The sequence below is a fragment of the Lygodium microphyllum genome, chromosome 5 (genome assembly GCF_053477565.2).
Source record: "Lygodium microphyllum isolate KBCC chromosome 5, Lygodium_microphyllum_v1.1.10, whole genome shotgun sequence".
Classification (NCBI taxonomy): Eukaryota; Viridiplantae; Streptophyta; class Polypodiopsida; order Schizaeales; family Lygodiaceae; genus Lygodium; species Lygodium microphyllum.
The window spans coordinates 32,572,320-32,716,498 of record NC_141139.1 but is presented as its reverse complement, the minus strand read 5'-3'; positions in this window follow the sequence as shown (position 1 = coordinate 32,716,498).

The window sequence follows — 144,179 nt, the reverse complement described above, 5'->3', positions numbered from 1 at the left end:
GTGCACAAGACTTAGTTTGATTAGTTTGGGAGACAGGTCAAACTCTAAGCAAGCTGAGAGTATTGTCCTGCACTTGAGGACCCAAACTATGTATGTATTTCGGTGTAAATATTTATGTGAGTGCTCGTGCATACTTAGATATTACGTAGTTAGAAGGCCACGGTTTGGTTCCTCGTAACAACGTGTGGATGAAGCAAAGTTGTCCGTGTTGAGGAGAAGTACAAATGAAAAATATGAGACATCCTTTGCGTTGTGACAGCACAATGTAGCATAATCGAACACATTGACATTGAACTTTTGGTAGCTGGTAGCTACTGGTCTTGCTCGACGAGTACGGTGTACTTTTCATGGCCATTCATGCGGTGCTTACCACGATCGATTGCAATGGTACTAAGGCAGAGTGCAAAAAAGAATCGTGCAAATGGGTCAGGGGGTGACAGGTCTAACTATAGGCGAGACAAGCTCCCTAGGTATGTCCTACCCATGATGTGCCCTAAAAAATTGTGGGGGATGTGTAGAGGGCTAGGGGACTAGGGACGGAGCCAGCCAACCAAGGTCATTGGGCGTACCTAATTTGAGGGCCCCTAGGTGTCGTGTTGTGATTGTGAGTGCTTTTTTCTTTTCTTTTCTTTTCTTTTCTTTTCTTTTTTCTATTTTATTTTCTTTTTTTCTTTCCTTTTTTTCCCATGCTCTTTTTTTAAAAGAATAACATAAGTACAACCATTGCAATATGTTGAGGCAACAGCCTTTCCATGGGTTGGAAAATGTTGAGATTCGAAGGCTCTAGAAATGGATATTACAGTGATGATTGTGCCCTAGCCTCGTTGCTAGAGAAACCGTTGTTGAGATGGGGAGATACACTGGAGATTTTATAAAACCTCTTTGTGACGCGCGATGTTGGCACAATTGAGGTAACAATTGCCATGAGTGCCAGGTGTAGAGTTTGACCCAAAAGGCGAGAGTTGCTACTGATCACGCTGTGGGCCACGCGATGTGGATGATTGCAAGGGTGGTGAGGCTTCCATCATGGTTCTTGTGAGGTTGGTGGTCTTGCGGTGACTTGAGCGTTGAACACTTTCATACAAAGACCTGTGTTGTCCTACATCCACTTGACGCTTCATGAGAGTATATGTAAATCACATGCATCAATTATGATGAACAACTACAACACAAAAATATATTACTTCATCTAAATCCTATGGTGTTGATTGCGATGCATCTCATCTGAGCTTGTTAAAGACGTGCCATGCATTAGTAGTAAGAAAGGTTTGTACAGTTGGGGGAGGCTTGCCCCTTTAACCACTTAAAACAAAAAGTTGTGGCAGGATGGTGTTTGGCGAGCAGCTCATACATAGGGCCTACTCGATTTGTATGAGGCGGAGTGAATTTGGATGGTCAGGTGATTGGGGCTATGCCGGTGGTGGGCTCCTGGCAGGCTGGGCAGGGAAGACATCAGTTGGGACCCAAAAAGTATAGTCCTTGGCTGCCTCGATTTCAAGAATGCCTCTAAACAATTCATCAAATTCCTCTTTGAGTCGAGCTTCCTTCTCCTCCTTTGAGCACCTAGTGCCCAAGCTTCTGGGGAGGGCCCACACGACCTAGGTTGCCACTCCCCAGGCATTCCCCTGAGCTTCTATTTTCTTGGCCTGGGAAGTTTTTGGCCTACATTCAGGCATTGTTGCTTGGGGCCTCATTTCCTTGCATACCTTTTAAGGGTAGGCACATAGCCTTCTGGTAGAGGAGCATTCTTAAGGGTAGGCACATAGCATTCTTAAATGCAAGAAAAAATCATAAGGTAAATACCTACACTACTCCATGATGCTTTCCCAAGTCTAAAACAACAAAAGCCTACTTGCTAAGGAGATCGAATACCTCTTCAAACTCCCTCGCTTCCTACCTATCTACCTCAAGCACTGGTTTGGGGAAAACCCTACTTCAATGCTCGATTCAAAGCGCGCAAGCGCTCAAGGCTTGAATCCATTGGTCCTGGTAACAAAACCAAAATGTGGGAGCTTTTGCTCAACCGCCAAGACCCATAGACCGCTTATTTCTTCAAGTGTTCCAAGCTGAGCACTAGTGGCTACCTTTTACATAGCCGACACACCATCCATATCTATGGGTGTAGTGAGCTTACCTCCATGCTGATCGAGTTACCTCCTCTCCCGTGCACTTCGGTAGCTCCACGATCCAAGTGCAAGCTTCAAGAAAGCTCCATGCTCCAAGCTCCATTTTTGCGAGCAAGACAAGAGAAGAGAAGAGAAGAGAAGAAGAGAGGAGAAGATTGAGAGCTTCTCCTCCCCGGTCTCTCACCCTCACACACTCACTCCCTCACACTCTCACACTCCCTCTCTCAAGCACAAGCTCAAGCTAGCAAGAACAAGAAGAAGAAGAAGAAGAAGAAGAGAGCCACTTTTTGCCACACATAAGAAATGAGCTTCCCATTCACTTTTCAACTTTATATACAAAACACTAAATCCCTTTTGGGCGGTCATCCCCTTACCCCTTTTTTTACATGGCTAGGCCCTTTTTCCCATTGTTCTCCTATCTTCCTAGCTTCCTTCCTACCGCCCATCTACCTTTACAAGTTGCACGAGCCCATCACTTTTTAAATTAAATCATGATGCGCTTGCACTCTTTTACAAAAGTGTTGACCTGCACTTTTTCTTGTGTGCCTTTTTCCTTTATTTAGGACTTTTCTGCACTTCTTGTGTTTCCATATTTTTCTTGGTGCCCCTTCGTCTTCCGTTTAATTTTTCCTTGGCCTTTGTCTTCTGCTTTAGATTTTTCAGATTTTCCACCTTGTTCATCTGAGGGTTAACACCCTTCAAACACCAGTGCCACTCATAAGTGAGAATGTTTCTCAACTCCCAATGGTTGTGGCACAAATGTTGAAGCCCATGACATTATGTTAAAAAATTATTGGGGTCATCATGAGGATAGGTTTTGTAAGTTTGGAGTCAGTAGGATGGATTAGGTGGGCAATAGGCTTTTCCTCTCCATCTTAACTTAGTGTCTCATTAGATTTTATGTAATCCTCTTCTTCCATAAGTGACAAGTCAAGCAAGGCTAGGATGTTCATCCAACCTTTCTAGTCATCTCAGCATGGAATGTATTTGTTCATTTACTTTACCACCATGGGAGTGAATTCTACATCTCCTTTATGTATGGTCAATATGACATAGAGATTGTCGGGGTTGGTTTTCAAACTTTACATTTCTATCCTAGGTGCATCGCACTAGTTTCCCAAGAAGATCAATCCATTTCCCTAGTTCTCAATGAGTTGGGTAGTCTACATCCAAGGGCCACCTAGAAGTAGGTTATAGTCAAATCCCTTCATCACTACAAAGTTTATTGTGAAGTTTATACTTGTGATTTTAACTAGCCAATCTTTCATTGTGTTGAGCGGTCTAACCTTGTAACCATCCAACCACATTGTTAGATTGAAATGCATGTTTTGGGTTTTCTCAAACCTTTAGCACTGATTGATTGACTATGATGACTTTTGCACCAGTGTCTATGATCCCTCACCTTGGTAAGTTGCCTACAAGCCCCATGAGAAGAACATCCTAATTCTTAACTCCTTCCCAAAAGGTATTGGCCCCAAGAGCTCATAAAGAAGGTCCAATTGTTTCCACATAGGCATTACTTTCATCTCAATTCCTAGTCTTGGATCAAATTGTGATACAGTGCTTGACAGCCCCATACCACTCATGTCAAAACTAGGTTTTGGTGCTTGCTCAACATATTGAGCTTCTTGTACCCACTTCTTGACCTTGTCAATTATCTCTAAATGACATTCAACATTGGGATATTCCTTAATTTTGAAGGCTTTCACCTCGTCAATGTGAGGAGTAGTGGTTGTGCTCTCAACACTAGACATGAATTTTTTCATCGATTCTATTGTAATCCCTTTGTTTTACAACATGATTTTTTTTACTTCTCTTGTTGGCACTCTTTTTTCAATCACATATTTTTTGGCGATGGATGGGCTTGGGATGCTGATACTAGCATTTTTGTTGTGAGCTCTTGTAATGGAATTAACATGCATGGGGATAGTGTCCTAATCATGACTCATCTCTACCTCAAAAAGCATGAGAGGCACAGATGGGATGGCAACTTTACTCTTCTTAAACTTTCTCCTATGATAGTCAAGGTACATATGGGTTATCCCGCATTATTCGAGGCATCACTAACCTAGTTGACCAACCTTAGAAGATTCTATTTTTTGGGGACATCTCAATAAAACATGTTATGACTGGCCACAATTCTAGCATTCAATGGGATCCTTGTATTGGGTTGATGCTCTACCTCTTCCTTACACTAATATCATGACCAAAATGGGTTAGTAGTCCATGAGGACTATGTTACCATCCTTAACATAAGTCACATAGGGATTTGAATATTCCTCTTTCTCAATCAATGCCTTACTATAGTACGTGGGATTGTTGTTCAAAGGATGAGTAACTACCAAGGCTAGATCGAGATAATTCTAATTGGTTAGTTTCCACTCTTTGACCTACTAGCTTTTGCTCATTGGGGGTTAGCAAGGCTATTTTTTTGGCCTAAGGTAGTATAGTCTCCTATTTTTCTATTGGTATGGGTTGCTACTATACTATTGTGCATAGGATTGGCACCTTGGAGCTTGGTTGTAAGCTATGTCACACCCCACATGGCTATAGTTTATACAAATGCATGGAGGCTTGGAGCATTCAGATGGGAGACGGTCTCCCTTGCAATGCATGCATTGGATGTTTGACCAATAAGGGTTTGGTTGCTTCAAGGCATCTGTCAATCTTACTAGCTCAATTTAATGTTGCTTAAATGGGGTGAGCATTTCCTATGCTACACTCAACTCAACACTATTTTTTAACGATGAAGCATCACTTTGGGCTATATCTTTCCTATATGTATTCTTCTCTCTATGAATATCATCTATATGCATAGCCTCATCTAACATAGTGTTTAGCTTCACCCTATCAAGTGTCAAATTACTGAGCATAGCCTATATGTGTTCCTCATCTCGTATCCCCTTAACAAGGGCTTTGGATATGGCCTTGGTATTTGGCCTCTCAACAAGAGGGATTCACTTGTACAAGCTTTGGACCTTTCATACATATTTGCATATGCTTTCCTCATCTTCTTGCTATAGGTTCATGAGCCATTCAATGAGGTTGTTCTTCTATCTAGCTTTGGTGACCCACATGATGAATAGGTCCTTGAGAGTGGAAAAGTATGCTTTCTTATTCATGTTGAGTCCCATGAACCAAGTCCTATGCTTATTACTCAACACAAGAGGCTGAAGGCCTAGTCCTATGCTTATTACTCAACACAAGAGGCTGAAGGCCTAGGCCTTCTTGTCATGGCTAATAAGGTTGTGTGCCTTGCACACCTGCTCAAATTGCTCTACAAAGATATATGGGTCATCAATTGCTCTATGTTTGTGTATTTTCTTATTGACCAATGGGATTTAAGCTTGGTCTCTAGAACCTAGCACAACTCCTATACCTATCAGTAGAGTGTTGGGTACTTGCAAGTCGACATGGATGACAAACAAATTGTCTATTGACCTCTGTTGTTTTAGGTTAGTCATCATTGAGTTAGAGTGGGACCCAGGGACATTCACATTGATCAATAGTCTCCTTTTGTTAATATCTCTCTCTCTCCATGTCTTCCTTTTCTCATTGCATAGCTAGGGTTAGGTCCAAGGTATTATTGAGTGTATCCTTTCTTTTTCTTTGTCTACGTTAGGGTGCTATAATGATCCTCTAGCCTAGTTAAACAACACCTCGCTTACATCATTATTGGCCATAGTCCTAAATTTTGCAAGTGCCTCTTTCAAATCTTTGGGTGTATGTCTCAAGAAAGCTTCCATCATGCTAGTCTCTAGTTATGCATTTTAAAGTCTTAATCACATCACTTTTGGAATTGGTATGTTTATTATTACTTGATTTTTCTTGTTTTGTGCTTTCCCTTGTGGTATTGTAAGATTCCACATGTGATGGGTCTCAAGAGTTCCTTTTGCTCAATAAATCCCAATCATGATGTTCTATCACAAAGTTTATGTTTGTTGGCAATGTCATGTTGATGGGTTTCCTCCCGTGCATTTGGAAAGTTTCTATGAAGAATTTGTTTGACATTGATAAGTTTCAAACTATTGACAAGTTTCAAAAATTTTGTTTAGTTGATGACTTTCTATCAATTGAGAGGTTTCTAAAATTGACAACTTTTCCTCAAGTAGGCGCAATGACAACTTACAGTGTTGAAATTTTTTGCTAACAAGTTTTGTCCCATCAATAACTTTTGCACCATTGATGAGTTTTTGACCATTGAGGAATTTTGAACATTGATAAGTTTGTATCTTTTGACAAGTTTGTCATTATCAACAAATTTGATGTTGAAAAGTTTTAGTTTGATGTTGAGAGGTTTTGGGTGACAAGTTTGGAGTTGACATGTTGATGTTGATATTGATATGTTCTTATTTGACAACTTTTACAACCTTTCACATTGGCGAGTCTCTTTCTATTCGCAAGATAGGTGTTGACAAGTTTTCCCTTTGTTGATAAGTTTGATGTTGGTAAGTTCAAGGTTAATAAGTATTGTGTCAATTGATTTTGGCCAGTTAATTTTTATGTCGATGGGTTTGATGTTGATGAGTCTGTGTCATGAAGGAAAATACAACATTAATATTTGGACCTTGGATTAATTCCAGCCTTTGTAAATTTAGCCCTAGCCTATGTGTACATGTGTGAACAGCCCTTAAGTTTGGAAGAGGGTTAGAATAAAAGGGACTAGAGGCCAAAGGCAAGACATCTTTTGATCATTCAATAATCTTGGCTTTACCATTTTCTTGGAGTTAGCTTCTTCTTAGCCTATGAAGCACTCAGCCATGGCCGTCATGTATTCTTGAATCCCCAACCATTAATACATGATGAGGATGTCTTGGTGCAATAGATTTGTTAATTCTTTGTTGTAGCTTAGTTAATTTTCAATTTCAGTTAGATTTCATTCCATGGTTGATTGCTTTCATTACATTGGTATCAGAGCTGTAGCTTAGATCCTTGCAGAAGTCATTTTCAAGTACTAGATTCAGTTTCCTAGGCTAGAGAGAGCAAACCATAGTTAGAAATTTGAGTGACAGGACTTGACAGGACATGAAGGCTTCAAACCGGAGTTACATGTGAAAATCTGCTACAAACAGGGATGAAGATGGTGATTCTTGGCATTAATAATGGAAGAAATGGAGGCCTCTAGCCAAAATAGCAGGAGTGATCAAGATTTGAGCCAAAAATTGGGGTAAGTGGACAAACTAATGGTTACAGGACACTTTAACTGTGGTTACTTTTGAGAAGGAAGGGTTTCTTCTTCTCTTTCCTCATTCCTTCAAGCTTCCATACAATCTGCCATGGACATTTCTTCTCAGATCTTCTTCCCATGACCTCTAGTGCTCAAATGGCTTATGTAAGAATGTTGTATGGGTCTTAAGCTACCCATTGAATACCTATGTGCTTCGTAGCCACCACGTTTTCATCACGTGCTGTAAGAAGACGTCCTGCAGTAGTTTGCATTGTTTTTACAGCTCCCCCCCTTGATCAGCAAAACGTGAGGCAATCAGAGGTTATACTCTTCATGGGATGATTAAATGGAGTGCAACTATGGAGTATACATCATATTCTACTTGATCTTTCACTCTTTTGGAAGATGGGAGCTTTCTCAAACCCTAGGTATGGAGTTTCATGACAGTTTTGGACAGCACTAAAATTTCTCAAATTTCTTCATCAAGATCAAAGGGCTTTTGCTCTATTATACTCCCTGAGGCTTCTACATACATCCTAGTACCAACATTGATTGATCTTGAAGCTTGAAGCTTTGATGGAGCATGGATATGGAGATTGCAAACTCTATGTATAACAGTTTGGGACAGCATTAAAGATTCCTGAAATTTTTAAAGCAAATCATGGGGCTTTTGTGGGCAAAGCATCTCTGAAGCTTCCTCAACCATTTCCCCTCAAAAATCCATCAACATTGGACCAACATTGAAGGAGATTGAAGCCAATGGAGGTCTAGGTGTTCAATGGACAGCATGAAGCTTTCATGCCATTAAATTTTGGCATTCCCTCTTAAATTTCGGGATCTCTTGGACACATTGAAGCCCTCTCTATTACCTATTGCAACCTACTTCAAGTAGAGAAGGTAATCGGTCTTCATCAACCCTCATTTGGAGCATTCATGGAGTCATGGAGCTTTCATGGGATTAATGATGCTAAAGCTTATCAAGGAAGGGATTAGTCTTGAAGATTGAAGATCTCTTGGGCTGATTTTAGAAGGATTATCAAGCTCAACTCATCTATGTCAAGCATTATGGATTGAAGGTCATTCCATCAACAATACTCTTCTCCAATCAATCAAATGAGGAAATTCAGGACAGAAATCAACCCATGGCTAGGAATAAGAAGAGAGACCCTGTTTTGGATACTATCAATGAAGAATTGAAGGAATATCAATAGGAAAGGGATGAACATCAACAGGAAAGGGGTGAACATGACACTTCTCAAGATGCCATTTACCGAATGCATTATGAGAACGATGAGGTCGATGCAAGTTCCACCCACTCCCCTACCAATCAACCCATAGAGACGTCTCATATCTCAATGAATTCAAACAGTTTTCAACAATTGTCAAATGACATAAAGGATATGAAATCAGATTTCGAGGGTATGAGGTTGGGTATTGACAAGCTTGTAGCACTTCTTGGTGAGAAAATGTTGCCTACAGCTGGTCTTAATATCCCACATCCTCATAGGGCTGAAGAACCACCTAAACCACCTACTCCTAAGGTGGTAGGTCAATTTGAAGTTGGAGAGTCATCTAAAGCTAAGGATTTTGTTCATCCCACTTCACTTCAGCCACAATTCCATCAACAAAAGGGTCACTTTCAGCCACATGGGCAGGATCTTCAAGAAAGAGTGCAAACAAACTCAAAGCATGATGAAGACATCCATGGGTGCAACTCTTTCTACAAGCAATTTTACCCTCAAGCAAATGTTGGTGGCTATGAGCAAGGGCATGTTAATTCAGCCCCAAACTCTTATGGGCAGCCACATGGACATGTGAATTCAGCCCCAAATGCTTTTGGACAGCCACAACATAATTTCTCTACTCAAGTGCAGCCCAATAGGCCAAGTCCCATGTTAAATCATGGTTGGAATCAGCAAAATAATGGGCAGCAACCACCTTTCAACTCACTGATGCATGGACAACCTCCCAATGTGAGCAACACATACTTTCAGCCTCAAGGACATTGTTTCCAGCCACAAAGTCATGGTATGCATTATGGACTGCAAACTCCTTATGCACAAGTGCATGGAAATAATGAATATCCTAGGCAAGGAACTTTTGGCAATTCTTTTGGGCCACAACACCATAGTGGGCAGCAAAACCCTAATGGACAACCTCCTCAATACGAGAGAGAGTACAAGGAGAAAATAATTATCTCAAACTTCAAGGGAGAGAACCCTTCACCCACGGAGTTGGAGGAGTGGTTTGACAAGTTAGAGATGTATTTTTCCCTTTACCCAAGGCCCGAGAATGCCAAAGTAAAATTTGCAGCCCTTCATCTAGAAGGCTATGCTCACACTTGGTGGAGATATATGGCGAGGATGGGACATGACTTCTTGTCTTGGGATGCATTGAAAAATGCTATGATTTAAGTCTTTGTTTCCCCTATTGAAAAAGAGCGGTTAGAGAAAAAGTGGTATGCACTTGAGCAACGTGGTCTCTCGGTTAGCCATGATGAGTTCTATGATCCGATGGATGGGTTTCCTTTCGACCCGGGTGGTCATTATTTGGATGATTCATGGATTGATTTACATCCATCGCTATGTGCCATATCAAGTGATGCATGGAGTGGTTCAAGAGGGGATAATACCCTACGCCTTAAAGGTCAATCAAGGGAAGGACCGCTCATATACTCATAGATATGGGAAGTACACATAGTTTCATTAATGCTAAGTCACTCAATGGGCTGAAATTGAATACGCATGAAATGCCTACATCACTCAAAATCCAAGTGGCAAATGGAAATTTTGAGAGGAGCAATCAATGCTGTCCAAATGTACCTATCACCCTTTCCCCATTGTGCACTACATCAGTGAGCCTAATTGCATTAGAAATGGGTCCCATTGATATAATACTTGGCTGCAACTGGCTAAAATCTTTGGGCAGATTTACCATGGATCTCAACAACATGGAAATGGAGTTTAAATGGTGTGGACAACAAGTAACACTACATGGAGCTGAAAAGAAAAGAATGGAGATGATCAGCCCCAAGAAGGTTAAGAAAGAGATAAATGCAAAGGCATGTATGTTCACCATTCTTCTTTCCAAGATTGAAGAGGATCAGCCCTCTTCTCCTACCAACAATATGGACCCATGTCTTTGTAAATTGCTGAAAGAATATGATGATATTTTTCAGCCACCTACCTCTCTTCCTCCCAAAAGAGAAGTGGATCATCCCATTGACTTGTTGCCCAATACAAAGCCCATCAACAAACCACCATATCGCCTCTCCAAAGTGGAAAGAGAAGAGGTAGAACACCAAGTCAAAGAGATTTTGGAAATGGGTCTCATTAAGGCAAGCCAATCACCTTTTGCTTCTCCAGTCCTTCTTGTGAAGAAGAAAGATGGCTCCTTTCGAATGTGCATTGATTACCGCGATCTCAACAAGGTCACTATTAAGAATAGGTATCCAATACCTAGAATAGATGATCTCTTAGATGAATTGAAGGATGCCAAGGTGTTCTCCAAAATTGACTTGAGATCGGGATATCATCAAATATGCATGAAGGAAGGGGATGAATTCAAAACAGCCTTTAGGACGGAGAGGGGTCTTTATCAGTTTATGGTTATGCCTTTTGGGTTATCAAATGCTCCAGCCACATTCCAGTCTCTCATGAATAAAATACTTCAGCCATTGCTCTTTAAAACAGTTTTGGTATTCTTTGATGACATTTTGATCTATAGCAAGAATAAAGAAGACCATTCGCAGCATGTAAAAGAGGTCTTTGACATATTGAGGATACACAAACTGTTTGCCAAGGCCACTAAATGCTCTTTTATGACAAAGGAAGTTGAGTACTTGGGTCATATAGTGGGAGAAGCTGGAATCAAAGTGGATCCTAAGAAGGTTCAGTGCGTCAAAGAATGGCCTACACCAACCAATGCCACTTCATTAAGAGGTTTCCTTGGTTTGTCATCCTTTTACCGACGGTTTATGAAGAACTATGCTCATGTTGCAGCTCCTCTTACCGATCGGCTGAAAAAGGAGGCCTTCTTTTGGGATGAGATTGCTGACAAGAGCTTTAATGAGCTGAAGCAATTGCTTGTTTCAGCACCCATACTAGTTTGCCCTGACTTCTCCAAGACTTTTACCATTTATGTAGATGCCAGTGGTAGAGGTTTGGGAGCAGTTTTGGTACAGGAGCATGGTGTCATTGCATTTGAGAGCAGAAAATTTGATGACAAAGAGAGAGAGATGCATGTTTATGAGCAGGAGATGCTTGCTATTTTACATGCAATCAAGAAATGGCACCACTACCTCTATGGGACACTTCAAAGTCAAAAGCGATCACAGGGTCTTGAGATATTTTCTCTCGCAGCCCAATCTTTCTCCCAAGCAAAAGAGATGGTTGGCCACTTTGCAATCATATGATTTTGAAATATCATACATGGCTGGCAAGGATAATGTGGTGGCTGATGCGTTATCAAGAATGTGGGCATGCAGTCTATCTACTGTGTCTACCATCTATAAGGATTGGATTGAAGACATTCAAGAGGAATATGTGCTTGATGAGCATACTACCCATATTTTACAGAAATTACAGCAAGGGTGTGATGCTGAATTTCCTAATTTTAAAGTGCATAATGGCCTCTTATGGTTTAAGGGTAAAGTGTACTTGATTCCCAGCAGTAAATTCAAGCTGAAGGTGCTTCAAGAGATGCATTCATCGCCAATGGCTGGTCACTTGGGCCTTTTCAAGACGTTTGATAGACTTCATCAAAGCTTTTATTGGAAAGGTCTATGGAAAGATGTTAAAGAGTATGTATCTCGGTGCTTGGAGTGTCAGCAAAATAAGGATTCCACTCTATTACCAGCCGGCTTACTTCAGCCTTTACCCATACCTACGGGCAAATGGACAGATATTTCCATGGATTTCATAACGGGATTGCCTACTACCAGTCATGGATGGAACAGTATCTATGTGGTAGTTGATAGATTGACCAAATCAGCCCACTTTATCCCAACTAAAGTCCAACAGCAAGGCAAGTCGCCGAGCAATTTATGGAAGGTGTGTTCAAACTACATGGTATGCCTATGAGAATAGTATCAGACCGTGATTCGAAGTTTATGGGCAACTTCTGGAAAAGTCTATTCTCCTCTATGGGTACTTTCCTCACTCCTAGCACGGCCTATCACCCTCAGACTGATGGGCAAACGGAGAGAGTCAATCATTGGGTGGAAGTGTACCTTAGGCATTATTGTCATGACACACAAGCTTCATGGGATCGTTGGATCCACCTTGCTGAATTTTGCTATAATAACACGCATCACATGAGCATTGGGATGTCTCCGTTTGAAGCTCTTTATGGGTATAAAGTCCAACTTCCATCAGTTTTATTCCATGAAGACATCAACCCACAAGCAAAGGAAGAGTTGGAAAGAATGGAGTTGCTCATGAGACAATGCAAGGACAGCATAAGGAAAGCACAAGACGTAATGAAGGTATATGCTGATGAGAAAAGAAGACATTTAGACTTCAAGGTTGGAGATTGGGTATTTCTCAAAGTGCCCAAGACGCATTATGCTTCATTAAAGGGTGGGAATAACAAGCTTGCTCATAGGTTTTATGGGCCACATTTTATTTTGGACAAAATTGGAGAGCTTGCTTATAAACTTCAGCTACCATCTTCCACTAGAATACATGATGTATTCCATATTTCACAGCTGAAGAAGTATGTTGGGCCCGATGTACAAGTATTGGAAGAGTTACCACCATTGGATGAGGCAGGACTGATCATATATGAACCTGAAAGCATTATTGGAAAGAGAGAGAAAGCTCTCAGAAATCGTACTCTCATTGAGTATCTCATTAAGTGGAAGAATTTGCCCATTGAAGAGTCTTCTTGGCAACCATCCACTTATGTCAGTAACTTTCCTTGGTTATTACAGGATGATATATGATGCAGTATGCAATGACTATGCAGAGACAGCTTGCTGTATGAAATTTCTACAGACAATAAAACTGTCCTGACTTCATCAAAATTTGATTCTGATGTTATGGGGTGATGCTTGGGAGTGTATACTTCGTTTCTACACCTCATATGCCTTATTTGGACCAATATATCAAAAGTTATGGCAGTTTTAGTGAATCAGCCCTGTTTGGACAGCAGCCAGTTTTCTCACAGTTTGGCATGCAAAAGGTCTTCTTTTCATGGATAGTGCTTTCTTATCATTTGGAAGATGAATGGGCTAGATTACTATCATCCTTGACTTGGATTTAGGCCATTACTTCTTGGTTTTGAGGACAAAACCATCTTCAGGACGGGATGGTTTGTCATGAAGGAAAATACAACATTAATATTTGCACCTTGGATTAATTCCAGCCTTTGTAAATTTAGCCCTAGCCTATGTGTACATGTGTGAACAGCCCTTAAGTTTGGAAGAGGGTTAGAATAAAAGGGACTAGAGGCCAAAGGCAAGACATCTTTTGATCATTCAATAATCTTGGCTTTACCATTTTCTTGGAGTTAGCTTCTTCTTAGCCTATGAAGCACTCGGCCATGGCCGTCATGTATTCTTGAATCCCCAACCATTAATACATGATGAGGATGTCTTGGTGCAATAGATTTGTTAATTCTTTGTTATAGCTTAGTTAATTTTCAATTTCAGTTAAATTTCATTCCATGGTTGATTGCTTTCATTACAGTCTGGTATTGACATGTTGGTTTGTTTAGCATTGACAACTTGATGTTGACATTTGATGAGTTTCTAGTTTGAACTCCATATTCGGGATTTTGGAAATTTCCCATCAATATGGGAATTCCAAATCAAAATGGATTTCGTGAATTTTGAGAATTTTATTAATTTGGAACTTGGTGCAATGGAACATATTATTACTTATGGTTGTTTCCAAGGGATTGGAAAAAACTCAAAAAGGTGGTGTTAATAAACACCTTAGTTTTAATATCCTTGGAAATCTTGAAGGAAAATCTTCAATTGATGGATTCTTGTAGACTTTATTTGGCCTTCAATACAACCTTTGGGGGAATTTTAAAAATTTTGGGAAATTTTGTACCTTTCTTCATCCAAGAGAAGACGATGCCATCTATTGTTTCCCATCGTTCAAGATCTTTTTTGTTGCACATCCAATATTTATCCCAACAATTAAAATACACCTCTGCATCTGTAGCATTTTGATGACTACAAACTGGTGCCCAATATTGTATACATACATTGTTGAAGTTTTTGGAGTTTCTATTTATATTCACCTCACTTTGTGCAACACCAAGCCATATTAGATATACTGGATCTGAAGGTCTAACAAGCACAAAGTCATCTTTCTTAACATCAAGCATTGGTTCAAATGCATGTTTGGGTCCTTTGCTGAGAGGACCACAATAGTGATCATTCAACTCTTCCAAACCAATAAATTCATTTGCATTATCTACATCTATATTGGTTACATCACTTTGTGTTCTTGGCCAAATTTCTATGAAAAATAAATCTTCTTGGACATTTGGAGTTTGAAGATCGTAGATCATATATTTCAATAATCAACCACTAGTGTTATAAAATTTCTGAACTCTGCTTTAGGTCCTTGTACATTTGACCATCTTTTCCAATACTTCAAATAATCTTTAACTCCACTTACTACTTCTTGATGATCCTTAACGTACTAAACATGGGCAACAACATTGGAACACCCTTTGGAAGAGTAGGCTTTTCTGCAAGGTCTCTCTTCCATAATTCAATGTCACCTTCTCTTGGTAATCAGTCTGGGGACTTTGGATGCATCTTGTATCACATGACATGTGTATCTCCTTGCATATAAAACCGAAATTGAAGAGGTTTTGAGTGACCAACAAGTGTATCTTTGGAATCACACAAGTATCCCTCAATGTATCTATTAAAGTCAGGCACACGTGTTAATAAGAAAGGTGTAGGACTTGTCATCTGGCATGATTCAAAATGTTGCATAAGATGAGGAAAAGTGAAGGTCATTCTTGTCCTTAGCTTCTCTAAAAATTTGCTGAACATTGCATCAATGTCTTCATGTGTATGACCCACCATGAGAAACCCAAGCTGGATCATCTTGAATGTTCCTCGTGCAACAAGCAATGATAGATACGCAAAGAGATAGCGATTTTTATTTTCTAATAAAAAATTATCAAGTTGAAGTAGAAAGTTCTCTGCCAATCGTTTGAAAATGACGATGGCCATCTTGTGGTGTATTATCTTCCATGCATGATTTATTTTGTGCAACACCTTGATGGTGGTCCAGTGCTTTTTTTGAGTTGAGGGCATTTACTTGCACAAAGGTTGATCTCGGCATTCCATCTACTTGTAGATCACCATTTGCATGCCTGTGTAGTCACTCCAAGTTCTTAAATCACAACGAGAATGAGACAATTGTGAAGTTAGGATCGTGAGGCCATAGATCAAGTGAGAAATGTCCAAATCTGCCTTTTACATGTCCATGTGTAATCATGTCTATTAAAGAAATTGGTAGTTGAGTAGATCTTTCAATCTCTTTTGATCGAAGCCTTAACCTAGGGATAGTTGTCTTTTGTTGGTCCATTTTCCCATGTATGATACACAAGTTTTTATCTGGATCTAATGTTGAGGCCAAGTGCCGACTGTAGTATATGTTCCGACAACTTTGTTGTTGTAGCATGTGACATTGACATTTTTTTAGAAGCACATTTCACTCTTGAAGACACTTTGTTGCTAGAAGTTGCTCTTTGATCTCTGAGAAAATACTACATTTGGAGAACTCACTTGTATTTGCTAAGGTTACATGCTTGAACTCTATGTTCCAAATATGGTTGAAGGTGGACAAGGACATTTTCTTACATCCAATACCATTCAATGTTGTATTTACTTCTGCCCATATATCTACCTGCTTGTAAACATTTGGGATGACCAATTGTGTCTCCCTTGATCCATCTTGCATTGTTCTACTCTTGTGTGGAATTTTCTCTGCATTCTTCTTAACAAAGTCTCTAAGGATGGCTCTTCCCATCTATGTGTGATCCCAAGCTGCTCTTATTACCCCCTTGTTTCCATGAATTGCGCTCCTCACGCCATGATCAAATTGTGTTTTGTACCTGTAAAAAGATGTCTTTGGGATTCCATGAATCTCATACCATGCCCTTCCACATACCACTTGTCCATTGAAGATGAAACTGTACTTGTTCCCAAGTAATCGATCCTGCATGATGATTCAAACTTGTCATAAACATAGTTTTTGCGGTCTTCAAATTGCAACCCCCAAAAGTATTTACGTAATTGTTTCATTACTTCTCTATCAGCAAGCTCACAACACTTTCTTGGCAACAATCAATCATGGAAACCTATGAAATGGAGTCCATAGAAGTCCTCAAGTTTGCACCTTTAGGGGCAATAATTCAAGGCTTTCTATTGACCATAGAATATGATCTCTTCAGAACAAAAATTGATTTTTTGCAGAAACAAAATCTTCATTGATATCTTCCATGTTTTTTGCACAAGCATTTGTAGAGATAAATTGCATGTATGATTATTGTTGTAGCAACAGAGTTCCATCATCAAAGGTGACTTGTTTAATAGGCTATCTTTCCAAAGTGACATAGTGGAGGTTGTCATCTATGTATGTTCTTATGGTTTGATCAAGGGCTTTATCTACCACCACACCAACATCCTCTTCTCCTAGCAATTCAAAGTTTATCACATCATATGGAAAAGCCAATAATATAACCCCTATCCCAATACACATTGTGTTGCCTTTTATCCATAGCATCACTATACGATCTCTCCAACTTTCACAAATGCTAAGCATATCAATATCCTTAGAAGGTAGGACATGGTTTGATTCGTAATCATATCCTTCGTCATGAATTGTTATTGAGTTTGAAACAACCACTACATCATTCTTTCCCCATTTTGCAAAACCACCTACAGCTTCATGAACCTTCATTGCGTCAATTGTTGGGAATGGCAAATATGCTGCTACATTTAGACATTTATCAATAGCCATTGAAATATATCCATCTTCAAGTGTTTCTCCATGGCATGTCTCATTTGGATGTATTGCATGCACTCTCCTAAGTGCAATAATCTCATGATCAACTAGCAAATTCACTATTTCTTCAAAATAAAATTCGTTATTCATGATACCTGTACAAGTGAGAAAATGGAGATTTTATCATTTGTATGTTGTCACCTCTCAGAAAGAAGAAAATAGTAATGAAATTGCTAAATATAATGAAGTATCAAATTTCATTGAAACGAAAAAAACACTGAAACATTAGATAGAATGAGTCCAACATCCATAATAGAAAGTATTAATGGAAACATCATACAAAAAGGGGATAGATTTGACCATATGGCCAAAAACAAGCTTTCTCATAAACTATGCCCTAAAGTAAAGAAGAAAAGTCTCTTCTACTATTTTTATTTGCCCTTGATTTTACTTTATCTTATTAGCTACTCTTTTAGTAAGCAAAACCTTCCTTGTGTGTTCTCATTGGGAAAAGATATAGCATATGTTCAAAACTTGTACTATATCTATTCAACACGAGAGAAAGTATTAAAATTCTTTATAATGTGTATAGGAAAAGATTTAGCAACCTGGTCAAAAATCTATTGTATGTATTCCGTACCATAGCAAATATAAAAATTCTTTGTGATCCCCATAGGAGAAAACATAGTCACATGATTGAAACCTTTGTTGTATGTATTTCACATGACAAAAAGGATAAAAGTTCATTGTGGTCTCCATAGAAAAATATTTAGCAAAATGGTCAAAACCTCAAGCAAAATACATACAACAAGTATAAAAGTTCATTGTGATCTTTATGGAAAAAGATTTAGCCAGATGGTCAAAACCTCTATTGCAAGTATTTTATACAAGACTTAGGATTAAAATTCTTTGTGATGTTCACAAGAAAAGATTTAGTCATATGGTCAAAACATGTATTGTATGTAACCTAGATGATAGCAAGGATAATAATTGTTTGTGATGTCCATAGAACAAGATTTAGCCAAATGGTCAAAGCCTTTATTGCATGTCAACAAGGATAAATAATCTCTGTGATCTCCATTAGAAAATATTTGATCAAATGATCAAAACCTTTATTTCATGTATTCCACATGACAACAAGGATAAAGATATTTTATGAGAAACTTTGACCTCGTGCTTAAATGTTGAAACCACAAGGACCTCTAAAGAATAGGAGATTTCATTCCCTATGATACAAAGCTATAAAGATTGAGGGAATTTCAACATCAATTAGAAGTTATTTGAGAAGAAAATGTAATTTTTATCATGGTTAAATATTTATAAATCTTATACTACCTACTTGTTGATAATAGTAAAATGTATCATATTACATATTATTTTTAAGTTATTCTATTTTAGTCTAAATCATGTTATATTAGTATATTGTACTATGTGCAGATTATGGAATATAGTATCAAAATATATTTAAAATATATATTAATTTAATTTATTAATAATTAATAAATATAATTAAAATATATTTAATCATATTTTATAAGATTATGTATATTTAATGTATCTAATATGTAATGTGTAATATCATTGATGATTTTGAAACCACCTCAATGATAGTTCGAGAGTAGAATCTCTAGCAGGGTAAGATAGAGAGTATGTAGGCAAAATCTCTAGCTGTGGAAATAGGGGCAATATCCCAACGATGGGTTCTTAAGGAGGGGCGACGGGGAAGGAGCGGGCCTAGGAGAAATGCCCTTGCTGAGAGTTTGAGGGCAACGTCCTCCTCGGTGGAGGTTTGAGAGCAATGCCCCCAGTCGGGGTTTGGGGATAGCACCCCTTGTAGGGATTTGGGGGCAATGCTCCCAATGGAGGGTTTGAGGGGTAGTGCCCCCTGTGGTGGGGGTCTAGGGGAAACACCCCTAGCCGAGGGTTGGGGGCAGTGCCCTTGATGGGGGTTTGGGGGCAATGCCCCCAACAGGGGTCCACGGGGCAGCATCCTCGGTGGGGGTTTGGGGGCAACGCCCTCAGTGGGGATGCGGGGGTAGCGCCTTCGGTGGGAATTTGGGGGCAATGCCCCTAATGTTAGAATATCAAGCTCATATTATTCTCCTGTTAGTATGTATGAATGATATTAGCCTTGTCCAGCTGTATCAGCAAGTGTGGGACATTAAATAAGTCGGTGGTCTTAGACCCAGTGTGAATGGTCCTACGGACCTTAGTACTATTGTATACACTTATGCTATGTGTGTGGTTATGAGATATTGAATGGAAGAAGAAGAGAGCATGCTTGCTCTTCACTCTGTCTCTGCCTCTCTCAATCTCGACATGGTATCAGAGCTAGCTAGGCGGGCTCTCTAGAGCAAGAGGAAGTCAAGAGGACTTGCAGGAGTTGAAGATCAGGATTTCTCAAAGACCAAACAGGTTGCCATTGTTTCTCCAAGGTATGCATTTGTTCATGTGAGATTCTATGCTTCATGGCAGTGGGGCTGGGACTCTTTGGGAGCATCCTTGAGCACATTTGAGTGCTCATCATCATCATTATCATCAACATTAGCTACTGTTCCAAGATTTAAAAACAGCGTGACTGCGCCTATTTGTGTTGATACCTTCATGGTCTGCAAATCATCATCTCCATCATCCATAGACTGAACACAGCTTGTCTATGCTCTTTGGAAGGTCATTGAAGTTCTGAATATGTCAGTACTTGATCATGGACTCATTAATGAGCTTGAAGGACTGATCACAGATTTGGAATAAATAATGGACCGCTATATACAAGTAACATACAGCAGGTATGCATCTCTAACATGAGACAAGAGCATTCAAACATGCTCAGAAGCATCATTGAAGCACAGGTATATGCCAGGAAGACATATAGACTTGATGTCATGCATTGGAGCTGGAATTATTTGAGATCTGTGAGTTTATGATAGGCTGAAAACTGTCATAAACTGTCATCAATATATACACATTGGCTTTGAAGAAATACATGCCTTCTGTTAGCTTCAGGGAGATGTATGGTATGGGATATGGATGTTGAATGTGTTGAGGATTAAAATAAGCATTGAAGGCCCTTAAAAACTGAAATCTGGACCTGGAAATTACTGCAGTGACACTGTCTTGGCTGGTTGCTAACTGTAAATGTAATCTATGACTTGGATTTGTGAAGACAGGATGTCTATGGTTGCTCTAAATGCTCATGTATTGAACCTAACACCTCAAAGTGAATGTATGACATGATTTGAGGATGTTTTGGAGCTGGATAGACTAGGTTCTACTGAACATTTGCTGACTGCAATCTATGAGCAGGAAGTTTGACACCTATACTTACTGTCTATGCACTGATTTGTGCCCGTATGGTTATGTTTGGACTTCTACATGTACTAACAGCTGTCTATGAAGGTTTGGGATATATATGATATGTATATGACTCAGTTTTGGCTTTGAATAAGCTGTTGGTCAGTTTACAGTTTTCAGATTGCATGTATGAACCCTGGCAGTAAGGCTGCATGTTACAGACTTGAAGCAACTACATAGCATATGTATTGACAAATGTATCTACAGGTGGGACCACATGTTTGTGGATGTTTTTGAGCAGTAAAAGGGCTGAAATACCCTGGTTTTGACAATAAATTTGTTGCATAAAACTGTCAAAAATAGTCAAGAACTGCAGTGAGTCAGGGACACTTGTTGGCTTGCAGGTAGTCAGACAGAGCATACGACATGGCTAATGCAGAGAGGACTGACAACCTAACCCAGATAGTGGGGGAAAAGCTTGACAGTAACAATTATGCCATATGGAAGTTCCGCATGGAGAACTTCTTAATAGGGAAAGGCTATTGAGAGTTGGTGACTGGAGCAGAAGCTGAACCTGAGTTCCCAGATTGACCTATGGCTAATCAGAGATGATTACACCGAGCTTGGATAGAAAAGAGATCGTAGAGTCTTGCACTGGCTCTCTTTATGTATCTCAGATGCCATGGTAATGCAGATAATGAACTGCAGCTCTCCTAAGAATGCATGTGACATTTTGGTCAAGTATTATGGCACAACTACAAGTGCCAGGAAGATACAATTGAAGCAGAAGTTCAACAACATGGAGAGGAAGAGCAGTCTATATAGGATTATGTCACAGAGGTTAAGACCATTGCAGATCAATTGGCATCTGTTGGTTCACAGGTTGAAGATGAAGACATGATTGCTGTGACTTTGAATGGCTTGGGGCCTGAGTATAAGTCTTTTGACACTTCTATGTCTCTGCGGGCTGAAATGCCCGATTTCAATGAGCTAGTTGCATTGCTTATCCATGAAGAGGTTAAGCTTGGCTTGGCTACAGGATCTAGCAGTTCTAAAAACAAGGATGTAGTTTTCTATTCCAATCAACACGGCTGTGGAAACCGTGGTAGAGACTATGGATCTGGCAGAGGATTTTGTTATCCTGCCAAGTGCACACGCCCTATGTTCCTCGAAGTCCACATCAAACCTTATAGCCCTGTTCCTCCCTGTGAACTGACCATTTTTCCTTTTTACCCACCCCTGTTCCGGTGCACAGTTTTCGAGTTATTAATTTTTGAAGCATTTTGCGCACATTAGCCGGTTTTCCATGTGAACGCATTTTTATTGCTTCGGAACCGTGATCTGCCATCATAGCCCTGCCCATCACTTTTCCCCTGACATTTTTTCTTTTTCCTCCATGTCCTTCCGATGCCCGGTTTGTCCAATATTAATTTTTGCGGTTTCTCGAGACTTTTTCGTGCGTCTTTTGACATTTTTCCATGTGAATCTGCCCTGTTTGCATCAGAATTCCAATTTGATTTGACAGCCATGTCCACCGTGCCTTCCCCCACCTTTTTCCTTTTTTCTCCACCCTCTTTCGACTTCTAGATTTTTAATTATTAATTTTTAAATGTATTTTCGGTTGTATTTTTTGTGTTTTTTGCATGTGAACCCCTCCTACTTCCGTCGAAACTACGTTCTAACATGACAACCCTATGCCACCCCTTCCTGCGGACATTTTTCCTTTTTACTGCATGTCATTCCGGCCAGCGGTTCATCCAATATTAATTTTCGATTTCATTTTCGGGTCTGTTTTTTGGGTTTTTTCCATGTGAACGCGTCTTATCTCAGTCTAAACCATGTTTTGACGTTATAGGATTCTCGGGCCCATCTTTCTATGCATTTTTCCTTTTTCCTGCACCTCGTTCTGATGCACGGATCTTCCGATATTAATTTTCATTTGTGTTTTTGGACCCGTTTTTTGCGTTTTTTGCATGTGAATGCCCTTTAACCCCCCGGAACCCCCGTTGCGTTTTTTCCATGTCTTCCCCTTGCTGTCCTGCCCAATTTTTGTTTTTATGACATTTCGTTTCGATGCCCAGATTGGGAGATATTAATTTTTCCTTGTTTATACGTGTTTTCGCGTGACTCGTCCCGCGCGTGAACGCGCTCGTTTTCGATTTTACGCATCTCCACGTGCCCCGATCGCGTCCGTGTACTGTGTACCGACATCCTAGCGCTATTTCGATCCCGCCACGGCAAATTTTTTTACCCCTCCCTTGGCACGCGCACGGGACGGGGGCACGCCTTTCTTTTATGGTGAGTGTTGAAATGACCTATTTTTTTGGCTGATTTTTGTTGTTTTTGAGAGCTGAATGGTTGATTTTATGAGATGATTGATTGGTTTGGAAGTGGTTTGAGAGTGTTTTGGATAGGTTGGAATGGTTTTATTAAGCTCATGATGTTTATTAGTAGAGATGTGAAGTTCTGATGAAGTTCTGATATGATCTGTTTGGTCCTGATAGCTTCTGTTGAGCTTCCATTTTGTTCTGTTTTCTCTCTGTAAGGAGGGATGGAGTATTGACTGATAGAGTTTGAGATTGTTTGAAAGATTATTGAGTGATTTTTTATGGTTTGGAATGGTTTTGGTATGAGTTATGTGGTTCTGATGCTTTCTATTGACCTTCAGTAACTCTCTGATGAGCTTCTGTAGATCTTCTGTATGCTTCTGTATGTGTTCTGTTGGATGAGAGTGTAGCTTGGGAAAATTTTCTAGTCTTGGAAAGAGGTGAATACAAGTTCAAAAGAGCTAAAAGAAGTCAAAGAAGTAGCTGCTAAATACTCAAGTAAAGACTGGAGTGAAGTGACAGTAGTGAGCTATGAAAAGACACTGTAGTGGCTCTGGTGCCTCTTCATATCAGACATACTTCTTGGGAGGTGCATCCACGACCTAAGAAGGATTATTGAGAGTTATTATTGAGTGATTGTAGTGAGGATATGATGTATTATTGATGGAGAGAGAGAGAGAGAGTCAGAGATAGCCAATTCTATCAAAACAGTGTAATTGTATATGAGAGATTGAGAGAGAAGACTATGAAGATATTGAAGATGAATACTATGTGATGTATTTCCATTCAAAGATGGTGTATTCCTTTGCTTTCTTTGTTATATTGATGGATTTTGTGAAGATGTTGAAGAATATGGTTGATTCTATCAAATCCGTGGGAGATCTACATGATGCTGCATGAAGATTTGTTGTGCCTGGTGTTCTTTTCTTCATTGTGATCATATAAAACCTAATAAAAAAGCTTGTTGATGCTACAAGATAGATTTTCTTGCAAGAGAATTCCCTTTTCCTTGGTGTTCCTCTTGGGGCTCAATGTTTTTGGTGCGCAGCCGTGGAAGCCTTGCCATCAACAAGCACCAGAAGAGGCTGAAAATAAAGGAAATGGCATTGCCAAGAAGAGAAGAATTCAATGGATGTTTGTAAAGTTCCTTCTTCCACTGAAGAGTTGGAATTTCTCATAATCAAAGCCACTTTCCACAAGAAGTTCATCCCACAATGGCGGAAACACATCACCATCATGATGAATGCTCTATGTGGTGGATAGTTTCCTCTTCCTGATGAAGCAGCAGAAACTTGCATATTAGTGGCAAACTGTTTGGGAATAAACTGAAGAGCAGAAACAGAGAGAATGACCATCCATGGAAGATTTGGCATTCATTGAGAAGTTTCCAGACATCATCAAAGTGGGAGATTGTGAAGAAGCTTCAGGAGTCTTGGTTTGTAGAGGTTCACGAAGACAAGAAGGAAAAAAGATGGAATTTGTTTGTGGATGCTCAACAAAAAGATACATGGGATGCTTGATGCACTGATAATCTTTTGTTTGTTCAATTAGCAACCCACTGGAAGTTGGTAGACAGAGTGTTCTTTACAACATACACTGTTGAAACCATCAGAAGCTGGCATTACTATGATGATGGCACCACCACAATGCTCAGACGTATGCATTTTGACACCTTCAGAACCAAATACCTTCCTCTGTGCAGCGGCATGAAAGCAGAATTCAGAGACGTTGAAAAGGAAGAAGTAGAAGAGCCAACCCCCTGATGAATGACGCAATAAAGAGGCAAGCGTTAGAACGAGTCCAGAGGTATGTGAGAAGAGAGAAGGCAAGAATCAAAGCTAAGAATGAGCTCGCAGTAGAAGCCACCTTTGACGCCCTTGCGAAACTCTTTACAGAAATCCCAATGGCACATCAAGCCCTTCTCCTGCTGGAGGTCCACTTCCAAGCCAGATTTGTCCTGGAAATATTGATGACAGGCTAGCAAATGTAGTCCCATTGCCAATTTTTAAGGGAGAGTACAATGAAGACCCCGATCTTCATGTAGCAGAGTTTATGGTAGCATGTGTGGCTTACAATGCTAGAATCCCTGAGCATTGGTTAGCAATATTCCCTGCCACTTTCAAGGGCGCGGCGTTTCAGTGGTATGAGAGACAAGCAGCAGGAACTTTTGGCACATGGGATGACCTGAAGCTGGCATTCCTCACTAAATTCAGGCGTGAAGGTTTTGAAGAGCGGATGCAAGAGGAATTTATGAATTTAAGTCAGTCCTCTGGAGAAAGAGTAGAAGCTTATGTCTCACGAATGGAATCCATCCTGAAGAGATGGACTAACCATAATCTAGATGATGGCATTCAGAAGGGAGTGTTTCTCAGAGGATTACAACCAGAAGTCCGTAAGTTTGTGGAGCTGCAAAGACCAGCCACACTGCAAGCTGCAACCGAAGGTGCAAGACTGTACGATGAAGTGGAAGCTAGATTGGCAATGAATCCAGGAAGAGGTTTCCTACCTCCTCTGATGCCAAGAATGATGTACCCACCAAATGCAGTCCCAGGGACTGTCCCTTACCCTTACCAACAGAGGCCCCCAGTATCACAGTATAGTGCACCAAATCCACAGTGGCCACAATCAATGCCTCAAATGATGGTTCAACCACAACAACAATGGTCCCAACCAATTTCCTCAATGCCAAATCAGTAGCAACAGTGGAACCCTACCAACTGGAGCCAACAGCCAACAGTTCAAACATGAGCTCTGAATCAGGATCAAAACAGAGACCCCTCTGCACCAGCCCAACCTGTTTATGCAGTAGATTATAGAGACTCCTCAAAACCCTACTGTCGGTACCTCAGGAGAGGAGAAAGCTTGAAGGATTATTTATCCAACTCAGTTGCAAATATCAAAAATGAGTTGATGGATGTGATTACAGAGCAGCTACAGATGTTGAAAGTGAATACCGCTAGCATATCCAACGTTGTAGGAGTAGGAAGAGATGTGATGCGGTCAAATACTTGGTGTGGTAAGTGTCATCAAGCAGGCCATTTAGCCACTGAATGTACACGAAAACCAACCATTCCTGGAGCCTTCTGTTCCTACTGTTTGCAGAAGAACCATACAGAGGATATTTGCTCTCTGAAGGAGATGCATGATAGGAGAAGGAAGGAAGAAGATGCAAGATTCAACTTGCTGGAATCCAAAATGATAACACAGAATATTGGACCCAAGCCTAGAGAGTTTGGTCCTAATTTCGGTCCAAGGAGGTTTCCCTCCCAAAGTTACAAAGGAAGACAGTCTGGCGGTGGTCAGAGATCAGAAGTGGAGTGTTACAGATGCGGAGAAAAGGGACACATTTCACCGAATTGTCCAAATCCCAGAAGGTCAGTGGATTACAAGCCCTTATGCAGTCGATGCAAAGCAAAAAGACTGTCCAAGCCTAGCCCCAGTGAAAAACAGTGCTACTGATAATCCGGCCAAGGCCCAAGAGCCTACCTCCAATTTAGTGGAATTGGAAGTTGCTGCCATCACACGTGCAAAGAAGAAGGAACCACCTATCCAGAAAGAAAATAATCCTTCTGCCAAAACAGTGAAGTTCAATTTTCCACCAGAAGAACAGAACAGAACAGAGCCTGACAGTGCCGGACAGAGCACTACAGTGCCACAGAGAGTCACAAAGACTGTTTCAGAGACAGGACCAAAGGTCCAGGAGATAGAAGAGGAGGACGTGCCACAAGTGGTAGAAGAAGTCCCCATGATGCCCCTGTTGGAAGAAAGAAGGAAAATGAAAATGGGTGTTGCCCCATTCCCTAACCGGTTAGAGAAGCCAGTGGATCCTATTAAGGAATATGATCTGGTCAGAGATCTAGATACCTTTAAACCAAACCTCACATTTCGACAATTATTGATGTTGTCTCCCAGTTGTGCTGAAAAAGGTTCAAAAGTATACTGACAAGAAGATGTGGATTAAAGATTGCTCCCTCAACAGCAACAAAGTCCAACAAAGCTCTAGAGCCTGTAAAAAAAAGTGGATGTGGCTAACGCCTTCCTAGATCCGGGTACCCTAGAGACTGGTGTGTGGATAGAAGGCTGCTTCATTGCAAATGCACTGATTGATGGTGGTTCATCAGTGAACATTATGACGGATGTGACAATGAAGGATCTAGGCCTACAAGGTGTGCAACCAACCCAATGGCTCATCAGACTGGCGGATCAGAGCAGAATCAAGCCTTTGGGCATTCTCCCATATGTAAAGACAACAGTAGCCAGAAAAGATTATTGGCTAACCTATTTGGTGGTGAATCCAAACTCTTATGGTACATCCTACCCCCTATTACTGGGCAGACCATGGCTTTTTGAAGCCAGAGCAAGGACGGATTGGTTCAAAGGAACCTTGACCTTGGGTAGAGGACCCAATAAAGTGGTGCTGAAGCTATATGGTGCTCAAAAAGGACATGGATCCACCTCCTTGGAATTATCTTCTGACTCCCCTAATGAGGCTACAGATGGAACATCAGCAGATGAAGATGCTATCAAACAGATCCTTCCCAAGAAAACAGTGGATACTGTAAGCCAACTTCCAAAAGATGCAAAGCTATTGTCAATGGGTGAATACTTTCTGCCTGAACCAGAAACGATTTCCGAAATCACTTCTGACAGTGAGATAGAAGCATGGATGTACTGCTCTCCCTGTTACATGGCCATAGCAGAGCCAGAGACAGAGGCAGAAGATGAAACAGAGAACCTGTTCTTCTCTTATAGAGCTCTTACAGAGCCAGAGCCAGAGACAGCGACAGCGACAGTGACAGAGACAGAGACAGAGACAGAAGAGGATGGAGATGATATTGAAGAAGGTTATGAAAGTGAGACGGAAGGGTCTATCCCACCTAAAGAGGTTATATATGAAGAAGAAGTTCTAGAAGCATCAGAAGCAGACGAGCTCATGCTGTGGGACAGAGTGGCGATGGTACCATTTGGTCTGGTAAATGGATCTTCTCATATGCAAAATCTTTATAAGAAATGGGTTAAGAAGAATAAGCCGTCTTTCAGCAATGGCTCTTGCCGTCCGCAACCATCCTTGCCAAAGAAAGATGATGATGATGCACCATGCCAACAAGCACTAGTCTCACAATTCCAACATGCATTAGAGGGTCCCTGTTATGTGACGTTCCTGGACGTGTCATCAGAAGATGAGTCTTCAAGCCAAGAGATAACTAATCTTGAAACCAAACCTAAAACGGCTCTAATTCCATTTCAACATCTCAAGGGGCAACCTAAGTCTCCACCAAAAGAAGAAGTTGGGTCTAGTGGGACATCGGAAGAGAACACCACTCCCTTGAAGGAGTCGGATCTGTATCTAGAAGCAGTTCGCAGGACCTTCATCCGTGAAGTAGAAGGTGAAAGGCAATTAACCTTTGTGGATGCAGATGGCACTGAACACCATTTGAAGGTGGGTGGCAGCCTACCGGAAGAGGAGTTGTTAACCTTGTACAACTTTGTTGAAAGAGAATTTGGACGTGTTTGCGTGGTCCTACAAAGACCTAAAGGGGATTGATCCCACAATATGTCAGCATCATATTGATTTGGAGCCTGATGCCAAGCCAGTACGGCAACGACAGAGACGAATGAATCCAAATTATTCGACCTTGGTGAAAGTAGAGCTACTGAAGCTTCTAGAAGCCAAGTTTATCTATCCAGTGGCAAACAGTGAATGGGTTTCACCCATCGTGGTTGTACCCAAGAAGAATGGTAAGCTTCGTATATGTGTGGATTTCCGCGAGTTGAATTCCAAGATGAAGAAGGATCACTTTCCTATCCCTTTTACAGACCAACTGTTGGACACAGTGGCAGGCCATGAGCTGTATTCCCTCTTGGATGGATTCAGTGGATATAACCAAGTGCAGATAGCAGAAGAAGACCAATCCAAAACAACCTTCACCACAGAGTGGGGGACCTACGCTTACCGAGTGATGCCGTTTGGGCTCTGCAATGCCCTTGCTACTTTCCAGCGAGTCATGATGGCCGCATTCCAAAATCATCTGCACGATTTTATTGAGGTATATTTGGATGATTTCTGTGTCTATAGTTTGATCCGTGAACACTAGGGACATTTGGAACAATGCTTTGACCGATGCTGGGAGTATGGGATCTCCCTCAACCCCGACAAATGCATCTTTGGGGTCTCTTCTGGAGTTCTGTTGGGCCACATTGTCTCTGCAAAAGGGATATCAACAGACCCTGCAAAGATCGAAAAGATTGCAGCTCTGACAGCGCCCACCAACCTCAAACAGTTGAGGGGATTCTTAGGCCATGTGGGTTACTACAGAAGGTTCATAGCCCATTTTGCAACAAAGGAAACCTCCTTGCACAAGCTTTTGAGGAAAGATGCAGAGTTTATTTGGATGTCAGAATGTGACAAAGCCTTCAACACTCTGAAGTAGTGTCTGATTAAGGCACCCATTCTGCAACCTCCTGACTGGATGAAGGAGTTCCATGTACACACTGATGCATCAGTTGAAGGGTTAGGTGCTGTCCTATGCCAAAAGGGCTCCTTGAAGCTGGATCAGCCCATCTATTACACAAGCCAAAAAGTCACTGATAGGGAACAGAACTATACAGTGACAGAGCTGGAGTGCTTGGCAATGGTGTTTGCCCTAGAGAAGTTTCGCCACTACCTCCTATCTACCCACTTTAAATTTTATGTGGATCACGAGGCCCTGTCCTTCTTGATGAACAAAGCGGACGTGAAAGGATGAATGACGAGATGGCTCCTTTTATTCCAGGAGTTTGACTTCGAGGTAATCACTAAACCTGGTCGCTCCCATGTTCTGGCTGATCATCTATCGCGTATCCCACAGATTGCAGACGAAGAGCAAGATGATCCAGACCTCCCTGATGCTTCCCTATTCTTGGTAGAAACTGTAACCCCCTGGTATGCAGACATCGCCAATCTGCTGGCAACCCAACAGTACCCTCCTGGCATTTCTAGTCAGGAAAGGAAGAAGCTTATGTTAGAATCAGCCCCCTACACCCTGTTAGGCGGTGCACTGTACAAGAAAGGCAAAGATGAAGTGCTCAGAAGATGTGTTGTAGGAGATGAGATTGGGATTGTTCTGAAGGCTTGCCATGACGAGCCATGTGGAGGCCACTTTGCAGGAGAAGCTACAGCCAGGAAAGCTATGTTAGCAGGTTACTGGTGGCCGACCCTCCACAAGGATGCTTATGATTACTGTAAGCGATGTGATGCCTGTCAGAGAATGGGGAAACCTACCAAGACAAGTGCCATGCCACTGCAACCTATCCTTCCTTTGAAGCCGTTTGAGAAGTGGGGGATTGACTTCGTAGGCCCAATCGATCCACCCACTAGAAGGAAGCAGAACAGATACATCTTGGTATGTACGGATTATATTACAAAGTGGTGTGAAGCTAAAGCCCTAAAGCGAGACGATGGTAACAGCGTGGCCCTGTTCATGTACGAGAATATCATCACCCGTTTTGGCAGTCCCTTAGAGCTGGCGGTCCGCAGATCGGACGCAGATAGCTCAAGTCGTGAATCTCGGAAGGTCCCCAAGAACAAAGTACTCTACTTTTTAGCACAAAAACCCATGTAAAAGCAAGCACGACATGAGGCAAGAGACAAATTGGGTTCAATCTCCCCCATGCCTTGTGTGAGCGCTTCACAAAGCATGTATTTTATGTATATTTCCAATCTTCATGCTCAATAATAGCCCAATTACAAAAATATGACAAGCTTTTAGCTTTTGAGTTTGCTTTCTACAAAAATAGTAAAATAAAGCTAATGGACGGTGCCCATAGTGTCTGGCACGCCCAATCTCAATGTCCAAATAGAAATAACATATCCAGGCGCATAAGCGCATACAAAATAATAATAAATAATCGATGTCTCAATAGACATAATAAAATATAGGCGTGGCGCCACGCCTATCAAAATCTAGTCCAAAAGTCGAAAACCCGCTAGACTCCAATGCTTTCCTCCGCCACTGCTGCTATCTCTACACATCAACTGAAGCATTCACAATCGTTAGTAAAATAACACAATTAAACCGACAAAAGTGAATACCTAGCAGTCTTCAGCTACATAAATAAATCAACTGGTTAGAAATAAATCCTAACCTTAATTTATTACGAGTGCACACTCTAAACTCATAAACGTTTATTAATTTAATATGCATTTTGCAGAATCACCCGCTATGGAATCACCCATGTACACACTAAATTAATGAAACGCCCGAAAAGGACAGGCGTCCCCATCAACTTCTCGCACAAAGAATCCTCTTTGCGTATGAGCCCCGATCATCTAAGTTTACGGAATCCACCGTAAAACCTCACGGAATCCACCGTGGAATATGCCTCCTGGCATCATACCCCCGGGGTGGGATAGCAATTGACCTCAATTGCTATTAGCTCAATGTGGAGCTAACAGAGTGGGGAAAGCATTTAAGTCTCTAGCGTGCATCCATTGTGCTTCCTCTACAGGATGGTTCTTAAATTTTACTAGATATCTAGAATACCTTCGGCCAGTTCTAGTGGTCATGTAGTCAGTGTCTATAATGGCTTCTGGTTCAAGTATTTCAGTCTCTTCTTCTAATAAAGGTGGGTTTTCATAGACAGGGTGGATAGGTAATTGGCCTCTAAATGGTCTCAATAAACTAATATGAAATGTATTATGAATTTTCCAATGAGATGGCAGTTCTAACTTGAATGCATTGTCATTAATCTTATGAATGATTCTAAATGGTCCATAGAATCTAGGAGCTAATTTGACAACTGGATGTCTATCTACACTTTGCAGTCTACGCTTTTCTATTCTAAGCCAAACATAATCATCAACTTTGAAATTCATGGCTTGTCTTTTCTTGTTGGCTTGTTTGGTATATGATTGTTGGGCTTTAGCAATCATATCCTTTACCTCATCAAAAATAGTGTTATGCATAACAGCAATATCATCAGCACTCTGTATTCTATTAGACAAGGATGCAACAGGTGTAGATAATCTATATCCATAAATAACTTCAAAAGGTGCTTTCTTTGTAGATGTGTGCAGTGTATTGCTATATGCAAACTGTAATAAATGTAAATGAGTATCCCATGTCTGAGGTTTAGAGATAGTGTATGCACGTAAAAGATCTAGAATGGTGCTATTTGTGGCTTCTGTTTGTCCATTCGTTTCTGGATGAAATGCAGATGAGAAATCAATCTTTGTGCCTAGATTTGCAAACAGTGTAATCCAAAAATTATTACAAAATCTAGAATCTCTATCTGAAATAATCACTTTCGGCAATCCATGGTTAGTAAAAACAGTTTTCAAAAATAACTGTGCTGCTTGTGATGCTGTTAAAGTTTTCTTACATGCAATGAAATATGCTTGCTTACTAAATCTATCTACAATTGTCCAAATCATATCATGGTTAGATTTAGTATTTGGTAAACCAGTAATGAAATCCATAGATATATGTTCCCAAGGTTTAGATGGAATAGACAAAGGCATTAATAATCCATACTGTTTACCATGATGTCTTTTTATTCTTTGACAAATCAAACATTCAGAAACAAAATTAGATACATCTGCATCCATATGCGGCCAATAAAAATCTTCAGTTAACATGTGTAATGTAGAAATGATACCTCTATGACCTTGATATGGGGGACAATGAATTTCATTCAAAACAAAAGATCGGAATGGAATAGTAACACACAGTCTCTTTTCAAAGAACATGAATCCATCATTATATGACAATGAATCAATAGGAATGAAATTATTTTGAACTAATTTTTGCCAATCAGAATGAAAAGTAATATCCTGGTGATATGTGTCTTTCATAGCAATCAAAGAATCAAAAGATATGATAGAAATGTTATGAATTGCAGGTCTTCTACTCAATGCATCAGCAACTACATTTTCTTTTCCAGGTTGGTATTGAATGATAGGATGGAAACTTTGAATGAATGAAGCCCATTTGATATGACGGTCAGAAATTTGGGGTTGGCTAAGTAGATGTCTAATGCTTTGCTGGTCGGTCTTTATCATGAATTCTGAACCCATTAAATAATGCTTCCATTGTTTTAATGCTTGGACAACTGCTAAGAGTTCCTTGTCATAAGTGGAATATTTAAGCTCAGAGGGTTTCAGCTTAGAACTAGAATATGCTATTGGATGGTTGTCTTGCATTAGCATGGCTCCTATTCCTGATCCGCTAGCATCGGTCACAACTAAAAAGAATGGTCTGTTAAAGTCAAGCAATTGTAGAACAGGGGCATTGGTTAATGCACGTTTGAGTAAGTCAAAGGATTTCTGCTGGTTTTCAGTCCATTGATAAACAATGCCTTTCTTAAGAAGTTTGGTCAATGGTAAAGCAAGTAATGAAAAATTACGTACAAACTTCCTATAGAAACTAGCAAGACCAAGGAATGAGCGTAATTCATGTACATTTTTAGGAACAGGCCAATGCAATATTGCATCAATTTTCTTAGGATCAACTTTTATTCCTTCTTTTGATACAATATGACCTAGATATTCTATTTCTGTCTTAAAGAATTCACTCTTGTCAGGATTTGCAAACAATTGATTTTCTTTTAGTAATTGAAAAACTAATGATAAATGCTCATAATGCTCTTTTTCACTTTGACTGAACACTAAAATATCATCAAAGAAAACAATCACACAATATTGATATTTTAGAAAAATACGGTTCATCATTCTACTGAAAGTGGCAGGTGCATTAGTTAATCCGAATGGCATGACTAAGAATTCGTAATGGCCAAACTGTGTCCTGAATGCAGTCTTAAATATGTCGGATCTATCTAGCCTCACCTGATGATATCCAGACTTAAGGTCAATTTTACTAAATATAGAAGATCCTTGCAGTTTGTCCATAAGGTCATCAACTCTAGGTATAGGATACCTATTCTTTACAGTGATCTTGTTTAATGCTCGGTAGTCAATACACATCCGATAAGTATTATTCTTTTTCTTGACTAAGAGCACAGGTGCACCGAATGGAGAACTGCTAGGTCAAATTAAGCCTCTATTTAGTAATTCTTCAACTTGATTCTGGATTTCTTTTTGCTCTATTTGATTGTGCCTATATGGGGCTTTGCAAGGTGGTTGTGTGCCAGGTATTAGATCAATCTTATGGTCTTCTGGACGTGATGGAGGTAAACCTGGTGGTAGGTCTTCTGCAAAATAGTCCTTAAAATATGCAAGAAATTCCTTATGCCTAGGGTGCAGATGATTTTCCTTTGCGTGCAATTCATTCACCCAAATGAGATATGATTTAGTATTCTTGCGTAGTGCACGTTTTGCTTGAGTATGTGAAAGCAGTGGAAAATCATGAGATGCATGCATACCAAATAATGTAATAGATTTTCCTTGAAAATTTATGTTCATTGTGTGTGTGGAATAATCTATATTGGGATTATGTTGGTGTCTCCATGGCATTCCTAGAATAATGTCGCTAGACTGTAATGGGACAACTAAGAAATTTCTTCTTTCAATATATGGACCAATTTGAATTTCTAAATCTTGAACTTCTTGTGTGCCATTGTACCTAGTGCCTAAAAATGCAGCTTTTATGCGATAGTGCGTAGGTACAGTATGCAGTTTCAATTCCTTTACCAATTTTGCTGAAATAAAATCATGGGTACTACCGTCATCATGCAATATAGTTTTTTCTTTTCCATGCACCATACATTTCATAGTCAACAATGAATGTGAAGTAGGCATACCTGGTAAAGTGTCGGAAGTAGTAGTAGGATCATCCTCATCTTCAGTGAAATCTGGCATATCCTCATGCTCGTCTTCGTCCATAGCTCCAAGGTAGTTGATATGTGCTGATGGCTTCTTTGAATGACAATTTGCTGCGAGATGCCCTGGCTGGTGACACTTGTAGCATACGATGGGCTTGGCTTTGGTCACATTATTTGCAATGGCTGGGAGTCTGGGTATATTTGGATTTGCTTGTGGAATAGGCTTAGGATTTGGATTGACAGTGGATGGTAATGCAGGTGGTTTAGGCCAATTCTTGCGGAAAGATGGTGATGAAAAACGACCTGGATTAAACCTTCTGAAATTGGAATTGAATTGTTTAGATCCATAATTACCGTTTGCTTGGAATTGCTGTGGTCGTCGATCTCTTCTGCGTAACTTATCTTCAGTGTCGTGAGCTAAGGAGATGGCGTCTTCAAGGGTAGCAGGCTTGAACATGTTCACTTCAGCGTAGTAATGTCCAAGAAGTCCAGACATATACTTCCGCTTATGTGTCGTCTCTGGTACATCTTCAAGCATGCGTAGTTGTAGGAGTGCATTCCAAAAACGCTCTGTATACTGTGGAATAGGCTCACGATCGCGCTGTTGAAGTAAATCCCATTGCTTGATAGCCTTCTCATAAAATTGCGGTGGTAGGAAATTTTGCATGAACTTCTTCTTGAAATCTTCCCATGTAGCAGGACATTCTATGCTCTTGCGGACTACAGTCCACCAAAGTGATGCTCTGTCTATCAGATGATTAGTAACACACTTGATTTTATCTTTCTCGGGATAAGTTTCCTCATGGAAATAGTCATCAAACTGACTAATGAATGATAAAACAGTCTTTCCTTCTCTTATGCCATTGAAAGTGCGAAACTTGAAACTTCGTTTACTTATCTTGGATTCCTTGCGAATGGTTTGTGCTTCAAGAGTGGCGTTGATGGTACGGCGAATCAAATCTTCAGCTTGAGGTTCTTCTTTGTCAGTGGACGCTCCTTGTAGCTTTGTCAATTGCGCTTGCAAGGCTTGCCTAGCTCTTCGCTCTTCTTCCAATTGCAACATGATAAGATCCAGCTTTTGTTCCATGGTAGGCTCGGGTAGATCGTCTTCAGCCATAGGATCATCCATATGTGGGGTAGTCATCCTGTAAAACTCAACAAACCTTTCTCACTCAAAATCAATTAGCGGGATGAGCGTAACTCAAATTTGGGGTTACAAGGCTATGTATTTTTGGGTATTTTCTTCTTCAATTTTCAGAAATTTTGCAATATTTATGTCTCCGTTTGCTGAAAGTACTTCAACGAACTTGTAGATAGGTAGAACAGCTTGCTGCGAACAACTTTCCAGTTCAGAGTTTTTGCATACGAACAAATCTTCTATGAGTTTTAAGCACTAGTCAGTTCTGATTTAGTCTGACTTGCAGAGTTGCAGACTTAACAGACTTGCAGAGTTGTTGACTTGCTGGACTTAGGCCGTCTTGCAGAACTTGCAGAACTTGATTTCTGTCGACTTACGGAACTTGACTTCAGAAGTGCGAGACCCGGAGTTACTGAGCTTGTTTGCCCAGTGTGACTTGCAGAGGATTGTGTGACTTGAAGAAAGCTTAGTGATTTAAGCTTTGACTTAAGGATTAAGAGAGCTTAATGGTGGAGTACAGGCCGCCGTTTTTTTTCGTGGGGGGAGGGGGGCCGTTTTTTGGCCGCGCATGATTTTCGGGGGGTCTTCTGATAGCACGATGATAAATTTTGGAAGCTTAAAAGCTTCTTAAGCTTCTTCTAAGCTTAACTTAAGCTTAACTTATGAGAGATGAAAGATATTAATTTTGTTTTCTCACTGTTTCTTCACGACTTGTATGTGAGGATGTAGGAGTGGTCCTCCGCCTGTAAAGCCTGGTCCTTCGCGATCTGACAGTGGAAACAGGGGTTCTTGATCGCCAGAAGTCTGCCTGTATCGACGGTTCACGACGAGGTTGACTGTAGAGGCCGTTTGTTCCTGGAGCTCCGCCTTCGCCCGAGATTGGTAGCGATTGGAAGCTCTTGATCTCTGCTCCGCTCTAATACCACTGGTGCGCAGATCGGACGCAGATAGCTCACGTGGTGAATCCCGGAAGGTCCCCAAGAACAAAGTACTCTACTTTTTAGCACAAAAACCCATGTAAAAGCAAGCACGACATGAGGCAAGAGACAAATTGGGATCAATCTCCCCCACGCCTTGTATGAGCGCTTCACAAAGCATGTATTTTATGTATATTTCCAATCTTCATACTCAATAATAGCCCAATTACAAAAATATGACAAGCTTTTAGCTTTTGAGTTTGCTTTCTACAAAAATAGTAAAATAAAGCTAATGGACGGTGCCCATAGTGTCTGGCACGCCCAATCTCAATGTCCAAATAGAAATAACATATCCAGGCGCATAAGCGCATACAAAATAATAATAAATAATCGATGTCTCAATAGACATAATAAAATATAGGCGTGGTGCCTATCAAAATCTAGTCCAAAAGTCGAAAACCCGCTAGACTCCAATGCTTTCCTCCGCCACTGCTGCTATCTCTACACATCAACTGAAGCATTCACAATCGTTAGTAAAATAACACAATTAAACCGACAAAAGTGAATACCTAGCAGTCTTCAGCTACATAAATAAATCAACTAGTTAGAAATAAATCCTAACCTTAATTTATTACGAGTGCGCACTCTAAACTCATAAACGTTTATTAATTTAATATACATTTTGCGGAATCACCCGCTATGGAATCACCCATGTACACACTAAATTAATGAAACGCCCGAAAAGGACAGGCGTCCCCATCAACTTCTCGCACAAAGAATCCTCTTTGCGTATGAGCCCCGGTCATCTAAGTTTACGGAATCCACCGTAAAACCTCACGGAATCCACCGTGGAATATGCCTCCTGGCATCAGCTGGTAAGTGACAGAGGCACTCATTTCATTAATAAAGTCATGGAAGAATTAACAGAGCTGTATAAGATCTGCCATCGCAAGTCCACTCCTTATTACCCCAGAGCCAATGGCCAAGTCGAAGTCATGAATCGCATCCTCTACTCGATTCTGACAAGAACAATTGCCGCACATTGTCGTGATTGGGATGATCGACTTACAGAGGCCCTCTAGGCGTACAGAACCTCCCATAAAGTAGCAATAGGACAGACACCCTTCCAGCTGGTGTATGGTACAGAAGCTATTTTCCCTGTTGAACTGGAATTGCCCTCTTTGCGAGTGGCTATCAAAGAGCGTTTGGGGGATGATGATTCATTGCAACACCGTCTCCTGCACCTGGAATGTTTGGACGAAACTCGTAGGATGGCTCTACAGTGCATGGAAGCCACGCAAGCTCGACGTAAGGCTTACCATGACAGCTTCATCAAGCACAAGGAGTTCAAGGAAGGTGATTTGGTCCTAGCCTATGATTCACGATTTGGCAAGTTTCCTGGCAAGCTCCAACAGCGGTGGATGGGCCCATATAAGGTACTTGCTGTCAACCCTAATGGCTCTGTCCAAGTGCAAACCGTTGATACCTCTGATGATCCCTTCCTGATCAATGGATATCGCCTGAAGAAGTACTTTCCTCCTTGGGGATCTTGACAATCACGGTCACCTGATCCTTTCCCTGTTGGCGTGGCACTGTACCTCTTATTATGCTACTTCTGCTAGCCGTTCTTGAGCCACTCCTGATGAGGTGGACGCAACCCTCTGTCCCCTCAGCCCCACCTTCCAGCCCTGATATCTTATCCTCTATTTTTCACCAGTGACAGTGGGGCGAGGTGGGTTCTGACAAATGGTATTTCCACCATTCCCTTGCTTAATTTGAAACAATATATATATATATATATCGGTCATGGGTCGAGAAAAGGTGGAAACACCCTCGGGAGTAGGAGAAAAAGAAAAAGAAAAAAAAAAACAAGAAAAGCAAAAAAAACTGTCATGGGAGAAAAGGAAGAAATTCCCTGTCATAGCAGGCCTCGCTCCAAGCAAAGGTGGCAAACACCCTTGGGTGGGAAGCTAGCTGTGGAAAAGGTGGTAACACCCCGCAGTTCGGATAACTGACTCACCAGTAGAAAATTATCCAGAAGAAATTTGAAGCCACCTCCCTTGGTGCGCTGTCTCTGTAACTTCATCAGTCTGTCTGCCCCCTTTCACAAACGATCTTTTCTACAACCAATTGAAGTACCAAATTTGTTGGTTGCCTCCCTGGGTATGCCTCATCTTCAACACCCTGATGACAACAACTGACACCGATCTTCATCGACAAACATTCCAGTGATGTGAGCTTTCATCCTAACCGGATGGGGAAGTGAGTATGGTTGCCCTCTGTATCTATCAGAGAGTGAGACAGAGGGTGGGGCGAGTGACCAGTCTTTTCCCTTCAAATCAAATGAGAGGTGAGAAGTGTGAATGAAGTGTTGCACGCAAGGGATGGGCTTCTCAATGCACAAAGCACAATTTGTTCTTGTGCACTACACCATAAGGCTCCCTGGCCTTCCTTCTCGCACCGTATGCCAGCATAGGGCGGGATGCACAGTTGCACCATCAAATGCGCACAAGGCATACAACCTCTGCACAAGTGACCATGAGGATAACATCAATGGGTTTCAGGACATGGTTGCCCTCCTGTATCTATCAACAGAGCGTGAGACAGAGGGTGGGCTGAGTGTGACTGGAGTTTCTTCAATCAATTACCGAGAGGTGAGATTGAGGAACATTACAACACTTGGAGTCATGTATGTTCCCGTTTCCCTATGCACCCACGGGATGGGTCTCTACCGTCATCACAGGACACGTCACCCTGTCCTATACACTGCACTGCAAGGCTCCCTTGCCTTCCTCCTTGCACTTATGCCAGACGGGTTGGATGCACTAATGCACCATCAACTGTGCACCCTGGCATACTCCATCTGCATCATTCCTTTGTCGCTTCCTAAACCGGGTGTGCGATATGGGTTTCTATCATTATTTATCGAGTGATATTAGTAATGGGGCGAGTGACTATTCTCTCATCCCATCTGAGTGCTGTAAGCTGAGTGACTCTCCTTCGTCAGCGACATCGACTCGACGCGATTCATCCATCAGCTACCTCCCTGGGTGCTGCCTGGTCCCTGTCACGAAGGACGTGTGCTGTGAAGATGCCTTGGTACCTCCTGCAGCAGCCGACAACGACACAGGATGTGCCATCGACAATCCACCTTGATTCTCGACAACATGGGCCAAGTTTTTCTAACCTTACACCTTCTATTTCTCAGTGACATTCATGTTTTAAGTGTGGAAACGTTAGGGGATGGTCTGTTGTGTGGTTTTAGGTCCCTGTTGCTCGGTTCACCCTATCCGTTGATGTTTTAAGTGTGGGGACGCGTCCCTGCGCGTCTACATTGCATACCCCTTTGCATATGCCTCAACCTGCTTATGCATGTATGCCATGATTTTACCCTAATGAGGTCCCTTCCCACCCATCCGTTCATTTTTCACCCACCCTCGGGGCTGTTCCCTTGCAGTTTTCCTTTATTCCCTGATTTTGTTGTCCTACCAAGTGCACGCACCCTACGTTCCTCGAAGTCCACATCCAATCTTATAGCCATGTTCATCCCTATGAATTGACCATTTTTCCTTTTTACCCACCCTGTTCCGGTGCACGGTTTTCGAGTTATTAATTTTTGAAGCATTTTGCGCACATTAGACGGTTTTCCATGTGAACGTGTTTTTATTGCTTCAGAACCGTGATCTGCCATCATAGCCCTGCCCACCACTTTTCCCCTGACATTTTTACTTTTTCCTCCATGTCCTTCCGATGCCCGGTTTTTCCAATATTAATTTTTGCGGTTTCTCGAGACTTTTTCGTGCGTCTTTTGATATTTTTCCATGTGAACTTGCCCTGTTTGCATCGGAATTATGATTTGATTTGACAGCCGTGTCCACCACGCCTTCCCCCACCTTTTTCCTTTTTCCTCCACCCTCTTTCGACTTTTGGATTTTTAATTATTAATTTTTAAATGTGTTTTCGGGTGTATTTTTGGTGTTTTTCACATGTGAACCCCTCCTACTTCTGTCGGAACTGCATTCTAACATGACAACCCTATGCCACCCCTTCCTGCAGACATTTTTCCTTTTTACTGCATGTCATTCCGGCCAGCGGTTTGTCCAATATTAATTTTCGATTTCATTTTCGAGTTTGTTTTTTGGATTTTTCCCATGTGAACGCGTCTTATCTCAGTCGGAACCATGTTTTGACGTAATAGGATTCTCGGGCCCATCTTTTTGCACATTTTTCCTTTTGCTTGCACCTCGTTCCAATGCATGGATCTTTCGATGTTAATTTTCATTTGTGTTTTTGGACCCGTTTTTTGCATTTTTTGCATGTGAATGCCCTTTACCCCCCTGGAACACCCACTGCGCTTTTTCCCTGTCTTCCCCCTGCCGTCCTACCCAATTTTTGTTTTTATGACATTTCTTTTCGATACCCGGATTGGGAGATATTAATTTTTCCTTGTTTATACGTGTTTTTGCGCGACTCGTCCCGCGCATGAACACGCCCGTTTTCGATTTTACGCGTCTCCATGTGCCCCGGTCGTGTCCGCGTGCCCTGTACCGACATCCTGGCGCTATTTCGATCCCGTCACGGTAAATTTTTTTACCTCGCCCCGCGCACGCGCGCGGGACGAGGGCACGCCTTTCTTTTATGGCGGGTACCCTTCCCCCATGGGCACCCCGCCCATTCCCTCCCATGGGCACCCCATGGTCACCCTACCCCTACCCACCCCCTGGGCACCCTATCCCTACCCTCCCCTATCCCCCCCACCCCCACCTTTCTCTCTCCCCGACCCCTTCCCCCAACCACCTCCATCTCCCTCTCCCCCCTGCGTGCCACCCTCTCCCCCCCCCCCCCACCCCCACCTTTCTCTCTCCCCGCCCCCTCCCTCTTCTCCTTGCATGGCGCCCCTTTGGTGCTGCCGCCCGCCACCTCCTTCGTCCCGCCGATAGCTGTGTTGCCTTTGCCTTGTCCCGCCTCTGGCGCCTGCTGCCTTCGCCCTGTCCGCCGTCCTCGCCCGCCATCCGCCTGCCTTCGGCTCCCTGGCACTCCGTGACGCCGCTGTCCGCCCTGTTTCCCTCCTAGGCCCATCCCACTCCCACCCCTCTCCAAGCCCCCCTTCCCCCCCCGAGGCACAATCCCACTCCCACCCCTCTCCAAGGCCCCCTTCCCCGCCCCCCCCCCCCCCCCCCGCCAAGGCACAATCCACTCCCACCCCTCTCCAAGCCCCCCTTCCCCCCCCCCCACCACCCCCACCCAAGCCCGCTGTCACACCAACTCACCTCCCACCCCCCCATAAGCCCCCGATCCCACCCGCAGAAACCCCCCCATAAGCCCCCAGTCCCACCCGCAGAAACCACCCGACGATACAAGCGGAAACCAATCGAAACCTGCAGCACCACGCAGAACCTGCAGATCCCTTTTTCAGCCCCTAGTCCCCTGACACACGAACGGGTGTGTATGTGCGTGTGGCTGTTCGTGATTGTTCGTGTTCGGGTGCGGGAGTCCGTTAGCGGCTGTTCACGCGCGGGGACGCGCGTTAGCTGGTCCGTGCGGTGGTGTGCACCAGCCGGCTGTTCACACGCAGCTGACACGCAGTCCATTCCTGGGTATATTCCCGGATTTTTAATTCCAAAACCCGAAAACTTTAAAAATACATTGAAACATTAAACAAAAATCATTAAAAATCAATTAAAATTCAAATAAATTACAGATAAATCTTAAAAAATTCCCAATCTTTCTGCAGTAAATTGCAATATTTTTCTAAACTAGAAATTTCAGGAAAAAAAATTTAGAAACATTTTTAAATTAAAAATTCTTTTAAAAATACACACAAAATGAAAAAATTTCATTAAAATTGGTAAAAATTTCAATTTAATTGCAGAAAAATTCCTGAAAATTCAATTAACTTTTTTACTTATTTTTGGAAGATTTTCTAAGCTGAAAATAATGTGCCATTTTATTCCATTATTATTTTATGGTAAAAATACTTCATTAAATGCTAAATTCATGAAAAATCCTCTTTAATTCAAAACAAAACTGAAAATTCTAGAAAAATCCAGATATCTTGGTTCTTTTTGGATTGCTGACCTACATTTTGGGATTGAGAAGTGCGCATTCATTGCATACACATACACCCACTTCAAGGTATTTTTCCTTTTATATTTTTTATTTTTTTCGCTACCCGACAATTCACGTTTAATTTTTAACATGAATCCTAAACACCACCATGGCACGCGCATTCGCGCCAAACACACCTTTTCTAATTAAAATCAACCAGCCGTTCACTTAGCACGCGCTAAGTGCGCTTTTGAGGCACCTTAATATTTTTAATTAAACTAAACCAGCAGTCACAAAAGCACGCACTGGCAAAAAAGCACTCCACATCACCTTAATTTTTAATAAATGAACTTGCATTTAGAGACCCAATCTGGGTATCGAAGTCCGGGTTGCATTAATGCACCGTTTCGACCTAATAATTGGTAATTAAAATTTTAAGAAGGAACCGCCATTTTCTTGTTAAGGTTTATCACTTAATTAAAATTTCACCCATTTCTTAATAATTTATTAAAATGAACCTTTCATTAAATTAATTTTCCCTCACTGCACTTACTTCCCCTTTTTAATGAACTCGTTTCGTGGGATGGGTACGCGAAGTCTTCAGAGTTGTCTCCATGGTCAAACCTGATTATCAAAGTTGTGGTCATGATATGTGTGGGTTGTTGTTATGTTTTGGTTCAGTTTCTTTGTTACAGTTAAGGGTACGATGTGTAGTTTTTTTCTTTATTGCATGATATGGGGATTTGGGTGTTTGCATGTTGCATAGCATGAAGCTTTCGGTCGCATATGTGTAGAGGTCATGTCGAATTTTTTCTAGGCTGTGGTTTGCTTGGGGATAGTTGGTCGAGTCATGTTTTACTACCTTGGTCGATATCTTATCCTTGGTTTTTGTCTGTTGCTTTGCAGGCATTCTCTTGGTTTGTCTGTGTTTGTGGTGTATGTGTGTAACCATCTGAATGGCGCCCTCTCGTACTCCTCCCCCGATTCAATATGTTCCTTTGGCTGTCCATGATTATTCTTTGTTACTGGATTCGGACGTTGTCGCTAAAGCGGGCTTGTCCAAGTTTGTCAGCCTTTCTTTCCCACTGGCTCCAGATGATTCTTCCCTTTGTGACGAGTTTTTAACCTCTTACAGTAAGAGGTCTGGTCCAGTCCGTTGCACTATTGTTCTTCTGACACCGAAGAGTCTAGGCAAGGCTCTTAGTCTGCCATATCGCGGGGAGTTTGTCCCTGCTGCCAGACAGTTTTGTTCACCAATGACGATATTTTGAAGTTGTTGTAGAAGCAGACTCAAGATGTTCTTGATCCGAAGAAGGTCATTACCACGTCAGGAGTGGGTGTCTCCATGATTTCCAATCCCCTATGGAAACAGCTATGTCAATTCCTTCAAGACAGGTTCACGCCTGCAAAATCCCCATCTCATTATCTTTCCAAGGAGTTGTTTACCGCTTCACGAATGATTTTGAAAGGCATAACTATTGATTGGAGTACCTACCTCCTCTCCAAGATGGATTACCACTTTATTCGAGCTACTCGAGAAAATGTGACTAATGTTACATTTGGGTCCTTCCTCTATGTCTTCTTGCTACATGCTGCCCCTGCAAAGGAAGTTCCTTTACCTCCAGTTGATCCTCTAGAAGTTCCTCCTCCACCTCATAATGATAATTAAGGATGATGATTCTCCTCCTCCCCAGGTCATTCAGAGAAAACGCCTCAAGAGGGTGGCTGATTCAGTGCCTATTCCTCCAGTTCCAGTGACAATTCCTACCCAATCTTGCAGCAGCTTGCTTGCATTCCTTCAGATGCCAAATCTTTTCAGAGCCCATAGAGATGGGATGCTAGAACTTACTATTCCTTCTATTCACCGCCTGGTAACAGGAGATGCTATTCCGTTCCTGTGCAAGGATATCCAGAGTTCTATTGAACTTTCGATGACTGCCTGTATCCAGCAATTATATTCTTCATTTTATGATGAATTTCAGCAGTCTAAGGAGGAATTGAATAAGACCAATAATGAGTTAGCCTCTGCTCAAGAGAAATTCTCTGACCTTTGTACGCAAATGGAGCAGCAGACTAAGCTCGTGGATACTCAAAAAGCTGAAATCTCTAAGTTGAAAGCTGAGTTGGCAGAAGCTAGGTCTCAAGTGGTTGCTGTAACAGAAGAGAGGGATAAGTTACAGAAGAAGAGTCAAGAGATGACGGAGGTGATAGCTGCCCAAGCAGAGAAGTTTAAATCCACCATAGCTATCTTAGACCAGAGCAATGCTCAAATCCAGCAACTCAAAGATCAGTTGGCTTAGTCTCGGTCTAATACACAGAGTCCTATGCAACCAATTTCTCTTTTATCCCTTGCACACTTGGCAGCTCTTCAAAGACAGGCTACCTTATGTCCCTTATTTCAGGCCAAGGTGGAAAGATTGCAATCTCGCATGGATTTGTTATGGTCTTCTTTTGAGCAGTATCAAGAATATGTTCCACCCAATCATTCCTTTTTTGTCCATTATCAACAACAGAAGTTGGCCTTCTATATAAAACTTTCCACAATGGATTTACCTATTCCAAAGGATGGATGGAGTGGGGCCTGGTCATCTGATTTGCTGATAGAAGTAGTGAGGATGGTTTTTGAAGACTCTGTCACTCCAGATACGATGCTTCTGTCCTATATGTATTTGAGGGGTGATTTACTGATTCCAGATGATGAAGATCTGGCTTGGTATGTCGGAGATGTGGTATTGCAAGCTTCTTTGTATGTCTGACATTTGGAGTTGAGGATTGATGAGACATTCCAAGGATATTCTTCAAAGGTGGCTGAGTGTCCTGAGTTTTCATGGCACACTATGGTTGATGCTGTCATTTTGAATCACCGTCAGGTCAAAGCTTCAGCTCATGCCCAGAACACTGACCAACTGAGGGTGGATCTTTTAGCCTATCTTTCCAACCAACCACCATTTGATACTTCTTTCTTTGAAGCTTATCATCGTAGATCAGCTTTAGGTCCGTCCTTACCATGTTTAACTCATTATCAACAAATGGCTCATAGGTATGATGCTTATATTTCCCTTTTTCAATCTAACCCAAAAGTCATTTTACCCCTTCTTTTCCAGCCTCAAGGATCTCCTCAAATTCCTATTTTTACCCATTGTTCTTTTATTGAAGATCGAGTTTTTCTACCTCTTGATCCTTGTCCTTCCCCATCCCCTGACATTCTATCAACTTTTCTTGCTTATCTTTTAACGCCTTTGAATCTCCTCAAATTTCAGAAAATCCATCTTTAATCCATTTTTCATTTTATGATTTTGCCTATCCATCACTTCATCCTCTTTCATTAGTCCCTCTTCCGTCTCCTAACACTTCTATTCCTAATCCTCCTCAGTTGGTTAGTGGGTATCTAGGTTTTGATTAGAAGATTCTTCGAAGAAGAGGCTGGAGTTCAAATGATTCCCTTACCGGACCTCAAATCAATTGGCCATTGATCCCAGGAGAATGGATAAGTGCTAGTCAGCCTTATCAGAATTATTTGCATTTTGCTCAGCAGTATTCTCAGTCTGCAGATCCTTCTGTGTGCTTAACTGCTCATTTTACTTGGTACCTGGCATATATGCATAGGCATTCTCATAATGATTCAAAGCCTATTCCAAAGTTGTGCATGAATGTCAATGTGAGCATTGATTCCCAGCAACTGGATGTATTGTACTTTCATGCCCTCTGTTTTCCTAGCAAATACCTTGTCCTATTGGAAAGGATGTGCTGCCTTCAATTTTTTCAGAATCCTCCCAAGACATTTGTAGATGAATCTTTATCCATGGATCGCTTTCGAAATCACCAATCTTTCAAGAGGGATCATCTTCATTGATACCTTTGCCATGTATGGTGTATGATTTTTAATGATAAATCTCTCTTTTTGGAGGAGTCATTCAGATGGTTGTGTTGTGTGAGGTGTTTGTGTTGTGGGTTAATTTATGTAATAAGATCGTGATGGTTGCCTATTCGATTTGCTTTCATGCGAGCTACATTTTTGGAGAATTGTGGTGATGGTGTTGTTGGTTGGATAGCTGAAGTTGCTGATGCAGAAGAAGAAGAAACCTCTTATATCCTTTATAAGTTTGTTGTGATTTCCAATTTGATAAGAAGTGTTAATGTATAAAGGGTTTTCCTTTCGTTGTATCCTTTATATCAGATACAGGTTATAAGTTGGGGTCGTGGTTGGATGGACTGCTTTTGAAGATTTATTGAAGATCAAAGTTGAGCTCTTGAATGAACTTGTATTGCCTTTTTCCTGGGTCGCGAGGACGCTTCCTTATTAAGTGTGGGGATATGTTGAGTATTGAAATGACCTATTTTTTTGGCTGATTTTTGTTGTTTTTGAGAGCTGAATGGTTGATTTTATGAGATGATTGATTGGTTTGGAAGTGGTTTGAGAGTGTTTTGGATAGGTTGGAATGGTTTTATTAAGCTCATGATGTTTATTAGTAGAGATGTGAAGTTCTGATGATGTTTTGATATGATCTGTTTGGTCCTGATAGCTTTTGTTGAGCTTCTGTTTTGTTCTGTTTTCTCTCTATAAGGAGGGATGGAGTATTGATTGATAGGGTTTGAGATTGTTTGAAATATTATTGAGTGATTTTTGATGGTTTGGAATGGTTTTGGTATGAGTTATGTGGTTCTGGTGCTTTCTGTTGACCTTGTGTAACTCTCTGATGAGCTTTTGTAGACCTTCTATATGCTTCTGTATGTGTTCTGTTGGATGAGAGTGTAGCTTGGGAAAGTTTTCTAGTCTTGGAAAGAGATGAATACAAGTTCAAAAGAGCTAAAAGAAGTCAAAGAAGTAGCTGCTAAAGACTCAAGTAAAGACTGGAGTGAAGTGACAGTGGTGAGCTATGAAAAGACACTGTAGTGGCTCTGGTGCCTCTTCATATCAGACATACCTCTTAGGAGGTGCATCCACGACCTAAGAAGGATTATTGAGAGTTATTATTGAGTAATTGTAGTAAGGATATGATGTATTATTGATGGAGAGAGAGAGAGAGAGTCAGAGATAGCCAATTCTATCAAAACAGTGTGATTGTATATGAGAGATTGAGAGAGAAGACTATGAAGATATTGAAGATGAATACTATGTGATGTATTTCCATTCAAAGATGGTGTATTATTTTTCTTTCTTTGTTATATTGATGGATTTTGTGAAGATGTTGAAGAATATGGTTGATTCTATCAAATCCGTGGGAGATCTACATGATGCTGCATGAAGATTTGTTGTGCTTGGTGTTCTTTTCTTCATTGTGATCATATAAAACCTAATAAAAAAGCTTGTTGATGTTACAAGATAGATTTTCTTGCAAAAGAATTCCCTTTTCCTTGGTGTTCCTCTTCACAAAACATGGGATCTTGTGCCACTGCCTGAAGGAAAAAAGACCATTGGCTGCAAATGGGTCTACAAAATCAAATGCAAGTCGGATGGCAGTGTGGAAAGGTACAAAGCTAGGTTGGTTGCCAAGGGGTATGCCCAACAGTATGGACTTGATTATGAGGAAACATTCAGCCATGTTGCCAAGATGGCAACCATATGCACTATGATTGCTTTGGCTGCTGCTAGAGGCTGGAAATTACAGAAAATGGATGTGAAGAAATGCCTTTCTTAATGGTGACTTAGCAAAGGATGTCTATATGGTTCAACCAGAAGGGTATGTTCACCCCGATTTTCAGCATTATGTATGCAAGCTGAAAAAGGCACTATACGGGCTGAAGTAGGCTCCGAGAGCTTGGCATGCTAGGATCAATAACTACTTGCAGAGGTTGGGATTTACTGTTGGTAGGGCTGATCATAGCCTATTTACAAAGAAGACTGACAGTGGCTTGGTAGTGCTGGTCATATATGTTGATGATTTGATAATCACTGGTAATGATGACTTGGGCATACAGCATGTAATGAAGATGCTGAGATCTGAATTTGACATGAAAGATCTAGGTGAATTGAAGTATTTTTTGGGTGTTGAGGTAATTAAGGCTGAAAATGGTTTATGGCTGATGCAGAAACATTATGCCATGGAAATGCTGAAAAAGTATGGCATGGCTAAATGCAAACCACCCCTTGATCAAAATGTCAAGTTGAACATTAGCACTACAGCTGAAATTCAGGATGTGACTATATACAGGTAGATGGTTGGAAGTCTGATCTACTTGACCATCACTAGGCCAGATTTGAGTTATGCAGTTGGGCTCATAAGTCAGTTTATGCAGAAGCCCAGAAAGTCACATTTGGATGCTATTAGGCGGATTATGAGATATGTTGAGTCCATTGTAGATTATGGGATGTTCTATATGAGAGATAAGCCCTTGAAACTAGTTGGATACACAGATGCGGATTGGGCAGGATACTCATATATTCGCAGATCTACAAGTGGTTATGCTTTTGGCTTTGGAAGTGGCATGATCAGATGGAGCAGCAAGAAGCAACCAACGGTTGCATTGTCTAGTACTGAGGCAAAGTACAGGGGTGCTGCATTGGCAGCATGTGAGATTTTATGGTTGCTCAAGCTTATGGCTGATTTGGATATTCAGGTGGATGCTCCAGTGACCTTATTATGTGACAATCTCAGTAGTGTACTCTTGGCAACGAATCCAATATACCATGCCAGGATAAAACACATAGAGGTACACTACCATTTTATCAGAGAGATGGTTCTTGCAGGGAGAGTAGATCTTATGCATGTGAAGACTGATAAACAGGTTGCAGATATCTTTACCAAGTCTTTGGGTAAAGATAAGTTTAGTAGTTTTAGACAGCTACTTGGAGTTCATAAGATGATTTGAGCTTGAAGGGGAGTGTTAGAATATCAAGCTCATATTATTCTCCTGTTAGTATGTATGATCGACATTAGCCTTGTCCAGCTGTATCAGCAAGTGTGGGACATTAAATAAGTCGGTGGTCTTAGACCCAGTGTGAATGGTCCTACGGACCTTAGTACTATTGTATACACTTATGCTATGTGTGTGGTTATGAGATATTGAGTGGAAGAAGAAGAGAGCATGCTTGCTCTTCACTCTGTCTCTACCTCTCTCAATCTCGATACTAATGAGGGGTCCGGGGCCGGTGGGCGTTTGGGGGCAACACCCCTAATGATGGTATAGCCGTGATTTTTGAAAAAATTGTGATTTGAAATCTTTAAAAATTCAAAGTAATTACAAAAATAAGATCTAAATCTACTCATATTCCGTAACAAGTTATGGTAATTTGAATTGCGTGATACATTAATTGATCCCTTTCAGGAGGTCGGTCTTTACAACTAATCATGATGTTTTTCAAAACGCGTTTCTCTTCCTCTCCCTCTCTCTTCCACGCAACTCTCTAACCTGAGTGTTTTCTCTGTTGCATTTTTACAGTCATAGGTTTTGCATCTCTGATCCTCTCCATTTTTATCTGTGCTCTTATCACCCCTCTCTTACTGTAAGTTTTACGGCCCTAATCTTTGGCGGTTCTATCCCCTTTCTCTTCTCTGATTGCTTTCCACTGTTTCACTTTCTCAAACTGAAACAGATTGTGCAGTGCAAATTCAAGTTCGAATCAGGGTATTGTGACCAAAACTACATGTGTCTTCAAATCAGAAATCTTGCTCCAAGGGTTCAACAATTCAACAGGGCAATGAATGATCGCCACTCCACAATGTGTTTGCTTTACTTCAAAGGTGATTTTTATTACGTTGGCACAGATTGCCGACTTCTACTAATTACAATAGGTTTTTAACTCTTTCCTACTTCAATTCTGATTTTGAATTAAACTATATTGATTTTGATCATTTCAATCCATACAATTACTACAAATCACTTTACCACTCTTTTGTATGATTAGTATTGAATAATATTAAGATCAAACACCACAAGTATTTTCTACATAAGAATCATTTATGAAAATTAAATGCAATCTTTATTTCTGTAGCAATGAGATTAGGCACTCACACTTGAAAATTCAATGTCTTTTTCTTCTTCTCGATTGCTTGATTGATCTCTTGGAGTGCATGTTTTTTTTTATGTCCACTACCTTGAAAATGATAGCCTCTTTGCTATGAATATGAAAATAATAATTTCTTGCACTGTTGAAAATACTCTCTTTGCTGTGAATATGAAATATATGATTTGTATAATGTTGAAAAAACTCTCTTGGATGTGAATATGGAATAAATGGTTTGTGCAATGCTTTTATCAATAAGTGCTTTCAAAATACTAACATTTGTTTCTATTGTGTGATACTATATACCTTAAGGTTTCGCCTCAAGGCTAAATCTAGCCGTATATTTCTTGTATCCTTCAGTAATATTAGAGCATTTTATCAAGTTCTTATACATCGTATTATACTTTACTATATAGAGCTTTCTATTATACTATATTTTCATAGTAAAAGCATTTCCATAAGATTTTATGGCTACATTCTTTATAATTTTGCAATAAGCATATGGCTATACAATACTTACCAATAATCAATATGATTTTTCCATAAGATGTAATTTGATCTTCTAATAACACATATCATGATCTTTCATCAATCTATAGATTAGACCATGTGGTCAAAAATTTCCTTACAATATAATAAGTACTTTTTGTTATTTTATTTAATACAATCTAAGATTTGGCCATGAGGTCAAATCTTTTCTTATAATATAAGATGTAATTTCTGTTATTTTTCCCAATATACTGTGAGATTTGGCCATGCGACCAAAACTTCTCCTTAAGCTATCTCTTGGCCAAAATAAGGACTCTTATATTATCATAATATCTTGCAACAAATCAACAACTTTGTTCATTTTACTACAAGAATGAAGTTTCATCATTTGGTCAAATGCTTTCTTATATTATCAACCCTTACTTCCAAAAGGAAAGACTAGTTTCTACTTAGAATTCCTTACTTTCTATAATTTGGCCATGTGATCAAATCTTGTCTTGCAACAAACAAACCACTTTTTTGGGAATTGATCTTGAAAAATTAAGACTAAATCTATGGTGGGTTCGATCACACAAATTTTGGGTATGCTAGATTTGGCTGTATGGCAAAATCTTCTAAGACAAATATCTTTATATTATCTCCAAAAAGGAAGACCATGTTCTACTTGGAACTCCTTGATTACCTACTATATTTATAGGAAGTTTCGCCATGTGGTCAAAACTTGTCGTGCAACAAAAAAACCACTTTGTTTCCATAAACCATTTCTTTCATTTCAATTTTTCATAACTTCCTATCTATATGTTCATATATAAATATCGTATCATTTTACCACAAATTAGCCACTTTGTCCATTCCACTATGAAATAAAAATTGGCCATATGGTCAAATCTTTCATTTTGTTATAGTATCCAAGAATTCCCCATTCTTATTTCATTCCGACCATATGATCAAATCTAATCTCATATATCTTGCAAACCATGAGACCAATTTTTTCATTCCACTATAAAACAATATTTGGCTATATAGTCAAATCCAATTTCACAACATGTTGCAACAAATGAATCACTTTCTTTATATGGTTATGAAACTAGATTTGGCCATATGGTTAAAACCAGTTTATAAAAATATAGATATCTTATAGGTTTCACCATGAGGTCAAATCTCCACCTTTCAAGTGTTTTTCATGTTACCTTATATTGATATCTATGGGAATTGTTACATAGCCATATTTGTTTATATATGAATCTCATATCACAATGAACCACATCCTCTGTTTAATTAGCCTTTAAAAACCATAGGGTAAAAAGCCATGGCAAAGTTTCTAATCTTATAGGTAAGTCTTATGACTAAATAGAATTTGACCACATGGCTAAAACCAATGATAATGTTTCTAAAATATGGCTCCTTTCAAGGGAAACTTACATGTGCACTAATTAAAATGTTAACTTTGCACCAAATGGAATCGTGAGTTTGCTACATAACCACCTTGATATATGGGTGGATCTCATATTAGACTAAGTCTTATTCTTTGATTAAATAGGATTTGACCACATGGCCAAAAATCTTAGCAAAGTTCCTAGGGTATGATTCTTGCATAGGAAACTTACATGGAGAAGAAATCCAGTGTTAACTTAGGGACAAAATTATCCAGGACATTTTCTACATAACCACAATGGTTTTTCATTATATCTCATACCACATTCACACTCAACATTTCATTATCACTTGACCATTTGGTTAAGCCCATGGTCAACAAGTCTCACTATTAATAGAATTTGATCTTCTCACCGAAGTCCATGTCAAAGTTTTTACTATATGATTCTTGCAAGAGAAATATAATTAATGCTTAGGGACATAGTAATCCATGAGATTTGATACATAAGCACAACTATTTATGGTTAGATCTCACACCACACTACTTAATCTCAAGTTTCAGTATTTCGTTTTATGGAAGAGTCCCTTTGGAGTACATTTGTCTTGTATTTAGTAAAATCTTGTGTTGTTGTGTTTTCAATTTTCAACCTATAAATCTTATACATTTATTTTGGTTTTGTGAATTTTGACTATTTTTAAATCCACCTTTGTTTGACAACTTTTTCTCTTTGTCGAACTATTCAATGGCAAAGAAAGATAACACATCCAAAAAGGAGACCCAAACCATTGATGGAGTTAGTGGTGATTTTGTGTATCCATGGTATGTGGATATTTATGATAGTCAAGGAAAAAGGGTTAACAATGATCTCTTATTTACTTTAAAGAGTGATATTGCATTTTTCAACAAGATGGTGTCATAGAGAAGATAACAAATTCATGTGTTGGGAAAGAGGAAATACCATGTAATCTTGTTAAGATCAAGGGGAAAAATGTAGTATACAAACTTGATCCTTTGTCATTTCACTTTGCACATATTAAACAGGACAAAGAATACTCTTTGAAAACAATGGGATGGACCTTATTTGAGGAGGTAAAGGGCACAGAAGACATTATATTAGCATTCCAAGCTGTCCAAAATAGTGAGCTACTTTCCCTATCAAGAAAAGGTGATCGCTCCAACAAAAAATGAAGCTCCAAGATAAGCAAATAGACTTGAGATCTTCACTTGCTCCTCAAGAAGAAAATAATTCACTGAGTCTCACAAGCTCAAAGTGAAAATCACTTCAACAAAGTTCATTGTCACAATCTCTTGTTGTTAGTATGGCTTCTAACACTACTCAGAATGATGCCACTTTACCTTCCATGCTAGAAGTTACACCTACAAAGCCAATAATTTCTCTTGAGGTCAAGGGAGTAGAAAGAACATTTGATTTTCCTACGATAGTTAAGAAGAAGGGAAAGAAGGAAGAATCAAGATTTCACATGTTTGAAAAATTCTTTCCATTTGGTCCAACAACACAATTTCCTATTCTCGTTGATAGGTGCTATGAGGCAGCTCCTTTGTATGATTATAGGTCACTATGTTGGGATTATGTAGAGAATCTAACCACATATTTCATAACGAATCCCATGAATCCAGCAACAATGGCATATCTTATGCCTTTTGTATAAGACAACAATGAGAAGAGACCTATGCATCGTGATGAGGTGGATGCTAATATGTTGGACACTTATAGTTATTGGATTATATCAGGGCTTCACTCAATTCATGCAGCAAAGATATATATTCAGAGTAATATTGCACATTGTCTAGCAACCAAGCATTTATACACCACGAGAAATGCCAGAATATTAGTTTATTGTCGTGTGAAAATGTGCATTGAGCTTTCACGAATGACAAATATGGAATCACATAATGTTATGAAGAATGCCCTTTATATTGAGCAACTTCAACAATTAAGAGATCAGTGGAGCTAGCATTTGGTTCTCCACCAAAAGCCCAACAAGGGCTTTCTAAGACAAGCTCTCAAATAGTACCATGGTAGGTAATCACATATAAGTTTACCTTATCTTTTTGTGAAGATTAGTGTGATGCTGTTTCTTTTGTTCACTGCTCACTATTTTGATCTCTTTTTTTCAAAGATTTGCGGCATACATTGGAGAAAATTGTGCATCTAGAGATTGCCATATGATTATTAGCTCCCAAGAAATATTTGATAGTTGGATCAAAATCATGAAGAGATACTCTAGAGGTGAGCTTATATCCCAAGAGGAGAGTTCGAGAAAAAAGAGAAGGCAACCTTCTTTTGCTGCATTTCATTGCCTTATGAGTCTAAAGGATGGAGACATCCTTACACTACAAGAGGAGATCAATGAAGGTCATATCCTTTTTCTTAGAAACAAATGGGATAAGGAAGATATGATTGACATGGAAACAAGGGCTAATAAAATCAAGCAAGATAGGGTCCTAAATGAGGAATTAGTCACTCTTTTCAATGCCTCAATTCTAGAAAGCAGCGCTGTGTGATGAAGACTTGGGAAGAGCTTGTTGATGACTATGATATCAATGATGAAGTCTACACAAATATTTTATGCATTTGCAATGATTGGGTATCAAAGAAGCTCACACATGGAGTTGATGTAGGGTCCCTATCAAATGGAGCAAAAAATATTGTGAAATTCCTAATTGGAAAAAAGCAAAATTCTTCGTGTGTATATGTTATCAGATGCAATGTAGAAACCTTTTATCTTATGCATAATGTTTACAGAGATCCAACTACCATTGGGGTTGTTGTTCTAGATGCAGCACATGGGGTTGAGGGAATGAAATGGGACTCTATAAAGTTTGGAAAGGTTGTATCCACTCTACTACAAATGACATGTGAACCTAAACAATTCATGTTGTTATCATTTCTTGATGGAAAGCAAATGGCAGCTTTGGAAAATGCTCTTGAAATCATTTCTTGTAAGTATCACATGCTAGTTGGTAGTGTTGACTTCCTAGCAACGGATAGAAACTTTGCTTTTGGATCTATAGATTCTTTTGTGGTTTTGACATTAATGACCATGGAGAAAAGCTTCATCAATTTTAAGTGATATATAAACAATGTTAACAAGCCTTCCATTTTGGACTTTGAAAGCTTGGACAAGGAGTGCAATGATGAAGAACTTGAAGAAGACCAAAGGATTGCAAAGGCCATTTTGAGAAAGAAAATGAAAGTTATAGGAACTACAATCAAAGCATTCAATGATGCTCATGAGGTTGTATTTTGATTTATTTCTTAAGAAGTTACTTCCATTAGCATTTCCAATATTTTCTTTCTTTGGTGATATTACTTAAAGAAACTATGCCTTTAGTTTTTTAATTTTTTATAAAAGGTACCAAGCATGTTTGGTTTAAAAAATCTATTTAAGTAAATCTTTTGCTAAAATAGTAATAAAGAGTTCATTAAAACTTATCATCCTTTGTAAGGATAACTGTTTAATTATAATCTAGTGTATAAGAATACTTATCATAATGAAAAGTTTGAGCTAGCTATGCAAAATTTACTTAAGTCTATTTTAGATCTTATTTCAATTGAACTCTTATATGTGTTGTGTAATGATCTTGTCATGTTAGTTTTGATTAGATTTGTCCACATGGTCAAATTTCTTATCTCTTATAACCTCTTTTGCTACATCACTAGTGTATGTCTATGCATGTACCTTAGGATAAGAGAGCCAACAATATATTGCACAACCCCAAAAAGATTCATTGCACCTCCCAAAGGAGTTTTACCTTAGTAGCAAATATTGCAACAAAGATTTCACCTCCAATGTATCTTTTGAGATGTGTATATGAAATATTAACGTAAAATCCTTGTTACAATTCATGAGTTTAAATATCTATGGTATATAACTAGTTCAAAAATAGAATGGTTAGTCCTTAAGAAGAAACTATGAAAACTTATCCAAATAGAGTATAACTTAACTAAATTAAATTGTCATGTGTCACTTATATGTGACATAGTTTTGGTCACATGGCCAAAAGTATCATATTTAAATTTTCTTTTAATAATTAGGACTAATAAATGCCCTCTTTGCACATGCCATTTTGAAGGCCTTTTTAAAAATTGATTATAATTAATATTAAAATGATAAGATAATTTTTGTAACTAATTACAAGTGTCTATTGTTAATATCCCAAGTATACTTATAATTAGCGATAAAAAGTCGGTATGGAAAAATGACTTTATTAGAATAGATTTTACTTCAAAGAAATCATCATTTATATTTTTTTCACCTCATGATATTACTCTTGGTTAGATTTGTCCACATGGTCAAATGTCTCTTTTCTTAAGACATCATTTATTAAGTAGTACCTATGTATTTGTCAAGGTGAAGTTAAATTACTTTAGTGTTCTATGCCAGTTTATAGCTCAAAAATTAAGTAGAATGATGAGGAAGTAAATGAATCTAATGTGCTTCTTTTTCTTCTTTGTAACTTCAACTAAAACATCTATGGTTGAATATCTAACAGATTCAACAATAGTAGAGCACGGTGATCTGATTGATGTGTCCTTGATAAGAAATGCAACACAATTATGTGTAATACTTGATCTCAATGGTCTTTTTTTACAACGATGCTTTGCTAAGTCTAAAAAGTTTCAAAGCTTTCAAATGGGAAAGCAATGGCTTGTTCTTCGACATGATGTATGGAGTTTCTTGAACCCTTATTTGCAAGAGTTTGGTCAACACCTTTACATAAAAATGTCATGGTAATTATTAAGTTCTTGGAGATCCATGCAAAAATGAAGTATCATTTCTTCATGATTTGGGGCCAAGAACAATGTCATAGACATTAACTCAAAATCATATATAGGCCAGATAAGATGGGAGTAGAAGCAATGTTCAAACCTCTAAAGTATGTATGGGATCAATATGGAGATGTTTGTCAACATACCAAGACTATTCTCATAGATGACAATCCTTACAAAGGATGTTCAAATCCTGTTGAGAATTACATTTATCCAAAAACATTTGATATTGATCATGGAGACTCTATCTTGATCAAATAACTTCTACCATACTCGACTCGCTTAAGCAAATACCATGATGCACGTGAAGTCATCAAGTGTGATCGATATGGACATGCATTCAATATGGACATGAATATTATGCTCAATTTAAGGTTTTCATTGATGAATGGACTAGAGCAGAGAATGATGGTATTTCATCTTCATCATCAACACCGCATGGGACCATGATTGATAAAGATGGTATATATGTTCAACCTTCAATTACTTCTTGCTTCAAGAGATAATCTATTATAAAAGCATCCTCAACAAATGCCTCACATCATTTGTCTCTTATAGTGAACAACTCACAATTATCCATGTTGAAGCAGACTCCTTTAGTCTCTACTTTGAAAGATATGGAAGCAATGCAACTTGCTCATGAGCTAGGATATCACAAACATTTCATATATGGTATATTGCAACTAAACATTTTATACAAAATCTACAAAATTTGTATTTTCCCAATATATATGATGTAACAAGGCAATGACTCTATATGGACTAATTTTGACTTTCATAATAAATATATCCCTTATATTAAGGGCTTTTGCATGGCTATGAAATATATACTTGTTAGAAAGTTTAAAGTATTTTATGTAGTTACCTTGGTGTTTCTAAACACCACCAATATCAATGAGAGAATCTACTTTAAGTTTTTTATTCTTTCAATAACATTAGTTAATTGTGTTGAAATTTCTTATAAAGTGGTTTGAGTCCAGTTTTGTACTTTATGTCTTAGCTAATAACTAAGTCTTAATTAATAATAAAATTTATATCTATTTCTTTTGAAACACAAATCATTGGTCAAAGGTTAAATATTTGGTCTTAGAAAAATCATAAACTTCTAGCTTGGTATATAAATCTTCATTTTATGATATGAAAGTTCATTTAGCTAGTCAAAGTGTTAAGCTAGTTGATTTTGGCCAAAGCCAATATCTATCTTATCCATATATTGTCAATATAGATAGAACTTTTGAATAAGAGACATTTATATATCATGAATATACATACAAAAAATATAAATGGGGTGAGCAATTATTTAACATACTTGTGCATATTGGTTCACACAAAAAAAAAACCATCACATCATATGTTATCCAAACTTATTACTGTATGCTATTAAATCAAGTTATTAAACCACACCTAGTTAGTGGCAACTCTTTTAAGGTCCTAGTTCATGAAACTTATACATGTCAGTTTAAATGATGCTATATCTAAAAGAAAAAACTCATATTATAATATCTTCAAATCCATAACATTGTAAATTTTGGCCATGGTAACATATTTTCATATAATGTTTAAGGATCTTGTATTCTAAATTCTCTCTGCTCTCCTTCAAACCTTTGTATTCTTACATTAAACTTGCAAATTTCCTAGGTATATCCTAGCTAAGCCTCATTGATGTTTCCACCACCATACAACATCACATTTTGTTAGTATGCTAGAAAAGATAGAGGTGAAATCCAAATCTCCTAATAGCCACATAGCTTACGCTTCATCACTTAAGCTCTCAAGATGTGTGATCTCATATTTGTAACATGCAAAGTGCCCTTTAAAGACAAACATAAACATAGTGCTCTCTTTCATTCAAAAAGGTAAGACATTCATTAAAAGTGGGACTTGGGAAATTTCCAAAATCTCTAATATGGTGTTTTTATGAGATTGTGTTGATATGTTCTCCCCTTATTGACATTGATGAGTTTTACTGAGTTTACAACACTATAAAAGAAAAGAAACTCAAATGGTCCTTGTTATGTGACATTTGTGGATGTGTCCTTTGACAATGAATCCTCAAGGTCAAGAAGTGATTCTCCTTTTAAAAATTTCAGAAATAGCACTTATACCATTCCAACACCCAATCATATAAGAGAAGTTACCATTGAAGGAATAGTAATCTAGTCCAACAGAGCATCTAAAGAAGAGGGAACTTCCTTGGAGTTTGATCTATACCAAGAGCCTATCCGCAAGACCTTTATCAGAGAAGTGTAAAGTGAAAAGAAATTTACCTTTATTGATGCAAATAGGGCTAAACATAGTCTCAAAGTGGGTATAATCTTCATGATGAGGAGTTATTGGTCCCCTATGACCTATTGAAATAGAACTTGGATGTGTTTGCCTAGTGCTATAGGGATCTAAAAGGAATTTAATCCATCGTGTGTCATCACCACATTGATTTGGAGCCTAGTGCCAAGCTTGTATGCCAATGTTAGAGGTGCATGAACCCTAACAATTTTTCCTTGGTCAAAATAGAGTTCCCCTATATGGTATTTGCAATCAACCCTAATAGCTATGCCCAAGTACAAGCTATTGATGCTTTGTATCCTCCCTTCCTAATCAATGTTGTCACCTAAAGAAATACTTCTCTCCCTAGGGATCATGAAAATCATAGAGGCCCATCCCTTCCCTCTTCTTAGTGTCACTCACTACTAGTTTTCATGCTATTGATGAGAGGTGTCATTATTATTCTCACAAGGTAGCAGAGTTATTTTGTCCCCTCATCTCTAGCACCCACACCTATTCTATTGCCTTCCCTTTCCATCTAGTAGACATGGTATAGATGGTTCTAATCAATGGTACCCTAGCCATTTGGGAAAAAAAAAGTACAAAAAAATTAATAATATCTAGTTATGGGAGAAATGGACTTTGGTTAATGCCATGCCACCTTGCCCCTAGATAAAAATCTAAAAGAGTCCTACTGTAAGAAAAAAATATAACTAAACTAATCCTAATGAGATATAGAAATACCAATGAATTGCTCAAACATGGCCATACAATAGATCAATCTTCCTTTGACCAATGGCACGAGGTAGCCATTGTAGCACACTAAAGAAAGTGCATAAAGATGTTCTTAGTGTACATCCCAAGGTAGTGTTAGATCAAGATGATCAAATTGAGTAAATGAGCCAAACGATATCAAAATGTTACATGCTCCCCTTTTATACCTATTACTGATGCTAATGACTAAGGCCAATGTCTCCTAAGGTTAAGACTAAATATTTCATGCAAATAACAATGAAGATTTCTATATGATCAAATGCACTAGAACTATGTATTAGATTGTGAAGGCACAAAAGGATGCATGGCAAAACAAAGTTGTCAGAGGGGTAATGTACTTGAAGGCTTTTACTATGGCTAAGTTGAAGGTAGGATTGACATGTATAATCTTCTAGGTCATACATCTCTAGTTATGGTATACTCACACCTTGTAAGAGCAATCTGGTTCCCCATGTAGCCTATCCCTAGATTCCAAAACAAATTTAGGTTTTCTACTAAGATTTATGAAAGCGTATATAATAGCATGCCATATGATGATGATGATGATGACGATGATGATGATGATGATCAAGATGTAGTAATCCTATAATACAAAGTACCAAATAGTGGTAGAAAGTACCAATGGATTTCTATGATGACTTCTTTCAACAAAATGTTTTCCCACCATGTAGTTATTTTGATTAAAGAGGAAATTTTTGGTCGCTCTCTTGAGTTTTTTGTGTCGTGATGGTAGCTTCATAACTTAAGAATACAAAATTTGCAATCTAACACATACCTACTATCTACTTGATTCTATAGAGTAAGTACCAAAGTTTAAATATCTTTGTTATTGGTTATTTATTATATAGTCCAATTTGGTCTATACGATACCAAATGTTTGAATTCTTTTATTGTTGGTACTTTAACATAGTACAAAACTTGGAACTACATAGTGACAAATTCTCAAATTCTATCAATCTTCTATTTTTGTCACTTTATAAGAGTGCCAAGTTTAAGTAGTACAACAATTTGATACTTTGGACCGAGCACCAAGCTTGGTACTATACAGCTAATATCAACACCAAAGCTACCATACTCACCATTGATATGTTTAAAATCCTTAAGATCACCATGTAGTACCACCTACAACATCATAATTAACGAGATCAATAGCAGTTTTTCAAAGTATCAAAGTGAACAAAATATTAAAACATGTCAAAAACTAGATATTAGAAATGGTTGGAAGTACCAAAAAGAATGAAAAAAAGGCTTCGATATTGAGAATTTGATATGGAAAATCAATAGTGTGGTAGGTAGGAGTGACTATAAATAGCAAGGCTATCAAGCAACTTTTAGACTTTGGGGATGAATTACAAAAAGTGTACAAAATGTTACATGCCAACTAGGACAAATCATACATTTGGGGGTTTAGAATGTTATAAGTAGCCTTCCACCTGAATAAAGTAATAAGCTACTAGTGGGGAGAAGTCATATTTAACATAAAAAATTAGGTATCATCTAAAATAGGCCAATAGGAAAGATCTTTGATTCATTGTTGAAGCTAAGGCTTGATGATATCTAGTAGATAGGAGGGACCATCAAGTAGCTCTAGTTCTCTCTCATGGGAAAATATAAGTAGTTTTCATATTTATTCTTCAAAGATTGTAGCATATCACGTTATTAGCTTATGAGGGGGAGTATGGTTACGCCGACTCCTCTACCTGTAGGGCAAAGTCTCACTTCGCCTTACAAGACCATCCTGCCTTATGAGGGGGAGTATGGTTACGTCCACTCCTCCGTCCATAGGGCAAACTTTGACTCCGTTCCCCTAAAACTATGCAGAGTCAAAGTTCTAATTGATTCTATAGGTTAATTTTCTCTACACCATAATGCATCAAAATGTAAGGAAGCTCTTGACTTACTGATCCAAGATACTCAATTTGCCCCTTGAAGAAGGCACATTTCTTATTCTTGGCATAAAGCTTGTGCATCCTCATTTTTTCAAGGACAACTCAAAGTTGTGGCTCATGATCCTCATCCTTCTTTGAGTAGGTTAAGATATCATTAAAGAAGATAAGGACAAATTCATCAAGATAGGGCGGCCGTAAGATGTCTTGCATTAGCTTGTTAAAGATTGTAGGTACATTGGTTAATCCAAAAGACATCACGATGAATTTGTAATGGTTGTATCTTGTATTAAATGTAGTTTTTGGAATGTCTTTGTCTTTGATCCTTCTTTGTTAATGACATGATCTTACATCAATTTTTGAGAAGACCTTTGCACCTTGGAGACGGTCAAGTAGTTTATCTATCCTTGGAATTGGATACTTGTTTTTTATTTTCACATGATTTAGTCCACAGTAGTCAATGCAGACATGGATGGTTTTATCCTTCTTCTTTTGGAACAACATCAGGGCTCCCCATGGCCAATTACTTGGCTTGATGTATCCTTGGTCCAATAGTTGCTTGAGTTGTTCTTTCAACTCAATGCTTTTGGAATATACATATGATAAGGTTGCTTGGTTATTGAAGTAGCTCTTGGTATTAGCTTAATCTCACGATTAACTTCTCTTGGTGGAGGAATTTCTATCAGCTCTTCAGGTAGCACATTTGCATATTCCTTTAGCAAGGATGGTTTTTCTTTAGCTTCCTTTCCTTGCTCAATCTTATTAAGTATAATTAGGTAGATAGACGGTCCTTTTCTTAGCCCCTTCATGATTTGATAAGCTTTTTCTTGTTGGATTATAGGGTTTTTGGCTTCTAACTCTCCTTTTTGACAATCAACATGATTTGGCCCTTCCCACAATGAATATGAGGATAATTAGGGATTAGCCAATCCATCCCTAGTAAATACTCGTAAACTCCTAGATTCAAAACTCTAAACCCCATGTTGGAAAGATTGCCTCATAAGTTAAATTCCACTCTTCTAGTCTGTTGAGCAAAAATTATCTCTTTCCCATTTGCTAATTCTACTAACAACTTAAATGTAGGTATAATGTCTATTCCTAGCCTTTTTGCACACTTTAGTGAGATAAGTGAGTAGTGCTTTCATAGTCAATCAAAATCTTAAAGGCTTTACCTTGATAGGTTGTGGGGGTGTGGATTATGAGAACTATCAATCAGGGCCCTTCGTGTTGAGAGCAACATGTACTGTTGCTCTTTACATGTTTGCCTCTAAAGTGGGATTTTCACCTTCATCTATTCCTTTGTCCTTCCCCTTCTTGTTAAGAGTAGCATGTCCTATTACTCTTTGCTTGTCTGCTTCTAAAGTGGGATCTTCACCATTATCTATTCATTTGTCCTTCCCCTTGAAGGTTATTCTAGCAAATTTTTCTTTTGTTGTTGAGATAGCTTGATTCTGGACACGAAATTTTTCTTGGTGGATTGTTTGGCCTAGCTTTGGAAATTGTCTTTTGAAGTGGCTGGGTTCATTGCAATGGAAACACCTTGGTGCCTCCTTGCTGCTGATCGCATATACAAAGTTTCCAACTACACTTGTCTTGGCCTTCTTCCTTTGACACCAAAATTTTCCACTCTTGGATGTGTGTACCTCCTAGATAATGGGCCTTTCTCAAATTAATGTATCTTGTAAGTCGGGTGGGTGCATTGCTTCAAGACGGGTATCCAATCCAGGGTTTTGTCCATGGCAAAACTTTGACGCCTATGCTGGATGATATCCATGGGTGGGTATATAATAAAAGGGATAAAAATCTAGAATAGTAAGCTTCTAAGATCAATCTAGATTGCTTCAAACTAAAGAACTCATTTATCTTTAAAGTGTGGTGCACTAGTGGAAGGTATCTTTCACGTATAGCTTTCCTTTTCCCAAGTGATGGTTGCTTCCAAAATGCCTTAATCCTTGCACCATTGCTTCCACCAGATCCTGACTTTGCCCACATCAACTTTGTCTTAGCTATCATTGCCCGATTTGGAGGAGCAGTGCCTAAAATAGTGAAGTAAACTTCCATAGGTTCAATCCAAATTTCTACTTCAAACTCAACATTCTTTCCTTTGCCACATCAAACTCAGGCAGTTTGATTTGCTTGAGAAAGAATTTATTCTCTTGTGCTTCACCTACAATAAGCATAGGTATGGAAGGTATAATACCCTCAAATTATCAACATTTGCAAGATTAGATATATTTTTTGTATGCTACAACTTTTGTCTCTCTCTCTAAGGTTTTTAATAATTAAATCCACAATTTTTTAATTTATAGCATAATTCTGGTACAAAAATACACAATCTTGCAAAGAATTCAAGACTCTTTTATTATTCACTGTTGCAATAGTGCTAGTTGGATTTCTTTGTCACATCAAGTAGTGATAATTGAGATCAACCTAGGAAGATTAATTAAATTACAATGGTTCTAATTGTCAAATTCACATACATCCATGATTTTTTAGATTCAAGACACATCAAATATATTTAGGACTTTGTATTTCTAGGGGAGATTTGAAAAATTGTCTTTACAATAATTATTAAAGTATAAGTAGCAAAAAATGGTAATATATTTCGGCTGGGAGAATGCAGAGCACTTGGTCATAAAGATTATAATTTTGATGAATCTAAGGTCTTCTATCCACTTGCTTCTTTTGAGGCTGTTTTGAAGATAGGCAAGTCAATCATCATTGATGAAGTAGTAGACTCCACTTCACATCCACCAATGCTCTTGATATGGTAGTGAAGGATTATGTTGTTGAGTCATGTGGTGAGTGTGGTTGTGGCATTGCCACTGATCCTGAGAAAGTAGTAGTAACTATGGCCATCTAGCTGACTCGGAAGAGTCTTCTTAGTAGTCGACCAAAATTCATATCCATACACATCACTATGTAGTCTTCCCATGGGAAACCTAGGACTTAGTTGCACATGGGAATCTTAGTTCTACTTCACATGGGAAGCATGGACAAGTCACCCCTAATAGCTATCTAATGCCCACCTAAGAAAGACCACTTTGTAATCAATCAAAGGAAGGAGTGAGGTTAATACCATACTTGGTTAAAAGAGAGTGAGTGTAATATCTCTCCCCCCCCTTATGCCTCCCCCATGAGAACCCCCCCTCCTTTTAATTTTTTTAACAAATTTAGTACAATTTTTTTTACTCTCCCTCTCTCTCCCCGTCGACAACATGTCAAGGAGAGAGAGAGAGAGGGAGTAAAGAGAGAGAAGGGGGTCATGCAGCCCCCCAGGTGGAGGGGTGGTGGCCATTAACGGCCATCTCCCCCCCCATATACCACCCCCCAGGTGGAGGGGTTGCGGCCGTTAACGGTCATCTCCCCCCCCCCCCCCCCAATACCACCCCCCCCCCCCCAATACCACCCCCCCTCCCCCATTATAAAGTGGAACCCCCCCTCCCTTGTGGACAGATAACCCCCCCTCGTCGTCTTCAGCAGCCCCCCCCCCCCCTCCCTCGCATGGACAAGTCACCCCTAATAGCTATCTAATGCCCACCTAAGAAAGACCACTTTGTAATCAATCAAAGGAAGGAGTGAGGTTAATACCATACTTGGTTAAAAGAGAGTGAGTGTAATATCTCTCCCCCCCTTATGCCTCCCTCATGAGAACCCCCCCTCCTTTTAATTTTTTTTTTAAATTTAGTACAATTTTTATACTCTCCCTCTCTCCCCCCGTCGACAACATGTCAAGGAGAGAGAGAGAGAGGGAGTAAAGAGAGAGAAGGGGGTCATGCAGCCCCCCAGGTGGAGGGGTGGTGGCCATTAACGGCCATCTCCCCCCCCATATACCACCCCCCAGGTGGAGGGGTCGCGGCCGTTAACGGTCATCTCCCCCCCCCCCCCCCCCCCCCAATACCACCCCCCCTCCCCCATTATAAAGTGGAACCCCCCCTCCCTTGTGGACAGATAACCCCCCCTCGTCGTCTTTAGCAGTCCCCCCCCCCCCCCCCCCCCCCCATCATCATCTTGGTCTTCCTCCCCATCCTCAGCTCGATGCCGTCTAGAATCTTATCCCAGCCAAGTGCCATTTTCGTAAATGATTTGTAAAATTTCCTCCCAGTGCCATAAAAACCACACTCAAGAGTTACATTAGCTTTTGGCTAACATATCTAATCACGCTAGAGTCTGTCTCTAGACGAACACTAAGCACAACACATGGACGTTAGCCTTGAAAGATGGCCTTCGCCAATCCTCGCATTGGCTTCCGGGGTATTGGATGAAATCATGTTTGAGATTGTGATGTGAATTAAAAATATAATCATGTTTGGAAAATCGTTTGCAACTAGTTGTAAAACATGCTACGACATGTTACACTAACTAAAGCATGGGGCCTGTGTATATGTTTTGAACTATGTGGCATCTAATGATGCCATCATTATTAAAATGTACTTCTAAATTGTTCTAATTTCAATTTAGTCGATGTATTGAAGCCTCCTGTGAAAGACTTAGATCGGATGAAGGACACGATTTGTTGTGAAGGAAGTTCCCTTACGGGAGGGAAGGACTACCAGTTGCAGGGAATTTCAACACACCCTCCACCTGCCCTAGCCCCGATTGCAATGGCCCCAAAGCGCCACACAAGAGAAGCACACGTAGGACTAAGAGGAGCACATGTAGGAGTCCCCAACGGGAGCGCGAAAGCCGATGATACCCCTCCTACGGAAGTTCAGGCTCCATCAAATTCACCCTTTTTGTTTCCGCATGATATGGGTGCACTAAGTATCAATTCCCATAGGGTAGTCTTAATCGCATTGAAAATTTACTATAATTGAATGCTTTGTTTTACAAAGATCATAGGAATGTTCGTGAAAGTTTTAGATCGCATAAGAAGGTACTTATATTTCCTGCACCATTATGATGAAAGGTTGTTGCATTCGTGAATATATGGTTCATGTGTTAAAAGATGCACTCATGCAATAATGTCCTAGTTGCATTGCACACATAGGTTAAATATATATTGCGATGCTCACGTGCATTGGAAGGTTTGCATTGGGTAACTTCCGTTGGCAAGAATTGAGTTATGTTGTACACAATGCATTTGTGCAATTTAAAAAAATCCCTATTGACGATCGTAAATAGTTTGATTCGTAGGAGGATGTTTAATTAAAAAATAGGGAGTTGCTATGGAGAGGAATAAAAGGGTTATATTTTCGCATAAGCAACTGCATTCTATTTCGCGAGACTTGCATGGGAAAGGAAAAGGTTATGTTTTTATTTCAATATCATTGTAACTGTACATAGCATAACTTGCATGCGTAAGCAACTTGCATGCATAAGTAAATGTATAAAAAGGATAAGAGTTATATTTCATTTGATGAAAACCATAGAGGATGCAATACGCATGAAGTGATAGTTACAATCAATGAGAAAAGATAGGCACTTGCAGAGTTAATCCAACGATCTCGCACTTAGATCATTCTATGTTGCGAGTAGTGAAAGGGTACCAGGCCTTAGGACACGAATACTATTAACATCAACAAAAGGGATGTAATTCCTCAAGGTAGGTACTACTACCTATCTCGAGAAACTAGTTTGCAAGGTCAGATGCTATTGCAACTAAACCATAAGATGCTACTACTACATCTTAGGCCAAGGGAGGCAAGACCTAATTACAAGCTAGATTCGTTAAGAAGTCGAGTTGTTGCCCTACTACAACTCTCTCTCTTAATTTGTCAAACTTAGAGAAATTGTGACTTGCCAAGAAGTAAGTTGACCAACCGAGGACGACGGAATTTTCCGTGATCTATTTTACAAGGAGACCTAAGGTAAGGACAATTGAGGTCGGTAGGGTACAAACCCTAACCCAAAGAAAAAGGGAAAACAAGCAACCTAGCTTGCCAATCCCTTGGAATCTCACCAAGTCGCGAACGACCCAGGATCGAATGCTGGGAGAATTCGGGAAGAAGGAATCACACCTTAGCAGTTGGTCATACGAATGACCACTGAAATGATCATGATTATACACTTAGGTACATTGCTCGAACTTCTTTTCTCAAGGAACTAATTCAAGGTCAAACACTTAATGCTTCAGGTTAATAGCCTGGAAGGAGAGGCAGGTTCAGTTACCTCCGACTGCCTGCCTGGCCCTATCCAAGGGGGTTATTAGCCACACCAGGTATATGGATCGAACCTGCCGCGAGAGGTCTCTCTGTGGGTGCTGCTTGGAGCAGGAGGACGCTTGGGTGCCAGGGGAGGCTCTGGCTGTAAATTCCTTACCTCCGGATCCTACACAAGAGGCCGACGTGACTTGAGATGGGATCTTGAGGCCTGTGTACTAGTCTACGGGTGAAACTTGGAGTAGCAATCCTATTGATTGCTGGGATAGCCTTCGGGCATGATACTTGATGTATTCCAAGACTATGATAAATAAATATCACATATTTGAAAAAGGAGCTTGCTTGACATTGTTTTTGTGTTAGTGCCTAAGTTACGCGAAGGAACCTGTGTTTAAATTGATTAATTAAGGAAGCTGCTTTTGCATGTCAAACATAATGTGGTAGGTAATTAGATAACTAAGCAAACTGAGGAAAGTGTGGTGGACGTGACTTGGGTCCATCCTACGGAAGGGTGGTCCCGGTTAGCTGGGAACTTTTCTCAAAAGACGTGATAACAAAACTGTGAAGACCTAGCGTCAGTAGGGTTAGAATCCCGATTTATGCTGTTTTAGGGGAGCGAAATGGGACTATGCCTTATGGGCAGAGAGGTTGAGCTTCGCATCCCTCTCGTTTTCCATTCTCCATGAACCAAGTGCAGCATAAATCCGCTTTGACTCTGTTGTTTCTATGCAAAGTGGTTCATCTAGAGCTCGATGCTAGCTACTACCTAGAGACTTGGCTGATAGGAAAGAAACCCTGACTTCAGGTTGGTCCTAAGTGGGAATGGCCGGATGCTTCTGCTCGGGGCAAAATCGGGAAGGCCTAGATTGCAAACCCTATGACATTCCTTGCGAGTGCCAGGTGGTGCTTTCTAGACTCTCTTCCCGATGGGCTGCTAAGACGTGTCCCACAAGTGGACAAGCGGAGACATTACAGTGAGAGATGGGGGAGAGTTCTCGATCCCCCTACCCATCAGGTAAAATCTCAGCTTCACCCCCCTAAAAAAGTGTTAAACCTCGTAACTAATCCTACCAATATTGGGAGGGTCACGATTTAATCAACTCTATCTAGTATTGGAAAATTACCCGACTTATTGGGTCCACCCAGCCATAGGCATTCGATCATCACATGATCGAAGCCTTCCACTTTCCTTGATTGGGTTTGCTTTAGTTTTCTAATTAGCAAAGCATACTATCATGCTATTTGGACATATAAAAAATAGCTTCCTTTTATTACTCAGTTAAACTAGGTTTGTTAAACTCAATCTTTAGCACATAATAAACAATTCAAAAATCAAATACTTTATTTCATAATAAAAAGCAGAGTCGTTACTCTGCAAAGTGGTACAAAACCATCTTTCTGCAAAAAGATATTGTTCAGCCTAGGATAGGACCTTCCAATCCCTTGGGATTGGGCTGCATATGTGATCGCACTTCATCCGCGGTCAACAAGGAATTTATTATCTCCAAGCCTTTCTAAGCTTCCTTGAGCCTCAAGAGCCGTCTTATATAGCAGGGGCACTTATCACTCAGCCCTTTGCCCTCTTAAGTGCTTGAGTGATCAAAAACCAAAAACACCTACCTCCCTTGGGAGCATAGGACTCCCATCCGTAGGTGAGTTTTTCCACACTTCGTAGAGGCGTTAGGGAGCATTGGGTTGGGGACCCCAATGTCTTGAACCACCACAATCCATAACTCATTCGACTATTACAAGCATAGAATCATAAGAGACATAATTCATCATTCATAGATCCAAAAGTAGTCATAACCATAAAACATTTTTAACACACCTGTCAATGTTTCTATGCGATGCATAGAATCTATCCCCCTCTTCAAGTCTCATGTTCTTTCTTAAAAATAAATTGATAATATTAACATGTTTTTTAAGTTTAATTAATTATGCTCTAAACTAATCGTAATCTTTGTAATAGACTTATCATATGGGTTTTTCCAACATTACTAACTTATCCCTCATTTTATCGTAAGTTGCAAAAAAGCAATAACATAAAATAGAAAAATTAGGAAGTTGTAGAGTTAATAGCTTAAAATTAATCATTTTCTTATGTACTAAAACCGATTATCTTTGTTCAGCCATCCATTGTGATTATGGTTTATGACCGCAACCTCAGTTTATTGTGGAATAACGGGTCCTTCGAGTTGAATGGATTTGAGGGTAACTTCCACTTGCACTTCAACTAGTGACTACTTCCTTATATTGGGGAGCTCTTTGAGCATGACCTCACTTAACATCTTGACGTCTCTTGGGAGCCATGGAAGAAGCTTGATGGATTTGAGCAACACTTATGAGTAGGTGTGGAGAGAGAGAGGCTCGACTGATTGGACTAGAGCTTTGTCGCATCAATAGGCAAAGAGACTTTTGTATGGGTTGTTGTTCTGATGTGACGCTCTATCCTTGTTTATATAGTAATCAGGGGAGGGGAGATAAAGAAAGAACGCTTTCTTTTTATTGTTTTTGATAACATCATCAATGATGTTAGAGAGGGGCTCCGTTCTTGAAACATAGCGTGGAGATAAAGATACGGCGAGCATCACGTGTCACATTGTCGGGCAAGTGTTAGTCCAAGGTGGCAACCAAGGCATAGACCTTGGCATGTTGGTCTTGGCATACGTTGGTGCTGTTGGCTATGGCGAGAAGCTCCCACTAGCTTGTAGGAAAAGCTTCGCCAAAGGTCACCCATCCCAGCAGTGTCGTCACCCAAGTACACTTAACTGCGAAGTGGCTATCCACTCAGCTAGTTCTCATTTGTTGTTCTATACTACAAATATAGTTTTAATAAGCTTGTCTTGGGAGGGTTTCCAAAGCCTTCCTTCCATGAACTAGCATATAATACCTCATCAGTTATCTTCATAGTTAGAGCTAGTTTTAAAAATATGCAATCTTTACCATTTTGTTTTCAACATAAATCAATTTTTGGAATGTATACACATATTGTTTATTAAAATAGACTAAGTAATGGGGACATTGTCAAGATTGTGGGAGAGAAGGAAGAAGTCTCACTTGTAGCTTTCTTGCTTGCACAATGGGGGAATACACACAAGGGTGGAGGCTGAAAACAGTTTTCCTCTTCTTAGTTGTGTAAGCCAAAAAGAACTCTAGTACATAGAAATAGAAGAACCCTATATATGGGTCTCAAACCAAACTCAACTAACTAAGGTGGCATACTAACTGAGCCACGAACTAGAGTAGATAAGGATAGCTGTCATCTAGCTATTATTCATGGGCGGTGTACCAACCGCATCTGCAACAACTGACAAGTCGGTGACATAAATGCACAACGGTCACCCTGGCATATCACGAGTGGAGCTCGATATCTCAACACTCCCCCTCGAGCTCAATCCCAATTCCTGCACACCAAGCAGGTCTCTAAACTTGCGCAGCTTCTCTGTGCCCAATGCCTTCGTAAATATGTCAGCTACCTGATCCTCTGTGCTGACATAAACTGGATCAATAAGACCCGGTAAAACCCTCTCCCACACATAGTGATAATGCACCTCAATGTGCTTTGTTCTAGCATGATAGACTGAGTTATTTACCAAGTGTATACTACTCATGTTGTCACAATAAATGACAATTGGCCCATCTATAGATTGATGCATATCATAAAGTACCTTATGCAACCAAGCTACCTCACATGCAGCCATTGCTGCGCCCCTGTACTCAACCTCTGTGCTCGACAAGGCAAATGTAGGCTGTTTCTTGCTGCTCCAAGTGACTGCAGCACTCCCAAAAGAGAACACATATCCACTAGTAGATCGTCTATCAGAAATACTACCAGCCCAATCAGCATCAGTGTATCCATGCAGTTGTATCTGAATCCCAGTCTCATAAAATAGTCCATACTGCAATGTGGACTTCACATACCTGAGTATGCGTCTAGCCGCATCCAAATGTGGTTTCCTTGGAGCCTGCATAAATTGACTTACCAATCCAACAGCATAGCTCAAATCTGGCCTGGTAATAGTCATATAAATCAAACTTCCTACTATGCGTCTGTACATAGTAGGGTCTTCGAGAAGCTCACCTGCATCTGCGCTCAACTTCAAATTCTGCTCCAAAGGAACTGAAATAGGCTTACAGCCTGTCATCCCATATTTTGACAGCATGTCCAATCCATACTGCCTCTGCAAGAGCCATATCCCACTTGGTGATCTAATCACCTCAATGCCCAAGAAATAACGCAGCTCTCCCAAATCCTTCATCTCAAACTTTTGCTTCAATAGCATTTTCACATGAAGGATATCTTCATCACTATCACCTGTGATAATCAAATCATCAACATAAATGACAAGCAGCATAATACCCTTCTCTATTTTTCTCACATAAAGTGAGAAATGTGCCTTGGAAATCTGAAAGCCAATAGTGACAAGATACTGTCCTATCTTGTCAAACCATGCTCTAGGTGCTTACTTCAAACCATACAAGGCTTTCTTCAACCTGCAAATAAACTCAGGATGAACAGCATGCACATAACCTGGTGGTTGCTCCATATAAACCTCTTCTTGCAAATCACCATACAAGAAGGCATTCTTTACATCCATCTGATGTAAAGACCATCCCTTTGATGCAGCCATAGCAATGACTGCTCTTACGGTTGCCATCCTTGCAACCGGACTGAATGTTTCTTCATAGTCAATGCCATATGTTTGTGCATAGCCCTTGACTACTAATCTTGCCTTGTATCTGTTCACAGAACCATCTGCATTGTGCTTCACCTTATAAACCCACTTACAACCAATTGCATTCTTATCTTTAGGCAAAGGTACCAACTCCCATGTAGCATTTGCTTCCAAGGCATCCATTTCTTCATCCATGGCTTTCTCCCATTTTTCTTTTCCCATGGCTTGCTCAAAAGAAGTGGGTTCTGGTTCCTGTATCACTTTGACTATATATGCATAGTAAATGGCTGTAAATCCATCATATTTCAGCCTATCCACAGTATACCTAGCTCTATTAGACCTACGCAAAGTAGGCTCACTTCCAGGTGCTCTCAAAACATCCCTAGTCTTCCTTACTCCAGGTGTAACAATAGAAGGAATACCCAACTCATCATCAATGCTCTGTTCTGAGCCACTGGATTCACCATCCACATAAGAGTGACCTGCATTCACATCAAACATGGGCTGATCTACCTTCTGTTTTCCTTTTCGTGATACCTGCATACCACTATCTGCATTGCTTTGAGAAGATTCTCCTGATCTCAATCTGCCTGTCCATGGCGAAGAATGTGAACCACTGCTAGAGGACACTCCAGGTCCACTAATATCTTGTGACTGCTGCTGTGAATTCTATGCAGCATTACCATTTTGTGCATCTACATTATCAATCACATTTACTAGTTTATACAAGCTACTCATCTCATCAAAAACAACATCTCTGCTCACTGTAAACTTACGAGTAGAAGGGTTATAGCATCTATACCCTTTCTGCTGCAAAGAGTAACCAATAAAGATGCACTTCTCAGCTTTTGGATCCAACTTGGATCTCAACTCATCTGGCACATGAACATAGGCAATGCAACCAAAAATTTTCAAATGAGAAATATCCGATTTCCTACCAGTATACCTCTCCTCTAGAGTCATCCCATGTATTGCTGTAGTGGGAGTCCTGTTCATTATGTAGACTGCTGTAGCAACTGCCTCAGCCCAATAAAAATCTAGCAAGTCTTTTTCATTGAGCATGGCATGAGATACCTCTCCAATATGCCTGTTTTTCCTTTCTGCAATTCCATTTTGTTGTGGGGTATGACTGCATGAATATTGCTGCTTTATGCCATGCTCCTGCAGGAACCTTGCAAACTCATTTGAGAGGTACTCTCCCCCTCCATCTGACCTTAGGCATTTTATTTGCAGGCTTGTTTCTTTTTCAACCATAGCTTTAAGAGCTTTGAAATGCCCAAAAACTTCACTTTTCTTTTTCATAAAATACACCTAAACTTTCCTCCTATAGTCATCAATAAAAGTGACAAAATAATGACAGTCTCCAAGAGATGCAGCTTTAGTAGTCCACACATCAGAATGGATTAATTCCAATGGCTTCTTACTCTCTTGAACATGTCTAGGAAATGGTTTCCTTGCCTATTTTCCAAACTGACAGGCTTCACATACCTTATGTATTTCTGCAACCTTGAATTTAGGCAATCCTGCAACAATATTTTGGGCTTGCATTGATTTGAGTCGTTGTACATTAACATGACCAATGCGTTTATGCCAGATATCAATATCTGCAACTACATCGGTCCCATGTGCAAACATTGCTGCACTCAATTCAGGCATGTCTGCTTCCAACGTAAAAATTCTGCCTTTCTTCTTTCCTTTTGCTATCAAGCGACCTTTATATTTCATATCCTCAACAAAGCATCCATGAGAATTAAATCTGACCTGCAAGCCCTGCTCAACCATTTGACCAATAGAAACCAGGTTCTTGGTGATATTCGGGACATGAAATACATCCGACAGGTATTTCTTTTTCCCATCCTGCGTAGACAAAGAAAATTTTCCAATCTGCACAATAGGATGTGCAGTATCATCATCAGTCTCCACAAATCCTGGTTTTTCCATTTTTCTTGCATCCTGCATCCATTTTGCATGACCTATCATGTGGTTTGATGCACCTGAGTCAACATACCACACTTCGTTGCTTTCTTCTGCACTTGTCATAGAATTGTTCATGTGCTGCACCATAAACAAATGCTCATTTCTGTCATCACCCTGTCTACTAGAAGATGCATAATTTTCTTGTTGCAATTTTCCATTTATGATGTCATTCTGCTTTTTATAGCAGTCTTTAGCCATATGACCCATTTTACCACAGTAGTAGCATTCAACATTGCTGTTTGCATTTTGTCCTCTTTGCCATCCACACCAGGACCTCTTTGGCTCCCCCTGTCTCTAGAGTTACCACGTCCTCCTCCATAGGACTGGTTTTCTTGAGTCTGCTGCATATTCTGATTTCTACCACGGCCTCCAGATCGGCCTCCTCTACCTCTGTCTCTACCTCTTCCAGCATTTGAGTAGAAGACAATTTCTTTTGAAGTTCCTCCTGAAGAAGATGCACCACCATTTCTCTGCTCCTCAGAAATTAGAAGAGCAATCAAATCCTCAAAATCAAGAAATATTTCACGAACTGAAAAGGATGTCCGAAACTGTGCATAATCCTTTCCTAGACCATTCAAGGTCACAAAAACTAAATCATCATCTTCCACTGGTGACCCAATGGAAGCAAGTGTATCTGCAATCTTTTTCACCTTCATGTGGTAATCATTGATGCTCATACTTTCTCTTTGCACATTGTGCAACTCTTGCTTGAGCTGCATTTTCCTGGCTTGCATATTTGTGCTATACATTTTTGACAAAGTATCCCATGCCTCCTTTGGCGTACTTGCTTCCTGAATATGCACAATCATAGAGTCTGAAATACTGATAGACAACCAGTACATAACTTTCCTGGCTCTCTCATGCCATGCTTTAAATGCCTGCATTTGCTGTTGATTGGGAACATCAGGAAGAACTGGTTCTTCTTCATTTCCTGCAACAAATTCCCAATATCCTTTTCCCATAAGGAAATTCGTCATTCTAAACTTTCATACTTGGAAGTTGTTCTTCTCAAGCTTTTCAGTTACAATCTGTGAAAGAGAATCAGACACCATTACAGAACACTGTAAAAAATACTGTCACTGCAAAAAACACAGCTTCACCCTCACAAGGGCAAATCTGCAAAACTGGCGAAAGTGGTATTTGACCACACAGTCACTTCCTAGTGACGATTTTGCATAAACAGGAACCAAGGATGATTCTGTAACTCCCAATGTCTCTGCACACAAGCATACGATGCAATTTTTGTGGTAACTTTTCACCGACCTGTAGAACAGTGGTCGCACAGCATAAAACAGGGCCTTTTCCTGAGTGCGTGCAGAAAACTTCCACCTCCAAAACAGGCCCCGAAATGGCCTCAAAACAAAAAAATAGAGCAACCAGGGGCTAAAGCCTCCCCCGCGGCATATACTACCCTCTTGCTACATCGTGAAGGGCGTCTCAGTCTGAGACAATGCACTCTTGCACTTTGCGGCTGTGCTACCTGCAGAGACTTGCTCCCAAATCAGAAAAATGAAAGCAACACTGGTCCTCTTACCAGAACACCGCAAACTTGGCTTGCTTTCTTGATCTCCTTACCACGAACAAGGCTCTGATACCATGTCAAGATTGTGGGAGAGAAGGAAGGAGTCTCACTTGTAGCTTTCTTGCTTGCACAATGGGGGAATACACACAAGGGTGGAGGCTGAAAATAGTTTTCCTCTTCTTAGTTGTGTTAGCCAAAAAGAACTCTAGTACATAGAAATAGAAGAACCCTATATATGGGTCTCAAACCAAACTCAACTAACTAAGGTGGTATACTAACTGAGCCACAAACTAGAGTAGATAAGGATAGCTGTCATCTAGCTATTATTCATGGGTGGTGTACCAACCGCATCTGCAACTGACAAGTCGGTGACATAAATGCACAATGGTCACCCTGGCATATCACGAGTGGAGCTCGATATCTCAACAGACATTACAATCTTTCCTCCTTAGATTGAAAAGGGATGTATTAAAGTATATAGCTAAGTGCTTAACTTGTCAAAGAGTCAAGGCAGAAAGGATCAAGATGTCTGGAGAGTTGCAACGCTTGGACATTCCACAAATGAAATGGGAGTCAATAAGTATGGACTTTGTTGTGGGATTACCTACTGATGTTGGTGGATATGATTCCATCATGGTAGTGCTTGGATAGATTGACAAAAGTTGCACACTTGATCCCAGTTCAAACAACCTATAAGTCATCTGACATTGCTCGAGTCTTTATCTAAGAAGTATTTAGGCTACATGGATTGCCAAAGAGCATAACTAGTGACTGAGACTCCAGGTTTACCTCTAAGTTTTGGACTTGCCTATTCCAAGCAATTGGAACAATCTATGCTTCAGTATTGCTTATCATCCTCAAACTGATGGCCAAACTGAGAGGGTGAACTAAACCATTGAAGATATTCTAAGGTCTTATTGTGGCAAAGAACCAAGACAATGGATTGAATATCTACATTTGGTGGAGTTTTCTTATAACACTGCCTTTCTACAAACAATCAAGGTGTCGCCATTTCAAAACCTTGTCTGGGCAAGAATGTCGTACACCTATAAACTTCTCAGATCCCACTCTCAAGGTAGAGGATTCTAAGGTTATTCTTGAAGAGATGGACAAATAAATCCAATTGATCTGACATGACATTCAATTTGCTCAAGATTAGAAAAAGTTCTATGCAAATCTTGAAAGATCCATAATAACATTCAAGGAAGGTGACATGGTGTTTCTAAGGGTAAGGCCTGAAAATATCTCATTATCCTTGGGGAAATACAAAAATATTACTCCAAGGTAGTACTGCAGACCATATGAAGTAATCAAAGTAATGGGAAGGTAAGCCTACAAGCTTAAATTGCCACTCCATCTCAAGGTTCACAATGTATTTCATGTAAGCCTACTAAAACCTTATGTACCAAACCTTGATCATGTGCTTAATGATGAACAAATAGTCATGCTTGCCTAAGGAGTTCTGGAAATGCAACTCGAGAAGAGTCTAGATACAAGGGAAAAACCTCTAAGAAGCCGAATCCTAAGAGAAAACCTAGTACAATGGAAGGATTATCCCAAAGAGGATGCCACTTGGATCGATGAGGCAACCCTTATGAAAGAATACCCCTAGTTTCTCTCGAGATGAGGACTTTGATTTCAAAATCAAACTCTTGCAGTATCTCTATCCATCTTCTTTGCCACATGTTTAAGTCAACATGGGTGAAGATCCACTTACGACTTTTATGATCTGAAGTGAATTTTCTTCCCAATAGATAGTGTCTCCATAGTTTCAAGGCATGGATTACGGCAAGTAACTCAAGGTCATGAGAGGCATAGTTGGACTTGTAGGGCTTCAGTTTTCTAGAAGTATAGGCCACTGGTCTTCCTTCTTGTACTAGCACCCCACTAATTGCAAGTCCACTTGCATCAATGATCACCTCAAATTGTTGACTAAAGTTAGGGAGTTTTATGCAGGTGCAGTGGTTACAACTTCTTTAAGCTTATCAAAGCTTTCTTGATGCTCAATGATCCAAATGATTACTGCATTTTTCTTGAAAATATTTGTCAAGGGTGCAACAATGAGGGAATAATCTTTGATGAAGATTCGGTACCATCCTATCAATCCCAAAAATCCTCGGATTTTTTTTACTATCTTAGGTATTGGCCATTCTAGGATATCTTTTACTTTGGTAGGGTCTACTAAGATTCCATTAGCAAAAATAATGTATCCAAGATATTCAATCCTATTAGTGAGAATGTGACATGCTCATATATTGGCTGTCCAAGCATGTTTTGGCAGTCCATCGAGAAACCAATTTAAGTGTCACCGTCCGCACTCCCATGGAATGCAATGGGGTTTGTCGCCTAGGGTTTCCCGAGTCTGCCTCAAAATAGAATGTTCGCGACTGAACCCACTAGGATTGACCTGAAACTTGAGTCCCTGATGGTCAAGGTTTCCTGGTCATTCTACTTTATGCAGAGTTACCCAATCCAAAGTAGATCCATACTGTACTTGGTTCAAGGAGAATGAGAAACGAGAGGGATGCGCCACTCAACCCCTCTACCCATAGGGCATAGTCCCATTCCAGTCCCCTAAAACGGTATGAATTGGGTACTAACCCGTGTTGCCTAAAGGTTGAACGATGGTAAAATCTTGTGAGAAGCCTCCTAGTTCTCTACGAGACCACCCTTCCATAGGACTAATCCGTCGGGGGTTCTGCCCAACCGCTACCCTCAATAGGTGTATTTTAGTTATCTAATTAGCCCTATCACCTTTATGTGCAACATTTACAAGTAGTTGTCTTAATTAAGCCCTTTAGGAAATAGGGGTTGTTCATGCAATCTTATGGCACTGACACGAAAATAATTTCAGATAGGTTCATTGGAAGTAAACTTAATATTTGCATTTTAGCTGAGATACAAGTCTTCTTCAAAAGGAACAATATCCACAATCCGTGAGGATGCACTTTATTTCCTCCAAGATTCCACCTTGCACTAGTAACAAGGGCCCTCGAGAACCAATCTCGAGTCACATTGATCGTTTGAGTAGGAATCAGAGGTAGGGAATTACACCCAGATCCCTCTAGCATCCAAGTATCCTTCTACGTTCAAATCAACCTATGGAGAGACCTCTCCTGGTGGGTTTGGTCCACGTTCCCATCATGGCTATTTAGAACCCCCTTGGCTAGGGTTGGCAGCTAGCCGGGGGTGGTTTGGCACGCCCTCCAAAAGTTCAACTTGATTCATTATTCCCATTTCTTTTATGAGTTTGGGGTTATACAATATTTTACAAGCGGTTTTTCTAAACTTACAAGCACAAACAATGGTGTAGGCGAGTGCTTGGGACATCTACTAAGGTGGGGTCCCTCTCTTGACGCTTAGTGTTTGTCCTTCTTACCTTGGCGGTGATTTCCAACATCCTCCAAGGGTTAGGGAATACCTTGTTTTCAACCCCACTCCTGTGTGATAGGAGCAAGCAATTATGAAATTGGATCTATATTCGATAGTTCTCGGATGGTAGCTGTCCTAGCTTGCTAGCCTTTAGTCTAGGGTTCTGGTCTTGGAAAAACAACACTCGAATTTTCTTGTATTAACATTGAGTTGTGTCATGATTAAGGGTGATATCATCAAGGTTGTTTTGGTTTTATTGGGGCCAGATGTAGCATAGAGACCAATGAGAGTTTTACTCATCTCCAGGTCCTCCTATGAATGTAACAATAGTTTGGCTCATTTACTTTTAAACCTCAAATAAGTGAGGATGATTGAGCTAGCATCAAGAATCGTGGAGCTATCGAGGTGTACGAGAGAGGAGGCTACTCACATCGGCATCAAGGTAAGCTCACTACACTCGTAGGATCAACAGTGCGTCGGCTAGGTGAGAGATAGCCATTAGAGCTCGCTTGAAACGCTTGAAGCAATAAGCGGTCCATGGGTCTTGGCGGTTGAGCGAAAGCTCCCACATTTTGGTTCCATTGCCGGGACCAAGGGATTCAAGCTTGAGCACTTGCGCACCTTATATCGAGCATAGGAGTAGGACCTTTGCCCGAAACGGTGCTTGAGATAGATAGGAGATTTAGGAGGTTTAATCATTGGAACAAGTAAGTATTTTGAGTTTTTTAATGAGTGCTTGAGTAGGTAAATACAACTTATGCTTGGGTTTGTGATTTTTTGTTAGTATTAGGTAGGATAGGATTAAGATTCGAAACTGAAAGGGTAGGGTTGTTGCTGCTGTAAATCTGGTTGCAATAAGAGAAAGAAGGCAAAAATCGTGTTTTTAAGGGGGAAATTGCAATGGGGAAAGGCTCTAAGGTTAGAGAGTGGTTGGGCAATGCTATGTAAGGCTGGGGTAAGGGGAGAAGAGCTCATTTGCATTCTGACTTAGTTGAGAGAGGGAGAGAGAGAGAGAGAGCTTGGGTGACCCATTTCGATCGATTAGTGCGAGGAGTTACATTGCTATCGGCGATCCCCAGGTATATAGATCTCTTCCTTATTACTCCAGCATCATTTCTGTTGAATCTTGTAGCTTGTAACAATCAATACCGTAAGATTTTTGACAATTTCATGCTCGAAAGTGCATTCGGGTTGGTGGAATTGGACACTCGATCCAGTGTTCTCAGAATCGAACGTCCAATTCTGACAATTGGACGCTCGGACAACCGTCCGATCGGACCATCCTGTCCGACCAGACCGCTCGGACCAACCCGTCCGATTTTGGAAATCAGACCATAGGAAATCAAACCACCTGTCCAATCGGATGCCTCGTTCGATCGAGGAAATCAAACCCACCCCTGTCCGATTCGTAGAATCAGACCCACGGATTAGGACACGTCAACAATCAGACCACCCACCTGGTCCATCGGACCAGTTGTCCAATTTTTGAAAATCGGACACTTGACCCCTGTCTGATTTTGAGGATGGGACAACTCACTGGTCCGATTTTGAGAATCGGACCACTGGTAAATCGGACATCCAATTCTGAGAATGGGACACACCCTTAGGCAGAAAAAAGAAAACATCAAAAATTGACCCCCGCGACCGACTGGAAGCGCAACCCGCTCCAGGACAACATAGCGAATGCCTTGTAGGCAGTTCCCGACATAGGAGTCACTACCAAGGGATAGGGGAACAATGCTGGAGCACTCCCCGGTGACCTAACGTGTTGAGAACGAAAATCCAATCGTAGGACCTGTGATCGACTCCCAAGTGAACAGCAAGAAGCAGCGCAAACCCTAGAATCCGCTAGAACGGCCAGGACTTGAGCGACGAAGCTTATCAGGCCCTCTAACTTAGACCCTCGGGCAGTAATGACCCTATGCGAGCATGGAGGCTCCCTTGGTTGCAGAAGAGCAACTAGAAGTCTGCACTCGAATAGGGACAAACAGAGACCCTAGAACCTTAACGGGCCAATCTAGCCATCAAGGGCAAAAAGGCCACACCACGAGAACACAAAGACATTGTGTTCAGACCATGTCTAGTTAGAGCGAAATGCAACATCAGCAAGCTACAAATGCCAAGATGACTAGACATGATACTCTTGACGAGAGATGTACCTTGAGCAACACTGCACAAACACCCCAAGACATTGGTGGAGAATCCACGTCCGGTCATGCAAGTGGGGACTCAAGGGCATCTGTCAAAAGGCTTAAATTTACAAGCCAAGACCCGGAAGATGAAGACATAGTACCACTTGCTTATCTTAGGGTCAAACTCACCACAAAAAGAGAGCATACTATTGATGATCTGATTGATGAAGGAGCAGATTTTAACATCTTGACCTATGAATCATAGACCCTACTAGGCCAACCAGAGCTCACACTGACTAGTGCAACTCTTAGCCCTTATGAGGGACACCCACAAGCACTCATAGGGAAGTGCAAAATCCTTGCGACAATTGAAACGGAAAGCTTGCCTATCCTATTTCATGTTCCTCCAAATAGTGCTAGCTGCGGGAAAGAAACCCTCCTAGGAAGACCCTTCAAAAGGGTGACCAAGTGTGAGGCTGACTATGTAGCATAGAGGATACACCTGACACTACCGGGTGTAAGGATAGTCATGACCTTTAGCGAGGGTGACCTCATCAAACCTCGAGGGAAAGGCAAGCAAGGTGCTGACACAACAGTCAAGCTTGTTGACAAGAGCAAGGACTTGTTGGAAGAGTTAATACAAGCACATGTCGAACAATGAGAACCAGTGAGTGAGGCCATGCCTGAAGCAAGAAGGTCAAGAGACAATGCCAAGGATGGGCATTGGACTTACAAATATCGTAAAAGACCCCAAAAGAAGCCCAAGCCTTATAGACGCAGGCATCAATGGAGGGTCAGCACAAAGTCGTGATGGATATCCAAAGCGTTGCTTCATGCTCAAGGGTATTATGCAGGCAACCAATGGATTTGGGTACCAAAACCCCCTGCTAAACCACCTCTGTCAGAAGCCCCAATTATGTCAAAAGCAGAGCGGCATAGGAGGAAATCTAAACAAAAATCCAAGTCTCGAACCAAAAATATTGGAGTGATTGAGCCCCTCACGATTGAAATCAAGAAACCGAACATGACCTATCAAAAAGTAGATCCTCAGCCTAGCGCACTTAGCAAGCATATATCAGAGGTAACTGTCAAGCGCACACAAGCTCCACTAGTGCCCAAGAAGCCTTCAACTTCCCAAGAGGATAATGAGCACCACAGGCACAACATTGTTCATGATAAGGCCAGGCCTAAAACAAAGCTAATGACAGAACCACCTAACAATCACGAGAAAATTCTCCAATCAGTGCCAAGCCCACGTAGGAGTCCCAAATCTCCTACATCATCTTCACCTAAATGGACGCGGGAAGCACGGCAACAACAGCCTTGTACCGCTGCTCAACTTGCACAAGTGAATGTGCAAAGGGCAACAAAAGACACTATCACTTTTGATCTGCCTAAGGACTTGACACCGCAGTCTACCAATGGTAGCGAGCCCAGTGTACTGGCCACGACTACTTCCAATCAGGGATCACAACAGTCACAGCCTTTGGCCGTGACAACGCCCCTTGCGGAATGTGTCCTTAATAGTTTACCTGTGAAGGAGGTGTCGCGACCTACCTCCTTAACAACTCCAGCACTTCCAAAGCGCCTACAACCTGGGTTGGAGGAGTTAAGCATAGGGGAACGGGCAGAAGAGCTAGACTCTCCCAAAAAGGAGACAGTTGTACCCATGCAACCTAGCAAGGCTACTTTGCAGGCCACGACTAGGTCCCATGAGGACCCACTAGAGAAGGGAAATGCTGAGGCCCGACCAAGCACATCAACGGTCAATATAGCCCAAGATCCTGAGAAGTTAGATGCACCTGAACTGACCAAGAAAAAGAGGAGAAAACAATGAAAACAACAACAGTTGCAGGTGGTTGCGGACCCCAAGGACATTGGGACGAAGAGTGCTGGAGAGCTGATGAATAAAGCATCGAGTCCATCCACCAATGAGCCCACTGATTCCTCTCCTAATAGTGGTGAAACCTCAGACACATCCGTGAGCTCCGACAAATCAAAGCACTCGTTACCATCAATGGCTGCTTGCAACACTCTATCGAGTGACAATAGAACTCGCATTGACAAATCAAGAGTGGATACAACACTGTCACGACGGGGTGATGAGTTCACATCAGTCACACCCAAGGAGAACCATGACGCAATAACGAAGCCTCAAGAGAAACATGGAAACCCCAAGAGCATGAGCAATCCTAGCGTTGACCAATCTTGCTCATATAGGCCTGAACCCCCAGCTATGCTAAAGCCTAGGCAAACTCCTAGAACCTTGCATGAAATAGCAATCGAGCAAGCCCTCGTTGAACATAGAAGTGTCATAGAATGCTTAATTGAGTTGGATGCTAAGCTCAAGGTGTTCGCATAGGTCTACGTCCTTGCGGACATGGGCACAATCCCCACGGAGCAGCTTGGAGATTACTTGCCCTTCCCTTTATCTTGGGAAGAGCAGGAACACCTTGATGAGCACTATAGCAGGCTCCTACACGAACGCTTGCGACTCATCTCGGACGAGGAAGCTGACAAACTGCGCTTAACCGTCACGTTCAATGAAGTGCTCTACCAACCGAATCTCGTAGACATAGAGCAACTAAAGCGACTGTTAGTAGGCCATAGTCAATTTGAGTAGTGTTGGTGCAAAGTCCGCGTTGCAATGGCCGAACTAGGGGCTCAGATCATGACAGTCTCTGAGGAGCGATTGGCCAAATGGCAATCCCAAAGAGACCCAACCTATGTGGCACCAACTTCCCTTCGAGTGCTGACTGCCATTCGGGGCAAGGACTTGGCCGAACCAGGCCAAGAAAACCCTCTATTTGATAAAGTTCTTACTGAGGAGGAGTTACATGTTGCCAGTAGACTCGGACAAGGTTCCATGCTACTCGATGTGGCAAAATATTTATCAGTATTAAGTAAGCTACCACGTGTGCTAGATGCGTGTGCCACGCTTCAATACAATCCCGAGCTCTACCATTGGTTTCTATCCTAGTGAAGCGGCAAGGGCTCAGACAAATGTATGTGCACATATATATTCAATGATTTTCGTATCACCTAGTATAAACATTATCAACACACACAAGCCATAATAAGCCAAGTGCAGCCAGACAGATCGGGGCTGCCAAGCTATGCTAGGCCGGTTCCATGTTCACCAGATCATGCCCGCCTCTGGGCAAAGAGCATGTGCTCCAGCCTATCCTTCCGAGGAGGAGCCTTCCAAATGTAGAACCACCAATCGATCCAACTCAGCGTGAGTCAAGACCTGCTCATAGTCAGCAGCCAAAGGGATACCACTACAAGAGTCCAGCATGTTCCGCACTTCCTCTTCTAATCACATATGTTTGACAACCCACACCAAGTCCCTCCTATGAGAACGCTCTTATCCCGTATCAAAGCCTAACTCTTGGATTGCATTTTGCAGGTTTCCAGAAGAAAAACATGGAGAACCATGGTTAGCTAGCATGCAAGGACGCTCTTCGCACACACCGGGAACATGCAACACGTGCCTCTCCACCTGTGCGCTATGTGCCCACCCTCAAAAGGTATGCAAAGAAGCGAGGCCCTAAGCGACACCGTCCCGATTGAAGGCCAAAGAATCCCCGTGCCATGAAAGTCGAGACTCAAAGAAACGCGCAGCATGTGGCAACACCAGTTGCACAGACCCCCAACGCACGCTCGGGCACCAGGTGCTCACGAAGTGACAAGGCGGCCCGGGATAGGGCAGCATTTAATGAATTGTTTAAAGACATTCTAGACACAGTAGCGGCCGAGACTATACCATTCATGTCCCGGCCGACATGCTCCCTGCCCAGCCTCATGGGAACCCCGCACTAGCACAGCCCCGGTCGCCTAGCCAACCAGACTCACCCCGCCTTGTACCTATCGACTAAACCCCTATGATGTACAAGTAGCTCGACAAGTCAGCATACTATAACTTTTTGTTTTTGACGAGTAAAGGGGCAAGATCCCCACTTGTACACATTTCTATTACCTCTCGTTATTGTATGCGACCTTAACAAGCAATGAAATAGGCATCCCAATAGACATCATAGAATTCTGAAAAATTATGTCTTAACATGATTGCATTTGTTTGATGTACTTAACACAAGTGAGCATATACTCTCACGAAGTGACAAGTGGATGCAGGATGACACAGGTCTTTGTGCAAATGTGTCCAACGGCTAGGCCACTGCAAGACCACCAACCGCACATAAACCGCAACATGCCACGATGCGGAACGCGAAAAATTCCCTTGCGAGTACCCACATCGCATGCACCAAAGCATAGTTTGGGGCAATCAATACAGTGAGCTCATGACGGGTGTCCCTGCAATTGCACCAATATCGCAATAATGGCTCCCCTAACAATGAGGCTCGGGCACAATCATTATTGTCATATCCATTTCCTGAACCTTCCAGGCTTGACATTTTCCAGCCAAAAAGACTCATAACCTTAGCGTATTGAAGTGGTTGTACTATGGCAAAAAAAAAAAAGCACGGAGCAATAAGAAGCACCCACTATCACAGCACCGCACCTAGGGGTCCTTAAGTAAGATGCATCCAGTGCCCTTGGTTGGATGGCCCTGTCCCTAATCCCCTAGCCCTTTGTACATCCCCCACAATTGTTCAGGGCACATCAAGGGCAGGACATACCTCGGGAGCCCGCCTCGACTATGGTTAGATCTGTCACCCTGAACCACTTGCACAATTCTTTTGCACTCCATCTCAATGCCATTACAATCAACAGTGGTTGGTAAGCAAGGCATGAAAGACAATGGAAAAGTACACCATACTTTTCAAGCACTACAAGTAGCCACTAGCTACCAAAAGCTAAGACATCAAGGAGCTCAATTATGCTACATTGCCTTGACACGACCATAATGATGCCTCAAGCAATCTTCAAGTGTACTCCCCGTCTTCATCCACAAAAATTTCAATCAACTTAGCCCCTTGCTTCACTGACCCATTGTTGTACAAGGAACCAGCCCGACATTCTTCTAACTAAGTAATACCTAAATATGCACGTGTCCTCACTTAATATTCACACTATAACCTATACACGGTTTGGGTCCTCAAGTGCAGGACAATACTCCAGGCTTGCTTAGAGTTCGACCTGTCTCCCAAACTAATCAAAATATGTCTTGTGCACGATAAAGAAGACTAGCACTTCCCCTTAGGGAGAGACCACATGAGAGGTTTTTCAATTGCAAGTATTGCAGATCCAACGAAGGTGTCATTCGCTCTTCATCCACACTCAACTGTGAATTCCTATCCTTATCACCCGGTAAGCCTGCCACGAATCATCATGTATAGAATCCTCACCAAACCGCCACTTGTACTCCATTAGTGCAACCCCCCCAAAGAATAGACCTACCACCAACTCCCATTGTCCTACCATCTACCACCACTTAACCCACCAACATGCCCCCAATGACCTTCCTCCCCACCACTACCAACACTCCGCCATGGCAACCACCGACGTCCTTGCCACCCACGTCTTCGGTGCATGCTAACGCCTGCTACCTATGACAATGAGTGCCATGGGACTGGCACTTGTCTAGGAGGGGGATAATGTTAACCCCAACACGAAGAAAGCAAAAGGAAATAAAAAAGACACAGGGCAAAGGCGGAAAAAAAGGTAGCCCGACTGAAGAAAGAAGAGGAGAATAGGTCAAAAGCGCAAGGACAACCTTAAAAAGTCCAAGGCAAATGCAAAAGGGGAAAGGTGCATTTTAAAATACAAAGGCACACCTTGAAATCTTGTAAAAGAGTGCCAGGTGGTGGAAAATCCGGAAAGCTAAAAGAGAAGATAAAGATAAAGATCAAGGCAAAGAGAAACTAAAGACAAAGGCACACAAGGAAAGCGCAAGTCAAAACTATTGTAGTGTGGCAAAAGGAGTCTTCTTCTTCCTCTCTTCTTCTCTCCTTCTTGCTTGTGTGTGCTCTTGAGAGAGGGAGTGTGAGAGTGTGAGGGAGTGAGTGTGTGGGAGTGCCTCGATCAAGAGGGTGAAGCTCTTCACCATCTCCTCTTCTCTTCTTCTCTTCTCTTCTCTTCTCTTTTCTCGCGCACGCGGCTATGGAGGATGAAGCTTGGAGATGGAGGCTTGAGGATGCTTGAGCTAGCATCAAGAATCGTGGAGCTATCGAGGTGTGTGAGGGAGGAGGCTACTCACATTGGCATCAAGGTAAGCTCACTACACTCGTAGGATCGACGGGGTGTCGGCTAGGTGAGAGATAGCCATTAGAGCTCGCTTGAAACGCTTGAAGCAATAAGCGGTCCATGGGTCTTGGCGGTTGAGCGAAAGCTCCCACACTAGTGCATAAATCTAATGCACTATGGGTTCAATCAATAAAGTCCTTGCCATTTAGTGTGCACAAATGTGAAATATTTTGTGCAAGTTGTTCATTCTAAGTCATGATAAAGTACACTACAACACAATTTCCAACATGCTTGATTGGTGCAACCTAATTGGTGGTTAGTTATCATGTATTTTTGCCATAATACTTCTCCCTTCCCAATGAAGTTGAACTACATTTTTAAGAGTTCCCATTGAAGTAGGATTTATGGGGCGCACTTGGTTACCAAGTGACGGGGTTCGTTGACTTGAAGCTCCGTCGGTTGGAGCGGGATTCACGCTCGATTGGACATTACTTTGCTTGGGAGGCATCGTATAATTCAGCTTTTGCTTCATAGCTATGCACCCGAGCTACAAGAGAGTTGACTCCTTGTGGAAGGAATCCACCTATGAGTACCTTCTCAGCGGGGGGAAAAAAGAAGGGCAAACTTGGAAGCCTTCAAAGAGGGAAAATTTCCCTCTCTCTCTGTCTCTGTCTCTCTCTCTCTTTTCTCTTACTCTCTCCCTCACTCTTTCTCTAGTTAGAAAACATGGAGGAATGACGATCTCCAATCCCCCTCCCTATTAATCCTAAGGCCCTTTATATAGTGTATTGAGGGGGGGGGGGGAGTCGGTAAGGTATGGAGCCCCCCCTTATTCCCATCAAGGCGGCCAGGTGGATGGGCATCACCATGGAGAGTATGGGGGAGGGGAAGTGGAGTAATTGTTGCCCCCCTACCCACATCATCATCCACGGTAGTCCCCCCATCTCCCTTTGTTGACACAAGGCAGCCCCCCCCTCGTCGACACAGGACAGGCCCCCCCCTTGGTTTGCCAGTTGGCAGCGTGAGTAAGGGGGGGTTAATTCTTCTTTTCTTAAAAAAAGTTGTTTAATTGGGGGATCATACAAGGGGAGGGAGGGAAATGTTACATTCTTCCCCCCTTAAAGAATCGAGATGTCCTCATCTCGAAAGGAATTGGGAGTATTGTTGGTTGAGAGTACTCTCGTCAATCCATGTGGCATCTTCTTCTGGAAAGTCCTTCCACTGGATGAGGTACTTCTTGAGGGTTCTACTCCTCAATCTCTTTTCTCGAATGTCTAAGATTCTATCCGGCCAGAGCTCAAGGACTCCTTGGCTTGGCATTACAACTTGTTGATCATTGAGTACATGGCTAGGATTGGATACATATTTCTTTAGTAAGCTAATATGAAATACATTGTGAAGCTTTACATTCTCAAAGAGTTGGAGTTTGTAGGCATTGGGCCCTAGACATTTGAGGATCTTGTAGGGTCCAAAATACCTTGGACTTAGTTTTCTCAATTCTTCTAGTGATAGGGAACTCCTTTTGGGCGGTACACGAATAAAAACCATGTCTCCCTCATTGAAGAGTCACTCTTGTCTATTTAGATTTGCATAGGCTTTTTGCCTATCCTTGAAGGATCTAATGTCTTGTCTGATGGCCTTAACTTGCTCATCCATGTCCTTGAGCATTTCCTTAGAAGCTTCTACCCTTAAAGTGGGATCTGAAAATTTCAATGGAGTATGGCAATCATGCCCATACAATGCTTGAAAAGGTGTCATTTGAATGCTTTGCTGGTAGGAAGAATTATAGGTGAACTCTATTAATGGTAGATATTTGATCCATTTCCTAGGTTTGTGACAGCAATAAGCTCTAAGTATATCTTCTATGACTTGGTTGACCCTCTCCGTTTGGCCATCAGTTTGAGGGTGATAGGCTGTACTAAAACAGAGTTGAATCCCAACGGCCCCGAATATCCCTCTGTAGAAGTGAGATGTGAAGAGGGAGTCGCGGTCACTAATGATCCTTCTAGGCAACCCATGGAGTCTACATATCTCCATGATGAATAGTCTAGTCTGGCAATATCTGAAGTCTTGTAGTTTGTCTTGAGACTGGAATGAGTTATGCAACCTTGGTGAGCATATCTACTATATCCATAATTGAGTTGTAGCCCCCTTGCACTAAGGGTAACCCAACAACAAAGTCCATGCTGATAAATTTCCACTTCATTTGGGGGATGTCAAGAGGTTGTAGCTTCCCATGCATCTTCACATGTTCTGCCTTAATGCGCTAGCAAGAAAAACATTCCGTGACATATTTGAGCATGTCTCCCTTAAACCTTCCCCAATGGTAGCTCTTTCTGACCATGTTGAGGGACTTGGCATACCTGGGATGGCCTGAAAAAGGGGAGTCATGTGCTTCCCAAAGTATTCTCTGTTTGAGTTTCTTGCTCAAGGGTATGCATAATCTTGTCCTAAAATAGACAAGTCCCTGTCAAGATTGTGGGAGAGAAGGAAGGAGTCTCACTTGTAGCTTTCTCACTTGCACAATGGGGAAATACACACACAGGTGGAGGCTGAAAACAATTTTCCTCTTCTTAGTTGTGTAAGCCAAAAGAACTCACATACAAAGAAATAGAAGAACCCTATATATGGGTCTCAAACCAAACTCAACTAACTAAGGTGGCATACTAACTGAACCACAAACTAGAGTAGATAAGGATAGCTGTCATGTAGCTATTATTCATGGGCAGTGTACCAACCGCATCTACAACTAACAAGTCGGTGACATAAATGCACAACGGTCACCCTGGCATATCACGAGTGGAGCTCGATATCTCAACACTCCCCCTCGAGCTCAATCCCAATTCCTGCACACCAAGCAGGTCTCTGAACTTGCGCAGTTTCTCTGCACCCAATGCCTTCGTAAATATGTCGGCTACCTGATCCTCTGTGCTGACATAAACTAGATCAATAAGACCTAGTAAAACCCTCTCCCGCACATAGTGATAATGCACCTCAATGTGCTTTGTTCTAGCATGATAGACTGGGTTATTTGCCAAGTGTATACTACTCATGTTGTCACAATAAATGACAACTGGCCCATCTGTAGGCTAATGCATATCATAAAGTAGCTTATGCAACCAAGCTATCTCACATGCAGCCATTGCTGCACCTCTGTACTCAGCCTCTGTGCTCGACAAGGCAACTGTAGGTTGTTTCTTACTGCTCCAAGTGACTGCAACACTCCCAAAAGCGAACACATATCCACTGGTAGATCGTCTATCAGAAATTCTACCAGCCCAATCAGCATCACTGTATCCATGCAACTGTATCTGAACCCCAGTCTCATAAAATAATCCATATTGCAATGTGGACTTCACATACCTGAGTATGTGTCTAGCCGCATCCAAATGTGGTTTCCTTGGAGCCTGCATAAACTAACTTACCAATCCAACAACATAGCTCAAATCTGGCCTGGTAATAGTCATATAAATCAAACTTCCTACTATGCGTCTGTACATAGTAGGGTCTTCGAGAAGCTCACCTGCATCTGCGCTCAACTTCACATTCTGCTCCAAAGGAACTGAAATAGGCTTACAGCCTGTCATCCCATATTTTGACAGCATGTCCAATCCATACTGCCTCTGCAAGAGCCATATCCCACTTGGTGATCTAATCACCTCAATGCCCAAGAAATAACGCAGCTCTCGCAAATCCTTCATCTCAAAATTCTGCTTCAATAGCATTTTCACATGAAAGATATCTTCATCACTATCACTTGTGATAATCAAATCATCAACATAAATGACAAGCAACATAATACCTTTCTCTATTTTTCTCACATAAAGTGAGAAATCTGCCTTGGAAATCTGAAAGCCAATAGTGACAAGATATTGTCCTATCTTGTCAAACCATGCTCTAGGTGCTTGCTTCAAGCCATACAAGGCTTTCTTTAACCTGCAGAAAAACTCAAGATGAACAGCATGCACATAACCTAGTGGCTGCTCCATATATACCTCTTCTTGCAAATCACCATGCAAGAAGGCATTCTTTACATCCATCTGATGTAAAGACCATTCCTTTGATGCAGCCATAGCAATGACTGCTCTTACAGTTGCCATCCTTGCAATCAAATTGAATGTTTCTTCATAATCAATGCCATATGTTTGTACATACCCCTTGACTACTAATATTGCCTTGTATCTGTTCACAAAACCATCTGCATTGTGCTTCACCTTATAAACCCACTTACAACCAATTGCATTCTTATCTTTAGGCAAAGGTACCAATTTCCATGTAGCATTTTCTTCCAAGGCATCCATTTCTTCATCCATGGCTTTCTCCCATTTTTCTTTTCCCATGGCTTGCTCAAAAGAAGTGGGTTCTGGTTCTTGTATCACTTTGACCATATATGCATAGTGAATGGCTGTAAATCCATCATATTTCAGCCTATCCACAGGATACGTAGCTCTGGTAGACCTGCGCAAAGTAGGTTCACTCCCAGGTGCTCTCAAAACATCCCCGGTCTTCCTTACTCCAAGTGTAACAATAGAAGGAATACCCAACTCGTCATCAATGCTCTGTTCTGAGCCACTGGATTCACCATCCACATAAGAGTGACCTGCATTCACATCAAACATGGGCTGATCTACCTTCTATTTTCCTTTTCGTGATACCTGCATACCACTATCTGCATTGCTTTGAGAAGATTCTCCTGATCTCAATCTGCCTGTCCATGGCGAAGAATGTGAACCACTGCTAGAGGACACTCCAGGTCCACTAATATCTTGTGACTGCTGCTGTGAATTCTATGCAGCATTACCATTTTGTGCATCTACATTATCAATCACATTTACTGGTTTATACAAGCTACTCATCTCATCAAAAACAACATCTCTGCTCACTGTAAACTTACGAGTAGAAGGGTTATAGCATCTATACCCTTTCTACTGCAAAGAGTAACCAATAAAGATGCACTTCTCAGCTTTTGGATCCAACTTGGATCTCAACTCATCTGGCACATGAACATAGGCAATGCAACCAAAAATTTTCAAATGAGAAATATCCGATTTCCTACCAGTATACCTCTCCTCTAGAGTCATCCCATGTATTGCTGTAGTGGGAGTCATGTTCATTATGTAGACTGCTGTAGCAACTGCCTCAGCCCAATAAAAATCTAGCAAGTCTTTTTCATTGAGCATGGCATGAGATACCTCTCCAATATGCCTGTTTTTCCTTTCTGCAATTCCATTTTGTTGTGGGGTATGACTGCATGAATATTGCTGCTTTATGCCATGCTCCTGCAGGAACCTTGCAAACTCATTTGAGAGGTACTCTCCCCCTCCATCTGACCTTAGGCATTTTATTTGCAGGCTTGTTTCTTTTTCAACCATAGCTTTAAGAGTTTTGAAATGCCCAAAAACTTCACTTTTCTTTTTCATAAAATACACCCAAACTTTTCTGCTATAGTCATCAATAAAAGTGAAAAAATAATGACAGCCTCCAATAGATGCAGCTTTAGTAGTCCACACATCAGAGTAGATTAATTCCAATGGCTTCTTACTCTCTTGAACATGTTTAGGAAATGGTTTCCTTGCCTGTTTTCCAAATTGACAGGCTTCACATATCTTATGCATTTCTTCAACCTTGAATTTAGGCAATCCTGCAACAATATTTTGGGCTTGCATTGATTTGAGTCGTTGTACATTAACATGACCAATGCGTTTATGCCAGATATCAATATCTGCAACTACATCGGTCCCATGTGCAAACATTGCTGCACTCAATTCAGGCATGTCTGCTTCCAACGTAAAAATTCTGCCTTTCTTCTTTCCTTTTGCTATCAAGCGACCTTTATATTTCATATCCTCAACAAAGCATCCATGAGAATTAAATCTGACCTGCAAGCCCTGCTCAACCATTTGACCAATAGAAACCAGGTTCTTGGTGATATTCGGGACATGAAATACATCCGACAGGTATTTCTTTTTCCCATCCTGCATAGACAAAGGAATTTTTCCAATCTGCACAATAGGATGTGCAATATCATCACCAGTCTCCACAAATCCTGGTTTTTCCATTTTCCTTGTATCTTGCATCCATTCTGCATGACCTGTCATGTGGTTTGATGCACCTGAGTCAACATAGCACACATCGTTGCTTTCTTCTGCACTTGTCACAGAATTGGTCATGTGCTACACCATAAACAAATGCTCATTTATGTTATCACCCTGTCTACTAGAAGATGCATAATTCCCTTGTTGCAATTTTCCATTCATGATGTCATTTTGCTTTTTATAGCAGTCTTTAGCCATATGACCCATTTTACCACAGTAGTAGTATTCAACATTGTTGTTTGTATTTTGGCCTCTTTGCCATCCACCACGACCTCTTTGGCTCCCGCTGCCTCTAGAGTTATCACGTCCTCCTCCATAGGACTGGTTTTCTTGAGTTTGCTGCATATTCTCATTTCTACCACGGCCTCCAGATCGGCCTCCTCTACCTCTGCCTCTACCTCTTCCAGCATTTGAGTAGAAGACAGCTTCTTTTGAAGTTCCTCCTGAAGAAGATGCACCACCATTTCTCTGCTCCTCAGAAATTAGAAGAGCAATCAACTCCTCAAAATCAGAAAATCTTTCACGAATGGAAATCGATGTTCGAAACTGTGCATAATCCTTTCCTAGACCATTCAATCACAGAAACTAAATCATCATCTTTCACTCGTGACCCAATGGAAGCAAGTGCATCTGCAATCTTCTTCATCTTCATGTGGTAGTCATTGATGCTCATACTTTCTCTTTGCACATTGTGCAACTCTTGCTTGAGCTACATTTTCCTGGCTTGCGTATTTGTGCTATACATTTTTGACAAAGTATCCCATTCCTCCTTTGGCGTACTTGCATCCTGAATATGCACAATCATAGAGTCTAAAATGCTGATAGACAGCCAGTACACAGCTTTCCTGGCTCTCTCATGCCATGCTTTAAATGCCTGCATTTGCTGTTGATTGGGAACATCAGGAAGAACTGGTTCTTCTTCATTTCCTGCAACGAATTCCCAATATCCTTTTCCCATAAGGAAATTCTTCATTCTAAACTTCCATGCTTGAAAGTTGTTCTTGTCAAGATTTTCAGTGACAATCTGTGAAAGAGAATCAGACGCCATTACAGAACATTGCAAAAAATTCTGTCACTGTAAAAAACATAGCTTCAGCCTCACAAGGGCAAATCTGCAAAACTGATGAAAGTGGTATTTGACCACACAGTAACTTCATAGTGACGATTTTGCATCAACAGGCAACAAGGATGATTCTGTAACTCCCAATGTCTCTACGCACAGGCATACAATGAAATTTCTACGGTAACTTTTCACCGACCTGTAGAATAGCGGTCGCACAGTATAAAACAGGGCCTTTTCCTGAGTGCGTGCAAAAAACTTCCGCCTCCAAAACAGGCCTCGAAATGGCCTCAAATCAAAAAAACAGAGCAACCAAGGGCTAAAGCCCTTACCCGTAGCATATACTGCCCTCTTGCTACACCACGAAGGGCGTCTCAATCTGAGACAATGCACTCTTGCCCTTTCTGGCTGTGCTACCTACAGAGACTTGCTCCCAAAACAGAAAAATGAAAGCAACACTGGTTCTCTTACCAGAACACCGCGAACTTGGTTTGCTTTCTTGGGCTCCTTACCACGAACAAGACTCTGATACCATGTCAAGATTGTGGGAGAGAAGGAAGGAGTCTCACTTGTAGCTTTCTCACTTGCACAATGGGGGAATACACACACAGGTGGAGGCTGAAAACAGTTTTCCTCTTCTTAGTTGTGTAAGCCAAAAGAAATCACATACAAAGAAATAGAAGAACCCTATATATGGGTCTCAAACCAAACTCAACTAACTAAGGTGGCATACTAATTGAACCATGAACTAGAGTAGATAAGGATAGCTGTCATGTAGCTATTATTCATGGGCGGTGTACCAACCGCATCTGCAACTAACAAGTCGGTGACATAAATGCACAACGGTCACCCTGGCATATCATGAGTGGAGCTCGATATCTCAACAGTCCCTCATTGACGGAGAATTCTTGATATTTGACCTTAAGTCTGGGGTTTTGGTCATTTTTTGAAATTTCCTTTATCATCTCCAAATATTCTAGGTCATGGCTAGCTTCTTCCTTAGCTAGTTGAAGGATAGGGTTGCTAGGTATTGACACCATAGTTGCCAATGATTCGGCTATTGAGGGTTCCTCCATGATAAGAGATTTGAGGAATGCCTTGCGACTTAGGGCATCTGCGACCATATTCTCTTTGCCGGGTCGATACTACCTGATCTCAAAATCATACTCCTGTAGAACTTCTATCCAACAAAGTTGCCTCATGTTGAGGTCGGTTTGGCGGAAGATCCATTTAAGGCTCTTATGGTCCATGACCAAAGAAAACTTGTTACCAAGCAAGTAATGTCGCCAAATTTTGAGGGCATGAATCATTACTAGTAGTTCCAGGTCATGGGTGGCATAATTCCTTTCATGGGTTTTTAACTTCTGCAAGGAATAGACTATAGAATGACCTTCTTTCATCAATACACAGCCCAGTGCAAGTGAGCTAGCATCCGTGACAACTTCAAATTCCTTGCTTAAGTCAGGGAGCTTCAGAATTGGTGCTGCCACCAAGCTATGCTTGAGTTGATCAAAACTTTCTTGTTCAGAGGGCATCCACACTATGGCAACTTGCTTTTTCAGCAAATTTCCGAGGGGTGCTACAATTAAAGCATAGTCCTTAATGAAGATCCTATACCAACCTGTTAATCCAAGAAAGCTATGCACTTCTTTAATAGTAGCCAGTGGAAACCACTCTTGGACATCCTTAACCTTTGTAGGGTCTATAGAGATTCCTTCATTTGATACAATAAATCCAAGATATTCAATCTGCCTTTTGAGGAAGGCACACTTTTTCTTCTTAGCATAGAGCTTATGAATCGTCATGGTCTCAAGGACGATGAGAACTTGGGATTCATGATCTTCTCTTCCTTGGAATAAACCAAGGTGTCATCAAAGAAGATGAGTACGAAATCATCAAGATATGGTCTAAAAATGTCCTGCATTAGCCTGTTAAAGGTGGCAAGGGCATTAGTCAATCCAAAAGACATTACTGTGAATTCAAAATGACCATATTTGGTATTGAATGTCATCTTCAGTATATCCTTATCCTTGACACAGATCTGATAATATCCTGACCTTAAATCGTGGAATGGGATATTTATTTTTTATGGTTACTTGGTTCAAGGCTCTATAATCAATGCAAAGGCAAAGTGTACCGTCCTTCTTCTTTTGGAACAAGACTGGAGCTCCCCAAGGAGAACTGATGGGGCATATGTACCCTTGGTCCATTAGCTATTTGATTTGTTCCTTTAACTCAATGGCTTCAGGAATGAACATCTTGTAGGGCCTTTTTGCAACTCGTGCAGCTCATGGAATTAGCTTAATCTCATGATCCACTTCCCTAGACGGAGGTAGTTCAGTCAATTCTCTAGGAACACATCCACATATTCTTTTACCCATGATGGTTCTTCATTAGTGTCCTCTACCTGATTTGGTTTGTTTAGCTTGATCAAGTAGATAGGTAATCCCTTCCTTATTGCTTGAACTATTTACGTTGCCTTAGCTAGCTGGATCTTTGGTTTACCTGCTTCTCCTTGCATTGTAACTAGCTCACCCTTAGGATTCCAAAAGAAGATTTTACCCTTTCCACAATGAATGTGAGCATCATTGGGGATTATCCAATGATCTCGAGTAGGCATTCATGGACTCCTAGATTCATTACCCTAAACTTAACAGTTGTGGGCTCGTTTCCGAGAGTAGGAATTCAACCTTAGTAGTTTGTCTAGTGCAAGCGATTTCTCGCTCATTTGCTAGTTCGACAAGCAAAGTGGGTGCATCTACATTGGTTATTCCTAACCTTCTTGCACAAGTTGGTGAAATGAAAGAATGAGTATTGCCACAGTCAATCAAGGTTTTGAATTTCTTACCCTGATGGTCCAATGGTATTTGAATCACCGAGAATTGATAGTTTGGGCCTTTTTATGGAGAGTGGCATGAATGGTTGCCCTCTCAATCTCAGCTTCCATGCATGGATCCTCTTCTTCGTCGAATCCTTTAGTGGTAATATTGGAAGTTTTTGTCCTTCCTAATGCTGCACGACCATGGCCACGAGTAGCCCTGGCTTGGCCTCTGAATTTCCCTTGATGGTAGTCTCTGCCAAGTTTGGGACATTCCCTTTTGAACTACCCAGGTTCATCGCAGTGGAAACAACGTAGACTTTGATCACTTCTTTGAGTGGAGAAAAAGTCATTGATTACATTCGCTCTTGGCTTCTTCCGTTGGCCTTGACTCTGTCCTTGCCCCCTTTTAATTTGAGCTTTCGACATCCCTAGAGTTTGGTCTTTGGACTTCTTGGGCAATAGGTATTGCTCTTATCAATGCATCTTGCAAATCCAAAGGATGCATTGATTCAAACTGAGTATTTATTAGTAGATTCAGCCTATCATAAAACTTCGAGACTTGTTGGGGGATACTCATTGTCGGGGCATATTTCAGCAAGGAAATAAATTTCAAGTAGTACGCCTCCAGAGCCAGGCCCAACTGCCTCAACTTAAAGAACTCATTCATCTTCTGAGTTCTATATGCAAGTGGCATATACCTTCCATGCACTGCTTCCTTTAGTTTTTCCCAAGTTATTGTGCTTTCAGTGATTGCTTGGTCTTTACACCATTGCTTCCACCACATCCTAGCTTCGCCGGTGAGCTTGAGCTTGGCAATCATGGCTTGGTTCATAGGTGTTGTTCCGGCTGCACTGAAATAGTCCTCCATGGATTCAATCCATATTTCATCATCAACTTCAACAGTCTTTCCTTTTTCGTCAAATTCTGGTGGTTTAATTTGTTTGAGAATAAAATTCTTCTCTTATGCCTCTATTGGGCTTAGTGCAGAAACAGGATTCTGGATTTGTGCTTGGGATTGTATCCGATTACCAATTTAAACTTTCCGTGTTAGGATTGCATTTACACATCCTTATACAACTTAAATCGTTGCGCACATATTTTCCATTGCTACTATGCAACCATTCGAATGAACATAAAATTCTTATTTAACCATAAAGAAGTGAAAGCCTCAAGTACAATTATTCAGGAATAGATAGGGTTTGGCTGAGATGATTTTCTTTTCAGGAGTTACATTAACGCCAATTTAATAATTCCCTATTGGATTCGGCTACATAGATAGAATAGTAGTATGGATTGGGGAAATGGATTCTTAGGAAGCGATAAGTCATGGGAAGTTCAGGAAATCCCTGTTTTGGATAGCCATGGCGTTCATTTCGCCCCATTACTTTAATTCTATCCGCTAATAAAATTTTAACCACCTCTTTGTAGATGTAGTGGTTTTGATCTACTTGCTGGCATCTGATGTTTAGGTGGAGTTCACACGAGCCTCATGGAAGATGAATAACTTGATCATCTTTAGATCTTAGTAACAAGGACCCTCGAGAATCTATCTCGAGTCACGTTGATCGTTTGAGTAGGACCCAGAGACAGGGAATTTACAGCGAGAGCCTCCCCCGGCATCCAAGCGTCCTCCTATATTCAAATCAACCCGTGGAGAGACCTCTCATGGCAAGTTCGGTCCGCATTCCTATCATGGCTATTTAGAACCCCCTTGGCTAGGGTCGGCGGCCAGCTATAGGGGTGGTTTGGCCCACCCTCCAAAAGTTCAACATGATTTATTATTCCCATTTCTTTTATGAGTTTGGGTTTATACAATCTTTTACAAGCGGTGTTCCTAAACTTACAAGCACAAACAATGGTACATGCGAGTGCTTGGGACATCTACTAAGGTGGGGTCCCTCTCTTAATGCTTAGTGTTTGTCCTTCTTGCCTTGGCGGTGGCAATTTCCAACATCCTCCGAGGGTTAGAAAATACCGTCTTTCTGACCCCGCTCTTGTGTGATAGGAGCGGGAAATTATGCAATTGGATCTATATCCAATAACTCTCATATGGTAGTTGTCCCAGCTTGCTAGCCTTTAGTCCAGGGTTTTGGTCTTGGAAAAACGACACTCAAATTTTCTTGTATTAACATTGAGTTGTGTCATGGTTAAGGGTGATATCATCAAGGTTTTTTTGGCTTTGTTGGGGCTAGATGTAGCATAGAGACCAATGAGAGTTTTACTCGTCTCCAGGTCCTCCTATGAATGTAACAATAGTTTGGCTCATTTACTTTTAATTCTCAAATAAGTCGAGTTAAGCCCTATCCTTGCGTATTTAGGACTCATCCTATTGAATTCCTCTGGGTAAATAAGTTTAGCACTTCATACGCATGTCTAATAACTATCTTTAAGGTGAATCCCTAGCAGTGCAATTGGAACCGTCCATGATACAATGCAATTTAGATGCCATTCCTTCTTAAGTCGATGATGCAATGCGGATTTCTACTCTTTGGGAATTCATTTCAATGCACTTACGTAAATCATAAATAAAGGCTTGGATTTTTCTTTTGTACGAGAAACACAAAGTTATCAAGCCTAAAGCATGTGCGAGCTACATCTCTCTAAAGGTTTATAGGAGCCTAATACTTGGCTTGGACTAGATTCAAGCTTTTACTCCTATCTTTCTAATCTCACAAATTTCGTGATACAAAAAGTACAATTTCCGCTTATTGATGGATATGCTTTATCGTCCCGATTAACCCATTTTTCACTTTCTTTTACTTTTTAATCATGCCAATGCTAGTGCATAAATCTAATGCACTATGGGTTCAATCAATAAAGTCCTTGCCACATTCAGTGTGCAAAAATGTGAAATCTTTTGTGCAAGTTGTTTGTTCTAAGTCATGACAGAGTGCAGTACAACACAATTTCCAAGATGCTTGGTTGATGCAACCTAATTGGTGGTTAGTTATCATACTTTTTTGCCAGAATACTTCTCCCTTTCCAATGAAGTCAAACTACATTTTTAAGAGTTCCCATCAAAGTAGGATTTATGGGGTGTACTTGGTTACCAAGTGATAGGGTTCCTTGACCCGCATCTTTGTCAGTTGAAGCGGGATTCACTTTCTATTGGGCCTTACTTCACTTGGGAGGCATCATATAATTCAGCTTTTGCTTCGTGGCTATGCACCTAGGCTACAAGAGAGTTGAATCCTTGTGGAAGGAATTCGCCCATGAGTACCTTCTCAGCGAGGGGGAAAAAGGAGGGCAAGCTTGGAAGCCTTCAAAGAGGGAAATTTTCCCTCTCTCTCTCTCTCTCTCTCTCTCTCTCTCTCTCTCTCTCTCTCTCTCTCTTTTCTCTTACTCTCTCTTTGCCTCTATCTCTCTCTCTCTTTTCTCTTACTCTCTCACTCACTCTTTCAAGTCAAATACCATGGAGGAATCACAATCCCCAATCCTTGTCCATGTTAATCCCAAGGCCCTTTATATAGTGTATTGGGCAGGGGGAATTGGTACGGTATGGAGCCCCCCCCCCCTTTATTCTCATCAGGGTGGCCATGTGGATGGTTGGCGCCATGCAGAATATGGGGGAGGGAAAGTGGAGTAATCGTTACCCCCTGCCCACGTCATCATCCACGGCAGCCCCCCACCTCCCTCTATTGTGACACACGGCAGCACCCCCCCCCCCCCCCCCCCGGTCCGCCAGTCGGCTTCGTGAGTAAGGGGGGGTTAATTCTTCTTTTCTTTAAAAAAATTTTGTTTAATTAGGGGGGTCATAGGGGGGAGAGAGGGAAATGTGACAGAGAAACATGCATTTACTCATCTTGACATAGAACTCATTTTCATGGAGTGTTATTAGGGTGACCTTCATATTCCTCTATTGATTTGGAGTACACTAGTATATTATTAAAGAATACTAGCACAAAATCATCTAGATATGGTTGAAAGATGTCTTACATTAGACAATTGAATGTGACTGGGGCATTAGTCAATCCGAATGTGTTAAGCCCAACACGAAGAAAGCAAAAGGAAATAAAAAAGACGCAGGGCAAAGGCAAAAAAAAGGTAGCCCGATAGAAGAAAGAAGATGAGAAAAGGCCAAAAGTGCAGGGGCAACCTTAAAAAGCCAAGGCAAATGAAAAAGGGGAAATGTGCATTACAAAGGCGATGAAATCTTGTAAAAGAGTGCTAGGCGGTGGAAAATCTGAAAAGATCAAACAGAAGACAAAGACAAGGCCAAGGCAAAGAGAAACGGAAGACAAAGGTGCACAAGGAAAAGCGCAAGTCAAAACTTTTGTAAAAGAGCTCAAGTGCATCATGGTTTAATTCAAGGAGCGTCGCGCTCTCACCCATGCAATTTGTAAATGTAGACGGGCGGTGGAAAGGAAGCTAGGAAGATAGAGGGACAATGGGAAAAGGGCCTAGGCCATGGTCGGCCATGTAAAAAAGGGGACAAAGGGGATGACTGCCCAAAAAGGGATTTAGGGTTTTGTATATAAAGTTGAAAAGTGAATGAGAAGCTCATTCTTGTGTGTGGCAAAAAGTGGCTCTCCTCCTCCTCTTCTTCTTCTTCTTGTTCTTGCTTGCTTGAGCTTGTGCGTGAGAGAGGGAGTGTGAGAGTGTGAGGGGGTGAGTGTGTGAGGGTGAGGGACCGTGGGGTGGAGAAGCTCTCCATCTCCTCCTCTTTTCTTCTCTTCTCTTCTCTTCTCTTCTCTTGCTCGCGGTGATGGAGCTTGGAGAGTGGAGCTTGAGGATGGAGCTTGCTTGAAGCTTGCACTTGGATCGTGGGGCTACCGAAGTGCGTGGGAGAGGAGGTAATTCGAATGGCATGGAGGTAAGCTCACTACACCCATAGATATGGATAGCACGTCGGCTATGTGAGAGGTAGCCATTAGTGCTCAGCTTGGAACGCTTGAAACAATAAGCGGTCTATAGGTCTTGGCGATTGAGCGAAGGCTCCCACATTTTGGTTCCATTGCCGGGACCAAGGATTCAAGCCTTGAGCGCTTGCACACTTCGAATTGAGCATTGAAGTAGGTTTTTCCCCAAACCAGTGCTTGAGGTAGATAGGTAGGAAGCGAGGGAGTTTGAAGAGGTATTCGATCTCCTTAGCAAGTAGATTTTTGTTGTTTTGGAGTCGGGAAAGCATGATGGAGTAGTGTAGGTATTTTTCTTATAATTTTTTCTGCATTTAGGAAGGATAGGAGCAAAACTTGGGGGAAAATAGTAGGGTTTTTTGTTGCTATATAACAGACTAAAACAGGGAAAAGAAGGGCAAAAAATGAAATTTTGGGTTAAGTGTTAGTAAGGGAGGCAAGGTTGAGGTGAGTGCAAGCCCGGACAGGGTGAAAAGGGGCCAAGAGTGGCAACAAAGGCCACATTGTGCATTGCAGGGTTTTAGGAGAGCAGGAGAGAAGAAGAAAGCTTCTGGAGTGGATCCGCTTCGATCTTGTCATTCGGGAGATATTTACCCAGCCCAGGTAATTCTACACCTTTCCTTACGTGAGTAGATTGGATCTGGAGCTACTTGACTAGGGGGAAGGCCTCCAACACTCGGCATGGCAAATTTCACAAAGTCCGGTGAAAGAACGCACTGCGCTCGATGTGTCCGAGTGACAGTGATTCTGGGCCGAGTCCTAGAATCGGCCCTCGAACCACTCGACTTGGCCCTCGGCCACTTGGTCCTCAGACCATTCGGCCCACTACCACTCAAAAGCCCACCGCTCGGCTCGTTTGAATTGAGCACTCGGAATAACTTTGGAATTCGGCCCACTCAGCCCTCGGACATCCAGACTCGGACTGGCCGAATTTGACAGTCGGACCAATTACGTTCGGCCCCTTTTAATCGGCCCTCGGACGGTCCAAATCGAGCATTCGGCCCCTGTTATTCAGACCTGTCAGGCTGAATTTAGATTTCTTCAAATTTTAACCTGAAGACAGTGAAATTAATCGAGAGACCACATAGAGCCGAAACCCTATCATAGATCGATCACTGGGTTGAATCTTAGAGCAAGTAGTCCAAAATTCGGCTATAAACGGTCTCTCCAATCATGTATAGCATTTACCTTAATGGCCCTGCGGGGCCGGGGGGGGACTGCCCCCCGGACCTCTGCAGAGGGGGCTCTGCCCCCTCCGCACCTCCCCCAAGTAGGTTGGAGAGAAACCACGCGCCGTGACAGGTCCTCCAAATTTGACCCTAGTGTAGTAATGGCTCCACATGAACATGGACTCTCACTGACAAAAGAGCAATCAAAAACCCATACCCGAACTGAGAGAAACAGAGACCCTAGAATCTCAGTGGGCCAACCTAGCCAACGAGGGCAAGAAGGCCACACTGCAAAAACACATACATGTTGCATTCGGACTGCATCTAATCAAAGCGGAAAGCAACAACATCAAGCTGATGCACCTTGAATAGCACCGCACGGACGAGCCAAGACATTAGTGGAGAATCCACATCTGGTCGTGCAGTTGGGGACTCAAGGGCATTTGTCAGAAGGTTTAAATTTAGAAGCCAAGACCTGGAAGATGAAGACATGGTACCACCTGCTTATCTTAGGGTCAAACTCACCGCGAAAAGAGAGCATACTATCAATGCTCTAATTGATGAAGGAGCAGATTTTAATGTCTTGACCTATGAGGCATGGACCCTACTAGGCCAACCAGAGTTGACACCGACTAATGCAACTCTTAGCCCTTATGGGGGACCTCCACAAGCACTCATAGGGAAGTGCAATATCCTTGCAACAATTGAAACTGAAAGCTTGTCCATCTTATTTCATGTTACTCCAAATAGTGCTAAATATGGTAAGGAAATCCTCCTGGGAAGACCCTTCAAAAGGGCGACCAAATGTGAGGCTGACTATGTAGCACAGAGGATACACCTGACACTACCGGATGTGAGGATAGTCACAATCTTTAGCAAGGGTGACCTCATCAAACCTCGAGGGAAGGACAAGGAGCATTAGGACATACCAAGCAAGCCTAGTAATGAGAGCAAGGAGTAGTTGAAAGAGGGTATACAAGCGCAGGTTGAACAGAGAGAACCAGTGAGTGAGGCCATACTTGAAACAAAAAGGTTAGGAGATAAGGCCAAGGATAAGGTTTGGACTTACAAATATCGTAGAAGACCATGAAAGAAGCCCAAGCCTTATAGATGAAGGCATCAATGGAGAGCTAGCACAACACTACGATGGATATCCAAGGCGTTGCTTCATGCTCAAGGGTATTATGCAGGCAACCGATGGATTTGGGTACCAAAACCCCCTACTAAACCACCTCTGCCAGAAGCCCAAATTATGTCAAAAGCAAAGAGGCATAGGAGGAAACCTAAATGAAAATCCAAGTCTCGAACCAAAAATATTGGAGCGATTGAGCCCCTCACAGTTGAAATCAAGAAACCAAACATGACCTATCAAAAATTAGATCTTTAGCCTAGCATGCTTAGCAAGCAGATATCAGAGGTAACTGTCGAGCGTGCATAAGGTCCACTAGTGCACGAGGAGCCTTTGACTTTCCAAGAGCACCACAGGCACAACATCACTCATGATAAGGCTGATTGCTCAACAAAGCTAATGACAGAATCATCTAACAATCACGAGCAAATTCTCCAGTCAATGCCTAGCCCACGTAGGAGTCCCGAATCTCCTATATCCTCTTCACCTAAATGGACATGTGAAGCACGGCAGCAACAGCCTCATGCCGCTGCTCAACCTGCATAAGTAAATGCACAAAGAGTAACAAAAGACACAACCACTTCTGATCTACCTCAAGACCTGACACAGCAATCCACCGAGAGTAGCCAGCCCACTGGACTAGCCGCTACTACTTCCAATCAGGGATCACAGTAGTCACAGCCCTTGGCTGTGACAATGCCCCTTGTGGAACGTGTCCTTAGTAGTTTACCTGTGAAGGAGGTGTCGCGACCAACTTTCTAGACAACTCCAGCACTTCCAAAGTGCCTAAAGCCTAGGCTGGAGGGGTTAAACATGTGGGAGTTGGCTAAAGAGCTAGACTCTTCCAAAAGGGAGACAGTTGTACCCTCACAACCTGGCAAGGCTAATCAGCAGGCCACGGCTATGTCTCATGTGGACACACTAGAGAAAGGAAATGCTAAGGCCCAACCAAGCACAACAACGGTTGACCTAGTCCAGGGTCCTGAGTCGTTGAGAGATGCACCTTCACTGACCAAGAAAAAGAAGAAAAAACAGTGAAAACAACAACAGTTGCAGGTGGTTATGGACCCCAAGAACATTGAGACGAAGAGCGCTGGAGAGCTGATGAATAAAGCATCGAGTCCACCCACCAATGAACTCATTGACACCTCTCCTAATAGCGGTGAAACCTCAAACACATCCGTGTGCTCTAAAAAATCAAAGCAGTCGTTAGTATCAATGGCTGCTTGCAATGCTCAATCCACTGACAATGGAACTTGCATTGACCAATCAAGAGTGGACATAATGCTGTTACAATAGGGTGACAAGCCTATACCAGTCACATCCAAGGAGAACCATGACGCAATAATGAAGCTTTAGGGGACACATGGAGACCCCAAGAGCATAAGAAATCCTAGCATTGGCCAAACTTGCGCATCTAGGCCAGAGCCCCCAGCTACGCTAAAACCTAGGCAAACTCCTAGAACCTTGCATGAGATAGCAACCGAGCAAGCCCTCGTTGAACATAGAAGTGTCACTGAATGCTTAACTGAGTTGGATGCTAAGCTCAAAGTGTTTTATCTTGGGAAGAGCAAGAACATCTTGACGAGCACTATAACAGGCTCCTGTATGAATGCATGTGACTCATCTCTGGCGAGGAAGCCGAAGAACTGCGCTTAACTGTTACATTCAATGACGCGCTCTGCCAACCAAATCTCTTAGAGTTAGAGAAATTAAAGCAACTAATAGAGGGCCGAAGTTAATTTGAACAGCGTTGGTGTGAGAACCGCGTTGCAATGGCCGAACTAGGAGCCCAGATCATGACAAGTCTCAGAGGAGCAATTGGCTGAATGGCGGTCTCAAGGAGACCCAACCTATGTGGCACCAACTTCCCTTCGAGTGCTGACTGCCATTCGGGGTATGGACTTAGCTGAACCTAGCCAAGAGAACTCGTTGTTTGATAAGGTTCTCACTGAGGAGGAGTTACATGTTGCTAGTAGACTCGGACAAGGTTCCATGCTACTCGATGGTGCAAAATATCTATCAGTATTGAGTAAGCCGCCACAAGTACTAGATGCGTGTGCCATGCTCCAGTACAATCTGGAGTTCTATAGCTGATTTTTATCCTCATGAAGTGACATGGATTCATGGATATGTATATAAATAAACAATGACTTTTGTGACCCTGTATAGACACTATCAACACACACAAGCAATAATAGTCAAGCGCAGGCAGAAGAGTTGGGGTCAATAGGCTAGGCTCGTTCGGTCCCCCTCTCACCACATATTTAGAAGTGGCATGACCATTTCCACCTCCGCGTGGAGGGCATGCACCCCTCATTGCCACCATGGGAAGCCCTGGCCAACATCTCTGATGATGTAGACAGGGTGCAGTCCCTTTCTATACACCTTTCCCTTTCCGGTCTATCCTTCCGAGGATGAGCCCTACCCAAATCCATGACCACCAGTCCACATAACTCAGCGTGAGCCAAGATCTGCTAATGGTTGGAGGCTAAATGAACATCATCACGGGGGCCATCCCTCTACAACGAGCACTGCATGTCCCACCCCTCCCCTTCTAGTCATATGCATTTGATAACCCACACTGTGATCCCTCCCATGCAAACGGTCTTATTTCGTATCAAGGCCTAACCCTTGGTTTGCATCTTGCAAGTCCCCCTACGAGAAAAACATGGAGAACCTAGGGCAGCTGGCTTGCAGAGATGCTCTCCGTGGATGACAGAAACATGCAGCATATGCCCCTCTGCCGGTGCACTATGTGCCCACCCTCAAAAGGTATGCAAAGAAACAAGGTCCTAAGCAACACCGCCCCGGATGAAGGCCGAAGAATCCCCGGGCCAGGAAAGTCGAAGCTCAAAGAAGCACACAAGATGTGGCAACACTAGTTGCACAAACCCCCAATGTACACTCGGGCACCAGGTGCTCAAGGGCAGGAAGGGCAGCTCGGGATAGGGAAGAGTTCAATGAATTGTTCAAAGGTATTTTGGAAACGGTGGCGGCCCAAGACTACACCATTCATGTCCAGGCCGACATGTTCCCTGCCCAACCTCATGCAAGCCCCGCACGAGCAAAGCCCCAGTCGCCGACCACCTGGACTCACCCCGCCTTATGCAAATTGACTAAGCCCCTTATGATGTACAAGCAGCTCGACTCATCATCATGCCATAACTTTTTGTCTTTTGATGAGTAAAGGGGCAAGCTCCCCACTTGTACACACTTCCTTTACCTATCGTTAATGTATGCCACGTCTTTAACAAGCAATGGAATAGGCATCGCAATTAACATCATAGCATTTTGAAAATTATGTCTTAACATGATTGCATCTGTTCGGTGTACTTAACGCAAGCAAGTATATACTCTCATGAAGTGACAAGTGGATGCAGGATGACACAGGTCTTCATGCAAACATGTTCAATGTCCAAGTCACTGCAAGACCACCAACCGTACAAAGAACCGCAACAAAGTCACGCTGCTGAACGTGAAAAATCACCCTAGAAAGTGCCCACATCGCACGAACTGAAGCATAGTCATGGGCTACACTCTCTTCTTGGGTCAAGGTCTACAGTGAGCTCACGACGGGTATCACCTCAATCACACCAATATCGCAACAACGGCTCCTCTAACAACAAGGCTAGGGCACAATCATCACTATCATATCCATTTCCTGAGCCTTCGAAGCTTGACATTTCCCAACCCATTGAAAGGCTCATAGCCTCAACATATTGCAATGGTTGTACTTAGGCAAAAAAAAAAAACAAAAAGACAAGAAACACCCACGATCACAGCATCGCACCTAGGGGTCCTCAAATTAGGTGCGTCCAGTGACCTTGGTCAGCTAGCTCCACCCTAGTCCCCTAGCCCCATAGCATTCCCCACAATAATTCAGGGCACATCGAGGGCAGGACAGACCTAAGTGAGCTTGTCTCACCTATAGTTAGACCTATCACCCTGACCCATTCTCACAATTTCCTCTTGCACTCTGCCTTAATACCATTGCAATCAATTGTGGTAAGCACTGCACGAATGGCCATGACCAGTACACTGTCCTCATCGCACAGGCCCAATGCATACCAACTACCGATAGTGCAGTATCTCTGCGTCCTATTTTGTTACATCGTGCAATCACCATGCACAGGATGTCGCATATACCTTCACGTGTACTTCTTCCCATCATGGACAACTTTTCTTCATCCACATGTCGTTATGAGAAACCCGTCCGCGGTCTTCTACCTACGTAATATCTAAGTATGCACGAGCACTCACATAATATCTGCATCAAAGTATATACACAGTTTGGGTCCTCAAGTGCAGGACAATACTCTCAGCTTGCTTAGAGTTTGACCTGTCTCCCAAACTAATTGGACTATGTCTTGTGTACGATAAAGAAGACTAGCACTGCCCGTAGGGAGAAATCACCTATGAGAGGTTTTCAATTGCAGATATTAAAGACTCCAACGAGGGTGTCATTCCATCTTCATCAACACTCAACTCCGCATTCCTCTCCGTATCACCCTGTAAACTTGCCATTGTACTCCATCATGGCAACCTCCAAAGAACAGCCCTACCCCAAACTCCCATTGCCCTACCACCTACCACTTAACCCACCAACATGCCCTCAACGGTCTTCCTCCCCACCTCTACCAACACTCCGCCAAGGCAACCACAGACGCCCTTGCCACCAACGTCTTCGTGCATGCTAACACCTGCTACCTATGATAGTGAATGCCATGGGGCTGGCACTTGTCTAGGAGGGGGGTAATGTTAACCCCAACATGAAGAAAGTAAAAGGAAATAAAAAAGACGTAGGGCAAAGGCGGAAAAATGGTAGCCCAACAGAAGAAAGAAGAGGAGAAAAGGCCAAAAGCGCAGGGGCAACCTTAAAAAGCCAAGGCAAATGAAAAAGGAAAAAGGTGCATTTTAAAATACAAAGGCGCACCCTAAAATCTTGTAAAAGAGTGCCAGGCGGTGAAAAATCCGGAAAGATAAAATAGAAGACAAAGACAAGGCCAAAACAAAGAGAAACGGAAGACAAAGGTGCACACAGAAAAGCGCAAGTCAAAACTTTTGTAAAAGAGCGCAAGCGCATCATGGTTTAATTCAAGGAGCACCAAGCTCTCACCCGTGCAATTTGTAAATGTAGATGGGCGGTGGAAAGGAAGATAGGAAGATAGAGGGACAATGGGAAAAGGGCCTAGGCCACGGCCGGCCATGTAAAAAAGGGAACAAACGGGATGACCGTCCAAAAAGGGATTTAGGGTTTTGTATATAACATTGAAAAGTGAATGAGAAGCTCATTCTTGTGTGTGGCAAAAAGTGGCTCTCCTTCTCTTCTTCTTCTTCTTGTTCTTGCTTGCTTGAGCTTGCGCGTGAGAGAGGGAGTGTGAGAGCGTGAGGGGGTGAGTGTGTGAGGGTGAGGGACCATGGGGTGGAGAAGCTCTCCATCTCCTCTTCTCTTCTTCTCTTCTCTTCTCTTCTCTTCTCTTGCTCGCAGTGATGGAGCTTGGAGCGTGGAGCTTGAGAATGGAGCTCGCTTGAAGCTTGCACTTGGATCGTGGGGCTACCGGAGTGCACGGGAGAGGAGGTAACTCGAACGGCATGGAGGTAAGCTCACTACACTCATAGATATGGATGACGCATTGGCTATGTGAGAGGTAGCCATTAGTGCTCAGCTTGGAACGCTTGAAACAATAAGCGGTCCGTGGGTCTTGGCGGTTGAGTGAAGGCTCCCTCAGAATGGCATGGCCAAAAATTCATAATGACCATACCTAGTGCTGAAGGCAGTCTTTGGGATATCTTGTTCCTTGATTTGGATCTGATAATATTCGGACCTTAGATCAATCTTGGAAAAAACCTTGGCTTCGTGTAGGTGATCTAAAAATTCATCTATCCTAGGTATGGGATACTTGTTCTTAACTGTAACAACATGGTCTAGTCCTCTGAAGTCAATGCAAAGTCTAAAGGTTCCATCCTTCTTTTTCTGGAAGAGGATAGGTACTCCCCAAGGTAAATTACTTAGGCGGATAAATCCTTGCTGTATCAGTTGCCTTACTTGCTTCTTAAGCTCAATAGCTTCAGGAATAGACATTTTGTATGGTCGTTTTGATACTGGTTCGGCTCGAGGAACCAATTCTATTTCATGATCAACCTCACAATTTCGAGGCAATTGAGTCAGTTCTTCTTGGAAAGCATCCTCGAAGTCATTGATCTAGGAAGGTAGAGTGCATTCATTAGTCTTTTTGACCTTATTCAACCAGATCATGTAGATTGGCTGACCTTTCTTCAATCCTTTCCTGAGTCAGCTTGCCTTGGCTAGTTGGACTCTAGTTCTTCTAGCTTTCCCATATGCCTTTATGGTTTCTCCTTCCAAGTCTTGAAAGAGTATTTTCTCTTCAGCACATAGAATTTGCTAGGCTTTGTTCTTCTTGAGCCAATCCATTCCTAGAATGCAATCGTAGGATCCTAGTGGTAGGATTCAGAATTCTGCTTTCATTGTATGGCTGTCTAACTCAAATTGAAGTTTCCCTACAGTTTTACTTGAGGTGATTTCCTTCTCGCTAGCCAATTCCACTATCATTTTCCTTGTCCCCCTGGATTCTAGATGCAATCTTTTAATTGTTTTGGGTGCAAGAAAGGAATGAGTGCTACCACAATCAATCAAGATTATAAATGACATACCCTTGTAAGTAGCTAAAGATTGAATTACTAAACATTGGTGGTCCGCTCCTTTCCTTTCCAGGGCAGCATGAATGGATCCTCTTTCAATTTATTCATCTAATGTGCATTCCTCGGATTGTCCAATCATGGAATTTACCTGGGCACCAATTGTTCTTCCATGTCCATGGCCTAGGTTGTTGTTTCTGTTCCCTCGGCCTCTTCCACCAACTTGGTTTGGGTTAGGATTTTGAGGACGATTAGGAAAATTTTCCCTTAGGTGTCTAGTCCTTCTGCACTAATTGCATTTTCTATTGCCTATCCCATTTTTTTCTTGAGTGATTGCATTAGCTCTACCATTCCCTTTGGCATTGGCAATGTCGACACACTAATGTTTGGGTAGCCCCTTTAGGGCGAGTGTCCAAGGGTGGATTTAGTCCTTCCTAGAACCTTGCAATCTATTGAGACGCTGTCATTGGGGGTGTATATTTGCATAGACTCACAAACTTTGAATAGTATCCTTCCAAGGTTTAGTTTAATTTTCGTAAGTTGTAGAATTCATTCATCTTGATTGATTCAAAAGATGGGGAAAGATAACATGCTTTCTATTGAGATATTTGCAATCACACCTATTGTAGCCTCTTTGTATGAGGCAGTTTTGGGCTTAGGACATGTAGCTAGACTGAATCCCATATGCACAAAAAGGGAAAACTGTATCCATCCAACAATGTGGGAGCTCTTCAAGCTCTACCCGGAGACCTACGGACCACTTATTGCTCAAGTGTTTCGAACTGAGCATCCATGGCTACCTCTCACATAGCCGTCGCGCAATACCTACCTTATGGGTGTAGTGAGATTACCTTGATGCTCGATCGAGTATCTTCCTCTCTCTTGCACCCCTGCAGCTCCACGATCCTTGAGGCAAGCTCAAGCAACCTCAATCCCTCTCCCATGAGCTTAATCCTCCATAGCCACGTTCGAGACAAGAGAAGAGAAGAGAGGAGGAGAAGATGAAGAGAGAAGATGGAGAGCTTCTTCTCCAAGCTCCCTTGCCCTCACACGATCACTCCCTCACACTCTCTCAGTCCCTCTCTCAAGCACAAGCAAGGAGGCAAGAAGGCAAGAAACAAGAGGAGAAGAAGAAGACGTTGTCTGCCACACATGAGAATGCTCTTCTCATTCATTTTTTAACTTTATATACATGCCCTAATTTCCATGGGCGGTCATCCCCCTTTTTTTTTACATGGCCGGCCATTGGCCTAGGCCCCTTTTTTCATTGTCCGTCTATCCTCCTAGCTTCCTTTCCGCTGTCTGTTTGCATTTACAAATTGCATGGGTGAGAGCCCGGCACTCTTTTACAATATTTCAGGGTGCGCCTTTTCCATTTTAAAATGTGCCTTTCCCCTTCGGCATTTGCCTTGGACTTTTAAGGTTGCCCTTGCGCTTTTGGTCTTTTTTCCTCTTCTTCCTTCAGTCGGGCTACCTTTTTTTCCTCCTTTTCCCTGCGTCTTTTTCGCTTTCTTTTGCTTTCTTCGTGTTGGGGTTAACATTACCCCCCTCCTAGACGAGTGCCAGTCCCATGGCACTGTGGTGGGAAGTAGTGGGATAGATGATGCTATTGCTAGGTGTAACAGGTGGGTAGAGGACACTGAGGCTTGTGAATGAGAGGTGATGGGGTGTGATGACGATGACCAGGAGAGATTCCAGCGTGTTTTAGTCTTCCTGACGAGTCTCGACATCTTTCTCACTGTTCTAGAGCCCTTATGGAGCCGGTCGTCGGTTGAGTATCCGAAACGCTTGAAACAAGAAGCAGTCCCTTAGGAGGATGGTATTGGAGGGATTTATTCTGGAGAAACCCCCCGAATGCTATTTGCCTTGAAAAGCCATGGCCTAGGCTGAAAACCCTTGTCTGGGAGTAGAGGACATTCAATTTTGAGTTGAAAGTCTTCAGGCTTGTGGTGCTACTAAGCATCCGTAGATTTTGAGGCAGTGGGCATGGATCATCGTACGGTGAGGTTCCAAGATCTATGCCAATGGCAGCCCATCAGTAGGCGGATGGTTGTCAACATGAAATCTGTGGAGCCATTGAAACCTTCGCAATGAAGCTCCTGAAGTTGTAGTAATGGGGTCATGTCCGACTTTTGGAAAAATTCCTTGTCATTGGAGGATGTAGTAGACGATCGCTTGCAGCCAAGCAGCCCGTTCTTGAAACACGAACATAACCTGCAAGAAAAGTGGTGCACTTCCTAGGGGGTATGTCTGTCTCATTGTGTAGTGCATGGTGCTCGTGCCAGTGTAACTGGGAGATGGGGCTAGCCTTGGGCAAGCCCTTGGTAATGTTCCACACTTGAGGACCCAGTTTGTGCGGCTTCTGAGGTGCGGTGCGGAACTCAGGGTGATAGGTCCGAAAGTCCTGCCCTTGATGTGCCCTAAGTGTGAAGTGGGGGAGGGGCTAGAGAAGACTCTAGATGCAGTGAGTATGGTGTACCACAATAGGGAATGAAGACAGCAAGCACTTTGTTTGTTTGTTTTTTTTTTGTGGTGAATGAGAGAGAGTACATTAGGCAATGTATGGGGCACCTATTTAGTCACGGGGCGGTCGCAGGCCTCGTGATAAAAATACGCCACTTTGTAAGTATTCCTTAATACTGGCCCTAGCTCTTAGAGGAGTGGTGGACAAAAAGGGGTGATTACACCTTGCAAAACTGGTGTCACTCATATTTTCTAATAGCTCTAAGCAGAAAGCTGGGAGGAGAGTAGCGTGCATCATCAACCTTGTCATGGCTCTACTATCTATTCCTAGGTTAAGATTAAAAAAGAGTGGAGGGAGATGGGCTTCCTCTGCTGCATGTTTCTGGAGTAGTAGGAATTTGAGAACTCGGAGGTAATTACAAGTAGTTAAAAATGCGGGATCGGGGCAAGAAGAGAAATCTACAAGGAAATGATTTATGGAGGGAAGCTGATCTTCTACCCTAAATACTAAGCACTCCTCTGGGCTTCTAGCATTTGCATTATAGATTCTCGGGAAGTCAAAATCCCCATGCAAATCTCTGTTGTAATCCACTCCATGCCTATGGGGGTAGGGCATGTAGATGGGATCATTGCGCTCTTCGGGGAGGGAGCTACAAAATGCGGTCCAGGCATCAAAATTGGTGTCCCAAATCCTCCTCCGCCAGCCTTGGACAGATTTGGGAACCTGACCGACCTTGTCTTCCCAGTATTCTCGTGGCTCTTGTCTCCACCTGGTTATTATCATGCTTCTCTCTTCCATCCATCTGTTTGCGAGTTCGTTAGCCAGATCTTTGATCTTGGCTACGACTCCTAGAGGTAGGCCCCGGTCCAGGGAGCGTGGAAAAGAGAATGAAAGCTCGAATGGCCTTCTATGTAGCTCTCTCTGGCGCCATATGATCAACTCCTGGGGCCAATCTACAGGATGTGTATCATTTCGCAGTGGCATGGGCTCCTCAGGAAGTTGTCATGGAAGTATGCGCATGGAGCCCCAAGAGGAACACCAAGGAAAAGGGTCAATAGAACAAAGAAAGCAAAGGAATACACCATCTTTGAATGGAAATACATCACATAGTATTCATCTTCAATATCTTCATAGTCTTCTCTCTCAATCTCTCATATACAATCACTCTGGTTGAGTAGAATTGGCTATCTCTGACTCTCTCTCTCTCTCTCCATCAATAATACATCATATCCTCACTACAATCTCTCAAAATCACTCTCAATAATCCTTCTTAGGTCGTGGATACCCCTCCCAAGAGGTACGTCTGATATGAAGGGTCACCAGAGCCACTACAGTGTCTTTTCATAGCTCACTATTGTCACTTCACTCTAGTCTTCACTTGAGTCTTCAGCAGCTACTTCTTCCACTTCTTCCAACTCTTTTGCACTTGTATTCACCTCTTTCCAAGGCTAGAAAACTTTCCCAAGCTACACTCTCATCCATCAGAACACATACAGAAGCATACAGAACAGTCACAGAATAGTACCAGAACAGCTACAGTACAGAACAGAACAGAACAGAACAGAAGCAGAAGCTCTACAGAAGACCTACAAAAGGTTACAGAAGGTCATCAAAACCACATAACTCATTCTCAAATCATTCCAAACTCTCACAAACCATTCAATAAACTTTCACAAGATCTCAATCTTCATCAATCAATACTCCATCCCTCCTTACAGAAGACAATCAGAACAAAATAGACCAAAATAGAGCAAAACAGAAGGTATACAGAACCTATCAGAACATCACAGAACCACCAATAATCATCATGAACTTCCAAAACACAATCATTATCATCCAAAACACTCTCAAACCACTTCTAAATCAATCAATTATCTCATAAAATCAACCATTCAGCTCTCAAAAACAACAAAAATCAGCCAAAAAACAAGTCATTTCAACACTCAACATATATCCCCACACTTAATAAGGAAGTGTCCTCACGACCCAGGAAAAAGGGAATACAAGTTCAGGGAAAAGCTCAACTTTAATCTTCAATATATTCTAAAAAAGAATCCATCCACCACGACCCCAACTTATAACCTGTTTCTAATATAAAAATACAAAGAAAGGAAAACCCTTTATTCATTAACACCTCTTATCAAACTAAAAATCACAACAAATTTGTAAAGGATATAAAAGTTTGCTTCTTCTTCATCTGCATCTGCTTCAACTCTCCATCCACGAACCCAGCACCACAATTCTCCAAAACATAGCTTGTACACGAAATCCAATAGGAAACTACCACGTTTATTTGACATAAATAAACTCACAACACAAACACTAATACACAACATAACCATCTGAATGACTCCTTCAAAAAGAGAGTTGTTCATTAAAAAACTTCCACCATACATTGGAAAGGTATCAATGAAGATGATCCCTCTTAAAAGATTGATGTTGTCGGAAACGATCCATAGATAAGGATTCATCTACAAAGTTTTTGGGAGGATTTTGAAAAAATTGGAGACAGCACATCCTTTCCAACAGGACCAGGTATCTGCTAGGCAAACAAAGGGCATGAAAATACAATATATCCAGCTGTTGGGAATCAATGCTTACATTGACATTCATGCACAACTTTGGAATAGGCTTAGAATCATTATGAGAGTGCCTATGCATATATGCCAGGTACCAAGCAAAGTGAGCAGTTAATCTCACTGAGGGATCGGCAGACTGTGAATACTGCTGGGCAAAATAAACATAGTTCTGATAAGCTTGACTGGAAGCTGTCCATTCTCCTGGAATTACTGGCCAATTGATCTGCGGTCCTGTAAGGCAATCATCCGAACTCCATCCCCTTCTTCTAGAAATCTGATTATCAAACCCGTCACAGTCACTAACCAACTGAGGTGGTTGAGATATGGAAGTGTTAAGAGAGGGTAGTGGAATAAGGAAAAGTGGATGTAGGGAAGGATAGGAAAAATCATAAAAGGAAGAAAAGGTTAAAGAAGGAGTGGCAGAAATTTGTAAGGAATCACTAAGGAAGGGTGTTAACTGATAAATAGGAAATGTAGAGGGTACATTAATGGATGGTGAAGAACAGGGTGGAGAAGGGGAAAATACCCTATCCTCAATAAAGGAACAATAAGTAAAAATGGGAATTTGAGGGAAAGATGAAGGTTGGAAAAGAAGGGGTAAAATAATTGTGGAATTAGATTGACAAAGGGAAAGATATATAGCATAGCGGTGAGCCATTTGTTGGTAATAGAGGAGGGTAGGAACAGAAGGTCCTAAGAGAGATCGTCTATGATAGGCATCAAAGAAGGGAGCATCAAATGGATTATGTTTTGAAATATAGGTTAAGAGATCCATCCTCAGTTGATTAGTACTTTGGGCAAAGGTAGGAGCTGTGTTTTGTCTTTGATTTAGGACCACCGAATCAATCATGGGATGCCACGAATTATCATGACAGTCAGCTACTTTGGAGGAATAACTCTGGAACATGTCAGCTATGCGCAACTCCAAATGATTGACATACAAAACAGCCTGTAAGACCACATCCCCCACATACCATGCCATATCCACCTCATCTGGAATTAACAAGTCTCCTCGTAGATACATGTACGACATCAACATGGTATCTGGCGTGACAGAATCTTCAAACACCATTCTGACTACCTCTGTCAACAACTCAGCAGACCAAGCCCCACTCCAGCCATCCTCTGGAAAAGGTAAATCCATCATGGAAAGCTTCATGTAGAAGATCAACTTCTATAAGTGGTAGTGGACAAAGAAAGAATGGTCTGGTAGAACATATTCCTGAAATTGCTCAAAGGTAGACCATAATAAGTCCATTCTGGACTGCAATCTTTCCACTTTATCTTGGAATAGAGGGCACAAAGTAGCCTGTCTCTGAAGACCAGCCAAGTCCTGCTGTGAAAGAGAAGGAATCAATGGAACATTAGGGCTTGGAGGAACAGAGCGGGACTTTGCAAGTTGATCTTGCAACTGCTAGATTTGGGAGGCTTGGTTGGCCACTGTGTCATTAGCAGTCTGTAAAGCTGAAAGTTTTTCATCTAAGATAGCTTGGAATTCATGTGCTTCTCTGGACATCCTCTCCTTCTCTGCTGAAAGGCTAGTAACCTGGGAGTGAGCCTCTAGTAACTGGATCTTCAAAGAAGAAATCTCATCGCTTTGGGTGGCAACCAGTTGGGTTTGCTGTTCCATTTTCTTAAATAAATCTGCTAGGGTATCCTTAGCAGAAGCTAACTCAGATGTTGCCTTATGCAACTGGTCCTTAGACTGCATGAGCTCTTCATAAAAAGACACGTACAGCTGTTGAACACAGGCTGTCACTGACAACTCAATGGAACTTTGAATATCCTTGCAGAGGAAAGGAATCGCATCTCCTGAAACGAGATTGTTCAGGGAGGGAACTGAGATGTCCAATGATCCTTCTCGATGTGCTCGGAACAGGTTATTGCAAGTGAGATACCCAGGGAGTTCACTGCCAGAGGTAGCAGGGATGGGCACTGAAGGAAGTATAGAAGGAGCTTTATCCGCTACCCTCTTCAAGCGTTTGCGCTGTATGACTAGGGGAGGCGGAGAATCATCATCCTCTATGTCAATAGGTTCTGACTCTTCTGAAGGTGGAGGAGGAGGTACTGGATCTGATGGAGGAGGTGGAGGCATAGTCTTCTGTAAACCTGAATAGGTCAAAAAGGCAGACAAATATGATCCATATGTGACATTGGTAACATTACCCCTGGTGACTTTAACGAAATGCTGATCCATTTTAGTGAGGAGGTAAGTGCTCCAATCAATAGCAACTGCTTTTAACACCATCCTGGAAGCTGTGAAAAGCTCTTTCGACAAATAGTGGGATGGCGTTTTGGCAGGCATAAACCTGTGCTGAAGAAACTGACAGATCGTCTTCCATACGGGATCAGTGATCATAGAAAAAGAAACTCCTGAAGAGTTGATCACCTTCTTAACATCGAGCATTTCCCTTGTCTGCTTTTGCAATAGCTTTAGAATCTCTTCATTAGAGAAAAGCTGACGAGTGGTCACAAAAGGTTCACCTTTGAAGGGAAGAGACAGAGCCTTCCCTAAGCCTCGAGATGTCAAAGTCATAGAAATTCCTTGGACTAATCCTGTCTTCTTGCTGTAAGAGGCCAGGAACTCATCACATAACGACGGATCCTCTGGAAGCAGGGGAAAAGGAGTAGCCACAAAAGCAGCAAGTCCCGCCTTCATGAGAGGCTCAAAAGTAAGTAGGGAAGAGTAATCCCTACTAACTAATGGGACGTACTGGATAGGGGGAGGAGCATGAGAAGGCGCCATTCAGATGGTTACACACACACCACAAACACAGACAATCAAGGAGAATGCCTGCAAAGCAACAGACAAAAATCCAAGGATAAGAGAATAACTAAACAAGAAAACATGATTCGACCAACTAACCCCAAGCAAACCACATCCTAGAAAAAATTCGACATGACCTTGAGACAAATGCGACCGAAAGCTTCATGCGATGCATCAGACAAACACCCTGAACCCCGTATCAGGCAATAAAAGAAAAAACTACATACCGTTCCCGTAACCGTATCAAAGACAGCAAACCAAAACAATACCACATTTGACACATATCAATACTACATCGATGATAAACCAAGACCGGACCAGGAAAATAACTCTAATGACTGCGCATACCCATCCCACGAAACGGTTCATTAAAAAGGGGAAGTAAGTGCAGTGAGGGGGAATTAATTTAATGAAGGGTTGATTTTAATAAATTATTAAGAATGGGTGAAGTTTTATTAGGTGATAAACCTTAGCAAGAAAATGGCGGTTCCGTTTTATAAATTTAATTACCAATTATTAAGTTAAAACGGTGCTTTTATCCGAATCCCGACTTCGATACCCGAGTGGGTCTCTAAATGCAAGCTCATTGATTACAAATTAAGGTGATGTGGAGCGCTTTTTTGCCAGCGCGTGCTCATGTGACGGCTGGTTCATTTTAGTTAAAAATTAAAGTGCCTCTTTAGCGCACGTAGCGCGTGCTAAGTGAACGACGGGTTTATTTTAATTAAAAAGTATGTGTGTTTAGCACGAATGCGCGTGGAAACTGTGAGTGAATAAAGAGTTCATTTTAACAATTAATTTGTGATGAAGGGGGAAATGAAAATAAATAAAACACATAAAATAAATACCTGGAAGGGGTGTGTATGTAATGCAGAAATGCGCACGGAAGAGTCCCCCAAAAGAAGTGAATCCAGTAAAGGAAAAGTAAAAACCACTGACGAAACAACAACGACAACACCTTAGCGGATGGGTTGATTGGGTGTTTATGGGTTTTTTAATTTGTGTAATTTGTGATTATTTATGGTTGAATAAATGGAAAATGATCAAGGGAGGTGAGGGGAATTTTTTAGAATTTTTTAGAATTTTTTTAAGAATTTTTTACTATTTTTAAATGAATTTGCTACATTTATTAGCAATTTAGGGGTAAAATTAGGAAATATTTAATTTTCAGAAATTGTAGGGTGGGTAATTTCCAGCGGACAAACTCCCAAAAATTGGCAAAAAGCAAAGGGAATTTTTAGAAAATTTTCTGAATTTTTTTAATGGAAAAATTAATTAAATCATATAAATCATGTTAATCACATAAATCAGTTAGAAGTAAGTCAGTTAAGTCTGGTTAGTCTTTGGAAGTCATGGTAGTCTGCCCAAGTCAAGTCAGGTTAGATAAGTCAGTTAGGGGAACTAGGTTAATGGAGACTAACCTAAAGGGGGTTAGTTAACCTAAGGTGGGTGAGGGTTAGGGTTAGGGTTAGGGTTAGGGTTAGTTAGAACTAACCTAACTATGGTTAATGTAACTAACCTAACTATGGTTAATGAAAGGTAACCTAACTAGGGTTAATGAGGGTTAGAGTTAGGGGGTAGGTTAGGTTAGTGGTAACTAACTAGGGTTAATAAACTAACTAGGGTTAGTAACAACTAACCTAAGGTTAGTTTAACTAACCTGAATGTGGGGGAGGAGAGGAGAATGATGGCACGGCCGGCAGCGGCGGCATCGGCGCTGCAGCAGCGGCAGCGGGCGGGCGAACTCCGGGCACGGGGCGCGGCGCCGGGCGGCAACGGCTGTCCACACGGCGGCGTGTCCAGGCGGCAGCGGGCTCCAACGACGGCAGGCGATTGAGCAAGTCGGCGGCGACGGAGCACAAGTCGGCGGCGACTCGGAGCGCAGCAGTCCCAGGCGGCGGCGGAGCACTGCAGTAGACGGGGGAGGGAGGGAGGAAGAGTAGGGAGGAGGAGAAGATGGAGGGGAGAAGGAAGTAGCGGGGGGGGGGGAGGAAATGGAGGAGGAGAGGAGGAGGAAGGGGGAGGAGGAAGGAGGGAGGAAGAAGAGGAAGAAGAAGGGGGAAGAGGAGTAGGAGGAGGAGGGAATGCAGGAGGAGGAGGGGAGAGGAAATGGAGAGGAGGAGGAGAGGAGGGGGGTACGCAGAGGGAAGGGAGATGGGGAGGGAGGTGGTTGGGGGTTGGGTGGTTGGGGGGAAGGGATGGGCAGGGCCAAGGGGAATAGGCGGGGTGGGCAGGGTCAAAGGGTAGGGGGTGGACATGGTCAAGGGGTTGGGGTGGGCAGGGCCAAAGGGAATAGGGGGGGTGGGCATGGTCAAGGGGAATAGGGGGGGTGGGCATGGTCAAGGGGAATAGGGGGGGTGGCCATGGTCAAGGGCACGTATCCCCGTCCCGCGCACGTGCGCGGGGCGGGGTAAAAAAATTTACCGTGACGGGATTGAAATGGCGCTGGGATGACGATACGGGTCATGCGGACACGACCGGGGCGTGTGGAGACTCGTAAAATCGAAAAAAGGCGCGTTCACGCGTAAAACGGGCGCGCGAATACACGTAAAAATAAAGAAAAATTAATAACTCCCAATCCGGACGTCAAAACGAAATAGCGTAAAAACAAAAAGTGGACAGGACGACAGGGGGAAAACAAGGAAAATACGGGACGGAGGTTCCGGGAGGGGAAAGGGCGGTCACATGCAAAAAATCCAAAAAACGAACCAAAAAACGTAATTAAAAATTAATATCGAAAAATCCGTGCAGCGGAATGAGGTGCAGAAAAAAGGAAAACTGTGCAAAAAGATGTGCCCGACAATCTTATCACATCAAAACATAATTCCAACGGAGATAAGACGCGTTCACATGGGAAAAACCCAAAAAACAAACCCGAAAATGGGATCGGAAATTAATATCGGACGAACCGTGCACTGGAATGACATGCAGTAAGAAGGAAAAATGTCCACAAGAAGGGGGGACACAGGGTTATCATGTTAAACCGCAGTTCCGGTGGAAATAGGAGGGGTTCTCATGCGAAAAACTCCAAAAAGACTCCCGAAAACTCATTGAAAAATTAATAAATAAAAATCCGAAAGTTGAAAGAGGGGGGAGGAAAGAGGAAAAAGGTGGGGGAAGACACGGGGGTCATGGTAGTCAAATCAAATTGGAATTCCGATGCAAACAGGGCAGGTTCACATGGAAAAATGTCAAAAAGACGCACGAAAAAGTCTTAAAAAACCGAAAAATTAATAGTGGACAAACCGTGTAGCAAAATGACTCGGAGTAAAAAGGAAAAATGTCAGGGGAAAAGTGGTTGGCAGGGCTATGATGTCAGAGCATGGTTCCGAAGCAAGAAAAGTACGTTCACATGGGAAACTGGCTAATTTGCGCAAAATGCTTCAAAAATTAATAACTCGAAAACCGTGCACCGGAACAAGGGTAGGTAAAAAGGAAAAATGGTCAGTTCAACGGGAGGAACAGGGCTATAAGGTTGGATTTGGACTTTGGTGAACGTAGGGTGCATTCACATAGTAGGACCTCAAAATCAAGGAATGAAGGAAAACTGTAAGGGAACAGCCCCAAGGGTGGGTGGAACATAACTGGGTAGATGGAAAGGGATCCCCAGCAGGGTAAAAGCAAGTCATGGCATGCATGCATGAGCAGGTTGAGGCATATGCAGAGGGGTATGCAATATAGACGCGCAGGGACGCGTCCCCACACTTAAGACCTTAACGGATAGGGTTAACCGAGCAACAGGGACCTAGACCACGCCACAGACCATCCACTAACTTCCCCACACTTAAAACATGACCATCACGAAGAAATAGAAGGTGTAGGGTTAGAAAAACTTGGCCCATTTCGTCAAAAAGCAAGGTTGAGTGTCGATGACACGTCCAGTGTGGTTGTCGGCGCTGGAGGGACCAAGGCATCTTCTCGGCACACGTTCGTCATGGCAGGGGCCGCGCAACAGTACCCAGGGAGGTAGCTGATTGAAGGAATCACAGGAAATTCGTCGATGATGAGGGATATTACACTCAACTCACAGTCACTCAATTGGAATGAAAGAACAGTCACTCGCCCCATGACTAATATCACTTGAGGAAAAAGGATTGAAACCCATATCTCATACCCGGTTGAGGAATCGACAAGGGGGGATGGTGCAGAAAGAGTATGCCAGGGTGCACATTTGATGGTGCATTAGTGAGTCCAACTCGTCTAGCATAGGTGCAAGGAGGAAGGCAAGGGAGCCTTACAGTGCAGTGGACAGAACAGGGTGGCGTGGCTTATGAGGACGGCAAAGACCCATCCCGTGGGTGCATAGGGAAACGAGAACATACCTGACTCCAAGTGTCGTAACGTCCCTCAATCTCACCTCTCGGTAATTGATTGAAGAAACTCCAGTCACACTCAACCCACCCTCTGTCTCACTCTCTGTTGATAGATACAAGAGGGCAACCTTTTCCTGAAACCCATTGATGTAATCCTCACAGTCACTTGTGCAAAGGTTGTATGCCTTGTGCACATTTGATGGTGCAACAATGCATCCCGCCCTATGCTAGCATATGGTGCAAGAAGGAAGGCCAGGGAGCCTTATGGTGCAGTGCACAGAAACAAATTGTGCTTTGTGCATTGAGAGGCCCATCCCGTGCGTGCAACACTTCATTCACACTTCTCACCTCTCATTTGATTTGAAGGGAAAAGACTGGTCTCTCGCCCCACCCTCTGTCTCATGCTCTGGTGATAGATATAAGAGGGCAACCCATACTCACTTCCCCATCCGGTTAGGATGAAAGCTCTCATCACTCGATTGTTTGTCGATGAAGATCGCGTCATCAGTTGTTAAAGAGGCGTACCCAGGGAGGTAGCCATCAAATCGAATATTTTATTGGACAGGAACATGTCGTCTGCTAGAGGACAGGTAGTCACTTTGCAGAGAGACCCATGAAAAAGCGTACCAAGGGAGGTAGCTTCGGAATTGGATCCTGGGAATATCAATTAATGAATCCATTTTCTGGACTGTTGGGTGTTGCCACCTTTTCCACAGCCAGCTTCTCGCCCAAGGGTGTTTACCACCTTTTCTTAGAACGAGGCCTGCTATGACAGGGAATTGCTTCCTTTTCTCTCATAACAGATTTGTTTTTTTTTTTCTTCTTTTTTTTTCTTTTCTTGTTTTCCCCTATTCCCGAGGGTGTTTCCACCTTTTCTCGAAGAATAGGTCGGCATGACAGGGACCTAAGTCCTTTTCTCCCATGACCGATATGTTTTGTTTTTTTTTTCTTCTTCTTCTTTTTTCTTCAAATTGAGCAAGGGAATGGTAGAAAAACCATTTGTCAGAACCCACCTCGCCACTGTCGCTGGTGGAAAATAGAGGATAAGAGATCAAGGCGGGAAGGGGGGTTTGAGGGGGTAGAGGGTTGCGTCCACTTCATCAGGAATGACTGAAGAACGGCTATCAGAAGTAGCATCATAAGAAGTACAGTGCCGCGCCAATGAGGAAAAAGATCGACTGACCGTAATTGTCAAGATCCCCAAGGAGGGAAGTACTTCTTCAGGCGATATCCATTGATCAGAAAGGGATCATCAGAGGCATCAACGGTCTGTACTTGGACAGAGCCATTAGGGTTGACGGCAAGTACCTTATAGGGGCCCATCCACCGCTGTTGGAGCTTGCTAGGAAACTTGCCAAATCGTGAATCATAGGCTAGGACCAAATCACCTTCTTTGAACTCCTTGTGCTTGATGAAGCTATCATGGTAAGCCTTGCGTCGAACTTGTGTGGCTTCCATGCACTATAGAGCCATCCTACGAATTTCGTCCAAACATTCCAGGTGCAGGAGACGGCGTTGCAGTGAATCATCATCCCCCAAATGCTCTTTGATAGCCACTCTCAAAGAGGGTAGTTCCAATTCAACAGGAAAAACTGCTTCTGTACCATACACCAGCTGGAAGGGTGTCTGTCCTGTTGCTGCTTTATGGGAGGTTCTGTACGCCCAGAGGGCCTCTGTAAGTCGATCATCCCAATCACGACGATGTGCGGCAATTGTTCTTGTCAAAATCGAGCAGAGGATGTGATTGGTGACTTCGACTTGGCCGTTGGCTCTGGGGTAATAGGGAGTGGACTTGCGATGGCGGATCTTATACAACTCTGTCAACTCTTCCATGACTTTGTTGAGGAAATGAGTGCCTCTATCACTTACCAGCTCTAAGGGACTGCCAAAACGGGTGATGATATTCTCGTATATGAACAGGGCCACGCTGTTACCATCGTCCCGCTTTAGGGCTTTAGCTTCACACCACTTTGTGACATAATCCGTACATACGAGGATGTACCGGTTCTGCTTCCTTCTGGTAGGAGGATCGATCGGTCCTACGAAGTCGATGTCCCACTTCTCAAACGGCTTCAACGGAAGGATAGGTTGCAGTGGCATGGCACTTGTCTTCGTGGGTTTCCCCATTCTTTGACAAGCATCACATCTTTTACAGTAATCATAGGCATCCTTGTGAATGGTAGGCCACCAATATCCTGCTAGCAGAGCCTTCCTAGCTGTAGCTTCTCCTGCAAAGTGACCTCCACATGGCTCGTCATGGCAAGCCTTCAGAACAATCCCAATTTCATCTCCTGCAACACATCTTTTGAGCACTTCATCTTTGCCTTTCTTGTACAGTGCACTGCCTAGCAGGGTGTAGGGGGCTGATTCTAGCATAAGCTTCTTCCTTTCCCGACTAGAGATACCAGGAGGGTACTGTTGGGTTGCCAACAGATTGGCAATGTCTGCATACCAGGGAAGTACAGTTTCTACCAAAAATAGGGAAGCATCAGGGAGGTCTGGATCATCTTGTTCCTCATCTGGTGTTTGTGGGATACGCGACAGATGATCAGCCAGAACATGGGAACGACCGGGCTTAGTAATCACCTCAAAGTCGAACTCCTGGAATAAAAGGAGCCATCTCATCATTCGTCCTTTCACATCTGCCTTGTTCATCAAGAAGGACAGGGCCTCATGATCCACATAAAATTTAAAGTGGGTGGATAGGAGGTAATGGCGAAACTTCTCTAGGGCAAACACCATTGCCAAGCACTCCAGCTCTGTCACTGTATAGTTCCGTTCCCTATCAGTGACTTTTCGGCTTGCGTAATAGATCAGTTGATCCAACTTCGAGGAGCCATTTTGGCAGAGGACATCACCTAAGCCTTCAATTGATGCATCAGTGTGTACATGGAACTCTTTCGTCCAATCAGGAGGTTGCAGAATGGGTGCCTCAATCAGACACTGCTTCAGAGTGTGGAAGGCTCTGTCACATTCTTCCGTCCAAGTAAACTCTGCATCTTTTCCTCAGAAGCTTGTGCAAGGAAGTTGCCTTTGTCGCAAAATGGGCTATAAACCGTCTGTAGTAACCCACATGGCCTAGGAATCCCCTCAACTGTTTGAGGTTGGTGGGTGCTGCCAGAGCTGCGATCTTTTCGATCTTTGCAGGGTCTGTTGATATCCCTTGTGCAGAGACAATGTGGCCCAACAGGACTCCAGAAGAAACCCCAAAGATGCATTTGTCGGGGTTGAGGGAAATCCCATACTCCCGGCATCGGTCAAATCCCAGTGTTCACAGATCAAACTATAAACACAGAAGTCATCCAAATATACCTCAATAAAGTCGTGCAGATGATTCTGAAATGCAGCCATCATGACTCGTTGGAAAGTAGCAGGGGCATTGCAGAGTCCAAATGGCATCACTCGGTAAGCGTAGGTCCCCCATTCTGTGGTGAAGGTTGTTTTGGATTGGTCTTCTTCTGCGATTTGGACTTGGTTGTATCCGCTGAATCCATCCAGAAGAGAATAAAGTTCATGTCCTGCCACTGTGTCCAACAGTTGGTCTGTGAAAGGGATAGGAAAGTGATCCTTCTTTGTTTTAGAATTAAGCTTTCGGAAATCAACACATATTCGCAATTTGCCATTCTTCTTGGGTACAACCACGATGGGTGAAACCCATTCACTATTTGCCACTGGATAGATAAACTCGGCTTCCAAAAGTTTCAGCAGCTCCGCTTTCACCAATGTGGAATAATTCGGATTCATTCGCCTCTGTCGTTGCCGTACTGGCTTGGCATCAGGCTCCAAGTCAATATGATGTTGACATATTGTGGGATCAATCCCCTTTAGGTCTTTGTAGGACCATGCAAACACGTCCAAATTTTCTTTCAACAAGTTGTACAAGGTTGACAACTCCTCTTCTGGGAGGCTGCTACCCACCTTCAAGTGGCGTTCAGTGCCTTCTGCATCCACAAAGGTTAACTGCCTTTCACCTTCTACTTCACGGATAAAGGTTCCACGGACTGCTTCTAGATACAGATCTGACTCCTTCAAGGGAGTGGTATCCTCTTCTGATGTCCCACTAGAACCAACTTCTTCTTTTGGTGGAGACTTAGGTTGCTCCTTAAGATGTTGGAATGGAATTAGAGCTGTTTCGGGTTTGGTTTCAAGATTAATTACCTCTTGACTTGAAGACTCCTCTTCTGAAGATGACACATCCAGGAACATCACATAACAGGGACCCTCTGATGCCTGTTGGGTTTGTGGGACTGGTGCTTGTTGGCATGGTGCATCATCATCATCTTTCTTTGGCAAGGATGGGTAAGGACGGCATGAGCCATTGCTAAAAGACGGCTTGTTCTTCTTAATCCATTTCTTATAAAGATTTTGCATATGAGAAGATCCATTTACCAGACCAAATGTTACCATCACCATTCTGTCCCATAGCATGAGCTCATCTGCTTCTGATGCTTCTGGAACTTCTTCTCCAAATGTATCCTCTTCAGGTGGGATAGACTCTTCCGTTTCACTTTCATAATCTTCTTCGTCCATATCATATCCATCCTCTTCTGTCTCTGTCTCTGCTTCTGTTTCTGTCTCTGCCTCTGTTTCTGTCTCTGCTTCTGTTTCTATTTCAGTTTCTGTCTCTGTAGGAGCTCTGTAACAGAAGAACAGATTCTCTGTTTCTTCTCCTGTCTCTGTCTCTGTTTCTACTATGGCCATGTAAAAGGGAGAGCAGTACATCCATTCTTCTATTTCACTATCAGAAGTGATTTCAGAAGTCATTCCCGGTTCAGGCAGGAAGTATTCACCCATTGATAATGGCTTTGCATCTTTTGGAAGTCGGCTTACAGTATCCACTGTTAAGGAATGTGCCACTGTTTTCTTGGGAAGGATCTGTTTGACAGCATCTTCGTCTGCTGATGTTCCATCTGTAGCCTCATTAGGGGAGTCAGAAGATAATTCCAAGGAGGTGGATCCATGTCCTTTTTGAGAACCATACAGTTTCAGCACCACTTTGTTGGGTCCTCTACCCAAGGTCAAGGTTCCTTTGAACCAATCCGTCCTTGCTCGGGCTTCAAAAAGCCATGGTCTGCCCAGTAACAGAGGATAGGATGTACCATAAGAGTTTGGCTTCACCACCAGATAGGTTAGCCAATAATCTTTTCCAGTCACTGTAGTCTTCACATATGGGAGAATGCCCAAAGGCTTGATCCTACTCTGATCCGCCAGTCTGATGAGCCATTGGGTGGGTTGCACACCTTGTAGGCCTAAATCCTTCATTGTAATATCCATCATAATGTTTACTGATGAACCACCATCAATCAGTGCATTTGCGATGAAGCAACCTTCTATCCATATGCCAGTCTCTGGAGTACCGGGATCTAGGAAAGCATTAGCCACATCCACTTCTTTTACAGGCTCTGGAGCCTTGTTGGACTTTGTTGCTATTGAGGGAGCAATCCTTAAACCACGTCTTCTTGTCAGTATACTTTTGAACCTTTTCCGGCAACTGGGAGACAACATCAATAATTGTCGGAATGTGAGGTTTGGTCTAAAGGTATCTAGATCTCTAACTAGATCGTATTCCTTAATAGGATCCACTGGCTTCTCTAACCGGTTAGGGAATGGGGTAACACCCATTTTTATTTTCCCTCGTTCTTCCAACAGAGGAATTACAGGAACTTCGTCTGCCACTTGTGGCACTTCCTCCTCTTCTATATCCTGGACCTCTGGTCCTGTCTCTGTAACTATCTCTGTAACTCTCTGTGGCACTGTAGTGCTCTGTACGGCACTGTTAGGCTCTGTTCTGTTCTGTTCTTCTGATGGAAGATTGAACTTCATTGTTCTGGCTGGAGGGTTATTTTCTTTCTAGACAGGTGGTTCCTTCTGCTTTGCACGCGTGATGGCAGCAACTTCCAATTCCACTAAATTAGAGGTAGGCTCTTGGGCCTTGGCCGGACTATCAGTAGCACTGTTTTTCACTGGGGCTGGGCTTGGACAGTCTTTTGCAGTGTGGCCTTCTCCTTTGCATCGACTGCATAAGGGCTTGTAATCCACTGACCTTCGAGGATTTGGACAATTTGGTGAGATGTGTCCCTTTTCTCCGCATCTATAACATTCCACTTCTGATCTCTGACCACCGCCAGACTGTCTTCCTCTGTAACTTTGGGAAGGAAATCTTCTGGGTCCGAAATTAGGACCAAACTCTCTAGGCTTGGGTCCAATATCTTGTGTTGTCATTTTGGATTCCAGCAAGTTAACTTGCGTCTTCTTCCTTCCTTCTCCTATCATGCATCTCCTTCAGAGAGCAAATGTCCTCGGTATGGTTATTCCGCAAATAGTAGGAACAGAAGGCTCCAGGGATGGTTGGTTTTCGTGTACATTCAGTGGCTAAATGGCCTGCTTGATGACACTTACCACACCAAGTGTTTGACCGCATCACATCTCTTCCCGCTCCTGCAACGTTGGATATGCTAGCGGTATTCACTTTCAACGTCTGTAGTTGCTCTGTGATCACATCCATCAACTCCTTTTTGATGTTTGCAACTGAGTTGGATAAATAATCCTTCAAGCTTTCTCCTCCGGACGTACTGGCAGGAGGGTTTTGAGGAGTCTCTGTAATCACTGCATAAATGGGCTGGGCTGGTACAGAGGGGTCTCTGTTCTGGTTCTGATTCAGAGCTCCTGTTTGAACTGTTGGCTGTTGACTCCAGTTGGTAGGGTTCCACTGTTGCTGCTGATTTGGCATTGAGGAAATTGGTTGGGACCATTGTTGTTGTGGGTGAACCACCATTTGAGGCATGGATTGTGGCCATTGTGGATTTGGTGCACTGTACTGTGATACCGGGGGCATCTATTGGTAAGGGTAGGGAACAGTCCCTGGAACTGCATTTGGTGGATACATCATTCCTGGCATCAGAGAAGGTAGGACTCCTCTTCCTGTATTCATCGCTAGTCTAGCTTCCACTTCATCATACAGTCTTGCACCTTCTGTTGCAGCTTGCAATGTGGCTGGTCTTTGCAGCTCCACAAACTTACGGACTTTTGGTTGTAATCCTCTGAGAAACACCCCCTTTTGAATGCCATCATCTAGATTATGGTTAGTCCATCTCTTCAGGATGGATTCCATTCATGAGACATAAGCTTCTACTCTTTCTCCAGAGGATTGACTTAGGTTCATAAATTCCTCTCGTATCCGCTCTTCAAAACCTTCACGCCTGAATTTAGTGAGGAAGGCCAACTTCAGGTCGTCCCATGTGCCAAAAGTTCCTGTTGCTTGTCTCTCATACCACTGAAATGCCGCACCCTTGAAAGTGGCGGGGAATATTGCTAACCAATGCTCAGGGGTTCTGGCATTGTTAGCCACACACGCTACCATAAACTCTGCTACATGAAGATCGGGGTCTTCATTGTACTCTCCCTTAAAAACTGGCAATGGGACTACATTCGCTGGCCTGTCATCAATATTTCCAGGATGGATCTGGCTTGGAAGTGGACCTCCAGCAGGAGGAAGGGCTTGATGTGCCATTGGGACTTCTGTAAAGAGTTCTGCAAGGGCGTCAAAGGCGGCTTCTGCTGCTAGCTCGTTCTCGGCCCTGATTTTTGCTTTCTCTCTTCTCACGTACCTCTGGACTCGTTCTAATGCTTGCCTCTTTATTGCATCATTCATCAGGGGGTTGGTTCCACTATATTGTTAGTGCTCCACAGAGGGTTAACAGAAGGCTTCAGTCTCTGGAGGACTCTCTTGCCAACATTTCTTCTACTTCTTTCTTTTCAACGTCCCTGAATTCTGCTTTCATGCCACTGCACAGAGGAAAGTATTTGGTTCTGAAGGTGTCAAAATACATATGTCTGAGCATTGTGGTAGTGCCATCATCATAGTAATGCCAGCTTCTGATGGTTTCAACAGTGTAGGTTGTGAAAAACACTCTGTCTACCAACTTCCAGTGGGTTGCTAATTGAACAAACAGAAGATTATCAGTACACCAAGCATCCCATGTATCTTGCTGTTGAGCGTCCACGAACAAATTCCAACTCTTTTCCTTCTTGTCCCTGTGAACCTCTACAGACCAAGACTCCTGAAGCCTTTTCACAATCTCCCACTTGATGTTGTCTGGAAACTTTTCAATGAATGCCAAATCTTCCATGGATGGTCATTCTCTCTGTTTCTGCTCTTCAGTTTGTTCCCAAACAGTTTGCCACCAAGATGCAAGTTTCTGCTGCTTCAACAGGAAGAGGAAACTGTCCACCACATAAAGCATGCATCATGATGGTGATGTGTTTCCGCCATTGTGGGATGAACTTCTTGTGGAAAGTGGCTTTGATTATGAGAAATTCCAACTCTTCAGTGGAAGAAGGAACTTTACAAACATCCATTGAATTCTTCTCTTCTTGGCAATACCATTTCCTCCATTTTTAGCTTCTTCTGGTGCTTGTTGATGGCAAGTTTCCCCGGCTGCGCACCAAAAACATGGAGCCCCAAGAGGAACACCAAGGAAAAGGGAATTCTCTTGCAAGAAAATCTATCTTGTAACATCAACAAGCTTGTTTATCATGTTTCATATGATCACAATGAAGAAAAGAACACCAGGCACAACAAATCTTCATACAACATCATGTAGATCTCCCACGGTTTTTAATAGAATCAACCATATTCTTCAATATCTTCATAAAATCCATCAATAGAACAAAGAAAGCAAAGGAATACACCATCTTTGAATGGAAATACATCACATAGTATTCATCTTCAATATCTTCATAGTCTTCTCTCTCAATCTCTCATATACAATCACTCTGGTTGAGTAGAATTGGCTATCTCTGACTCTCTCTCTCTCTCTCCATCAATAATACATCATATCCTCACTACAATCTCTCAAAATCACTCTCAATAATCCTTCTTAGGTCGTGGATACCCCTCCCAAGAGGTACGTCTGATATGAAGGGTCACCAGAGCCACTACAGTGTCTTTTCATAGCTCACTACTGTCACTTCACTCTAGTCTTCACTTGAGTCTTCAGCAGCTACTTCTTCCACTTCTTCCAACTCTTTTGCACTTGTATTCACCTCTTTCCAAGGCTAGAAAACTTTCCCAAGCTACACTCTCATCCATCAGAACACATACAGAAGCATACAGAACAGTACCAGAACGGCTATAGTATAGAACAGAACAGAACAGAACAGAAGCAGAAGCTCTACAGAAGACCTACAAAAGGTTACAGAAGGTCATCAAAACCACATAACTCATTCTCAAATCATTCCAAACTCTCACAAACCATTCAATAAACTTTCACAAGATCTCAATCTTCATCAATCAATACTCCATCCCTCCTTACAGAAGACAATCAGAACAAAACAGACCAAAACAGAGCAAAATAGAAGGTATACAGAACCATTCAGAACCTATCAGAACATCACAGAACCACCAATAATCATCATGAACTTCCAAAACACAATCATTATAATCCAAAACACTCTCAAACCACTTCTAAATCAATCAATCATCTCATAAAATCAACCATTCAGCTCTCAAAAACAACAAAAATCAGCCAAAAAACAAGTCATTTCAACACTCAACAGTGCGCTCGGCATTGGGCCTCCTCTGCTAGTTCTTGCCTCCTTGTCCTTGCTGCAATTATGCATTTAGTAGCTCGACATCGGAAGGTTCCTCCTGTGGGATCTCTGGTTGAGGCGAACTCGGCATCCTTGGTGGCTCTTCGTCCTCATCTTGCTCGAAGTCTGGGCCCTCTTCGACATTTCGCTCTACCACAGGAGGAACGACTGGTGGTGGTGGCAGTGGCTGCTCCTGCTCCTGAAAACCCAACTCCTTGAGCTCCACAGTGGAAAGGCCCGTACAGTGCAGGTAGTAGAACTGTTGCTCTTTAGTTATTCCTGTACTTGTTGGAAGCTCCCGCTCTTGAAGGCCACATCGTAGCACCCGGGTGCTTAGCTCCAACTTTCTTTTTACCTATTCCACTGTATCATCACCCTCGGCTTGCATCACGTGGAGCACCATGTTGAGAAAGGCATGTCGCTAAGTCTTAGTGGTTATCTCTGCAGCCTCAATCCTAGCCTTGGCCAACATTCTTTCACACTTTGCCACTGCAAGCCGTTCTGTTAAATCCCTCACCCTGTCAAAGTTCTTTCTTTCCCACTCCATGGCTCTCTCCTCCATCTTTTGCCTTTGTTCCTCTTGCTGGCCCGCCAGGGTGGTTACCACCTGTTGCTGCTCATTTGATAAGAACCATAACTGGTTTCTTTCTTTTAGTTTTTGAGCTAGCTGTTCCTCAGCAATCCCTCTTGCTTGATCAACAATGCTGAGCCTGTGGTGCGCTTTGGTCAGGATTTCTGATTTCTCTTGGACCAACTGTTCTAGGCTCTGGATCTTAGCGCGGAGCAGCCTCTTTTGATTAAAAGTCATGGCCATGAGGGTTTCCACATCTTCCTGGGAGGTCTCTAGTGCATCTTGCAATCTCTGTACTTCATCCTGTAGTCATTTTGCTTCAGCTCTGTTGAGACCCCTGACCCTTCATTTTTCAGGAATTCAATTTCCCTGATTAGCCTGTCCTGTTCTTCTTGCTTGTGCCATGACTGGGGCTCTGCTGCATGCTCTTGTGGAACAATGGCTTCACCTTCCTGAGCCTCCCGGTAGAGCTTTTCCACTTGGGCCACCCTTTGCTGGAGATCACTGTATTGCTGCATCAAAAGTTTTATGTTCCTTTGTTCCGCCACCAGACTCTACTCCTCATCCTCCAGCCTTTGCCTAAGGCGGCTTTCATTGGTTTGGGTTTGCTTCGTTTTCTCTTCTAGCTGGTCTTGCAGGGCCTTTATCTCTCTCTGTCTGTCAGCTTCTGCCTTGAGACCTCTAGCCTGAGGGCCGTTGACGTCTCCTTTTCTTTCTCTAAGTCCAGCAGGGCCACCTTCTTTTCTTCTTTTGCCTTATCCAATTATGTCAGTAGCTCGGCCACATATGCATCATAGTCTGCGGACAGCAGGTATGGGAGTATTGGGCGTGGTGGTCGATGCCTCCAGCCTCTGTCGTTTGGGGTCTTGCCAAGACTCTGCATCTATGGCGTCGGGGCTTTTCAATCGAGTTTCAGGGACGATTTCGGCCACCCTGCTCACAAGCATCTACATCATGGTCATGAGCTGTGCCGCGTCGAGAGGAGGCGTGGGGTGTGCAGCGGCGGCAGTTGTGATTTCCGCTGTTGTTGGCACAAAGGAGGGAGGGAGTGGATGTAGGAGGGACTTGCCGTTGCCTACGACCACCGCTGCTGCTTCCACACTTGCGTTGGCTTTGGCTTTATGGCAAGGGCTTGCGGGTTCGAGTTCTCCGCCCCCATGGGTCTCTTCCACCGACCTTCGGGTGGCTTCCGCCAGTTCGGCCAGTTCCTTGAGTCACTGCTCCTCGACTTCTTCCTCTGCCCTCCTTTTCCTGTCCTCTTCCGCCTTCTTTGACTCCTCTCCTATTCTGATGAGCTCCTCCTCCTCTTTCCTTCTCCTTTCTTCCTCGGCCCTTTGAGACTCTTTCTTAGCTTTTTTGATGTCAGCCTGTTCTTCCTTACTTAATTTCTCTTTTTTCGCATTCTGTCTCCTATCACTTTTGCTTTGTTCTGCGGGTTTGGTCGCTCGTGGAGGCGGCACTTCCTGCTGACCCTTGTCGCTTACCATTCCTTCGCTCGATTCCCCTCCGCCGTGGTGAGCTAAGCTTTGATGCGCCGCTTCCTCCTCCATGATGCCCTCATTCTTTATTGCTTCGTCTATGATGGCTGTCAGGATGCCCCCGTATCTGATTGTAGCCGCCTTCGACGCAGGTTTCTTCCTTGCGGAGCGCGCTGTTGAGGCAGGGGACTCTCCTTCTGCTGGTGCTTCCGCCGGGGTGAGGAGGGTAGCTGAACTTTGAATGGTCTTCTGTACGAATCCATTCCAGTCTATTTCTTCAGGGGTTCCTACTGCTATGCTTTCCAACAGTGGGACCCAGATCCTATTCATCAGCGCATTGTAACACTGGCCCGAGAAGAGGGTATGGATCATTTTTGCTTGTACTTTCACCACTGGGTCCGGGATGTCAGCCAAGCTGATTCCATCCACAGTACACACCGCTTCTTTCTTGACCCCCAGCATGGTGTAAACGTCTCGCCTCAGCCTTCTCGCTTTCTTTGGCACAAGCCCCAGGGCCTTTTCTATGATCATTGCATTGAGGGGCACTTCGATTCTCCTTTCTTGCTCCCCTGTCCTTACTGTGACAGTGCCACAGTTCTTGCTTTTGTCAAAATTCCTCAGGAAATCCACACACATACTGTAATCCACCGCCTACCCCACCTTCTCCACGTACTTGTGGAGATGACATTTGTCCACTAAGTCTTTGATCGCGTGTTCCTCCATGATGGCTTCTTCCAGATTCAGTGTGTGCTTGAAGGTGAAGTGACTGAATCCGCGCGTCTCGATGACGATGCCGAATTTGGTCATTTCCTCTTCTGAGAATGGTAGTTTGCCTCCTTTGTCCTATACTGCCATGGCGGTGACCTATCAACACACCATGCCAACATTTATTGCCCAACAATCGGCGCATTTCTAATTAGAACTAAGTTTGAGAGAAAAATATATGGGCTTAAAGTGGGCACACTTGCTTAGAGGCTTGACCATTGCTATTGTTTTATTCTGCAATATTCTTCCATAGAAACTTTCTTAATTATAACAATCTGCTAGCTCGATAACATAACTTTTCATCTTTGCTCTACTCTTGGTCACCTTGCTCCCCCCTCCGTCAGGAATCTTTCAAAGAATCCTTCCTAGGATTAGCACAGGAAGGGCAAGGTAAGCACTTGTTTATGTGGGTTGACTTACCTAGCCAATAGCCAATCATAGAAATTTGGATTGTATTCGAGTTGGGCATGACAATCCAGAGTGGATGGTTGGATGGAGACTTGGAAAATGTATGTTAAAATGTCGTGGAAGAGATCTCCGGTACTGAGGCGACTGGCAACATGTAATTCCTCTTGGGTGAGGAATTGGCCAATGTAGGGGTGGGTGAGCACATGGTCGTCCAAATGCTGATCACAGGTGATGGCCAAGACCCTAAACGAGATAGGTGCCATGTACGTGGGGTCATATTCGATAGTTTTGATTGCTCTGCGTTGCTCAGCATTGGTCATTATACGACAACCTTTTTTCTCCCATTGGATCCTTAGTGTAAACCACTGCTGCAAGAATGCGGAAGGTGAGCTTGCCATTTGCGTGAGCTCTTGCAGCTCCTGTTCAGGAGTAGAACGCGGAGGCTTATGATAAGAAGTGATAATTCTTCTGAGTGCAGCCTGATCCTTTGAGATTTTCATCGTTTGCTATCAGCTCGGCAGCAATTTTGGAAACTTTAGTGGTCATAAGTTCGTATTCTTGCCAAGTGCATGGTAACGCACGAACATCTGAAGCAAGCATTTCCTCAAGAAGACCTAGGTCCAGCCTCTCGTAGCTTCTAAAAAATGTAGTGAAAGTTTCATCTAACATTTTAATGCAGGTTATTAAATCATCCCCAGAAGTTGCGGCAAGGTCCTTAGCCAAAGAGAGGAAATGTCGTATTGCGTAGGAGGGTTTAAGACCCTCTGGTGCTCTTGGTGCAACTGGACTAGATAGTTGTGACTTCCTTATCGGTATCACAGTTCGGTCCTCGTAATGGGAAACACTTTGAGACGCTGTAGGAAGCTCTAGAGGCATGGGGGTTGTACTCGGTTCTGAGCGGGCAGTCATAGTGGCTTGTAAGTTCTTAGGATTGGGTGGGTTTAAGGCCTGGGGCATTTTCTTTGGTCGATAGACAAGTTGAGGCTTGCTAGCCATCGCTGGCTCTGGCCCGTTAACTGTGTTCTGGGCGCCACTTGTGCAAACCCCTTTGGTTAGGGTGAGATTGCTTGTAGATGAGCTTCTTAGCTGGCCCTTTTTAGGCACCCAAATCCAGGGATTGCCCTCGTGGTATCCTTGTGCCCGCAAGAGGTCTTTGGGAATCCAGTGCGGCGTGGTTGTGCGTCTACAGCGATAGTGCCTAGACTACCTCTTGGGTCGGGACGGTTGATAATTTGGATGTTTAGGATCACACTTGGGTGTTTTACCCGGATGTGGTTTTTGCCATTTTGGCACCCATAGAAACTTGGGCTCTTTGGCCTTGTGAGCGCTCTTGGTGGGCGTGAGTCTGGGGTTGAGAATTTGGCACGAGGCCGTAGTTTCCTTCTGTTTAGACTCGGGCTGAAGCGTGGTCGTAGGGGTTTCTATTGGCAGCTTCGTCAAAGTGGGGGAGTTAGGGCAGCCCTTGCTGAAAGTCGTCACTATGCGCACATTGCCGATGGCAAGATGTATGTGATTTAGGTTGTAATCCACATTACAGTTGGTTTGTTTCTTGAAAGTGCGACCTAATAGTGATACATTACTAGCGTCCTTAGTGTCAGGCAACACATGAAAGAAGGCCGGTAAACTTTCAGACTCGATGGAAACGACCACCTTGCATTTCCCTAGGAGTGGGTAAGCGGTACCCCCAAACGGGGTGAGTTGAGCATTAGTGGGCTGTAGTTGCGGTTGACCAATGCGTGTCCAATGGTCATGTGTTAGGATGTTGCAGTCAGCACCTTCATCAATCAAGGCGTCGAAAGAATACACCACTCTTGCTGCAACTGTGATCTGCAGGTATGCCGATGCCACTACTTCTTCGTCCTGATCTGTCAGGTCAGTTACAGTGGCCATGCGAACGTTCAGTGGGGGTTCTAGCATGGGTGGCTCGTGTAACGGATGTGAAGGAGGATAGTACTTCTTAATGCGGTTGCCATTAAAAAAGCCTATTCCCTCACCGTCAAGTGTCTCCAACTCGACATTTCCGGTCCTCCCGATTACGCGTACCGTGAAAGGCCCTAACCCCCCAAAACTTCATCTTTTGTTTATGTCCTTTTACCGAGTATAGCAGAACAAGGTCCCCTTGTTAGAAGTCTCGCTGCGTGACAAGCTTGTCAAACCACATCTTTCATTAAGCCTTTTCACAAATCAGAGAGTGAGTGGCGAGGAATCTGGTCTCCGTTAAGCACTCAAGTTCTACTAAGCGGCTAGTCCAAGCCTCTCTTCCCTCCCAACATTCCTGGACTGCTAGCCTCAAACTAGGGATGAAGAATTCTACGGGCAGAATGGCTTCAGTTCTGTAAGTCAGCCTAAAGGGCGTCTGTCCTATAGACGTTTTATAAGCTGTGCGATAGGCCCACAAGGCCGCCATTAGCTTGTTATCCCCGTCACTTCTCAAAGTAGACACAACTTTGGTAAGCACTTTGACCAGGATTTTGTTTGTGGATTCGGCTTGGCCATTAGCCTAAGGGTAATAGGGAGAGGACTTTCGATGAATTATTAGGAAAGTAGAGAGCAAGTGGGCAATCACTTCATTAATGAAGTGCGTTCCTTGGTCGCTTACTAGTTCGATTGGACAACCAAACCGTGAAATGACCTGCTCCCACAAGAACTTTGCAGTGGTCCTAGCATCGTTCTTCCTCGTGGCTTGTGCCTCTGCCCATTTTGTTAAATAGTCGGTTGCCACTATGATGTATCGAGCTTGGGAATATTGTGCTGCAGGACTGACATGCCCAATAAAATCGATGCCCCATTTTTCAAAGGGTTGTCGGGCTATGACAGTGGTCATCTCCATCTTATCCTTTCACACAGGCACTTTGGTCCTTTGGCACTCATCGCAGTGCTTTACAAATTTAGCTGCATCGCGGAATAGGGTGGGCCACCATAGCTGGGATTGTAGCACCTTTCGAGCTGTTGTGTCTCCACTAAAATGCCTGCCAGCGATTCTGCCATGTGCTTCGTTTAATGTGTCGTGCATCTCGTGCTCACACACACATCTGCGCAATAAGCCGTCTTGTCCCATCCTGTAGAGTTGGCCAGCTATTAGTTGGTAGGGATGAATTTTCAGGATAAGTCTCTTCAGCCTGGCCTTCTCAATGGGTCGCTCTGGTAGTCCATTTTCTAGCACTTGCACTATGTCATCTTATCCAGCGACTTCTCCTGTGGGTATGCGGGACATGTGATCAGCCATGTAGTGCTGCTTTCCTTTGCGTACAACCACAGAGAAGTCAAACTCCAGTAAAAGGAGTAACCATCTAGCTATGCGCCCCGTAGTGCAAGATTTGTTCACAAGATATAGTAGGGCTTGATGGTCAACGAAGAAGACAAAGGGAGTGGCCAACAGGTAATGCCTAGATTTCTTTACCGCAAATACCATGGCCAACCCCTCCCTTTCTATCGTGGAATAGTTCATCTCGGCTTCTGTGAGCTGCTTACTGGCAAAACTCACCGGGTAATCCAAGTTATGCTCACCAAGCTGGCATAGCACGGCTCCAATAGCGAACTTAGAGGCGTCTATGTGCACATGGAATGTTACGTTCCAGTCTGGGGCTCGCAATATTGGTGTAGTCGTAAGAGCCTTTTTCAATTCTTCATATCCGCACTGGCATTCCTTCGTCCACTCAAACACTATCAATAGCTTGTACAAAGGTCTAGCTATTAATGCATAATTTAGCACGAATTGTCGATAGTATCCAGTGTGTCCCAAGAAGCACTGGACTCCCTTGTAGTTGTCGGGTGGCAGTAGGTCAACAATGACTCTGACTTTGGAAAAGTCAGTGGCCATGCCGTTCTTTGACACTACGTGCCCCAAGATGCATCCGCGTTTTACCCAGAACTGGCACTTTAAGGGGTTTAGTGAGAGGTGGTACAGCCTACACCTTTCAAAGACAGCTCGCAATTTCTTCAAGTGTTCGTCCCAACTAGAGTGTAAACATAGGTCATCTACAAACACTTCCAGTTCACGCCTAAGCATGTCTTTAAAGATGGTGCACATTAGGCATTGGAAAGTTGCAGGTGCATTCATTAGCCCAAAAGGCATGACAATGTAGGCGAATACGCCCCATTCCGTGGCGAAGGCAATCTTGTGCCTGTTGTCGGGGTGCACTTGCACCTGATTTTAACCTGAGAAGCCATCTAGAAAACTGTAGGCTTCCTTCCCTGCTACCCTCTCTAGCATGTGCTCGGTATAAGGTAAAGGATAATTATCCCTCTTTGTAGTGGCATTCACTTTTTTGTAGTTTACGCACACTCAGATTTTTCCATTTTTCTTCATGACAATCACAATAGGTGACACGCAGTCCTTGTGCTCGATCTCATATATGAAACCTGCCCTCATGAGTTTGTCAATCTCCTCCTTCACTGCATGGGCGTGTTTAGGATTCATGGGGTAAGGTCGTTGTTTTGTTGGCACTGCATTTGGAATCATTGGGATGTTATGAGTCACGACCCTAGGGTCGACTCCCTTAAGTTCGTCCAATGTCCAGGCAAACACGTCGATGTACTCTTGCAAGAGCGAAACAAGTTTGGTCTCTTCCTCTTCCGCCAAGTCATCTGCGACGAATAACGGTCTTGGTTTTTTGCCTTTCCCAGCCAAGTTAACCTCTTTGACTTTGGCGGGCCCCTCTATTGGTTCACTAGTCTGACCTTGTCTTTTTGCACCTAGCAGGACCACCACTCTGTCACACTTTTTAAATTTTGTAAACCGTTTGGGTAGATCCTGTGGTTTCCGCTGCCTTTCTACTTCTGAGCCCCTTGTTTGCTTCCTGGCCTCCTCTTTTAGCATCCTGCGCCTTAGGTGGACTAGCAAGTCTCCCTTGGTGCTTTTGACCTCAGAGGGTTGCGGTATCTTGGGATCACTCTCAGTACTAACTTCCCACTCTGAGTTAAACTTGCATCCTTCACTTGAGGAAGGTGTTTCCCTAGGGGGTCTCAGTTCTATAGGTGAATCCATCTTGAGCATTGGGATTACCCACCGTTGTGCTACTCCAGCTTGATCATAATCTACGGCTTCTATTCGTTCTAGCCAGGATCTGTCACACTCCATTAGTATGACTCCTTTTTCGTTTCGACTGAGCCCTTCTTTCCTAGGCCTTAAGTCTGCCCTGATTTGCTCCATCGCTTTTCCCTCCGTGTCATACTCTATCGTGTCTACCTCTTCTTCAGTCTCTTCTTCCGCAGAGCGGCAATCCTCATACTCCTCATCGTTCCGGTCCTGTTCTTCTGACTGCTCATCATCCCCTAAACTTCCCTGTTCACTCTCCTTGTCGTCAGTAATTAAAGCCCAGTTATATAACAAGTTTAGGTCATGGACTTTGTTCCATTTCCATTCTGGTTTAGCTAAAAGGTCACGTAGAGGCTTTAAGTTGGTGGCCAAATTGCCGTTCAATTTATCGGTCAGATACTCTACGATCTCCCGAAGCTCTAGTTTGTTGTTGGGGATGCGAGACAAGGCCGGTTTGCCTGGGTTGAGCGAGCTTCCTACCATCATGCAAAGCGGCACAACTGGCTCCTCAGTTGTCACGGTGGCGGTTTTAGCAGCCTGTTGATGTGGTCCTTCCTCATTCGAGAATGGTAGATCAATGGTGGCCATCACATGCATCCAATCCCTCTCATCCTCAGGGCAAGGAATATATCTAGCTAGTGATCCATAGGGCTTGGTCGGTTGAGTATTGCCTTTTAGCATGGCTGAGATGGCTACCAGGTCAATAGACGTCGTCGTCCAAGTGTCCATCTCTACCCTCACTGCACTAGTTCTGTTCCCTAGGAAAATCAATCCATTGCCCCAATCCTCTATGACTTATGCATTCCTCATCCAAGGTCGGCCTAATAGTATGTCGTAATCCACTCCCTTCATGATGATGAAGTTTACCGAGAATTGCACACCGACAATCTTTACCGGCCAATTCTTTAAGACCCCAAATGGTCTTACCTTCATTCCGTTTGCTAGCATGACATTGAATCTAGCGGTCTCTACGGGAGGGTTTCCATATGCCTCTAGGACCGCATGGTTTAGTACACTAACACCGGTGCCTGTGTCTACAATTCCCTTCCGAGTCATGTCTCCTAAGGCTAGGATGGGCAAAACTACGTGCATTTTAGTGCCCTCCCAAAAAGAATTGATGTGCAAAGACTTAGGATCTGCATGTAGAGTTAGACTTGGGATCCGTGTAACTGCGTCGTGATCTTGCGGATCAGTGCCCACAAGTTTCGTGTGTCCCTCGATCGAGTCTTTTAACTCTTGCCACAGAGTGATTTTGCCTAAGCAGATCCTTCAGGCTTAGAGTTACTGGGGTGGATAGCAAAGTTGTGAGGAGGCTATTGGACCCTTGTCTTCCTCTAAGGCTGACAACTCTAGGCCATGCTTCTTGTCTGCCCTGGTAAGCTTCCCCCTGGCCTTGTTGCTGAGCCACTTTTAGTGGTGCAGACATGTTTCCAGCCTGTGGTTTTGAGGGTGAGACTGGTGTGCTAACACTGGAGAAGTCATCCATAGGGTCTTCCAATATGGGTTCGGCATCTTCAAGGTGCTTTTGGGCATCCTTGACCTTGGCTATAGCTTCGAGTTGTCGTTTGGGATGGGATATTCCCCTACCTTGGCACTCCCTAGCTCTGCTGTCTTAGGAGCCGAGGTCTCTGTCTCTGCGTTTGTGACCCTCTTTCCCGTTACCAGCGTAGTCGTTTCCTCGGTTTTAAGGGTTATCTTTGCATCAGTCCTCTTTTTCCGCCTCCTCCGACTTTTCTTCCCTATTGAGGTTGCATCAAGGTTACTTGGCCCTGGTAAGGCATGTAGTGGGATGGGCATATCCTCACTACAGAAAGTTTCAACTCCAAAGAGCCCCAAAGGCACCGATGGCATGTTGGTAGCGCTCATTGATGGCTTTCGCCTAAGATAATCAGGAAACAAATGGGTGATTCCACACTCTGTGCATCGGAGATCCGCTTTGTCCTTGTTAGCTTGTTCTCACTCTGGGTAGCGTGATGAAATGTGGCCTGGGTGGCTGCAAGTCCAGCATGTAACCGGATCCTGGCTTGGCCCTCCAAAGCCTCTGCCTCGTCCTCTTCCTAAGGCCATCACCGGCACTGGCCGATAGTCCATCAGGACTGGGTTGCCCTCCTCGTCGTAGGATACATAAAGGGTTGACATATGGCTCGTCCTCATTGGGCTCCTCCACAAAGTGAACAGGAGCATCGCTAGGTGGGTGAGTCACAAAAG